Source organism: Eptesicus fuscus, chromosome 8 (genome assembly GCF_027574615.1).
Source record: "Eptesicus fuscus isolate TK198812 chromosome 8, DD_ASM_mEF_20220401, whole genome shotgun sequence".
In the NCBI taxonomy this organism is placed as follows: domain Eukaryota; kingdom Metazoa; phylum Chordata; class Mammalia; order Chiroptera; family Vespertilionidae; genus Eptesicus; species Eptesicus fuscus.
The window spans coordinates 31,989,236-32,133,414 of NC_072480.1; the positions used below are offsets into that span (position 1 = coordinate 31,989,236).

Below are 144,179 nucleotides of genomic sequence, written 5' to 3' on the forward strand. Positions count from 1 at the left end.
TGTATAATTATGGTTTTATGTCTACTTCATGTGTATCCCACATTGAGATTTTTAATCTCCTACTTCAATTGTTTCCTTCCAGATTATTTCTCAGTATAGTGCAAGGTCCAATCTCCATTCGAGATTACCAACATTTTGTTTCACAAGTAACACTAGCCCTTAAGAGTGTGCCCACCTCAGAATGCCTGATAGAGACAACACATAGAAAAGGAAAAAGTGACAAGTTTGTTTTGTCACTGTGTTAGAGTAGGCAAATAAAAAGATATGAGCTTGGAGAGGGTAGGAGAGGCAGCTGGGGCTTGGAGGAAGTATGTGTGAGACATGACACACTGAAAATAGATAATGGAGATGGCAAGCTCCTATGTGAGCAGGAAAGATACAGAGCACCTGGATGAAGGAGCCTTATAACTTAAAGATACATTTCCTTTTGAGAAATAAGGGAAGAGGAGACTTACTGAGGGGTAAATATAAATATCCCAAACCCTACCCAAGTGGGACATTCAGTTTGGTTTTAGCCAGCTGGGTTGCCCACGCAGGTCCTATCTGAGTGAATTTCTTTCCTATAAAAAAAGTATTTGCCTGCTTTTGCTGCCATTTGTTGTCTCTTGTTTGAATTCATTACTACAAGTCAGACAAGAACTGGGGATGCAGAGTGCTGTCTCTGGCCAGAGTTTACCTCCAGCTAGAACCCCTCCTTGACCACTGCTGACAACTTTATCTATTTGTTGTTTGCTGAAGAATACGAAGATGATATATCATAAAAGCAACATAACACTAAAATAGATGATTTAGAAAAGAATGAGTAGAAAGACTCCACTAATTAGACTCCAGTGAACAAACATCAAAGCAAATCATTCATGATCAGAAGCAAAGAAGAAAGAAGGCACACAGACCTGACAGCTTCTGCAATAGAGAATTCTGTCTGAAGTTCTCTCCATAACAACCCAGACGGAGGTAGCTCAAGAGATGAGCCTTACTGACTTGCAGGCGTTAGATAACATGGTAGTGGAAACTTCTACAATTATTACTCTTGTCAGAATGTCACTAGGATTGACTGGGGTTGGTGGGGAAGACAGATATCAGAGCTAGTCATCTTTCAGAAAATAATCGACAGCATATTTCTATGTGTACCTACTTTTTAAATACTTTGATTAAACACTCATACATTCATATTCCCAAAATGTTCAACATACATACTTTCAAAGATATATGAATTCATTATTTCTAGTAAATGTCCTTTCGAATGCTGTCCAGAACCTTTGATTAGAAAAAATACAATGTTGCTGAAAATTAGGTTTGCAACCCAAATATACATTAGAATTGAAGTCTTTAAATTAGATCACCTTCCTAGTGTATATTCCTCTATGAATCTCATTTTAGCTAGTTTCAGTGCTTACTCTATAATCAGACATTAGCTTTTAAATCTAGACTAAAATTAATGTTGTTCCAAATGGGCATTAATAGATTTCATTCAACATCTGGGAGGATTCAAACTATGCATCTATCTTTTGCTACCTAGTACTCAACAGGTATTGATTTGCACAGCCTAAACCATCATAAATAATTTATGTGAATCCATAGTTTCACACTTGTAATTTTATTTCTTTTTTAATGTTTTGTATCTTGAATGAGCCATACTTCATTTTTGTAATATAAAAGTTGCACATTTTTTTAAAACCTAACATTCTCTCAATTGTTTTGCTCCCTCCTTATACTAAAACTAGAGGCCCGATGCATGAAATTCATGCATTGGGCTCGGCCCCTGCCACTGAAGCTTTATCTGGAAGGTCGTCTGGAAGGTCATCCGGTAGGTTGTCTGGTCTAATTAGCATATTACCCTTTTATTATTACAGATTTATGTTCTGATCTGCTTTGTTCCTGAGATTCAGTTTAGTGATTACAGTTACTCCGGAAAGTCTGAATGGTGTCATGTTCTGTGATTTAAAATAATGAAGAAATTTCTCTATATAAATAATTAATATATAAAGTTACCACAAATATCATGCATTTTAAGACTACATTACTCTGGTAATATAATTTAATGCTAATGTAGTATTCATCATTGTGAAGGATTCTAAGTGCTCTATGCCACACATTTTAAAATTAAAAAACACCTAATTTTAAAATACAGAACACATGTATTATATCGAGTGTTAACATATAATTTAAATATGATATTAAATGCCTTTCAGATAGACTATCTATAAGAGCCTTGCTCTGAATTATTATCTTCCTATATCCTTTCAACAACTAACAACTTACTCTCTCCCAGTTACCACGTTAGACACAGGAGATACAAACATAAGCAAAACATGGTCCTTGTCCTTGAGATGCTCAAAGTCGCGTGAGGGGACACATGAAGGCGTGAAAAGAAGGGAAATTACAATACAATCTTGTTAGTGTTGCAATAATATGCGGTTCGTAGTTATAACTGCAAAACACTATTGATGTAACAAAATTACTTATACATATTTCTTGAATAGCATTGTACTGAGAGAAGATACTGCTTATAAGAAATAACCAAAAATTCTTGAATTCTAGATTATAACATAATTTTCTGAAATCTTTTTAATTGGTTTAAACTTTATTCATCACTGGAAATAATCAAAACTAATATATATATATATATATATATATATATATATATATATATATATATATTAAAGCTGATTATGCAGTGTGTCAAATTATTTAAATTAATTTTGGCATTTCATCTCTATTCCAAACTTAAGAGATGTCATATTTAACTTAATATTGATTATTAACTCAAAGTTTTGCAAACCATGAACAGTTTAGGAAAGATTTTGAAAATACTTTACCATAACAATAAATATGCACCTTAATTATGAATCATAATGACTTGTGTGCCATAATTAAAATTATAGTCAACACTTAGATAAAAATAATATATATATATATTTATAGCAGAGGGAAGAATAACTGGATTTAACCTAAATATAAATAATCATATTAATAAAAATTATATGTAAAAGAAATAAGTACGATGTGTTTATTCTCCGAAGGGATAAAATCCTAATATCACACTTTCCACAGTTGTGCAGTGTGAGGTTTTACCTACTTGCGGGCTCACCAGGTTGCCTACCTGTGTTGCATGTAAAACTGAGATGCCACTGGAGCCAGGCCTGTTGAGTTATTGAATATACTTAGCATTTATACTTGATAAGTGAGGCTTCTGGGGCTCCTTCCACCTTGTTGGTGGTTGAACCCCCAACATCAGGCTATGGAGTCATAAGCCCTCGACAGGCAGGCTTCGGTATTAACAAGAGCAGAGCAGCACGCTAACAGCTGCTTTCACAGAGATGGTGGTCCTGCCAAACAGGATGTAAGGTGAAAACTCGAAGGAGATTCTCTGCCTGGGAGCTGCTTCCCTTTGCCAGAGGCTCTGACCAAAAGCACCAGTCCCCAGCACTTGCCTTGTCTCCAATACCCAGTGTCCAAAACGGGCTGGGGCTCCTTTTAGCAGTGGGGAGCTGAAGGGATAGCAAGTTTTCTTTGAGAAGGCCTTGTGAATTTACCCATGTAACCCCAAGAAAGTTCCTCATCACGTGGGCCCCAGAATTGTGTCACGGTTTACCAGCCATTCTTTCTGGGGGAGAAGAGATAACACTGGAGTTAGACCTTTAAGACGGAGATTTCTGACTTGCTAGCCAACAGGGCATCACCTACACTGTGAAAACTTTTGACATCACGGGGCAGAAGCACGTGAACTAAATTCTGACCCACTCATTAGTGGCCAATGTTAGGACAGTGTGTCTCATTAGCACTTCTCTACCTGTAGCTCTTCCCAGTTTAGGCTGATGTCCCCCGGCACTTATGGGATAAGATGTGCAAGCACATAATTTGTCAATCTCTACATTCAGATGTACAAGCAACAGCGATACATCGAATTGGCCCCAGGGGTTCCTGCTACATGGTCACATTAATTTTCCTCCCCTACATTTCATCTTTTGGTATTCTTTTTTTTTTAAATATTAGAGACGAAACTCAGTATTGCTTAAAGCGTGACAGGCATATGAGCTTCATGTTCTCACCCCCCAAGTCCCACAGCAGCGATGCAGAAGTGAGCTCCAGTGAATGTCATTCAAACGGTGGTTTTGTGTCACAGATGAGAAACCACAAGCTTAGAAAACCCGAACTTTTAAAAAGAGGGCTGTTTGTTTACTAACTACCAGTTAGGCTCACCTGTGCAGCCTTTGTCAGGGAGGAAGACGTTATCATTATTCTGGTCAAGATACACATTCTCCCTCTGCCCTGCAGGGAAACACTTCTCTGTCTTCCAAGACTGTTTGCTATTAACTTCCATGAAAAGATTGTATTGATCGAAAGCTGATAGGAGACATGCAGAAACAAGACAGACCTGCGGAGACCTGTATGAACAGAGGCAGGATTTTAAGCCCCTAAAGGCAAGCACCAGGTCTCTTGAGCCCATTGCTTTATTCACAGTAGTTTTTAAATTCCCTAAAGCATAAGAGGAACATAATATTTGTCAGTAAATAAATGAAATGAGCTGTTATAGAATCATCTCTGTATTTACTGTACTTTAGAATTATAGTGGCCCCAGTAGTCTGAAATCAATGAAATGCTCCACAGTTAAAAGCTATTAATATAAGGAATGATCTGTTGTTATATTTTTGTTTGATCCCCACATGATTAAAATTGAACCAAAATGGAGAAAAACTATTCCATGAAAAAAATGCTGAAGTAAATGCACTTTTTAGCCTAAATAAGAAATAGCATTGGGGGAATAATAATCATTTTTGTCTAATATAAATATAGCATTTATAAAATGATAAAGTACATAAATATCCAGATATGAAGAAATAAACTCATATGACTTATTGGTTAAAAATAGAGACATTAGGTTATAATAATGATAAAATATTGTGAAAATCTGCATCTGAACAATATAGACTCAAACACGCTTTATGTTGCCTGTGCAATTATGACTAAATCAGTCAATGTTGCCTTTAAAAATCCTTTCCAGACATTTCTAAGTATTAACTATATATTGTTAATCTTTCTGAATAGGTTCTAGAATTCCAAATTTTTCCTAAACTCTTGGTCTCCCTTCAATATACAACACACTCCTGTTCCAGTTCTGTAGCAATCCTAACTATGGCTCAAGGTGTATTTCAAATGCTAAATCCTTAATGAAACATGTCTTGATTCAAAGCATTCCTCTCTGGAATGCACAAAACATATTCTTAAATTATTTTCCTTCTTCCCTTATTTTTTTTCTTTTGTCCTTTTTAAACATACATACACACAGACACCCACACACACACACACAGATGTTCTATCTTGTATTGTGCCAGTGACTGTTGCATTGTTACATCATTGAGTTACTTATTTTAAAGTCAATGTAAATTTTTAAAGGCAAGTTCATGTTTTCTCCATTAGATGTTAATTGAAACAAGGATTAAAAATAATGTTTTCTTTCTCTTTATTTTAGAATTTTAATGCACCTTTCTTTTAGAGGATTAAAATAGCATTTAGTACTAAACTTCAATATAAATTTAACTACTCATATTGAAAATCAATAAGGAGAAAATTAAAACTTTGGAATAATTTAGAGCTAATATTATTCTAGAAGCAGTAGCCACTAGTTAAATAAAGATTATAAGAGGCACATCCTTTCAGACAATTGGCAAATATCATTATAGCAACAGAGAGAGCATACAGAAAAGTACTTGGTTAAATCTATAAAAAAGTTCAAAATTAAGATCCAAAACTTTCTGTTACCTTGTATAACTTACTCTTTTTGGTACCTTTGATGGCTCGGTAAAATCTGTAAAGTTTTTAAAATTTTGGACTTAGTAAGCCCCACATATGTGAAACTAAAAATGTATTCCTGAAGGCTGTTAGGTTATTTTACATTTCCTCATAAAACTAACCTAAGACCACAATATGGCTTGTATTCTAAGGAGAACTTAGAATAAAACTGTATACTATCTCAAAGATTCATGTGAAAAATCCACTAAAGAATCTTCAGTTAAGGATATTAAATCTAATTCCTGTTGGAAACTCCATTTGCTCCCTCAGTCCCTTATGATAGCATTTAGGCAATTTCCATATATTTTCACCAAATTGGACCCCTCTTAATACAATAATAAATAAAATAGCATTGGCTGTGTGGCCCATTTGGTTGGAGTGTGGCCCTGTATACCAAAACTGTATACCAAAAGGGTAAAGGTTAAATTCCTGGTCAGGGTACAGACTAGATTTTGTGTTCAGTCCCCAGTTGGGGCACATGTAGGAGGCAACTGATCAATGTCTCTCTCTCACATCCATGTTTCTCTCTCTCTCTCTACCTTCCTCTCTCACTGAAACAATAGTATGAAAGGGAATAAATACTATTTTAGAACTAATTTGTAGAGTAGTGTGTCATTTTCACTCAACCTCCTCTTGATAACATGACTTGGCCTACATCTGAAATTCAAGTAAGAATCACTGACATGAGTTCTCACAAGCCACAAAAGTCTGTAATCACTTTATTTTTGTAAATTTATATAATTTTTATGAATTTAATTTTTTCTAAATATAAAATTATATGCTCTCAAATATAATTTTAGACTATCTACTCTGTGTTCCTACACTAACTCTCATTCCTGACTTCAGATTCCTTTCGTCCTTTTTCCTTAATATAATCTTAACTGTGGGAATTAAATATTCCCAGTGGCTTTACCATTTTTTTTCTGTTTTTATTTTTAATCCAGAACATCACTCTGTTGGTCTCTCTCCATTTTATTGACTCTTTATTTTTCTAGCTCTGTTCTCTCCTAGACACTTACTAATCTTCTCCCACTGTTTTTGCTAAGTCTTACCAATGGACTCAGCCAGTTTTGTTGATTTGATAAAAATATTCCCTATCAATATCTATATCTCTACTGAATAATAAATAACTTTCAGGATAATAATATACCAATTTATATTTTCACAATTTTATGTAAATCCAATATATTTGCCTTTGGTATTCTAGGAAATAAGTGTTTTTAATATTGCTATATCTGTTTTTATTCTATAGAAATTACTATATATGACTTGTCTTTGTAGAACATTATTTCTTCTAATAGAGTTAATAAATTTAGGTTTATATGTAAGAACAAAAAAAATTTAGGTCAAAAACAGTGGAAAAGAAACTAGAAGGCTAAAAATACTTGCCTTACCCTTTATATAGGACTAGAGGCCTGTTGCATGATATTCGTGCAAGAATAGGCCTTCCTTCCCCTGGCTTCACTCCCAGCCGCCCGGGAGCCGGCACGTCCCCTCTCCCGGGCTGCCCGGAGCCAGCAAGTCCTTGCTTCTGTCAGAGCACCACTCCAGTAGCTCCCTCCGTCTCGTCTCCCCACTTCCCCTCATAGCAGGCTTCACACCACTCCGTGCCTGCATATGCAAATTAACCTCCATCTTTGTTGGGTTAATTTGCATACTCATTCTGATTGGCTGTGGGTGTAGCGAAGTGATGGTTAATTTGCATGTTTCTCTTTTATTAGGTAAGATTTTGCCTCAAATTGTATATTTGAATCTGTAGAAGAATGTTTAGCAAACAGACTTCTTTTAGCAATTGCAAATATATATATAGTACATATTTGAATATGTATTAAATACTACTTTATATATTAGTATATTTCATGATATCCCCTAAATTAATAGCCATCCTTCCCAGTTGGATATAATAGAAGTTAATAAATAGGGCATGTTGTCCATTATTTATAAACTTAGAAGCTACTTCAGACTTAGAAATCCCATCTGGAATAAGACTATATGTTCACACATTGACCAACTACTCCCCTTATTCCATTCTATCCACCTGGTCAACCATGAACCATTAATAACTACTTTTTGAGTACCACACTCCAACTGTCTTTTCATCAAGCCAGCAACAACATGACCTAACCCATATTTTCCTAGCTTGTTGATGAGTATGCCATGCGGGGCAGAGTTAAAAGACTTCCTGATGTCAAGCTCGATTACACTCATTATAGATTGAAGAAATCAAGTCCATCATAGTAGGAAATACATTTGGTTTGACAATGATTTGTAACTGAAGTCATGCTATATATAACCCTGCACTTTGTGATCCTCAAAGGGCTTGCAAAGTTTCTCTTGAATGATAACATACTGTACTGTTAAACTAAAAACAAGGAAGCCAAGGTGAGAGGCACCATGGATTCATTTGAGATCCAAAAATAATTGCAATTCTCAAAAGTACTGATTCAGGCAGAAACCCAAATACATTGTTCCAATTAGGAGGTGAATGCAAATGATATTTATGAGAAAGGGAAGATAAATAATTACATAAATAGAAAGAAGGAATTTCTATGGGTGAAAATAAGCTAAGTTAGTCTTTAGCTATACATAGTGGTGCTAATTCTAAAGAATGTCTTTAATTTTCAGGCAAGTAGTCAGAATGTCTGTTTTGCTGTTAGCTTTTTAAACAGTTGTTTTGAATACAATGTTGCTTTAGGCTCAGTACAAATGTTATTTTGCCCTGTTAAAATATTTCAGAGATTTGAGGAATAAGTTCTACAAGACAGTTCCTCTGAGATGACAGCTCTGACTCCATACAAAGTGGCTCCTATATTATTTATTTTTTCAGAGTACATTTCCTCATTTAAGTTAGAGTAGCTAGTTTGTGGTATCCAGAACTACTTTTCTCCTTTTAAATTTAGTTTCTTCTTGCTTTTAAAGCTTGTGAAAATGCTAGTAAGAATAAACTTACATGGGACTTTATCTATCAACGCATGTTGTTTTTTTTTTAAATAAAAAATGTACACAAAACCTGTGATGTAAAAAGATTAATAGATAATTAAACAATTTGTGGATGTAATTTGTCATCTTTTGAGATGCTTCAACTAAGTATTTAAATCATGTATTTCTGAAAACTCTCAGCTGATTATTTTATAATAGCTAGCAGAACACAGATCCTAATTTTCAAGTCTGCCCTTGCAAGTTTGAAGGTTACTTACCAACTGATTAGAACTGTCAGGTCTTATGGCATTTGTTATATAGTGTTTCTGTTAAGGTTACTTATGAAACTATTAGCCTTTTCCTTTGACATTTGATGTTCTGCATGATTAACTGTGTTTATATTCCTGAAAACTTTGTATTGCTTTAAAGGTATTTTAAATAGAGCTCAGGTTAAATTAGCTGCTAACAAGTTATCTTTATTGAATCATTTTATTTACAATTAAAATCTTGTTCCTTAATGTTATTGCTTTCTTTTTTGCATTGTTAATTTAAAGTGATTTATACAGGCAATTGATAATTTACTTTTAGGATTAGAATAATAATAAATTCAAATGAGTTAAGTGATCATTACAGGATAGGGGTGCAATTTTTAAAAAAAAATGTATTTTAAAATTATAAATGTTTTACTTTCTCAAAAGGATAACTAGATAGACCAAAACAATCACTATTAACCATATATATATATATATATATATATATATATATATATATATATATATATATATATTAAGCCACAATGTATCACTCATATAATAACTAATCTCCTTTTCTTTCACATTCCAATAACAATGTATTTATATAGCACATATTAAATGTCTGCCTTACAGATAAGTAGGCATACATTTGCTTGATTAACTTCACTAGCTGTAAAGAATGGGTGATAGACTTCTTAGTTACTATCACAGTGTTTCTGCTTATAGTCATCCTTAAAGTTTAAAGTGACTTAAAAAGAAAATTGTTTTTTTAGATATATTTTATTGATTTTTTTACAGAGAGGAAGAGAGAGGGATAGAGAGTTAGAAACATCAATGAGAGAGAAACATTGATCAGCTGCCTCTTGCACACCCCCTACTGGGGAAGTGCCCGCAACCAAGGTACATGTCCATGACCAGAATCGAACCTGGGACCCTTGAGTCCGCAGGCCGATGCTCTATCCACTGAGCCAAACCAGTTTCAGCAAGAAAATTGTTTTTATTCTTTTAGAAATGTTTGCAAAACTATTAAGTAATTCACTAATCTTTTTCTCTGACTTTAAAAATAGTTTAGTTAATAATTGGAAATACTTTTCAGAATTACAGTAGATTATAAACTTAAGATTTATATTTATGCTTCTGTGAGTGAAAAATATGATTATCAGAATTTAAAAATATGCTGTCTAAGGCTAAAATTTAGTTCAGAAATGTTCTTTATTGAGATAAATAGTAAAATAACAATATATACCTAATTTCATCCAGAAGAGATTTGAACATTAGGAGAGTATTTTCCTGAAAATACAGACTATCTTCATATCTTTTTTTAATACTCTCTGATGTCTTAAAAAAAATAAAAAAAATAAAAATTAAAATAGAACACATATTTTAAAAATAATTGAAATAAAAGTATAAAGACAAAAAATTGAAATTAGGGCATAGGACTTCGCTGGGTTATCATTATCAAATTAAATCAAACATATTCAAATACATTCTACTTTAAACTTTGCTTAGAAATTAAACATGAAAAGCCCATGCTACTTGTTTTCTCAACTTCCAACCACTGAGATGAGCAATATATTGAAATGGGAAGAAAATATACTTAAAATTAATTTTCAGATGAAGACACTATGGCTTATACTGGGTCACTGGTTTTCTTTCAGTTAAACAATGCCAATGTTATTTTCTCTTACAAGGATGAGCCCAGAGTTCTCAGATTGTTATGTTTTTTCTAAGCACAATTGATAAATCACTGTTGCTTTTTCTGTTGCTAATTAGACAATATGGTGATATTATCTATTCCTTTTAAGAACATGGAGACAATGTGTCCTACTTGATAAATTTTTAGTCAACCATGTTAACAAAAAGATTCAGTCAAAAGTGTCACTCAAACATAAGACTGTTTGTTTCATTGTGGATATTTTTTTAAATATATTTTTATTGATTTCAGAGAGTAAGGGAGAGGGAGAGAAATAGAAACATCAATGATGAGAGATAATCATTGATTGGCTTCCTCCTGCACGCCCCACACTGGGGACTGAGCCCACAACTTGGGCATGTGCCCTCACCAGGAATAGAACCTTGACCTCCTGGTTCATAGGTCAATGCTCAACCACTGAGCTATGCTGTCTGGGCTATTGTGGAGATTTTAACAACATTTATTGGAGTCATAGTCCAACAAGACTTCCTGCTAAGCTGTAAAGATATAGATGTATGAAGATAAAATGATCATAGAGAAGTGTGGATTAAATTTCAACAGGACTATAAAAGCCATATTGTTTAACAGTAAAACTGGAGAGTAGATAAATAAAAACTGGAGAGCTGATGAACAGTGTAGTGAGTATAGTCAACAATAATGGGTTATAAATTTCAAAATTGATAAAACTAGATCTTAATTGTTTTTAATCTTCCCACCACAGGAAGTTATAATTATGTGACATGATAGAGGTGTTAGCTAACATTAAGTTTGTAATCATATTATAATATGTAAATGTATCAAATCACCATGTTGTACACTTTAAACTTACACCATGTTAAATGTCAATTATATTTTAACGAGGGGCCCAGTGCACGAATTCATGCACCTTGAAAGGAACTGTGGGCTGCAAGGCTGATGTGGGCATAGGGGCAGGTCTCGGCCCATCTTCCACGCCCCTGCCCTGCCCCTCCCACTGCAGCCCCCAGTCCCTGTCTGCCAGCAGCCCCCAGCACTGCCGCTCCCACACATTGATGTGGCCGGCCCCACTCGCACCCGCTGATGGCATGGAGCAACTGGGGCCAACTCTGTCAGCAGGTGCAAGCAGCAGCTGCTGCCCCAATCCACGCTCAGGAGTGGTGGGGGCGGGGGGAGAAGCCCCGAGGGGTGATCAGGGCCAGCAGCCATCGCTCACACCCACTGACAGCGCCAAGCAATCGGGGCCGGCGCAGGTACAGGTGCCTAGCGGGTCTGTGGTGCACTGGAACAAAGAATTTTCAGTAACCAACAGAGGCTTGCCCTGATGACAGCAACGGGCTCCCCACTTTGGTCTGGCGCCCCTGCTCACCTGCTCCACTATCCCACCATGGCCAATGCCTTCTATGTTATGCATTCTGCTGCCTGATGCCAATGCCGTCATGTTCCGTGTGTGCCCCCTGGTGGTCAGCTCACCTCATAGCAACCGGTTGTTCGGTTGTTCCACCATTTGGTCTATTTGCATATTAGGGTTTTATATATATAGATTAAAAAAGTATTCCCCCAAGAGCAGAGGATACAGCCACACTTCATGGAATATGGAATGGCACCCAAGTCAACCTTGATGGGAGAAGACTTTCCAATTGTCTCTTCCTCTCTCTGGTTAACCCATATAATTAGAAATAGTTATTTCCATATACTGTATTAGCCAATATATGTAAAGGCATATTTCATTCAATGATCAGGCCAATAGGAAAGTTCAAGCAAATAAGAATGAAAAGGAGATATTTAACTAGTTGAGACCAGAAAAAAACAACAACCACAAAAAACAGTTTAGAAGATGAGCTCAGAGCAATATTTTGGGTTTATGAAGAATGAACTTTGAGTTCTTGAAGTGATTCAAAACAACTAAAATACATCTTCCACCTTTGGTAGGGACAGAGATAAAGAGAGAACATTAGAGACAGTCTGATTTTAAGATTGTAATAATATTAAAAAAGACAAACTAAAAACGTTAGTGAACCAAGTGAAGAAGGCTCTGGTGTTGGATAAATTTGCTCTTTTCTAAGGTTTACTGAGCCAACACCCCAGTTAACCTTTAACCTGTGTTTTTGTGTAATGACAGTAAAAATAAACAGTCATTAAATTAAGAATCTGATATGATGCAGAAGTAGCTCTATTGATTTGTACAAATTCTGCCCTGGCTACCCCATTTTAGGTGCCGTGTATTACCTCTGAAAACAATGATATAAGATTTCCTTATTGTTGAGTAAAACTACTATGAAATAGACCACTATTTTATAAGAAACAAAGCATTCATTATTCAATTATTTGTATTGACTCATATTTGTGACATCCTTAAGTAGAAGTTGATTACTTACAATTAAAATTCCTGTACTATATGATGTAGTATTAAGGGAAAAGATATTATTGACTACATTGCCCAGAGCTCATTAGCTACCTGATGTTGAGAGGTATAAAAGTCTCAAAGGACAGATGAACAAATCTCAGAGCTTGAGATAATTTCAACATAGCAGATCTTCTAAGTTGAATATGTTTCTTTTTAGCTAAAAATAAAGCTAAACATGTGTATGTTAGCTTTTATATTGAAGATTTACATATATACTATTACCTATTGAAATATAGTAATTAATTTGTAGATCTAGTGGTGTCCACATGGGAAGGCAGCTGACCATTAAGTATGTAGAAGGTGCAGCATGGCATTACCTAGATTATCTCATAATGGTCCAGTGTTTTGTTCTCCAGTTTATAAGTCCAGAAAAATATATAATACATAATTAATTTAAAGTATATTAAATTAATATAGGTTAATTCATAATACCAAATATCTAAGACATAAAAAGAATGTTTTGCTAAGATACTCAGAGACTGAGATGCTCTGATAATGCTATTATACTAATTCATAACAAAATGCTGATTTGTTCCATTTGAACTAGAATTAGAAGAAGCACATTGACTTCCTCAGGTAGTCTGCTTCCAAAATGATTTTTTAAAACAATTAGTATAAATGTATTAGGTAGTGGTGTCGAGCTGGGACTTTGTAAAAAATATATTTATATTGATTTCAGAGAGGAAGGGAGACGGGGAGAGAGATAGAAACATCAATGATGAGAGAGGATCATTGACTGGCTTCCTGCTGCACAGCCTGCACCAGGGATTGAGCATATGCCCTGACCAGGAATAGAACCTTGACCCTCCTAGTTCATAAGTCGATGCTCAACCACTGATCCATGCCGTTTGGGTAAGAGCTGGGACTTTCTAATGAGGCTGACTTGTGCTAGAATCCTGGCTTTGGCACATGCTAGTGATGAGACTTTGGACAAGTTTTGAACACCTCTGTACCTCAATTTTGTTTTCTATAAAAGGGGACTGTTAATATTCAACTTCAGCAATCATCTTCAGACTGTTTTCTGATTAAGTCTTTGGTAACTCACATGTGAGTGTCTAATATAATTAGGCATATACCCATGTCCCAGGGAAATAGTGATGAATGAGAGGCAAGTTACCTTCTACTAATGAGCAAATAAGACATTGGGGTAAGCAACAATGAATTAGTAAGCAAATTATTAAACTTAAATGTATAAATTATAATATATCCTATAAGAAAATGAATGGGGTCCAGTGAATGGCATGAATGGAAATAATTTGCATTGAACCTGTGGTTAAATATTGCCTATATGAAGCATTGATATTTAAGGTGTGAATGAGGAGGCAGGGTAGAAACAGCTTCCCCGAAGGGGTAAGCAGAGTGGGATCCTCATAAAATTGTGTGTGTCAGTTTGCCAATCTGACAACAGAGAGAAAGAAATGAGGAGAGAGAGTTTAAAGTAGGAGGATCTCTTGATCAGATTTATTATGAAAATATAACTGTAACTATTGTATAAAAATAGATAGAAAGGCAAGATTAGGAGTGATATACTTATTAAGCTAAATGTAAAGAACGTATAAAACCTCCCACATACCTATCACTAAATGATACCTATTATCATCTCAAGCAGTATTAGAAAGCGAGCATCATTGTAACTTAGCTAATTGGTGTATAAGTCTTTGACCAAATGGTCAAATTATCTGGCATTTTGTCTTCTAGCTGCTATAATTCTCAATAATTCTGGAAAATTTCATACAACTCTAATATTGGCTCTACTAAATTTCACGGTAACTCACCCTGAGATTGTCTTCAATTCTGCTTTTCCATTCACCTATTCACCCCTAAAAGATTCCTGGTAGTATTTTTCATAGCTATACTCTCGAGCTTGTCTCACTGAGTTACCACTTTCAGCAGAAAACCCCAACCCTCTCCTTCATTGAAAAAAAAAGTGATTTTAAGTTAATATATACTCAAAACAGTACTATGTTTTAAAGTAAACTTTTATGTTTTCTTCTTTCTTTGTGAAATCATTCCCTCCTCTTTCATAAGGCTAAAACCTATTATTTCTACTGGGAACTAGCATCTCCACTTATCTTCAATATTTACTGTTCAGTTGAACCATATAAAAGTACTGTTTTTGTAGAACAAGAAGAATTAAATATCCTCTATTTCCTATGTCTCAATTTAATCTTTAACGGTAGTCTCTCTCCCTCTCTCTACTCTCACTCTTATGGGGTAATTTTAGCTCAAACAAAGAACATGATGTCTCTATATAAATAATCTCTTCATACTAAAATAAAACAACATATTGTTGGAATATTATTATGTACAAGGCAATGCTTTTCCTATTTTCTTCCTTTTACTACTGAGGTTCTAGCAAACATAGCCTATATTCTGTCTCTTTCTTCATTTGTTACAATCCGATTTTTCTTCATCATTCTGATCTAATGAAGGTTCTTAGTAACACCTTATGTTGCAAAATACAGATGTATCCCATTAGTTTTATTTTATTCTGTTTTATTATAATATTTGGTCTAGGATGATATTTTTATTTTTATTTGAGAGAGAAGAGCTATTGGGTGGGAATACTCCAAAGGAAATCTGTCTGAGTACAGATTCTGGCTTCACCAATTACTTGTTATTATAAGTTATAAAAATTAAGTAAAATATAATTTACATTTTTGTTATCTTGGGACAATTACAGTCCATATTCATTGATAGTGAAGATTAAAAAATTAATAATGTTAAATAACCTACAACTATGTTGGCTACATTGTGACTCCTTCATGGGTGTCCGCTACTATTATTATTATTATTATTATTATTATTGATGGCACACTTATTGAAAGCCTTTCCTTTTGGCACAGCTCCTTGATAGGTCTACTTCCTCCTTGGTGGTAAATCTTCCTGGTGACCTTAGTATCCTTGTCACTTGCAAGTGATTTGTTTCCAACTTTTTAAGCAAAATGAAACTTTTTAAAAACAGGGGCTTCAGCTGTACCTGTTCACTATTGTGTAAGTTATTTCTAATACTGTTCCGGACATAGGGTGGGTGCCCAGTCAATATTACCAGATGCGTGAGTGAATGAACACTACTTTGTGTTTAGTAAACACTATTCAAATGTTTAGTCCAGAAAACTCTGATACAATCTCAAATAAAAACTTAGAAATGATTTAAGAAGATAACATGGTCATTAATTTATATGAAAAGATACTTGATTCACAGATGGTCTAAGTATTGTTTTAGTATTTCCATTTCTTCCTTCCTCAATAATGAAAATCCCCCTTTAAGGATAAGTTCTCACATGGTTTTATTTTCCATTATTTTATTACTTCCGTGTACCTGATATCATGAAGCTATTTTAATATACTTTTAATGTCAATTTACAACATGCGCCATGCTAATTTTCATGATATTGGAAGGTCACAAATGCATAAACATAGATTCTTACTTTCAGAATATTCTACTTATCACTAGTTATACTATGGGAGATACCTTTGTGAAATTAAAACAATTGTGATAACAAAAATAGCAACCAAAATATTGTATCACCACTTGATATTGACTATGTATCAGGTGAAATGGTAATTACAGTCTGGTTTATTCACAAACTACTTCTCTCCCTCTGCTTTTTACCAACATGGTCTTTCAGCCCATTTTCAGATCAAGGTTATGAGTGAAATAAAGACACTGAAAGGTCATTAAGTCAAAATTGGTGTAAAGAAGAAAGTTCTAGCACTATGTAAGGAAAGTATAAGAAACTATATTGGGGAAGGTGCAGAATGGGGGTAGTGAATAGAAAGGCAGATGGTTGGAGTAGAAAAGGGGGAAAATGCAACCTGAATTTCATGGGAGTTTTGAAACACAGAGCAGAGAGAGATTTAAGGCAGACTCTAACTTTTCTATATATGTGATACATAGATACAGGTGGGACAGAGGGAGAAAGGAGGTGTTGAGAACAACGTGCTTAAAAGCATTTTGCTTATGGAATAAGTGGTATTGCATTTCTGAGAGCCTTTGTGAAGTTAAATAATTTTGCAGTTGCTTTAGGTCATTGAACTGGGGGTTGTGGAATGTGATTCTCTGCCAAAATCAGCTTCAAAGCAGAGCAAGGAAGATCTTCGTTATGGTGATCATGTCCTATTAATTTATGGTGTTGAAATACATTTCTAAACCCAGATGGAGCTCTCCCGCCCAAGGTGCCACTTTAGCAAATGGAATTTTTGTGTTCCTGTAAATTCTGTGCTTGACCAGAAATGTAGACTCTCCAGTCAGCTCTCTCTGGGGTCTATGCTTACGTCTTGTTCCATGATCATTCTAAATAAGGTCAGATACACAACCCCAGCCAATCATGCCCTGTGTCTACCTTACTGCTTCTAAAGCTCTATTAGCCAAAATCCTCCTAAAAGGAATGTTCTGTTGCTTGGAGGTGCTGTACTGCCCCAATCTATGGGTTGTTTTCCCTTGTATGAAGGATATCAAACTCTTTACTAAAGTGCTTCATTTGTATCATTTGGCAATGGATAGAATAGTTTAAGGGAAAACTAGTGACGGGCTCAAGGGTTAAAACATTTGCAGTAGAATATACACAAATTTGACAATTAAAATAAACATTTTGAAATAAACTTCTCATTAGTATGGTTAATGTTTTACAATTAAAGATAGATGGTTTTCTTCTCTCACATATAAATTAAGTGAAATGAATCCAAGTGAAGTGACTGCCTTAGCAAGAATTACATGGAAAACACCAAGTAATGATTCTGAAACTAAGAAAAAAATATATAAATGGAAATATCAGGGGGGACACTTTGTAAAGTATATGGATGTCTAACTACTATGCTGTACACCTCAAACTAATACAAAATAATACTGAATGTAAACTGTAATTGAAAAACAAAATGTAAAGATCTCTATTAGTAAAAAAAAAAAAAAAGAATTTAAAAAAGCAAATAATGACTAATTAAGCAAAGGTAAATTATTATCCTTCGTTTCCACAAGTGGTTAGATTTATTATTAAAATAAATGATTTTGGGATTCATTATTTTTCCTCATAGAATATATTTGAATTTAGAATAGAAAATCAGTGTTTTTCTTAATTTTACTATTACTCATTGCATGTCTTAGAGTGGTAAAAACATTCAAATCACTTAGAATAACCTTAAGTATCAAGAACATGAATCTTATTTTCCCCTATATCACTTTTTTTGTAGTTACCAAGACCATTAATTTCCACCTCAGAATGGTTAATTAGGTGATGGGTTTCTCTCCTTTTTGATTTTTAATAGGATCACACACTGTCATCTTCCTTCTCATTATGAAACTTCTATGTCAGTATTGAATTTTCCACTAATAATTACTGGTCTCTGGCTAGATATCATTTTAAGTTTGCATGGAGACCGTTTTTCTCTAGACTGCAATGCAAAGTGACTAAATCCCACACCCTCTGATTGACAGTGGGTCTTCTGTCTTTCACAGTTTTAGCAGGAGGAGAAGCAGAAGGGGGAGAAAAGATCATTAGGAGTTATTCACAGGCATTCTCTGTGTCTGAACTTGGAAGTGAGCAAGGAGACAAAGCTTATCTTTTGGGGTATTTTTAATGGTCCTGTAGTGTCACTGGGAAAATCGGCAAGGCAGCAGAGTGGGAAACTATGTGCCCTCGGAACCCGGCAGAGTCTGACTTCAGCAGAGGAACTCTCTTACATCAACCAGTTCTATTTGACATGTTGAAATTATTTGTCTTTCTGTTTTGTTTGTATAAATTATTAGTGTGTGAGAGCAGATCAGAAAACATGGACTCTACGTGGAAACACTGAAACTTTCTCTGAAAGCCAACAATTAAGCAACAGTTTAATATTACTTCCTGCCACACTCCCCTTCTATTATTGCACTTTTTCCTAAGCTGAAGCCAAATTGGGCTAAATTGACCTTAACTCTGCACTCTTTATGACTTTGCCTACTTTCTGCTTTCTTAGTTCCTATCCTGAATCAAAATTATATTTCTGCTAGAAGGCACAGCCCAATTCTATCATCTTTTTTATGAAGTCATCCACAGATGAAATCCCATGGTATTCTGCCTTTGCAATTTACAAACTATAATGATTAAATGGTGCCCTAGGGGGAAGTAATATAAAAGAATAATGTAATAGTGACACATATTTAATACTCAGAATTCTTATTAAATAATATAGTACTAATGGGGAGTTTCTGCATCATTAAGAAAAATTTTTTTAAAAAATTTAAAGCACATGGTATGGATGTTAGAGATATTTAAAAGAGAGTTCTTATTGTACTTTCAAAGAAAAACAAATGGGGTCACTTTCGGGATCTTTCAGTTGATCTGCCAAAATGTCATCCTTCCCTCATCTTTTTTAGTTTTTTATATTTTTCTCTCTCAGATCTAGGTTGTCAGGAGTCAACAAGTATTTGTTATGTCTGCCCTTTGCCACACACGGTGTAAGGACAGGGCTAGAGAGGTGAATACCCTGAATAGGAAAGAGAAATTATAACATATATACAAAAATGAAATATAGTATGGATGTCAAAAGTTATGAAGGCACTGAGATTTTACTGTAATTGCAAGCTAACAATTTACCCTGCCAGTTTCCCGAATCCTGATGGAAAACACGAGACTACTCGGTCAAGGGGAAAATCACTATTGCTCACAGCAAAGCAGGCGGCAGAAGCTTTCTGTTCACATCCATTCTTCCTTCTCCATCAAGTATCACAGGGAAGGTGTGGATGCTACACACTGAGTAGGTTTCTATTATAGCTAATGATCCATGAATTAAGAAGCCCTGAATATTTTTATTTATTTACCTTTAATTCAGATCATAAGCACATTTTTTAAAATAAATTTTTGAGATATAATTTATATACAAAACAATTCATCTATTAAAAAGGAACACTTCACTTTATACATATTCAGTTTTGTAAAGCCATTGCCATAGTGAATTTTAGAACACTTCCATCACCCCTAAATTTACTCCCTATTACTCAAAATTTTTCCCATAGCCTTAGGTCAGGCCTCCACTAATCTAGTTTCTGTCTGTAGATTTTCCTAATCCTGCCATTCCATCTGAGAGAAATCATGCTTTATAAGCCTTTGTGACTGGCTTCCTTCTCTTAACGTAATTTTTTCAAGGTTCATCTTCCAAGGCTGTGTGCTGTGCAAACATTCTGGCGAAGACAGTCCTGGACAAATCCAGCACCATACAAGATCTGTAAAGACTTCATGGATTGTTCGTTGCTCCCCAAAAATCTCAACTGGACAAAATGCTGGGAAAGGAAAAGCAAAGCGTTGGGGAAACGCATACAAAGGGAAGCAACCCAATCTGAGAGCCCCCAGAGGCTTCCTCAAGAAGTTGCTTTTGAAGTGGAATCTGAGAGCCCTGGGTGGTTGCTCAGTGGTTAGAGCATTGGCCCATGCACCAAAGGGTTGTGGGTTCGCTTCCCGGTCAAGGGCATGTGCCTGGGTTGCTGATTAGCTCCCAGTCCCCTGGTTCCCTGGTCAGGGTATGTATGGGAGGCAAACTGTTGATGTTTCTCTCTCTGTCCCTCCCTCCCTTCCATTCTCTCAGAAAAGCCATGGAAAACATATCCTCTGATGAGGATTAATAAAATGGAATCTGAGAAAAAAAATCATTAAAATAAGAAATGAAGAATGTGTTGAAAAATAATTTTAGGCATAAGCCCCAGACATCTTTATTTCTTTATCTTTATTCATGCTATAAAGACATTTTAAAAATATAGCTTTATATAACGAGTGTGTATAAAGGTGAAGAGACGGAGGATACAAGGCACATGTTTCAGATGCTGCTGGAAAGGAACGCACGGATGGAAGACTGTCATGAGATGAGACCCTCACGGCAGGTAGATGACAGATCCTGCGGGACCTTGTGGGTCATGATAGAGACTTGCACATTCCAAAATAATGGAACACAATTAAAGGAATTTAAGCAAGACAGTGAAATTATCAGACTTATTTTCTAAGGAAATATTCAGAAATATGTGCAATATATAAAAATCTTGATGAGAAAAATGATTTCTTCTTTACATACATGAAAAAGAAAAATGTATTCAGTTTGTGTTAAAATTTTGTTTAGTTCCTTGGATTATGTTATTTTGAAAATGACAGCTGGTCCTACATTGAACAGTTTGGTGACAGTTTCTTTAAGTGTTTCATGAGGATCACAATACTAGTATAACTATTGAGATTGATTATATCATGTAGGAATGACTATCTGGTGAAAAATCAAAGAAAGATTAGGAATAAACTCTAAGAAATGGAAAAAAAAGGTAAATATATATTTTGCAAAGGTGAAACAACTAGGGCAGTCTAACAAAGTCTGTTAAGGGATGAAAAGAAGAATACTGGGAGATTGTGTTTTAATGGAAGAAAATTCAAAGAAGCATTTCCAAATTTCATCTTCATGACTCTACCAATTATGTGAATCTTATCTTATGCCCTCTCTCTTGCCCTTTGATCTAATCAATATCTTTCTTTTAATTTATGAGAAATTATCTTTACTCTTAATTTTTAAAACATCAGCTCAATATCCTTTGCTACCTTGTTCTTCAACATCATATTTATTTAAAAAATATTTTTATTGATTTCAGAGAGGAAGGGAGAGGGAGAGAGACACAAAAACATCAATGATGAGAGAGAATCACTAATAGGCTGCCTCCTGCATGCCCTTTACTGGGGATCGAGCATGCAACCCAGGCATGTGCCCTTGACTGGAATCAAACCCGGGACCCTTTAGTCTGCAGGCCAACGCTCTATCCACTGAGTCAAACCTGCTAGGGTTACAGTATCATATTACTGCAGTCACATTTTACAGTCACAATTGAAATGCTAGGTATATTAAAAATACTTTATATAAAATTGATTTGGAGTCTGAATAAACTAGGTTACTTACTGTCCTATGTATGGATTTTCATGTAATATATTTTAATCAATAATTTTATATGTACATTGTATATAATTTGAATATATACATCTTTTATTATCTATATGTATATACATCCATATATCTATAGAATATGGACATAAAATAGATATATAAACAATATTTAAAAACTCTTATTTTCATGTACAACTCTACAAACAAATACAAAAATAGCAGTTTTAGGTACTTTGAATCCAAGCTACTCTGTATTGTTCCTGCTGTAACTCACTGAAAACTATGAAAGAGAGGTTAGTAGGAGAAAAGAAACAACCTCAGTTAACAGTATGTTTTCAGTTTTGTTCAGAACAAAAATAGCCCCTACATACTTTGCAGGTTGTAATTACGACTGGATAGACTATAATGGTTTACTCTGTCTTTAAAAGCCTTCAAATTGAGCAGCTCTACTATTTTTGAGCCAATTTGTCCCACTTTACTAGAGAAACAGAAATACCAAAACATTAAATAAACCGAGAGAACAGAATAGATAGACCAAGATTAGATAGTGCCTAGGTACTTTCTTCTGTGCAGTGACAATCACAGTGACACAACTCCTTTGTCTATCCGGAAATGTTTCCATTGTTAGTTACAAATAGAGCTTTGCAAATTTTCCCAAGGGGAAAATAAGTCACTCGATTTGATTGGTTAAATCTTCTTTAATTTTTAAAATAAAGTAGCCAATCTGTTTGGCTTATTTCCACTTATCCTCAGTCCAAAAAAGCAATGTACCCATTTATTTCAGTATGCCCGTAATTACCGACCAGAGAATGACTATAATGAGACCATTTGTAACAAAAGAGGCTGTGGCTCGTTTTCTCTTCCTCTGGTACACTAACGCAAGAGAACATTTCAAATATCAGGTCCAAGAACTGTTTGGAGCCAACAAACATTCAGTCTTGCAGCAGGTGGGAGTACCACCTGTTCATGTCTTATTCCAGAAAAAACAATCGCCTCTTCCGAGTCCCCAGCTGTGGTGTAACCAAGAGTGACTTTGAATGCAAGCAAATACTGAGAACAGCTCTCTCAAAGACGGAGCCTGTTAGACAAAGACTGAGAGGTAAAATGAAGGGTTAAGGACTGCAGCTCAGAGCAGTAGGCAAAGGCTAAAGCCACCGCAGGTGTGAATCTTAATGGTTGTTAATTAGGTAGAGGTTCAGCAGAAAAGAGAAAAGCAGCAGGTGTAGGGTGTGTGTTTTTGCTGATGAAGAAGCAGTATAAACATTCGGCTCTGTAACGGAAAAAAACAAGTTCATTTTTATTTTCTCCATAGCGTAGACTTTGTTTCAATTAGTGCCAGATGATTACTTCCTTTTATGATTCAACAAAGATACAACATTATTCCTCCTCTAAATATTACCAGCTAGGAAATACCAAGTGGCACATCTGTGTGTGCTTAATTTTGATTCACTTTGTGGAGCGGACAATTTTGCATGGGTGGCTTAAAGAGAAGGAAATTGTAACCTTGAACACTAATGAGAGTTTAAGAGATAGGCTTGCAATTTGTCTCTGGATGATAAATTAAACCTTACTTTATTGAGCTAACCTAACCCACAGCACTCCTTGCATCTCTAAACAAATCAAAGTTGATCTAAGATATTTTCTTCTGAGAAACTTCCATGCCAGCTGTCTTCAAAGTCACCTACTTAACATACAAATGCAAAAAGAACCCTTAATATTAAAACACTTTCATCACCAAACCTTCTTGATCATTCGTAAGTATTTACTTGGTTAAGTATAGACATATTTAGTTCTGATAATATGAAACTGTCTTTGTGTTTATGAAGTACTTTGCCATTATGCCAATCTATTAGAACTCTTACAAAGCCTCAGAATGACTTAACACTGATAACTTAGAAAATACTGAAAAAGATTTTACACACACACACACACACACACACACACACACACTAATAAAATTAGTAAGATGCAAATTGATCATAACTTTGCGACGCCCACCAGGCAATCAGGAGTGAGTATGCAAATTAACCCAACAAAGATGACAGGTTAATTTGCATATGCAGGTGCTGAGTGGCTGGGGGCAGGGCAGGAGGCTTGCATCATCGCCATGGTGTCAACGCAGGTGGTCCACTCCGCCCCAGCTGCTCTGGGCCTCTGGGCAGAGTGGGAAGGCTAAAAGGCGGCTCGGCCAGAGCGAAGGCTGTGCCAGTAGCCAGGTGAAGGAAGGCCCATTCTTGCACGAATCTTTGTGCATCAGGCCTGTGTGTATATATATATATATATATAAATATATATATAAAATGCAATCTACACTACAGCATCTACATTATAAACTAAATTAGAGAGATTGTGGAGAAATGGTATCCTCATACACTGCTGGTAAAAATGTGAATTGGTACAGACATTATGAAAAAAACATAATGGAGTTTCCTTAAAATTAAGAATGAGCTACCATATTACCCAGCATTCCCTCTTTTAGGTATCAACCCCAAAGTTAAAAACAAAACTGTGTTCTTAATGATATATGTATCCCTATGTTCAGTGCAGCATTATTCATGATGGCCAAGACATAGAAACAACCTAGGTGGCCTTCGATGGATAGATGATTTGCGAAAGAAGAGCTAATATATATATACTAGAGGCCCGGTGCACGAAATTCGTGCACGGAGGGGGCTTGTCCCTCAGCCCAGTCTGTACCCTCTCCAATCTGGGACCCCTCAAGGGATGTCCGACTGCCCGTTTAGGCCCGATCCCACCGGATTGGGCCTAAACGGGCAGTCGGACATCCCACTCACAATCCAGGACTGCTGGCTCCCAACTGCTTGCCTGCATGCCTTCCTAATTGCCCCTAACCGCTTCTGCCTACTCGGCTGATCACCCTCTAACCACTCTGCTGCCAGCCTGTTTGCCCCCAACTTCCCTCCTCAGCCGGCCTGGTTACCCCTAACTGCCCTCTCCTGCAGGGTTGATCACCTCCAACTGCCCTCCCTTGCAGGCTTGGTCCTTCTCAACTGCCCTCCCTTGCAGTCCGGGTACCTCCCAACTGCCCTCTCCTGCTGGCCATCTTGTGGTGGCCATCTTGTATCCACTTGGGGGCAGGATCTTTGACCACATGGGGGCAGCTATATTGTGTGTTGCAGTGATGATCAATCTGCATAGTACTCTTTTATTAGATAGGATAGAGGACTGGTACAGGGGTGGGGGCCAGCTGGTTTGCCCTAAAGGGTGTCCCGGATCAGGTGGGGGTTCCCTTGGGGCGTGGGGTGGCCTGAGCGAGGGGCCTGTGGTGGTTTGCAGGCCGGCCACGCCCCCTGGCAACCCAAGTGGAGGCCCTGGTATCTGGAATTTATTTTCCTTCTACAATTGAAACTTTGTAGCCTGGAGCAGAGCCAAGCCTGGGGCTCCCTCCGAGGCCAGTAGCCATTTGTTTTGGGGTTATAATTGAAACTTTGTTGCCTTAAGCGGGTGGGCCCGGCCAGGGTGTGCAGAAAGTTTTGCTTCCCCTGTTGCCGGCGGCAACCCTGGCCTGCTCTCTCAAGCTTCATTCTGCCGCCATTTGTTTGAATTTGTTTACTTTCTATAATTGAAACTTTGTAGCTTGAGTGGAGGCTTAGGCCTGGCAAGGGCAGGCGGAAAGCTTGGCTTCCTCTGTTACCTAGGAAACCTTGCTCTCTGTGGCTGTAGCCATCTTGGTTTGGGTTAATTTGCATGCTCGCTCTGATTGGATGGTGGGCGTGGCTTGTGGGCATGGCTTGTGGGTGTGTCGGGGGGTATGGTCAATTTGCATTTTGGTCTATTATTAGATAGGATAATGGAATACTACTCAACCATAAGAAAAGATGAAATACTGACATTTGCAACAACATGAGAATATCATGCTAAGAGAATTAAGTCAGATGGGAAAAAAACAGAAATATATAATTTCACTCATATGTGGAACATAAAACAGAAAGCAACAAATGAACAAACAAATAAATAAAAACTCATAAACACAGACAACAACATGATGGTTAGCAAAGGGAAAGGGGGTTCTGAGGAGGTAGAAGAGGGTAAAAGGGGTCAAATTTTCAGTGACAGAAGACTTAACTATGGGTGGTGAACACACAATGCAATACACACATAATATACTATAGAATTATAATACACTGGAAAATGATATGATCTTATTAACAAATGTCCCCTAATAAATTTAATAAATTTTTAAATGCATGTGTGGACTTAATATATTGTTGTTTGTTTCCTGTGTTTCTACTTTTCTATTTTATCTAGTGTCAACAATTACAAAACAGAGAACATGTAAAAATAATGTATACTGAGAAATTATGGTATACAGTAGCATAAATAGCATATAATTTTCCTCAGATCAACTCCATAAGTTAGGTGGCACTATCAGTATCCAGACAATAAATTACATGAGGCATGAGGCATTCAAAACATACTTGCCCAAAAACAACTGGATTAAAAAATGGGATTTATTCCAAATTCCCATAATGGGATTTATCCCAAATTCCCATAATGATTAAATATCATGAACAACTGGATTAAAAAATGGGATTTATTGGGATTTATCCCAAATTCCCAAAATGGGATTTATCCCAAATTCCCATAATGATTAAATATCATGACATGCAATCAGATTTCCATCACCTTTATCAATGTTCATTCCACATGTTAATCACATATCTTTCTCCATTTACACAAGATTTGTCATTTAAAGATGGAAGACAAATTTCAAAAAAATTTTGAGGCATTGCTTCACACTGTACTCTCCAAAATAGCTGAGTAATTATAAGCACTCATACTTCTGTGTATATTTTGGGGTAAATGACTAGAAAATATGATATTTGTTGGATATTTCATAAAAAAAAAATAACTAAACTATAACTTTTAACAAATGCATACAGAAGCAGTTGTGGATTGTCCCCAAGATTTGCAAATGCCACCAATTTTGCAGAAGTAGTTGACTTGTAACATCTACTTGTTCTGTTAATTTGTGTAGAGCTAAGTATTATTCCAAATGTTGTGTTAAGCCCATTCTATTGATGTTTTGAAAAAATTTCAGATACAATTAACAATAAAACATTTAAATTTTCACCCAGAGAAAACTTTAAATATTTTGAAGTATCTCATGATTATATGTGTTTTCATCTAAAATAACCTTGAGCATAATCTGTTTCCAAACTGGATTTTATATCTTTGTATTGTCATATCTGTATGCCATAATGAAAACATTCTACCAATGACAAAGTTTTCTTTTTAATTAACAGCCTACTAAAGTTCAACATTTGTAACCTTAGCAGAGTATCGTTAACCTTTAAGATTTCTGTGCTCAATGTGTAGGGTAGTTTTGATGTAATATTGGAGAACTCAGCATAGCTCTGCTCACTTTACTGGCTTTACCATTGGCCTATAAATTAATAGATGAAAAATAAAATCTTATGGTGAAATAACATGAACATAATTAAACCACATAACCTTTTCTATTTTGGGAATGACATTTTGATAAATTGAATCTCTAATTACTTTAACTTTTAGCAGGAAATGATACTGGACAGAAACCTTTATCCTTTTTTCATGGAAATAATGCATTCAAAATTTTAAAATTAACTTAAAATTTGGTAAGGGAAAATTGTTCAATCTAGTTGGGACTCACTATATTTTATGATAAAAGATAACAGCAGAAGTTTAGCCAAAGATTTATTAAGAAAATTAGAAGGGTAACTATGATGGCTATAAACACACTGCAGTGTTTATTAAATGGTGTCCTTCAAAAATTTCATTTCAGATTTTTTTTAATTTGCCTTATGTAGCAGTTTATTAAGCAGCATAGAACCAATGAAACTAACCTACTACTTACAATGGCATGACATTTTAAGAGCTTATTTGCATTATGTAAATATTAAATAGTAATAATACCTTCAAAATTTTGAATAAAGAATAATTTTAACATAATTACATCAATGAATTAAGTTAAAAAATTTTTAAATACTTAAAATTGCTATAGAAAGTAATGAGCTTATCACCATTGTAAACTATACCAAGTCATTTTTAGTTTTGTGACCTTGAGTTAGCAACAGTTTCCTGTTTAAAATTGTTGGGTTAGCATCAATCATTCCAAAGCTTTCTCCCAAGTCTGAAGGGAAAAAAAATAAAAAATAAATAAATAAATAAATAAATATATAAAGAATTAAACTTCAAACAAAATTGAGATTATTTTCATGATCCTCATAAGATATAAGCATTATTATAAATTACATCATAGAGATAAATAAACTCATGATATTCTTATTTTAACCCAGTTTTTCCAAATCCTGGATCTTGAAATTATGTTTGGCCACTTTTATTTTTTTTTTTATTTATCTTTATTGGTGAAAGTATTACAGATGTTCCCTTTTTGTCCCTATTGGCCCCTGCCTCCCTATCACCCCCCCCCCCCAGGCTTTCACCACACTATTGTCCATATCCATAGGTTATAAATAAAAGTAAAATGATCCAATTGAGAAAAAGTGTAGATCTTTACAATATGTGTATGCATAAGAATTAAAAAAAAAACAAAAAACAGAATGCAGGATGAAATAATATTTCTTTTTTTCTGGCTAATTGTATATTTTTAAGTACAAAATTTTAGTTATGTTAAGGGAATAAATATGTCCTAACATGAATGATTAAATTATTTTTATTAACCCTATATCCTTGAACATAGAATATTTTCTTCTCTTAGATTTTAAGTATATTTACTTCAAAATTATTATGAATAGGCATGAAACCAGAAGCAACCATTAATTTCTATTAAAAGAGATATAAAGGCTAGAGTAGGCTTATTAAGCTCATACATCATGCTAGTAACCTCAAGACATGGATTTTATTTACATACTTTATATCGGGTATTGGCAAACTATAGGCCTCTTGCAGATCAACTGTTTTTGAAAATAAAAGATTTATTGGAATAAGCCCCATCCATTTATTTATATGTTGCTTATGTCTGGTTTCCCATTACGGAGTTGAATAGTTGCAACAGAGATGCTATGGCATAGAGGGTCTAAATATTTACTATCTGGCCCTTTACAGAAAATATTTGTTGACTCATGCTATAGACACTAAAGTCTTAACCCAAGAAATGGTAAGGAAAGAAAAAGGACTCTCTTTTTCTTTGTGGTGGCCTTCCACAATTTATGAGAAATACTTGGTAATTAAACCCCAAGATTTTTGGCTCCTCTGTTCAAACTTTGGGACAAGATAACCTACTCTCACTCTTGCCTCTCCTTCCCCCCCTGCTATTTTCACAACTCAGGGTTAACTCACACCAAGGGATCTCTAGTTAGTAGAAAGTTCCCTTCTGCCCTTCTCTTCTAACAATCGTTTTTTGAACTCTTCATAACTTTTGCTCTAAGCATGTTTTACTGGCTTGGGAAAAAATACTGGCAAGACAACTCCTTAGGACACCTGCCAGACTATTTCCTGGAAAGGAAACAAACTGTAACTTTTCAAGACAACCCCTGGTATCTCTCAACTTCAACATAATCATCCTCCTTTCCTTATCACCTAGCAACAGTGACCAATTGCTCTTTAAAACTGGAAGCCACTCTTTATTCCCTGCTTGTATTGACTAGCAACACTTGGCCCTTTTTCCCCTTGGAAAGAAAAATAAACTTCCTCTCTGAATCTCTCCTCTTAGTTATGAATTCTTTCACAGCTTGTTTTGGTCAAACCCTAACAGAAACAAATTATTATTTTTTATTTTTTTTATCAATTTTTATTTGTCATTAAATTTATTGGGGTGACATTGGTTAATAAGATTATATAGGTTTCAAGTGTACAATTCTGATACATGATCTGTATATTACATTGTGTTCCCACCACCCAAGTCAAAACTTCCTTCTCACCATATATTTGGGCCCCTTTACACTTTACTACCTGAACCCCCTTCCCTCTGGTAACCACCATACTGTTGTCTGTGTCTATGGGTTTCAGTTGTAATCCACATATCCGTGAAATCATACAATTCTTAGCTTATTCTGACTGATTTATTTCTCTTAGCATGATATTCTTAAGGTACATCCATGTTACTGCAAATGGCAGTATCTCATTTTTTCTTATGGCTGAGTAGTATCCCATCCATATAATAAAAACCCAGTGGTTGTAATGCCGTAACGACCAAAGACCGTTCATCAGGAGGTGCATTGAGCACCTCTCGATCCCTCCCGCCGCCCCCCCCCCCCCATCCATGAGCAGTGGCTCTTGCAGCAGGCGGGGCAGGGCGTGAGCTACTAACAGCAGAGAGCTATGAGTGGCGGAGGGCAGGGTGGCCAGCTGAGGCAAGTGGAAGCAATCTGCTCTGGGCCTCTAGTTGCATATATCTACAGAAATACAACATCTTCATTATCCAATCATCTACTGAAGGACACTTTGGTTGTTTCCAAGTCTTGGCCACTGTGAATAATACTACAATGAACATAGGGGTGCATATATCTTTATGAATAAATGTTTTCAAATTTTAATGTAGATACTCAGAAGAGGGGTTTTTGAGTCATATGGTAACTGTCTTATTTGAGGAACCTCCATACTATTTTCCATAGTGACTGTACCAGTTTACATTCTCATCAGCAGTGGATGAGGGATTCTGATCCTAATTTCCATAAAAAGAATAATGTATGAAATCCAACGTGTGTGAAACAAAATGGGGGAAATATTTTTCAATGTTCATTCCTAATTGGGAATTTGCATTACCTTTAGTTATGAGTTAAGACAAAAAGCACACTTGTATTACTTGCATTTTTGAATATGTAAACAAAAATTGCATATATTTTAATAATACTTAATAATTATACAGCTGTGTCAAAATATCTTTAATATTTATTGCTGGTTCAAAATTATGGTACTCAGGATCTCTGAAAGATCTGTAAGATGTTAATAAAAAACACATACAATGTCAAAAATTGTAAATATGTTGGCAATGATATTTTTTATATTTCATTTCCTTTGTAATACTTTTATTGTATGTATTGTATTTAAAGACAGTATTTGGAGACATGTATAGGATTTTTCATAATGCAAAAGGAGTATATAGCAAAAAAATAAATGAATAAATAACATAAGAATCAAGAACTAATGTTTTAATAAACAAACTTTCAATTTATCAACTACAAATTTTATTTAGATTTAGATACAAAGGTATCATGTCACTCTCTATTGGGTCTTTGTCTTAACAGAATTAGGTTTTACTTATTCATAGAATAATGTTAGGCAAAAATAAAAATAATTTGATTCCACAGAAGTTGAAGGTTTTTGTGTTGCATTAACACCTAATATACCCTGAGGAGTATTCCGTAATAAGGAAATTGCCCACCAAACCTCCTTTTTTGAGTATCATGTCTCTGTTAAAGCTACTCTATCATTTAATGCTCCTGGACTTTGAGGATGATGTGCAAGCTCTAATTCCAAATTTCCAATAAAAATTGTGAGACTGTGGTCTGCTGTTTCAACCTTGGACTTTCACTTCTCTTGACATGAATATTCAAAAGGACAATCTCTTCCACAAAAGGAACGTTTCATTAATAATAAAATATATTCATTTTTTCTTTTATCTTTCACTGGCCTGAAACTAAAATGTTACTTATGTAGTCTATGCTTCCAATCTTTTCAACACAGTCACACGTCCATCACAGAGAAAGGCCTCTGAAGGATTATCCACAGAAGAAGTCCAGGCTTCTGCACCATAAGCCTGATGAGTTATGGTAAGGCTGGAAAATGAAATATGCTTAGTGCTTTCTGCTTAGATATCAAGAAAATTGATATTTATATCTCAAAGCAGTATTATCTAGCCTTAGTACTATTTTTGGATCAATATTCCTTATTAAAAAGTGCTTTAAAGATCATTGTCATTAATCATATGTGGTTTTCTGATTTGGATTTACATAGTGTGGACATATAATTAGAATTAAAAGGTAGTAGAAAGATTGTACTTCAATACTAAATGAAAAGATTTTTTACATATCCCAAAGTTAAATTAGAATGTCTTGAATGTGCTAATATAATTATGTTATAAAAGTCAACATGATATTATTTAGAGTCAGATATTATTTTAGCACATTTTTAAATTCCTCATTAAAACTTCATTAATTTGACATTCAAAATTAGTTCTGTTGATTGAAAATTGTAAACACTTTGGGTTTAATAAAATGTTAGTCATAATATCAAACTACTTTTAATTAGATTCATATTGTTCTTACTGCTGTATTAGGAACAAGTTCTAAGAATGACCTAAAATAGATGGGAGGAAATTTTTGTCACTATTACTGGCCGCTTAAATTTATTGGCTTTTGACGAATTTTAAAATCCTATTCCTGAAGTGCAGAGAGTAAGTGTTCACAACCAGGATGTGTCACAATCATGGGTTGAACTATCTTCCAAGCAGGGAATACTACAGAATGTCTTATCGCCTCTAAAAGGAAATAGGTTCAAAACTAGATAAGGAGACAAGCAATAAAAACTGAGCAGGTATTTAATATTATACCTAATGCATTTATTATTCTATCTACAGTTATTTACTAAATACAAGTTAAAATATTAGCATGCATACACATTTTCATAATAGCCAGAAAAAGGTGTGCCCCTTCTAAACAACTGAGAAATCGACCTATTGGACTAAAGTGTTGTTTTGGGTCAATTGATCTAAGATTCATTTAAGAAATATTGACACAGGACACCTTTTTTTTTTTTTTTTTTTATGTCTTGGCCACCATGAACAATGCTGTAATGAACATGGCGGGGGGGATATCTTTGTGAATACATGTTCTTGAGTTTTTCAGCTATACACCCAGGAGAGAGATTTCTAGGCCATTTGGTAGTTTTAGTCTTAATTTTTTGAGAAATAGCCAGACTGTTTTCCATAGTGGTTGTACCAGTCTACCTTCCCACCAGCAGTGAATGAGGGATCCCCTTTTCCCACAACACTTGTTATCGCTTGTCTTGTTGATAATGGCCACTCTAACAGGTGTGAGGTGGTATCCAATTGTAATTTTGATTTACATTTCCCTACTTGCTAGTGAGGTTGAACATATTTTCATACATCTATTGGCTGTCCATATGTCTTCTTGGGAAAGGTGTATTTTCAGGTCCTCTGCCCACATTTTGATTGGGTTGTTTGGGTTTTAAGAATTCTTTGTATATTTTGGAAATTAAATCTTTGTTAGGGCTACTGTATGCAAATATCATCTCCCATCAGGTTGGCTGCCATTTTGTTTTGTTGTCAGTTTCTTTTGCTGTGCATAGAGGACTGGACAAAGAATGTCGTTCATATACATGATGGAATACTACTCAGCCATAAGACAGGGTGAAATACTGCCATTTGCAACAACATGGATGGGCAATGAGAATGTCATGCTAAGTGAAATAAGTCAGTCAGAAAAAGCTAGGAACCATATGATTTAACTTATATGTGTGATATGAGTGAAACTCATGAACACAAACAGCAGTGTGGTGGTTGCCAGAGGGAAGGAGTGAGGGAGAAGATTTGACTTTGGGCTTGGGGAGCATGGTGCAATATACAGATCTTGTAACATAAAACCCACACCTGAAACCTATATGATTATGTTGACAGATGTCACCCCAGTAAATTTAATAAAAAAAGAATGCCAATTTTTGTTTTTGCATAAACATTAAAATATAATTAAAATTAATGATAGAGCTTATGAAATTAACTCATCATTTTTCAGTTAACATAGACAAATATATATATTTGACTGAAATTTTCAGGACTTTATCAGCTTTTTTGGTCATGATTCTTCTACTTCTTGCCTCTGACAGAACAGCTTATATTACACAGCAATATTTTATTGTCATATTTTCTATTTTCTTAACAATATGATAATCTTCTGCAGAAATAAACCTCAGCCTTTAGTTCTGAGAAGGCAGAAATGGCCTATACATTTAAAATGACAATTTTTCTTTTTCAACACTATTCTAAAAAAAAATCTATTAGTTATTTTTTAACTAGAGCACTAATTGTCAACTATATGCTTGATATAAATAGTGTTGTGTTTATTAATAATAATAGCTTTTATTAATAAGTAATTATATATGCTTGTAAAAAATAATAATTTTTTCAAGCTTTAAGATTTCTCAAAAAATCCTAACATTTTATATCTGGTAGAGTTACTTTCTTGTGTATACGTGCACCTCTTTCATGCACTAGAATGGAAATCTCTATATTTAGTTTAAACTGTTACTGTTTCTTAATAAAGCACTGATAAAACCCTGAGTCAGAGTGTCTATGGGAAGTTTCTAGGATTATATCTTATCTTGGACCTGTCAGGATTCCCAGCCATCATGGCTCTGGTCAGGTCACCAGGTTGTGGGCTAGATCCCCAGTGCGGGGCATGCAAGAGGCAGCCAATCAATGATCCTCTATCATCATTGATGTTTCTATCTCTCTAGCCCTCTCTGAAATCAATATATAAATATATATATATATATATATATATATATATATATATATATATATATGATCCTCATCTTTAATTTCATCTTCATCTTAAAAAAAAATCTCTCTTGAATTCTCTTTTGTGTCCAGTGTCACTAAACAGTCCTTCTTATTGATGAAAAGTATGCCTCATCAATGCCTCACTCGCTCAGTTTTTGCTGTTTACAATTATTTTTTATATTCTCTTAACTTTGGGATACATTTACAAGTTCTTCTCTTATTATCTGTTTTCTTAATGTCTATTTACTCTCCTTTAATCTTTAAGCCATTATATCACACCCTTGCACATGAAACTAATCCAGATGAAATAAAATAGCAAGCTTCTAATTCTTATTTCCAAATAGTTAGATTTCCCTCATGCCTAAATTATTGACTCCATGGGAAAAGGCTTACATTGCTTTATATATTTTCTTATTAGCAGGCATCCCTAATAGTATAATATAAAAAACATTAGGTTTGTAGCAAAATTAAAATGTAGAAGAACAATAATAATACCTAATCTATAAATTCTGTAGCCTTAAGTAAGAAGACTACTTCCTTATCTCTTTAATGTCTTATTCCTCTCTTGACATAAGGGTCATAACAGTTCTTTTTTGGGGACTGTGAGAATTCAAGGATGACCGTGTGACAGTATTTAGCTTCATTAAAGCTTCATTGATATTTAGTGACAATTCCTCCCACTTTCTTATTCTAACAGGACGCTGAGTTTCTGATACCTGCTATGTGTCCAACCAAAATTATTACTCTGAGTATTAAAGAAACAAACAGGACAATACCTGGGTCATAGCTGTCATATTGAAGCCCATTGCTCTACCAGGAAAAGTATCAGTAGTAGCCCGGGGCTGCCACAAAGCGTTGATAAAGCAAAAGAAGATTGGAGTGAGATTTCTTTTCATCTCAACATCTAGATATAGAGAATCAGCAGAGGAATGAAAGGAATGTGAAAAAGGATACTATTCTACTTATTATGCTCTTTGTTTATCCTTGTATATCCTCTTCTTTCCTTCAAAATCACATAAACTGCCAGTACAGATGGGGCATATAAGACAGGCAACTGTTGTAAACTACTAGAAACAGCAATAGTGGTCTAGATCACTGGCAAATAGAGTGTTAGCTACTTTGTGAAGGTTTGTTGAACAAGAAAATACAGGTTCATTCCATTCCCTGACATATAAATTAATTGGCTGGTGTAATTGGCTGATTTATCTGTTGTTGTTTTTTTAATTATTTATTGTTTAGAGTACTACATATGAATCCTTTTTCCCCCATTGACCTCTCCCCACTTGTTTCCCTCCCCATCCCTACCCAGCACATGCCCTCACCCCCGCTACTGACTGTGTCCATGGGTTATGCTTATATGCATGCACACAAGTCCTTTGGTTGATCTCTTCTCCCCCCAATCCTCTTCCCCCTCCCCCCACCCCAGCCTTCCCCCTGAGGTTGGATGGTCTGTTCAATGCTTCTATGTCTCTGGATCTATTTCAGTTCATCGGTTTATGTTGTTCATTATATTCCACATATGAGTGAAATCATATGATATTTATCTTTCTCTGACTGGCTTATTTCGCTTAGCATAATGCTCTCATTGTTCTTCACCAATTTCCTATTTTCTATCACCTTTTATCTTTAATTTTATTTTTCTCCCCTCTAATATAATAACTTTTTTTGTTACTTCAATCTCCTTCACTCAACTAACTCAAATAATATAAGTTTTAATTTACTTGTTGATTTGAAAGAACATTTTCAAAATTAGAATCTATTTTAGGGCTTTCATGGGAAATAGTAATTGGAAATTAATGGCTTTAATGGCATTAAAACATACTTGAGAAAGTGGAAAAATACAAAACACAAGCATGTATCTAAAATTCAATACTCAAATTGCAGCATGAAAAAATATTAGATGTATTTATAAACCCACCGAAAAGTTAAAGATTTTTCAAATGTATTAGATTAAGAGCTGAGGCAAGAGAGAACAAGAAGGCTACATTGCAGGTGGACAAAAAAAAAAACACAACAACTAAAAAAGAGGTGGCAGTTATTCTAATGAGATCATTTACACAGATTGCTGAGTTACACTCACAAGATCAACCCAAGAGAAATTAAGAGAAGAGGTAGAAACATGGTTTTCAGGGACTGACAAAAACAAAATAAGCAACAATTGTAATTAAGACAAAACCAACCAACCAAACCAAGACACTCTTGAGAAAATCACTAGGGAGTTTGAAAGCTGTCTTTTAAAAACGTGTGTGGGAGAGGTGTGGAGAAGAGTAGGGAGGAGGTTACTAATTGGGGAAATAGCAGCCAGAGGCAGCTGTGAAAAGACTGGTTGAAGAAATATTTTGAAATATAGTCTTTGCCTGAGTTCACCCTCTCCGCTTCACAGTCTGGAAGCTCTCTTGAGGCAGTGAATTGCCATAAGCATAGGGCTCCCATCTTTCGGGGATCATCGCTTTTTCTTGCCTGATGTTCAGTGCCTTGAAATCTATCGTTTCATCTACTTTGTTTGAATTTTTAGTTATCTTGAGCAGGTGGCTATATGTGGTCCCTAAAACAGTCTTGCCTGAGAAAGCAGTCATATTAGGATTTGATATTTTATTTCCAATGGCAGGAGTAGGGAAAGTTTTTCTACCAAGGGCCAGATGATATTTTCATCTTTATGGGCAATACAGTTTCTGTCACAACCACTCAACTCTGCCATATTAAAGCAAAAATAACTAAAGACAATATAGAAATAATGGGCACGGCAGGCTATGGCTTGCAGTGAGCCAGAGTAGCTTGTCAAACCCTGTTCTATGATAACCACTACAATTTTGAAAACAATGTTTAACACAAGCTAACAGAAAAAAATATAAAATTAGATAGTAAATTTAAAAGTACAACTTCAAAAGATGTCACATTAAATCAGAACATAAAACAATCAGGACAATTAGAAAGCACATAAAAAGATAGTTTTAAATTGAACATATCAGAAATTACATTAAGCTTATATAGGCTAAATGATTTCTGTACAAGGCAATTGCTGTCATTTGGCTTAAAAAACTAATTTCTGGTAAAAAGTAACAGGTAAAATGTACACATATACAGGAATTGTATAAAGGGGAAAAGATATACTCTGTAAAATGACTAAAATAAATATTCAATAACTGCATTGTTATTAAATAACAGATCAAAAGGGATGATAAATACGGTGACTTAACATTGATAAGGTTTAAAATTTCAAGGAAACGCACACATTTTAAATTTGTATGCATCCAGTAATATTCTCAAAATGTATGAAGCATATTTCAGCAAAGTTACATAAAGAAATAAGCAGATTGACAAAGTAGAAGATTTTAACACTTAGATTTTACCTCTTAGCCCTTCATATAGCAAGCAGGGCAACAAATGATTCAGTACGAGATAAGTGGTTATAATACTGAAAATATACAAAGTACTAGTACAAGAAACCATTTTGATATGCATTAAATTCCACTCAATTTAAAGGATAGAAAAAAGAAAGAATAACTATTACATGATTCCATTTATACAAATTTCAAGTACAGGCAATATTAAATTAGAACCGTAAAACTGCATCAGAATAGGGTCAAAGTCTGGGCATTTGTTACTGTGGGTCTATTGGGAATTGTGTGGAGGAAGGAAACACTGTGGGCTTTGGTAGTCCGAACAGAAATTCCTGCCACACCGGAGAAGCATATTATATTGACGGTATCACACCCATAAACCTTCAGAATGAGACTTCTGCATATTTATTCCAAGAAATAATAATAACAACAAAAAAATGTGGGGAAGCATGGGACCCTAATCATGGAAATCACCAAGCAGAATATTTCAGATAACAGGCTGCCCTGTACCCGTCCTTGCACCAGCACTCTCCTCTCCCAGTTGGCAGAGGTGCCCAAGTGGTCTTCCAGTAACGTTATTTGTGCATTTTTTTTTCTGAGAGGCATGCATCAGGAACAATAGCCCCACTTGTCTAGGGTGAAAGACAGTATTATCCTAAGAATATAGCAGCAAACACATGATGAACATGAAAATAATTTGAGAGGCTCATGAGTCTTCTAGAGTTGGATGTCCAGAAAATGGTTGGATATCTTAGATTGCAGATGGGAAAATGCAGATCTATAAAGCTGTCCTTCCATAAGGTTCATTGAAGCAGTGGGCATGTAGGAAAGTGCAATGAAGAAAATGTCAAGTAAGAAGACAACAGAACTGAAGATGGCTCTACAGGGCACCAAAATGGAAGGAGCAGAAAAGGAAATAAAATTCCTAAACTATGCTTGAGATATGTAACAAGAGATGTAAGAAGATAACAGGAGTGCCTGGAAAACTAAAATAAAGGTGGGGTGTAGTAAAGAGTAAAGGAGGCCAAATATATGGTGACTGAAGATCATTTGACTTTGGGTGGTGGGCACACAATGCATTGCACAGATCGTGTATCATAGAAATGTACACTTGAAACCTAATATAACCTATATTAACCAATGTCACCAATAAAGTTAGTAAAAATTTTAAAAAGATATAAGACTCCTTGTTCTGAAACGGAGAATGACCAATCTCGAATGTTTGAAAGGCTGTCAATCACTAATGAACCCAATGAGATTATTCACATTCATATATTGAAGTTACATAATAGATTTTGGTGTTTTGATGAGTAAATGAGAAATTAGGAACAGAGTCAATTAGATGCAAAAAAGTATAAATACAGAGCTATATGTGTGTGTGCCCATGTGTATCATTGAGCATGTAGATATGTTTATGTGTGTGTGTTTCAGATGTAAGAGTATTGAGGATATTTTTATTCTAAAATTAATGGGAACTAGATGAAAACTTTCATTGAAATGTAAATCTCTTGAGGGCAAAATTTTTATCTTCTTGCTCAGAGGATGCTGCTGAAATAATTCTGACACCTGTCATTTAGTCAACTCCTCATTTAGAAAAGTGAAATGTCCTAGATTATATAATTATCTGAAATTAATTGAACCCAACACACTACTGATTATTAGATAAATTGTCATTTTATATATCACTGGGGAAAACATAATACTGCCAAATTATTTCACAATTTTATGTATCACTTGTAATTGTTATTGAATATTTACTGAAAAATGAAGTTATTTTCAAATAGATTTTTATTGAAAAATATACATGCTAATTAAATGACTTAGCGTATACCTAAAATATTGTTTGCATTTAGTGTCCATATTGTCCAAACCATTTTTCAACTCACAATTTCAAAAATCTATGTTTTATAATATGGAATCATTTGGTTTACTTCCTGAGTGTTATTGGTACAACATTTCTCAAAGAACTCTCTATGAGTCTATGTCAAACCTTCCTATAAGCCACTTAAACAAGTAGTAATGTACATTGCAGGAGTTAACAACTTCCTTCAGCTACATCTGGAATTCAGAGCAATTTAAAAAGAAGTTATTAGAATTTAACAAATGCACTAAGAAAAATAAATCTGGGACCTAAATCAAGTTGTCATTATTTTCCATGCAGCTCTCTTCTAAATACTCCATACCAGTATTCTTGGAATCATATCCACTTTTACATGTGTTTAAATGGATATTTAAAAAAAAAATAGAAATTAAGTATTCATAAATAAAATCCTATGCTCCTATCAAAGTGATGTGTTAAAGGACACATAGGACTTGGAAATATATTTATGATATTAAAAATATATGAGTGGCCGAAACTGGTTTGGCTCAGTGGATAGAGCGTCAGCCTGTGGACTGAAAGGTCCCAGGTTCGATTCCGGTCAAGGGCATGTACATTGGTTGTGGGCACATCCCTGGTAGGAGGTGTGCAGGAGGCAGCTGGTCGATGTTTCTCTCTCATCAATGTTTCTAGCTCTCTATCCCTCTCCTTTCTTCTCTGTAAAAAATCAATAAAAATATTTTAAAAAATTAAAAATTAAAAAATAAAAATATATGAATATGTAAATATATGTGTGAATGAGTACATATGCAATACACACATGCATATATCTATATACAGATATAATTATATTAATATCTATATATATATAAAAAGCCTAAGCGACCATCACAACCAAATGGATGAACGAAGAGGCTGCTTGGGGTGACCAGGCCAGCAGGGGGGTTAGTGAGAGGTGACCAAACTACCGAGCAGCAGCCTGCATGGGGCGACCAGACTGGCAGAGAGGGCAGTGAGGGGCAATCAGGCCGGCAAAAGGGGGCAGTGAGGGGCAACCAGGCTGACAGGGGTGGGCAGTTGGGGGTGACCAGGCTGGCAGGAGGGGCAGTAAGGGGTGACCAGGCCAGCAGGGGGGGCAGTTGAGGGTGACTAAGTCAGCAGGGGGGCAGTTGGGGGTGACCAGACCAGCAGTGGGGGGCAGTTAGGAGCGATCAGGCAGGCAGGTAGGTGAGCAATTAGGAGCCAGTGGTCCCGGATTGTGAGAAGGATGTCTGATTGTCAGTTTAGGCTCAATCAAGGATCAGGCCTAAATCGGCAGTTGGACATCCCCCAAGGGGTTCCAGATTGGAGAGGGTGCAGGCTGGGCTGAGGAGACCCCCACCCCCGTGCAAGAATTTTGTGCACCGGGCCTCTAGTATATGAAATAACTGAAAAATATATATAAAGATACTCCAAGATAGGACTATGGGTAACTGTTTCCTGTATTCCCTTGATATATTTGTATTTTCAGTTTTCTACTGTTTAGAAATACTACTTTGCCATTTGAAAATAAATGGGATAGATTATCCTTGAAAATTTCTCACTAAAGAATTTCCATAACATTTCTTGGTACAATTTTATATAATTTTAAACTTTAGATTAAATTTGAATTAAATATTAGACTGCAATATACTAAAAACATTGAAATTTTACCTACCTATAACAGAAATTTATTATAAATTATCATATTTTTTCTAATTTGTAATAGTCAAATGGATCATCATGAAAAAATTATCTTCTTCTTTGAAATAAGTATATTATCAAAACCTCTCAGGGAAAGTTACTTAACACATAGCTCATTTGGTTGCAACATTATAATTGTTAGTTTACATTTCTAATTATACACTACTCTAAATAACCCAAAATGTCTAATAATAATTATATAATGTAAATAATTGCAGGGACATATTAACCATTGTTCTATTAATTTATGCATTTTCACTTTTGCTACAATATTAAGGATAAAGTGTTTATGTCCATATTTCAGTCTTTATTAATATACACTTGGCATACATTGAACATGGAATTTTCATTTTTGTGAGTCTTCATATAAATATATATATATATATATATATATCCTCACCTGAGAAAAAATTTTATTAATATTTTTTAGAGAGCGAGAAAGAGGGAGAAACATCAATTTGTTCCCTTCCTTACACACCCAGATCAGGGATCAAACCTGCGATCTAGGTAGGTGCCCTGACCTGGAATAGAACCTGCACCCTTTTGGTGTATTGTACAATGCTCCAGCCAACTGAGCCACCCAGCCAGGACCACATGTATTTCTAGATTATCTACTTTCTGCAAACATAAAAGGGAGCTATGTGTTTTTTATACTTTTGTCTTTTCCAATAATCCATTTTCCCTCCTCTCTAACAGAACTAAGTAGTTAAATATATTTTAAACTTACATACTCACTTAAACCTTCTCTTGGCTGAAGACGACAGAATTTCAAAAAACCATCAAATCCAGTGGCAAATTAGCTATTTATATTTATTTCACTATATGACATATTTCAAAATCTTAAAAATAAAATAACTTTTTCTGGAACACTAAGATAATATATGTTCTCTAGAGGCCCGGTGCACGGATTCATGGCAGGGTGGGGTCCCTCAGCCTGGCCTGTGCCCTCTTGCAATCTGGGACCCCTAGAGGGATGTTGGACTGCGGGGTTTCGGCCTGATGCCTGGCAGTCCAATATCCCTTCTTCAGCAGTGCCGAAGCCGCAAGCGGCCAGGGAGGAGCCCCAGCTGGGGCCAAGTGCAGCTCCGCGGCCGCTCATCCTGACCCCGCTGCACCTGCCACCACCGCTGCTTGGTAGCACTGATGTGGCGGCTGGAGAGGCTCCTGCTGCTGCAGCTGTGCTTGCCAGCTGTGAGCCACGCTTTTGGCTGAGCGGTGCTCCTGTTGTGGGAGTGCACTGACCACCAGGGGCAGCTCCTGCATTGAGCGTCTGCCCACTGGTGGTCAGTGCGCGTCATAGTGACTGGTCGACCAGTAGTTCCAGTTGTTTGGTCCTAAGGGTAGCTTAGGCTCAAATAGATAGATAGATAGATAGATAGATAGATAGATAGATAGATAGATAGATAGAGATAGATTCCTTCTCTGTATCAGATCAAAACCAAATGTTCACTCAAATTAAATATAAAATTGAAATGCATATGCGGTCATAGGAGATAAAGATTCTCAACCTTGTTTATACATCTTGATTTTTTTATTTAATGTGTCTTAACAGGAGAAATGCCACTTCTCTCCAAGTATTACTGTCTTACTGGCCTACTTATTCTAGTACTAGAGGCCTGATGCATGAAAATTCATGCAAGAGTAGGCCTTCCTTCGCCCAGCTGCTGGCACCGGCTTCCCTCCAGCACCTGGGACCCAGTTTGCTCCCCTCCAGCTGTTGGCAGGAACCCGGGACCCAGGTGGCTTCGCTGGGCCCTGGCTTTGTCCAGAATGACGCCCGGTCTAATTAGCATATTACCCTTTTATTATTACAGATACCGATGAATAAGTAAATGTTTTACACAGATAATTTTATAAATTATCTTAGAATGACAGAATCAGTTTAAATGATTTGTTATAATACTATTGTTAATCATATTTTACCAATGTATATCGGGGAGGGGGTTCTACATGTGTATGCATTACCAGAAATAATGAACAGAAATCTCTCTTTGGAAGACTATCAATTCCTTAACTATATTATCTGGGATGCTTCTTACATGATGTTAGAGCATACCAATATTTAGAAAATGGATCTTAAAAGTCTGTGCACTTTTCATAGCTGATATTCTGTGAGCATGAATTTGTGACCATTACACCATTTTATCATAAACATATTTTTAATGAAACTCAGTCACATATTATGAGCAGGAAAATGGCAGTCCATACTGAAATATTTTATTAATATTTTTAAATAGTTCAGTACTGAAGGGAAAATTACTTTCAACGAAAAGATAAATAGATAAATGATGATAGATAATAGATAGATAGGTAGATAGACTTAATATTTGTTTCCATAATGGCATACGAGGTAATTAGGTCTAATCTTCTCATAGAAACACACCTAAAAATTAACCCAAATAGAACAAATTTTTTAAATGTTAAAATATTAGGAATAAAACAACAGTATTTCACATGCACGGAGTCCTAGTTAGTATAGTAAGGCAAGAAAATGATTTGAAAAAGTGTGGAAAAATATACCACAATTATAAATAAATGATAGGATTGTATATGGAAAAAAAAGTGAAAGGAATTTAGAGAAATTTATTGGAAACAATAAGGTACTTAGATGTAAGGTAGATTAGTGTTCTAAATTTAAAGTGCAAAATATAAAGGTTTTGAGTATAAGGATACATATATGATCTTTCATTGAGAAATGAAAATGTTTTATTAAACAAGACATAAAAATAAAAAGGTATAATAAAAGATTGGTAAAGTAACTACATTAAAAGTATTGATTTCTCATTTTCAAAATACACCACAAAATATGACATGATGATATTGCAAAATATACACTACAAGGAATACAATCAATAATATGAAAAGAAATTATATTACTTAATATAAAAATATAAAGGCAAAACACCTACGGGAAAATAAAACAAGTGACACTATAATTATTTTCCTAAATAAAAGTTTCAATGGGCTAAATAAACTTGTGATAAGTTAGCTGATTTTATAATGAGAGATAAAAAATTAAAACCTTGCTAATTTATCATTTTGGCATTATCTTAAAAATGTTAACACAAGCTAATATTGGCAAGGAATTGGAGCATCAGAAAACCTCTTAGATTGATGGTGGAAATTTAAATTGGAACAAATAACTCTGAAGTGTGGCATTACCTACTCAATCTTACAATTTCATTTGTAAGAGAGAAAACCTTGCATATGTTCATTAGGGGTCATGTGAAAATATTTATGGTACCAGTGTTCATAATATCAAAACAGAACTAAAAACAAAAATGAATGTTAGTTTACAGAATATATAAATTGTTATACCGCTATTGAGTGAAATAATATGCAGAAATAAAAATTAATTAAGCATGGTATTATGGGAGATGCAAGTCTCAGAAGAATTTACATAGTATAAATCTGTGTAAACTTCAAAAATAGCCTAAACTTTAAAAGCAATCTAAATTATAAAAAGAGAAAGAAAAATATGATTTTTAAAAGGTCAGGTTAATGGCTACGTGTGATGGCAGGCAGAAAAAGGATGTTTTGCGGTATGGTACAATCAGGTAGCTACCAAGGTTCTAAAAATACTGCATTTCATCATAATAAAATTTCACTGTTGTTTTCCTAAAATACTAAGACAAAAGGCAGGAGAAGTAGAAGATGTGGAGGATGAGGAAAAGGAGCAAGAAGAAGAGGAGTGGGAAGAGGAGGGGGAAAGGAGAAGAAAGAGGAGGGGAAAGAAAATAGCAACAATGGCAACAATAAGAATTAGGAAAAAGGAAAATAAATAATTGCATGCAAGCTAATTATTATAGGTCTAAACAGCCATATGACACATATGCTTATTCCCCATTGGACATAATTTAGTCATATGACAATAGCAACTAACAAGAGTAGACTACATAAATATTTTTATGTTAAGTTATACATTCCAAAAATTTATATTTCTCTTATTATGGAGGAAGGGAACAACAGATACTGAGGGAAAACAAGTAGTTGAAGCTATAAATATATGATTTCCTAAAAGTTTACAAATATTTATGATTTGAAACACTGCTTTTGGCATATAGATAGATAATGATAGATAGATGATAGATTGAAGATAGATAGATAGATAGATAGATAGATAGATAGATAATAAATAGCTGTTGGTTAGTCAATTTTTTATCTTGATCAATTTGTGATCTACTCATTGATGCATCACATGTTACTTTTTTACCCTAGGAGAATAAAATCATATTTGAGTTTGTATCTATATAGTGTATCCATTTATGCTGTGTCTTCCCTCACTCCTTATTTGTAAAAAGTTATTTTTTTGTAAACAGAAGATGATCCACTTCATAAATGTGACTATGAATGCCAAATATTTTATCTTATTCCTATTTTTCCATCTCAGTGTTTGATTTGCTGAATCTATATGTTGTTTATAAAATTAAAAATGGATATCCCAGGTTCTTAAATATTTTCTTAATAACGTATAGACAGAATATTATCTAAGACTATTCCTGATTGATAAATATAATAAATCTCTACTTATGTAAACATCTAAATCAACATTTATTTTCAAAAATATTTTCTAAAAATTCTCTTTTCCTAAGTTTTTCAAAATATCTATATCATCTATCTATCTATCTATCTATAAAGAGCCAAGGTCCATAACATCCAAAATGACCAAAGGTTTAGACCGAACACTGGAAGTCTGGCGTGCTGGGTTGCCATGGTGACCCAGCACTGACTGCCGAGGGGACTGCGATGAGGCCTGGGCAGAAGCTGGGAGAGAAAAGCAGGGTTTGATTACAGCCCCTGTGGCAGTCAGTGCTGGGTCAGCATGGCGGAAGTCAGTCCTACAGTCAATGAACATAGAGTTAATTAATATTAAGTGAACATAGGCTCAATTAATATATCTTTGAGAGGAGTTGATAATATAAAGTACAGTGTAGAGCAATTACTTATATTATTTCACATAAAACTTTTTTCAACTAAGATATTTTTCTTTATTTAAAATGTATCTTTATTGTTGAAAGTATTATAGATGTCCCTTTGTTTTAGTTTTTTTGTTTTTTGTTTTCTCATTGATCTCCTCTACCCTGCACCCACCCCTTCCAGGCCTTCATCAGACTATTGTCTGTGTTCATGGGCTATTCCTATCTAATACATAAAGATCTAGAAAGATTTAGAGAAAATAAAATAAAAGATATGCCAGGTAAATATTAAACAGAAGAGCTAAAGTTGCTGCATGAATACTGGATACAGGCTGGAAGCCAAAACACAACTCATGAGATAAAGTTAGTCATTGTAACATACAAAAGGTTCCTTTCACTAAATAAGATGGTTCAGAATGAGCCTCACCAAGATGTGTCTCAGTGGTATGCAGATTTTTGATCTAAGGGCAATTTTAGCTTCAGGCTCAAGTGAAAATTCTGCCCCTCCCTTTCACTACCTAAAAAAAAAATTAAATAGAGGCCTTGCCTATAATAACACATCATCCTATATAATAGAAGGCTAATATGCAAATCAAACAAACAGCAGAACAACCAGTCACTATGATACGCACTGACCACCAGGGGGCAGATGGTCAATGCAGGAGCTGTCCCCTGGTGGTCAGTGTGCTCCCACAGGGGGAGGGCCACTCAGCCAGAAGTGGCAGCGCTACAGATGTCCGAATGATAGCTTAGGCCTGCTCCCATTTGTAATCAGTTGTACATCCCCCGACGGCTCCCAGACTGCAAGAGGGTGCAGTCGGGGCTGAGGTACACCCACTCCGAGTGCATGAATTTTGTGCACTGGGCCTCCAGTATATATATAATAAGATCAAGTGAGGGCATCATCAGAAAGTTAAATAAATCATTGCATTATACAAATAAGTCCAGGTATAATGGCATTAGTGCACTCCATGAATTCACATTCACAAAACCAAAAACCTTAGGGGGGAAATGCATTTTATAAAGATAGCCATCAATAAGATACTGAAAGACAGACATTCTATCAAATGTCTTGCAGATTGGTTTATATGTGTCTGTCAGAATTAGTGATTTTACAAATATACCACTATTTGATAGTTATGATGTGAGGTTCTTGCCGACTCCTCACCCATCCGTTTTTTATATTAGTTGTTACTTAGCCTCTCCAAATCATAGTGTCAGTCCTTACAACTCCATAAAAAAGTGCTTCAAAGTAAAACTGATTACTTTTAAGAAGCAAACAAATACTGAACTCTTGAACTCATATGTTTTTAGGCATATACATTCTCAGTGAAAGCTGCAGCCATCAGAGGTCTTATAAATGAGTGGAGGAAAGGGACAATAAAAAGTCAGTTGTAACATAGCATGAAATGCGCCTTGACAGAGGACACACCTGGTCAAATCATCTGAACTTCCTAGAGCTGTAGACTGTATTGAAAGGTACATGAGTGTTGTCCAGATTCTGAAGAAAATTCAGGGCAGAGATTCCCAGAAGAATCTAGAACAAATGCCTTGCTTTAGTTGACAGTGGACAGAAGCCAGATTATAAAAGGTTTTGGATATAAGATTCAAGAGGTTAGATTCTTCACATAAAGGCAAATCATATAGCAATGGAAAGACAGGGGATGGTGACTATAGAAGGTGCAAAGATGTTATAATAAGTAATTAGTTAAATATATTCCAGAAATGTGTGGCAAAGGGAATGGATAAATGAGTGTATATTTTAGATTATAAAGGGATAAAAACTTTTGAATATTTAAGTAAATATTGGAATGCGGGGCTGAGAACAAAAGAGAAGTGCAACATGATAACTACAGTTTTGGTTTAGGTTCCTGGAAAGATGGTGTTGGACATACACACAGGGCATACAGGTAGTCCAGTATAACGGAGTCAAGGGAAGTGTGTGGGAAGTGGTGGATGCTAGGAGAAAAGGGAACAGGAAGTTGGGGCAAATCCCCACTACAGATATTTACATTTTCTGACCTTGCAGGAGGTTGATTTTCCCCCCTTCACTTTGCTGAATCATCTCTATGACCTAAGATAGGAGTTGGCAAATTATGGCTTGTAGACCAACTCCAGACTGACACCAGTTTTCGATAATACAATTTCATGGGAACATAGCCAGGCTCACTCATTTACATGTCTCTCACTATCTCTGTACTACAGCATCCCAGTTGAGCAGTTATGAGAGAGACCATTTAGCCTGCAGGGTCAAAAATATTTATTATTTGGCTCTTTACCAAGAAATAGTTAGCTTGGAAATGATTCAAATTGTAAAAAACTGAGTTTGAGTTACTGGACCATTATGGTGTAACTGTTCAACAGTGAGATATAAATCTGAAATTCAGGAGAGACCTGTGTAATATTATTTAAGACATTATTAGTTTTCTAATTATATAACAATTATAAATATTTCTGTGTATTATAATAAAAGATGTAATATAGAAATAATACATTAAATATGATAATTTATAAATATATATAAAATTGTATATACATATAATATATATCATAAATAAGTAAAGATATATTTTAAATCAAAATCTTTTGCTTCGGTTATATTATTTTTGCTCTATTTTTTTCCTGTGCTCTATTAATTCATATGGACTGTTTGTCTTCAATTATTTGTATTGTCTCTGATATTTTTTCAAGTTTAGTTTTCAAACTACAAAGTCTTAGTCAAATTTTTTGTGTAGTTCTGGCTGTGTTTTCTTTCTGTGATTTCCTTGACAATTTTGTGCAAATTCTGGACAAACTTGTAATTCTCCAATTCTGTAAAACACCTGCTGCAACTACCTGCTTCAAATTGCCTTCCCTGTCGTGATGATGGTGATGATGGGCAGGTTTTTATGGAATAGCACTGGCTTTTTGGCAGCAATAGAGTAACTTCTAAGCTGAGTAATATTAGAAAATATATTTTAATCAGAAATCACTTGTTTTCTTATTATTTCCTATGTAACAATTAAAAATATTTCCCTTAGTAGCAGCATTTGTATTTTTCCTTATGTCTACTTTGTTAATTTCTATACAGAAAAACAAAAGAAAACCGTGGCTTATGTTACTTCTATTTAATAATGCTGTTTCATAATGCTTTGGTTTTATTTTTAAGTGAATGTATATAAAAATTTGGCATGATAGAAAAATACATTTCTCTAATTAGTTTGCTGCTCATTTCACATCTTAGTATCCAAAATTAAAAAAAATAACAATCTGTAAAAGATTTTTTGCTATGATGTAATTAAAGTAATCTTGGCTATATAACTATTCTGGCTAGCTGGTCAAATATTTTAATAACTAGAGGCCCAGTGCATGATTAAATCATGTATGTGTAGGCTGTCTGTCCGCTGGTCGGGACCCGGTGTGGCCGGCAGCTCCGAAGTCCCTGGGCCCCTAGGGCGAGGCGGGGTGGGGGCGTGGTCCTCTGGCAGCCGGAGCCCATGCCGGGGTCTTGCCTTCGCCTCCCGCCCAGGAAGGCTGGGGCCGCCGCCGCCTCCTCTGCCTTCCAGCTCCCTCATGAGCCCTCCCTTGGCCGGCCCGGGCTGCACAGAAACCCGCGTCCTCTGCGGACACCACCTCGCACTCCTGCAGCCCAACTTCCTCCAGACTCCTCCCCCGGGAGCCGCACCGCGCGCCCACCTGCGCCGCCTTGTCAGCCGGGGCCCAGAGACCCCTTCTGTGCCACAGCACAGCCATGGTGCAGACGCTGAGCTTGCGTCGCTGCTGGTGACACGAGCTCAGCATCCTGCCGGCTCAATCACCACCCCAGCCACCCCGAGTCCTGCCCCCTGCGCCTCCCGCGGGCCCAATCGTGGGCGTAGCAAAGTGATGGTAATTTGCATATTACCTTTTTATTATGTAGGGTAATTGTAGTGTGAGATATATATTTGGTTTACCCATCCTTGAATAAGCAATCATGTAATCACCTGTAAGGTGAGAACATATGTTTATTTTATACAATCCATTCAATTTTATAATTTTACTAGAGGTCCAGTGCACGAAATTTGTGCACAGGGGTGTGTCCCTCAGCCCAGCCTGCACCCTCTTCATTCCAGGACCCCTCAGGGGATGTCTGACTGCTGGTTTAGGCCTGATCCCATAAACCAGCAGTTGGACATCCCTCTCATAATCTGGGACCACTGGCTCCTAACTGCTCACCTTTCTGCCTGCCTGGTTGCCCCCAACTGCCCTCCCCTGCCAGTCTGGTCGCCCCTAACTGCCGTCCCCTGCTGGTCTGGTCGCCCCTAACCACCTCTGCCTTGGCCCCCGCCACTGTGGCTTTTTCCAGAAGAATGTCCAGAAGATGTCTGGTCTAATTAGCATATTACCCTTTTATTAGTAAAGATAAGTATTTGTCATATTATTCTCTACTTTTCTATATGTATTTAAAATACTCCAGAATATTTTAAGCAGATAAAAAATGGTCAAGTTGCAGAAAAATAAAAGTTTTGAAATACAACTTGGTAGTCTTGAAAGCAACAACATTTGCATAAAAGGGCATAAGTTGCAGTTGGCAATAAAACTTGCTGTTAGGATTGCTTGGTTAATATTCTTTTGTTGGAAAGGCGTGGTTTGGGCAAAGGAGAAAAGGAAACCAGCCCTATAAAAGGGAATGTCTGATTGGGCTGTTGCCACAGCAGAGAGGGGCAGGTGTGGCACAGGTTCAGGCTGTCCCACAGGCAAGAATGTCTGTGTGTATGGGACACCAGAGGACACAAGTCACACCTGAAACACAATTTGCTAACACAATTGCAGAGCTCAGGAAGAATCACTGTTTTTAAAACTATTATTTCCCTGACATATAAAATATACATACATATAAATATACATGCCCTCTTCTGAGCTTCCCCTGCCCTCCACTTAATATTTGGCTATGGCCTTCTTTTCATGTCAACGAACTGGACGTACAGACATAATTTTTAATGGCTACAGTGTTACCCCTGACTGTTTGACATTACTGTGGTTTACTTCACTAACCCTTTATTGTGGGGCAGGTTGCTTCTGGTTTCCCTGGCATCAACAACTACAGTAAACATAATTGCTTATTTGACTGTTTACTTAGGACACATTCACAGACATGGAACTCCTGGCTCAAAGTAATTCACTTGAATTTTGATCCACATTTCTAAATTGACTTTCTAGAAAGTGCTTCTGTTTGTTTAGTCCATTGGTTTTAAGTCAGATTACACTCCCACAAATGGGTTAAGAGAAAACTGTTCAACGTGCCATGGGCAAATCGCAAACTCTTGCTGAACTTGAGCGACAGACCCCAGGGCGCAGGACCTGGAGGATCCGGGCTGGAGGGTGAAGTCCAGGGAAGTGCGGGTGATGTAGTCGAGAGCCTTGTGTGGGTGCAGGCCTGTTAGTGTGTGTCGCTCAGGTCCACGCTTATGCACACACCCACATGCCCTCACTCCCGCTCTGCACCCTTGGCCACCAGAAACCTCCATGGAGCCTTCCATGAGCTCTGATGCATCGAGTCCCAGCACCAAGCAAGTCTGAGAAAGTTTCCCCAGACTAACTCCCGCCCGCTCCAAGGGGAGATGGGATCAGGAGGATCCGGGCTGGAGGGTGAGGTCCAGGGAGGCATGGGTGCCATGCTGAGGATCCTGTGTGGGTCTGGGTGTGTGAGTGTGTGTCGCTCGGGTCCACGCTCATGCACACACCCACATGCCCACACTCCCGCTCTGCACCCTTGGCCACCAGGAACCTCGCAGAGTTCAGCCCGCTTGCCAGTCCCCCGCCCACTTGGTCGAGCCTTCGGTAGGACCCTGGCTCTGTATATAAATAGATACCCACGCAGATGCCTAGCAGCTAGCAAGTCCTTTTAACCTCTCTGTTAAGATGTATCCTGGTTTCAAAAATGTTAAAATTTGAAGAAAGGAGTATGCATACAAATGGAGGAAATACAGAACTTCGAGTACAATTGAGGACTACTGCAGAAGTGTTTGTAACAGGCAATTTTGGAAAAACAGAACAAAACTCAAATACATCCTCTGTCTCATCCTGCCCCTGTCATTTGAGCAGGTAGATCGCTCCACAGTGACCAGGTCCAGTGTATCTGGGACCCCAAAATCAGTCCTAGTTCCCTGGAAAGGAAGCCGACCCAACTTTTTGAAGTTTGTGGGGGAAGAGTGTGGAGGCTTTCGGCCTGGTGCCACAGCGGACACCCAGCTCCCTGCTATTGATTGCAGGGGGTCTGCTCCGACACCAGGCTAAAAGCCTCCGCCTGAGGTTTTTGGTCTGGTTCTGGAGCGGACCCCAGCTCCCTGCGGTCCATTGCAGGGGGTCTGCTCAGAGCTCCTATGTATGCAAATTAACCACCTTCTTGGTCAGGTTTATTTGCATACTCACTCTGATTGGCTGGTGGGTGTGGCTTGGCTGGTGGGTGTGGTTGGTGGGCGTGGCTTGGACATAGTGAAGGTGCAGTCAATTTGCATATTACCCTTTTATTAGGTAGGATAGATGCTATTTAATTGAGATAATATACATTATTCTTGTTTCAGTCACCATTAATGCATAGATATATTTAATTTTGCAAAGACAAAAAGAGTTTCTAGATTTAATGAGAATAAATGTAAACATTATTATTAATTTTAGATATTTATTAGATTTCATTTATTGGTAATTTTTAAGTATGGATTAACAAACATGAAAGGAAAATAAATAATCTTTATTTGAATCCTGGAAGCACAACTGTTTTTAAGGGGTTGAATTTAATGTAAAGTGAAATAACCATAATTTGAAAAAATTAAAAGTAATAAAAAATTAAAGTGAAAAATCTACATTCTAAACCCATAACTATCAAAATATGCAACTTTCTATAAGCTAGCATGATCCTGACTTTCTTTTCCAGTGTACACATTATTTTTAAATTAAATTTATTTATAATTTTCATAGCTAATCCATGTGTTAGTAGCTTATAAATCTATCTATTCAGTATGTAGTTTCAAAGCATTTTGAATTTTAAAGTAAAGCATTGAAATAAATAAGGGTCAAAATATGTTTTATTGGTCTTGATGTGATTAATAACACTAACCTTATATAATACAAGAAAATAAATATTAGCATTATTTTGTTAGTATAGGAAGTTTTGCTACTTGTGTTACCACTTAGAATCCTAACAAGAATCTTTCAAGGAAAATTGGTAAAAAAGTAACTAATTACTTGCTCTTTGAGATGTGTATGGAATTAAAGTGAAAATATAATAAATTGAAAAATAAATATTAAATGATATTTGTTTATTTTCAATATGCTATTTATGAATACATATAAAGTTATTACTTATATAGTTATAAAGGCTAAAACTATTTTATAATATAAAAATAAATGGAGTCTTTATACATGCAGCATCATCTTTATATGTGATGTAAAACAAAATATTAAATAATCATCTACATAATTATACTAGCTGCAGGTAAAGTTATCCTTAGAATTAGTAAACATTTTATAAAGGACAAAAATTGGGGGTGGGGGATATAGTTCATTTGACACACATATAATACATTTTAAATAGAAGATAGAATAAATTATGGGGGGATAAATGGTGATGGAAGCATACTTGGCTTGGGGTGGTGAACACACAATACAATATACAGATGATGTTTTATAGGACTGTACAAATAAAACCTACATAATTTTAGTAACCAATATTACCCCAATAAATTCAATAAAAATGAAAAAAATTAAAAACATTAAAGGAGTCAAGAAGAGTCTCGCAGAAAAAAGAAATCTATAATAATAAAAGCATACTATGCTAATTAAACTGGATGACCTTCTGGACAAAGCTGGGGCTGTGAGGGAACCCAGGGTCCTGGGTGCCAGAGGGAAGCCGGTACTGGCAGCTGGGGGAAGAAAGGCCTACTCTTGCACAATTTTCGTGCATCTGGCCTCTAGTATTTAAATAAAAACATAGATAAGGTAAAGGCTACAGGCCTCTAGTATTTAAATAAAAACATAGATAAGGTAAAGGCTCCAGTTAGAGGAAATAGTCCACAGACAGTTCTTAAAAAAAAGGTAATGTTTACAGAATTACAAGGAGGTCAATGTAGCAGGAGCTGTATGAGCAAAAGGGAAAAAGGTAGAAAATTATTTTGTGGACTTGAGAGAGGAGATATGCTAGAGACTTGTAGCCCATTACATACAATATTAATATATATTATGCTGAGTGAAATAAAAAGCCATTATAAAGTTACTAACAGCATAACATCATAATTTATGAGTATAGCTCAAGGGAAGAATAATGTGGATAAAAGAGTATAGTAATTTGACCCAAGCACAAGTGAGAGGGAATAAGTGGTACTCTGAAACTGGGTATACATTGAAAGTAGAGCTGACTGGATTTGTAGTTGAATTGGACTTTAGGAACTGAGATAAATGAGTCAGGAAATATATCATTATTATTATTCCATTTCATGAGAAAATGGTTGTGCATTAACCAAAATGGAAGGGAATACTAGAGGAAAAGAAAATGCTAGAGGAGGACATTTTGTGGTTTGTCTTAGGAAATATAAAATTTGCTGTATAGGATTTCTGCTTTTGGCCACGATTGCATAATGGGAAGAGGTTTTACTCTTCCTTCTAAAATAAGAAAAAGAAAATAAAAATTTCAGATAAAATATATAAAATTGAGGTTATTAAGACATTGAATATAAAAAAATAAGGTAATCCAAGGGATTTAGGAAATAAATGAGGTAACTCCTCTGTTTCCCCCAGTCTAATGTCTTGAGTGAGTTTCCAAAACATGGTACAGGGGAGAGGGGATGTAGGCAAAGTCTCATATAGTTACTAATTTGAACAAAGAGAGCTGAACAACAAAAACAACAAACCTAACACATACATACACACACACACACACACACACACAGAAGAAATTAACCATAGAACATACATGCATATATGCCTACCCCATGGATACAGACAATAATGGTGAAGACTGGGATGGGGAAGGTGCAGGGTGGAGGGGGGCAAAGGAAGTGAAAATAGGGGAAGTTTATAATACTCTCAACCATATTAAAAAAATTAAAAAATACAAAATTATTTGGAATAAACATGACAAAAGATGTATAAGATCTGTATCCTAATTTCTTCAAAAATGAGCTGATAGAAATGAAAAAAGACATAAAAAATAAAGATGTGTACCATGTTCATGGATCATAATCCTATATAATAAAGGCTAATATGCAAATTATACCTACAGGCAGGAGTGTGACTGACCAGGAGTTAGATGTGCACTGACTACCAGGGGATGGGGTGGAACGTGGAAGGTACTGGTTTGAAAAACACATACAAAAGACTACCATTTCTTGACTGAAAGACTTATTGTAAATCTACAGCCATCAAGACTACGTGATGCTGCCCTGGCCTGTGTGGCTCAGTTGGTTGAGTGTTGTCCCATGCATCGAGAGGTCACCAGTTCAATTCTAGGTGAGAGCACATGCCCAAGTTTCAGTCTCCATGCCCAGTATGAGGTGTGCAGGAGGCAGCCAGGGACATTTCTTTCTTCCTTCCTCTCTTTCAAATCAATAAAAAATACTTATAAAAAAGACTGTATGTTTTTGCACAAAGACAAATATGTAGATCAATGGAAATAAATCCAAGCCTACATGTACAACTGAAATTGACAAAGATACAATGGCAATACTGAGCAGAGTTTTGTTTTTTTAAAAAAAAGTGTTGTTGAAATAATTGTATATCTATATGTATAAAGACAATTTTGATCCATGCATTCCAACTTATATAAAATAAAATAAAAATGCAGGTTTAAATGAAAACTATATGATCTAAAACATCTAGCTGACATTATAGGGAAAATATTTGTGACTTTGTGCTGGGTCAAGATTTCTAAAGTATAACATAAGGAGGGTTATCCATAAAAATGAGAAGTTGGACTTAAAGATATCTACATTTCAAAATATAGTGTGAAAAGAATAAAAAGATGAGGCACACTTTGGGGGAAAATATGTTCAAAGCACATTTCAGAAAGACTTCAATCTACAATATATAAAATAATTCTCAAAACTCAATGATATGGAAATAAACATCTCTATAGAAAAATAGAGGATCCAAGAGGGCTGCCAACAAGAAGGCAGACTAAAAGATAGTGTGTGAGTGAGAGAACAAAAGGAGAGTGTGTGGATGTGCGGGGAGTGTCTGTATTTGCGAGTGAGAGACAGCTATGTTCCAAGGGATTCTTGGGGACTGGCCGACTGGGCTCTCCTGGTTGGGCAGCCTCTACTGCTGTTGAAATCTCTCCCAGAGCAGCTGGCTCTGCCACAGAGACCACACCATTTTGAAGGGGAGAGCAGCTGTGATCTGAAGCCCAGCCTTACCTTCAACCGGGGAGACCTCGGATACCTCCCTGAACTTTACAACCGCAACATCCAGGGGCTAGCTCCCTCAGCTGCGAATCCATGAACACTGGGACTCCAGCCTCCCTGACTGTGGGCACCTAAAAAGTCTGTCCAGGGGGAGACAAAGAGGCGCAAATATGCGAATGAGCCCTGCTCCTTCTTACAGAGCAGATAGAAGGAACGGCTGAATCGAATAACATCCACCTGGAATTGATGAATTAAACACAGCTGGTGAGGCAAACTTAGGAGGGAAAGGTCAGATATCACCTAGAGCAGTGATGGGCAACCTTTTGAGCTTGGTGTGTCAAACTTCGCCAAAAAACTGAGCATAACTCGGGTAGTGTGTCACTTTGAGGAAAAAACATTATTTCGCAAATGTTTCATCCTCAGGAGCAGCAAATATTTCATCCTTGGCATGCGGCCACCTCAGCGGCCGCATGTCATCAGAAATGGCTACGCGTGTCAGTGCTGACAAGGGTGTCATAGGTTCACCATCACTGACCTAGAGAATGGTGAGATATGGGATCCAGGTTGGAGGAAGAAATGTGTGCATCAGTGAGTTGGAAGACAAGTTAGGAAAAAATACACAAGCAGAGCAGCATCTAGAAAAAGAAGAAAAAAACAACTTAAAAAACAGGAGGAGAGCCTAAGGGAACTTTGGGACAACACAAAATGAAACAACATCCGAATAATAGGGGTATCAGAAGGAGAGGAAACTGAGCAAGGAATAGAAAACCTGTTTGAATAAATAATGACAGAAAACTTCCCTGAAATATGGAAGAAAAAAAAAAAACCCACACAAGTCCAATAAGCTCACAGAGTCCCAAACAAGAAGAACCCCAAAACACCAACACCAAGACACATTATAATTAAATTGGCAAACACCAATGACAGAGTAAAAATCTTAAAGGCTGCCAGAGAGAGACAGAAAGTTACCTACAAAGGATCTCCCATTATATTATCAACTGATTTCTCAACAGAAACAAATCAGGCCAGAAGGGAATGGAATGAAATATACAAAGTCATGCAAAGAAAGGGTCTGAATCCAAGAATACTGTATCCAGCACGGCTATCATTCAAAATTGAAGGGGAAATAAGGAGCTTCAGAGACAAAAAAGAACTAAGGGAGTTTATTACCACCAAACCAGCAATGCAAGAAATGCTAAAGGGTCTGCTGTAAAAAGAAGAAATAGGAAGCAAAAAAGGAACACAGACAAAAAGAATAAAAATTGCGACAAACAAGTACCTATCAATAATAACTTTAAATGTAAATGGATTAAATGCCCCAATCAAAAGACATAAGGTAGCTGAGTGGATAAGAAAAAATGACCCATATATCTGCTGTCTACAGGAAACCCACCTCAGAACAAAGGACTCACACAGACTGAGGGTAAAGGGATGGAAAAAGTTTTTTCAGGTGAATGGAAATGAAAAAAAGCTGGGGTAGCAATATTTATATCTGACAAATTAGACCTCAAAGTGAAGGTCATAACAAGAGATAAGGAAGGTCACTTCATAATACTAAAGGAAGCAATTCAACAAGAAGATATAACTCTGGAAACCATATATGCACTCAATACAGGAGCACCAAATACATAAAAACAAAACAAAACAAAAACAACTTCTGGAGGATATCAAGGGAGAGATTGACAGCAATACAGTCATAGTAGGGGACTTTAATACCCCACTAACACCACTGGAAAAATCCTCTAAATAAAAAATCAGCAAAGAAACATCAATCCTAAATGACTCACTAGATCAGATGGAATTAATTGACATCTTCAGAACATTTCACCCCAAAACCACAGAATATACAGTCTTCTCAAGTGTACATGTGTCATTTTCAAAGATAGACCACATATTGGGACACAGGAAAAGTCTCTTAAAATTCAAGAAGATAGAAATCATATCAAGCATCTTCTTAGATCACAATGGCATAAAACCAGAAATCAACTACAATAAAAACAATTAAAAAAAATCAAACACCTGTAGGCTAAATAGCATGCTATTAAACAGTGATTGGGTTACTAAAGAGATCAAAGAAGAAATAAAAAGCATCATGGCAACAAATGACAATGAAAACACAACAATTCAAAATCTATGGGACACAGTCTTGAGAGAGATCATAGCTCTACAAGCCTATCTCAAAAAAAACAAGAAAAAAATGGTAACTACCTAACCCTACAACTCAAAGAGTTTAAAAGAGAGCAACAAGAAAAGCCCAGTGTTAGCAGAAGGAAGGAATTAATAAAGATCAGAGTGGAGATAAATGACATAGAGACCAAAAAAAAAAAAAAAAGAAAAAAAGAAGAAAAAAACACACACAACAATACAAAAGATCAACAAAACCAAGATCTGGTTCCTTGAAAGGATAAACAAGGTTGATCAACCTCTAGCCAGGCTCACCAAGAAGCAAAGAGAGAGGACCCAAATAAACAAAATCAGAAATGAAAGATGTGAAGTAACAACTGATCCCACAGAAATACAAACGATTATGAAAAAATAATATGAACAACTCTATTCCAACAAAATGGACAACCTAGATGAAATGGACATATTCTTAGAAAAATACAAGCTCCCAAAACTCAATCAAGAAGAATTAAAAAACCTGAATAGGCCAATAACTACCAAATAAATTGAAGCAGCAATAAAAAATCTTCCAGCAAACAAAAGCCCTGGACCAGTTGGCTTGACATAGGAGTTCTACCAAGCATTCAAAGAAGCACTAAAATATAACCTCTTCAGACTATTCCAAAAAATTCAAGATGAAGGCACACTTCCAAGCTCTTTCTATGAAGTCAGCATTACCCTAATCCCAAAACCAGATAAAGACACCACACAAAAAAAAGAGAACTGCAAGACAATATCCTTGATGAACATAGATGCTAAAATCCTCAACAAAATTCTAGCAAATTGGATTCAGCATTACATTATAAATCCACACCATGACCAAGTGGGATTTATCCTGGGGATGCAAGGATGGTACAATAACCACAAATCAATAAGTGTGATACATCACATAAACACACTGAGAGACAAAAATCACATAATCTTATCAATCGATGAAGAAAAAATATTTGGCAAAATCCAACACTCTTTCTTGATAAAAAATCTCAGCAAAGTTGGAATAGATGGATCATACCTCAACATAATAAAAGCCATATATGACAAACCTAAAGCCAACATCATACTCAATGGGCAAAATCTAAACTCATTTTCCCTAAGAACAGGAACAAGACAAGGATGCCCACTTTTACCACTCCTGTTCAATATAGTACTGGAAGTGCTAGCCATAGCAATCAGACAAGAAGAAGAAATAAAAGGCATCCAAATTGAAAAAGAAGAGGTAAAACTGTCCTTATTTGCATATGACATGATACTATACATAGAAAACCCCAAACACTCCATCAAAAAACTACTAGACCTAATAAATGAATTTGGCAATGTAGCAGGATAAAAAATTAACACCCATAAATCTATGGCCTTTTTACTAGTATACACCAACAATGAACTCACAGAAAGAGAAATGAAGAAAAAAAAAAATCCCATTTACCATTGCACCAAAAAAAATTAAGATACATAGGAATAAACTTAATTAAGGACATAAAAAACCTGTACTCGGAAAACTATAGGACATTGAAAAAAGAGATAGAGGAAGACATAAACAAATGGAAGAACATACCATGTTCATGGATTGGTAGAATCAACATAATTAAAATGTCCATACTACCCAAAGCAATCTACAGATTCAATGCAATACCTATTAAAATACCAAGGACATATTTCAAAGATCTAGAACAAGCTCTCCAAAAATTTATCTGGAATAAAAAAAGACCCCAAATAGCCACAGCAATCCGGAGAAAGAAGAACAAAGTTGGAGGGATCACGATACCAGATATCAAGTTATATTACTAAGTCATGGTTCTCAAAACTCCTGGTACTGGCACAAGAATATACATATAGACCAATGGAACAGAGCAGAGAACCCAGAATCTACCCAAGTTGATTATGCTCAATTAATGTATGACAAGGGAGGCCAGAGCATACAATGGAGTTGAAACAGTCTCTTTAATAAATGGTGCTGGGAAATTTGGACAGATACATGAAAAAAAAAAATGAAACTAGACCACCAACTTACACCATACACAAAAACTCAAAATGGCTAAAGAACTTGAATGTAAGATGAGAAACCATAAAAATCCTACAAGACTCATTAGGCAGCAAAATAGCAGACATATGTCATAGTGATATCTTTACAGACACAGCTCCTAGGACAAAGGAGACTAAGGAGAAAATAAACAAATGGAACTACATCAAAATAAAAAGCTTCTGCACAGCAAAAGAAACCATCAACTAAACAACAAGAAAGCCCACTGCATGGGAGAACATATTTGGCAATGATATTTTTTATAAGGGTTTAATCTCCAAAATTTACAGAGAACTCATACAACTTAACAAAAGGAAGATAAATGATCCAATCAAAAAAATGGGCAAAGGATCTAAAGAGACACTTTTCAAAAGAGGACATACAGAAGGCCCAGAGACATATGAAAAAATGCTCAAAGTCACTAATCATCTGAGAGTTGCAAATCAAAACAACAATGAGATACCATCTCACACCTATCAGAATGGCTATCATCAACAAATCAACAAACAACAAGTGCTGGCAAGGATGTGGAGAAAAAGGAAACCCTCGTGCACTGCTGATGGGAATGCAGACTGGTGCAGCCACTGTGGAAGACAGTATGGAGTTTCCTCAAAAAGTTTAAAATGGAACTCCCATTTGACCTAGTGATCCCACTTCTAGGAATATATCCCAAAAAACCAGAAACACCAATCAGAAAGGATATATGCACCCCTATGTTCATAGCAGCACAATTTACAATAGCTAAGATTTGGAAACAGCCTAAGTGCCCATCAGCAGATGAATGGATTAAAAAACTGTGGTACATGTACACAATGGAATAATATGCCACTGTAAAAAAGAAGGAACTTTTACCATTTACAACAGCATGGATGGAACTGGAGAGCATTATGCTAAGCGAAATAAGCCAGTCATAGAAAGATAAATATAACGTGATCTCACTCATATGTGGAATATATACTGAGTGGCCATATTATTATGATCTCTGAATGCAATAATCTGGCTTCTGAAATAATCTGGCTTCTCACTCACTATGTGTGTGTGTGTGTGTGTGTGTGTGTGTGTGTGTGTGTGTGTATATATATATATATATATATATATATATTAGAGGCCCGGTGCATGAATTCGTGCAAGGGTGGAGTCCAGCCAGCCTGGCCAGGGGTAGGGGACATGGGCAGTTGGCCGGCCTGCCTGCTGGTCAAACTCCTGGTCGAGGGGACAATTTGCATATTAGCCTTTTATTATATAGGATATACACTGAGTGGCCAGATTATTATGTGTTCAGAGATCATAATAATCTGGCCACTCAATGTAATAATCAACATAATTTGATAAACAAGATTGATAGATCTAGAGACAAATAGTAGGGGAGGGAGGGTTAGAGAGCAACCAAAGGACTTATATGTATGCATATTAGCATAACCAATGGACACAGACACTTGGGCTGTGGGGGCCTGCCGGAGGTGGGAATGGCTGGGCGGGGGGGGGGGGGGGGTCAGTAGGGGGCAAAGGATACATATGTAAAACTTTAAACAATAAAAAAAACAAAAAATAGAGAAAAGACTTAGATAGACACTTGAACAGAAAAGGTACTGCATGGCAAATAAGCACGTGAATAGATTCTCAACATTATTAAGTATTAGAAAAATACAAATTAAATACAACTACTACTTGAATGGCTATAATTTTAAGAGACTGATGATTCCAGTTATTGATGAAGATGTGGAGGGACTGGAATTCTCATATATATTGATAGACATGTAAATATTCAAACAACTTTGATAAATGAATTGTCAGTTTATAAAGTATTAAACATATACCAAGCATATTATCCAGACATCCTATCCCTTGGTATTTTTACCCCAAAGAAATATAAGTGTTTATGGGAACCTTAATCAGAGTACGCTGGATGTTCAAGGCCAACTTGTATGTGGGATTCTGTCTAGAGCTGTGGTTCTCAACATGGGCACATGCCCCATAAGTGGGCAATTTGATTTTTAAGGAGGGAAATTCGAGAATGAGTTATTAACAGTGAACTCATTAACAGTGAGTTATTAACAGTGAAAAAAAAATTTTTTCTTACGGTTCTAGGGTCCTCATATATAATATATAAATACATATTGTGACATATTTATGCATTTTAGTTCTCTATTATATGCTTTGAACATTTATTTGCTATTTTTTCATATCACTTCATAGTATTTGAATTTTTTTAACAATTTCTTAGTGATTTCTTCCTCAGTACTTCAACTGTCCTTTCGTTCCTATATTTTTCTCTTTCATGGATGCCATGTTCTTTGAAAGCTTGTTTAGACCAAGTTAATGGCCTTGTAGGCTTCCTCCACATGAATAGGAGTTCACTTTTTGAATAATAAGAATTATATGTCACAGGGGGATCATCAGGATTTTAGAGATGCTTTGGTGGAACATGGCCAAAAAAGGTTGGGGACCACTGGTTTAGAGTATGCCTGTTGTTCAAGGCCAATCTGAGCAAGGACACATCAGATTTCCTGTATACTCTGTGGAGGCATGCCTTTCTGTAGCCAAAATATTGATTTTACTATTTGCAAGAAGCCTCTTTTGTCTAAGTTGGTATAAACATGTGTTACTGACCAGCCGGTGTTAGGTAGAATTGTACACCTAAAACCATATAATTTTATTAACCAATATCACTCCAATAAATTCAATATAAATAAATATGAAATACACCAACTATAGATGTTTAAATTATGAAAATGAATATATAAAGAAAAATATATTATCTAAGAATCAAGTCATTGTCCTTATATTTACAGTTTATACTTTTAATATTAATTAAATATTGACAGTTCTAGACTATGAAGAACTATCAAAAGATACCGAAAGGAGTATCCAGTGAGAAAGAAGAAATTTCAAGACAGTGTGATATCCTGGAAGCCAATTGATAGAGCTATTTGAGAAGTAGGAGAAGGATCAACTATGTCAATTGCAATTGAGAGAAATCCATAAAGTGAAATGAAGACACAGAGTCTTTGGGCATACCAGCCAGTGCAGACATCAGGACAAAACAGTAATGCACAAGATGCTTGACTAGGTAATGCACAAGAAAGAAATTAGAGCTATAAAGAAGAGAAAATGCAGCAGAAACAAGAAAGAGGTAGAGTAAAGGGAGTGGAACTTTTCATTTTATTTTTTTAAGTTTGGGCAAGTAACAATGTAACTGCTTTTAATGAAAATGATAGAGAGGGGAAAAAGTGTTGATCCTGGAGAGAGAAAATAAATAATAAAATGGTTTTCCTGAATGGAAGAAATCTATTCAGAAGGAAAGGAACATAGATATTAATTAGGAACATATAGTTCATATATAGCATAGGTGGGAAGGCAGAATATATCATTCAAATGCAGATGGATGGATAGATGTATAGGAGACGGTGGGAGTTCTTTTATGATCTATGTTCTCAGGAAATCAGGCAGAAAACTCAGCAGATAAAAGTGAGAATTAGGAAGGTTGGTTGTTTAATTATTATCTGATAGAAGAGAAAGTAAGAAGTAGTAGTGAGAACAATGGAAAATTAATAAACTATGAAAAAAACAAAGGAAACTAAAGGCCCAACTGTATGTAGCAGTATAGATTTAAAATGAATTTGGTTTAAAGTTTTTACAAATATCTTTGCACTTAAGAAATATTTTAAAATATTTTTCGGAGTTTAGTTTCCAACTAAGGTTTAATAAGTAATATAATATTTGCATTTTGTGAAATAAAATCAATGATTTGCATATTTGTGCCTTGCCTACACTTAATTTGATTTATAGTGCTAACATATTTTATTGGGAACTTTGATTGTTTTGAGATGTTTTATTTTAAAAAATAGCATCCTTCTTGTTGATAGGAAAAAAGCATTCAAATGGCACATTGTACTTTAACAGTATTTAACTAAAGCTATTTAGTATGCCAGCCACAATTCTTCAAACAAGTAAAATGGCTCTAGAAACTGGTAATCTAAAGTACATGGTTTGGGTTAAATTTATTTCCATTATTATTCATAGAAAAAATAGAATGGTAATCAATTCAAGAGTGATAGTAAAAATGCTGGTGCAATATTTGTCAGAATTATATCAGTTTCCATTTATAGACTTACTAGATTCCAACGTTGGTTATAATGAATAATATTAGGATTAATTATGTAATGGATTTTAGTAACAGAATTAATAGAATTGAATGACATAATTGATTTGAATAGCTAATTATACTCTAATCTTAATAATTCTGAATCTAGGACATCAAGGTTTAAATACAGAGCTAATACCTAATAAGATAGATGTGACTAATTAAAAAGGAAAGTAAATCTAATTCCTTCATGTTTTATAGGGTCCTTTACTGTTTTCACTAATGAAGCAATAATTACAAGCATGAATCAGCTACATTTTCTTTAAGTATTAAGAATATTTTTATTAAACAAAGTTATACTGCAAGCAAATATCTGACTTGTTCCAAAAAGCCACTGCTTTAAAGTGCTGTCTCATCTCTGGCTTGAGAATCATCTCTTGTTCTTGAAAGGTCTTTCAGCCCAACTTGCACACCCTTGTCAGGTGACAGTAGCAAAGGTTGTGGGTAAATCATTAGAAATAGCATTTAAAAGAAGATGCTCAGGCCTAGTAGTTCTAGGCCCAGCTGGGTTAATAAGAGACACAGTTGTAGAATAGGGATTCAAGTATGTTTTTCTGGGTGTGGATCTTAGGGTAGTTTTAAGATCTGGTGGTATATTTTTAGCTATTTTTTTTTCTTTATGGTGAATCTAGAGGTTTCCTATCACAAGCAGAGTGTTTTGCTGGTGGAAAAGCTGAATGAGATTCTGTTTCTTGGTATTTAACAAAAAAAAATTCTGAAAAAGGAATATTAAACATAGATTGTTGCCTTGAGTTTCAGAGGTGTATTGTATACACTTTTTGATCCAAGCCATCAGGTCATCCAACTGGTAACACTGTCTGGATCTTTATTGAACAACTTCCATTTCTTTGCTTTTGATACCCAGAGTGTTTTCCATTGATTGTAACAGTTGATGTTCATGGGTTGGTGTTTGAAAATATCACATAAAGAGGTTTCTCATTAAAATTCTGTTGACTTTTCCTTCTGTGCTACTTAGTAAGTTCATCAGTTTCTTTTGTACATCATCCAGGACTTCCTGTTGAACCTCATTTTGTTTTCCATTTGTTCTTCAGATCCAAGCCAGTGCTCGGTTTATGCAAATGTCCCCGGAACATGATTCTTCCTTCTAGACTGTTTACTTTCTGAGTTCTTACCTGTTCCTGGAGCAATTTAAGAGATTCATTCAATTGATCAGATTTAATTGCCTTAAGATAGTCTGCAGAGTCTGAAGTATTGACCCAGTGGAAAATAGTAGTGAAATACAGTCAAGCATCCTTACATTGGAAATCTGTCCTATTCTGAGCTGAATTTGTTCTAATTCCTTCCCCAAATTTTTTAGTTTAATTTTATTTCCTTTAAAATTTTGGATGAGGTCCGTAGAGTTCATCTGTAGTTTAGAATTGTCATCACTGTATCTAAAGTTGTTGAAGTTGTTTCTGAAGTAGGGTTGACTCACCCTGCATATTATGTACCATGGTCATCACCTGATGTTCCAGTCTTCCATTTTCTTGTGTTGTTGTTTTTTTAGGTTTTTAAAATAACATTTATTTTTTTTAAAAGTTAACATGCACTTATAATAGGAAATTGAAAAACCCAAGCAAAGAACAAACTCATCTATTACTACAAGCAGTTTACAGTTTGACATGTCCTTCTAAGTCGCCTGTGTACCCACACAACTAAGCTTCCATTTTTATGTAATTAAGATGGTACAGTATGAATCATGCTTTTTCACACATCATGAATATTTACCATTTCAAAGTCCCCAAACTACCGAACTATGTGAGTTAACTTGTTTTAATTTATTGTGCTCTTGCTCAAACTGATTCATATTAACACCTCTAACCTCATTACCAATGCTAGATGTTGGCAAAATTGTGAATAAAATCTGACATTTTGACTTAATGCATTGATTTTTTAGACCAGTTTTATTTTTTGTTTTTAATTGAATTTATTGGGGTGACATTGGTTCAAAAATCATATAGATTTCAAGTGTACAATCAACAAACATGATCTGCACACTGCATTATGCACCCATCATCCAAAGCAAAGTCTCTTTCTGTCCCCATTAATCCTCCCTTTGCCCACCTACATATAGGCCCACCCCCTTTCCCTCTGGCTATCACCACATTATTGTCTGTATGTATTTGTTATATGTTTTTAATACATTGATTTCAATATTGTTTTCTATATGATGTGTGAAAAATTATGAATGTTTTCTTTAAACATATCCTCATCATTAGTTTCTAATCTAGTAGATTTTTTTTATTTTTGTCTTGAAGCTTCATGAGGTCTACATCTTTGACAACAATGAATCCATCATCTTATAATACTTTCTTTTTAGATTGCTATTTTCCATATTCTTCTCATAATGACATCACGGATAGACAAAGGTTGTAAAATACTATGAACAACTATATACCAACAAGCCAGAAAATGTGGATGAAATGGATAAATTTTAGAAAAATATAATCTTCTAAAATGGAATCAGGAAGAATCAGAAAACCTCTATAGGTCAATAACAATTGATGCAACTGAAGGAATAAAAACAAAACAAAACAAAAATCAAACAAACAAATAAAACAAAACAAAAACCTCTCAGCAAACAAAAGCCCTGGTCTGTCCAGATAGTTTCACAGGGGTTTCATCAAACATTACAAAAAGAACTAACACCTATCCTCTTCAAACTATTCCAAAAAATCAAAGAGGAGGAAACACTTCCAAACTCTTTCTATGAAGCCAGCATTACCCTAAATCCAAAACCAGATAAAGATACTATAATGAGAGAGAATTACAGGCCAATATCCCTGATGAACATAGATGTTAAAATCCTCAACAAAATATTAGCAAGTATGATCCAGCAATACATTAAAAATATCATACACTATGACCAATAGGGATTTATTTCAGGATGTAAGTCTGGTACAATATTCGCAAATCAATTAACATTATATATCACATAAATGAATTGAAAGACAAAAATAACATGATCATACCAATAAACGCAGAAAAAGCATTCAACAACATCCAACACCCATTTTTGTTAAAAACTCTCAGCAAAGTGGGATTAGAGGGATCATATCTCAATAAAATAAAAGCCATATATGACAAACCTACAGTCAACATTATACTCAACTAGCTTTCCCGTTGCAGGAAAAAATCCTGCAATAGGATTTCCTGCTGCACTCTACCCTGCCTCCGTTCCTCCCTTGTTCACCCGCCTCACCTTCTCCTCCAGCCCGTCTGCGTTTCCCTTCTCTCCAGCCCCGCCTCCGCCCCGCCCTTGTCCCCCGCCCCGCCCTTGGCCCCCGCCTCACCTTCTCCTCCAGCCCGCCCGAGTTTCCCTTCACCCCCGGCCCCGCCTCCACTCGACCTTTATCACCCGCCTCGCCTTCTCCTCACCTCCGCTCCGCCCGCCCCGCCTTCTCCTCCAGCCCGCCCGCGTTTCCCTTCACCCCCGGCCCCGCCTCCGCCCCGCCCGCCCCGCCTTCTCTTCCAGCCCGCCCTTGTTTTCCTTCACCCCTGGCTCCGCCTCCGCCCCGCCCTTGTCACCCGCCCCGCCTTCTCCTCCAGCCCACCCGCGTTTCCCTTCACCCGGGGCCCCGCCTCCGCCCCGCCCTTCTCCTTCCTCCGGCCCCGCCTCCGCCCCGCCCTTCTCCCCCGGCCCCGCCTCCGCCCCGCCCTTCTCCTTCCCCCCGGCCCCACCTCCGCCCCGCCCTCCCCCCCCCCCCTTGCTTGCTTTTTCGAAGCTTTACTCCCTTCTGCAGCTGTTGGCTTCTTTGGACGCTGTCTTGATATGCAAATTAGCCGCCATCTTTGTTGGGGCAATTTGCATACTCATCCTGATTGGTTGGTGGGCGTGGCTTGGCTGGTGGGCGTGGCTTAGGTGTAGCGAAGGTGCGGTCAATTTGCATATTTGTCTATTATTAGATTAGATAGGCAAACACTAAAATCAATTCCTCAAAGAACAGGAACAAGACAGGGATGTCCCCTATCACCACTCTTATTCAACATAATACTGGAAGTGCTAGCCACAGTGAACAGACAAAAAGAAAATATAAAAGGCATCTAAATTGGAAAAGAGGAAGTAAAGCTGTCATTATTTGCAGATGACATGATATTGTACATAGAAAACAATAAAGTCTCCACCAAAATCTACTAGAGTTAGTAGATGAATTTGGCAATATAACAGGATACAAACTTAATGCAGATAAATTGATGGCATTTTTATACATCAATAATGAATTCTCAGAAAGAGAATCTAAACAAATAATCCCATTTACCATTGAAAAAAATTAAAATACTTAGGAATGAACTTAACCAAGGAGTAAAAGACTTGTATTTGGAGAACTACAAGATGTTGAAAAAAAGATAGAGGAAGACATAAACAAGTGGTAGAATATACCATGTTCATGAATTGGTAGAATCACTATCATTAAAATGTCTATAGAGCCCCCAAAAATCTATGGATTAAATGCATTTCCTATTAAAATATCAATGGCATATTTCACAGATCTAGAACAAATATTCCAAAAATTCATATGGAACCCAAAAAGACCTGGAATAGCTACAGCAATCTTGAGAAAGAAGAACAAAGTTGGAGACATCACAATACCAAATATCAAGTTATACTACAATCCACTGTGCACAAAACAGCTTGGTACTGGCACAAGAACAGACATATAGATCAATGGGACAGAACAGAGACCTGAGAAATTGACACAAGCCATTATGCAAAATTAATATTTGACAAAGGAGGCAAGAGCATACAATGGAGTCAAGACGGTCTCTTTAATAAATGGTGTTGGGGTAATTGGACAGATACATGCAAAAAAATGAAACTAGATCACCAACTTATACCATATACAAGAATAAACTCAAAATAATAAAAGGCTTAAATGTAATTTGTTAAATCATAAAAACACTAGAAGAAACCATAGACAGCAAAATCTCAGACATCTCTCATAGTAATATGTTTAGAGATACATCTCCTTGTACAAGGAAAACTAAGGAGAAAATAAACAAATGGGACTACGTCAAAATAAAAGCTTCTGCACAGCAAAAGAAACCATCAACAAAATGAAAAGGGATCCCACTTTATGGGAGAACTTATTTGGCAATGATACATCTGATAAATGGTTAATATCCAAACTATATAAAGAACTCATACAACTTAACAAAAGGAAGACAAACAATCCAATTTAAAAATGGGCAAAGTACCTAGACACTTCTCCAAAATGAACATACAGATGGCCAAGAGACATATGAAAAAATACTCAAAGTCACTCATCATCAAAGAGATGCAAATTAAAATAATAATAAGGTATCACCTCACACCTTTCAGAATGGCTGCCATGATCAAATCAACAAATAACAAGTGCTATTGATGAAGTAGATAAAAGGGAACCCTAATACACTGCTGTTGGGAATGCAGCCACTGTGGAAAATATGGAGTTTCCTCAAAACATGAAATATGGAACTATAATTTGACCCAGTGATCTCACTTCTAGGAATATATCCTAGGAAAACTGGATACACCAATCAGAAATAATGTATTCACCCCTAGGTTCATAGCAGCACAATTTGCAAAAACTAAGATCTGGAAACAGCCCAAGTGCCCATCAGCAGATGAGTTGATAAAAAAGCTGTGGTACATTTGCACCATGGAATACCATGCAGCAGTAATAAAGAAGGATCTCTTACCCCTTGAGACAATATGGAGGGACCTGAAGAGTATTAATGCTAAGCGAAATAAGTAATTCAGAGAAAGACAAGTATCACATGATCTCACTTATATGTGGAATCTAATGAATAAAATAAACTGATGAACAAAATAGAACCAGAGACATAGAAGCATGAAACAGACTGTTGAATCTCAGAGAGAAGGCAGTCGTTGGTCGGTGGGTGGATGGGAAGAGATTAACCAAAGAACTTATATTCATATATGCATAACCCAAGGACACAGACAATAGTGGAGGTCTGGGGTGGGGTGGAGGGGGCTGGCTAGAAGGGGTCAATGGGGAAAAAAATGGACATAGGTAATATTTTCAACAATGTAGATTAAAATGTAACAACAACCCCTCCTCCCCACAACCCCCTGAGCTAATACATGTTTGCTTTCCAAACCATACACTATACATTTGCAATTGCTGCTGGATGAGGAAACTGAATGTATTCTAGATGATGACATCATATGTCTAAATCTATTTGCTTGAAAATCTGAGTTAGTTTACCAATCTCATATTTGGACAGCTAATCAATCTGTTCAGCTAAATAAATATTCTTTTCCATTAGAAGTTTTATCTCCAATTCTTATTCTTTTATTTCTTTCAGTAATATCTCAGTTTCAGCTTTAGATAAGTCATGCTTTTCACTTCCATGTTCTAAATTAAGATTCTGAACTTTTGTTACTTGAAAAATATCAGAATGTTCTGCTTGAATGTGCTGGTTGTATTCAGGCAACTGGGTTTTGATTTGTTCTATTATGTTTTGCAAATTCTTAATTTCCTCATCTTTCATGGAAAAGAGCTGAAGTGTATTTAATATTCATTTGCTCATGCTAATGTTGAAGATCACCCATTTCCTGTCTCTGCTCTTGTATGGATTGCAGTAGTTGCATTTTACACTCCTTTTGATCTTCAAATATCTTTTGATGATATCCCATTTCTACTTCAAGATTACCTTTTATTGTATCCTGTTGAGATACCTTAGATTCTAGTTTTGTAATAGTGTCTAGTGTTTTAGGGTCAACCACAGGTGCAGTTTGACTATGTTGTTCTCTCACCTGGTCCAGTTCTTCTTTGATATGACTATTTTCATCTTTCATGGATGCAAGACTTGTGTCTTTTTTGTCTATGTTTTGCTGAAATTTTTTCATTTTTCTTTAAGGTTTGAGGATATTTATCTAATTCCTCTTAGAGCTATGAACTTCCTTTAAGTTTGTCAGTAAAAATGTCCTCATTTATCTGGTCTGTTCTCTCCTTGAAACATTTCTCTAATTTTCTGCTGAAGATAGTTTTTTATTTATGTATTCAATTCTAACCACATGCTTTTCTTTTTTAATTTTTATTTTTTGACTCTTTTTCTTTATTGATTAAGGTATTACATAAGTGTCCTTATCCTCCCATTGCCCGCACCCCCCTCCCCGACCATCCCCACGCATGCCTTCACCTCCCTGTTGTCTGTGTCCATTGGTTAGACTTATATGCATGCATACAAGTCCTTTGGTTGATCTCTTCCCCTTACCCCCACCATCCCCTACCTTCCCTCTGAGGTTTGATGGTTTGATCAATGCTTCTCTGTCTCTGAATCTGTTCTTATTCATCAGTTTATGTTTTTCATTATATTCCACAAATGAGTGAGATCATGTGATATTTATCTCTCTCAGACTGGCTTATTTTACTTAGCATAATGCTCTCCAGTTCCATCCATGCTGTTGAAAATGGTAAGAATTTCTTCTTTTTCACCACAGGGTAGTATTCCATTGTGTAGATGTACCAGAGTTTTTTAATCCACTCATCTGCTGATGGCCACTTAGGCTGTTTCCAAATCTTAGCTATGGTAAATTGTGCTGCTACAAACATAGGAGTGGATATATCCTTTCTGACTGGTGTTTCTAGTTTCTTGGGATATATTCGTAGAAGTGGGATCACTGGATCAAATAGAAGTTCCATTTTTAGTTTTTTGAGGAAACTCCATACTGTTCTCCACAGTGGCTGCACCAGTTTGCATTCCCACCAGCAGTGCATGAGGGTTCCTTTTTTATGCTTGCCAGCACTTGTCAGTTGTTGATTTGTTGATGATAACCATTCTGACAGGTATAAAATGGTACCACATTGTCCTTTTGATTTGGATCTTTCAGATGATTAGTGACTTTGATCATGTTTCCATATGTCTCTTGGCCTTCCTTATGTCCTCTTTCAAAAAGTATCTATTTAGATCCATTGCCCATGTTTTCATTGGGTTGTTTATTTTTCTTTTGTTAAGTTGTATGAGTTTCCTATAAATGTTGGAGATTAAACCTTCATTGGTGATAACATTGGCAAATATGTTCTCCCATGCAGTGGGCTTTCTTGGTGTTTTGTTGATGGCTTCTTTTGCTGTACAGAAGCTTTTTATTTTGATGTACTCCCATTTGTTTTTCTCTTTAGTTGCCATTGCCTTCGGAGTTGTATCAGTGAAGATATTGCTTAGGCATGTCTGAGATTTTGCTACCTGTGGATTCTTCTAATATTTTTATGTTCCCCATCTTATGTTTAAGTCCTTTATTCATTTTGAGTTTATTTTTGTATATGGTGTAAGTTAGTGGTCTAGTTTTATTTTTTTTGCATGTATCTGTCCAATTTTTCCAACACCATTTATTGAAGAGACTGTCTTGACTTCATTGTATGCTCTTGCATCCTTTGTCAAATATTAATTGAGCATATTGGCTTGGGTAGATTTCTGGGTTTTCTCTTCTATTCCATTGGTCTACATGTCTGTTCTTGTGCCAGTACCAGGCAGTTTTGAGAACAGTGGCTTTGTAATACACCTTGATATCTGGTATTGAGATCCCTCCTACTTTGTTTTTCTTTCTCTGGATTGCTGCAGCTCTTCAGGGTCTTTTTTTATTCCAGATGAATTTTGGGAGAGTTCATTCTATGTCTGTGAAATATGCCTTTGGTATTTTAATGGTGATTGCATTGAATCTGTAGATTGCTTTGGGTAGTATGGACATTTTGATGATGTTGATTCTACCAATCCATGAACATGATATGTTCTTCCATCTGTTTACGTCTTCCTCTATCTCTTTTTTCAGTGTCCTGTAATTTTCTGAGTATAGATCTTTTGATTCCTTAGTTAAGTTTATTCCTAGGTATCTTAATAATTTTGGTGCAATGGTAAATGTGATTGTGTTTTTAATCTCTATTTCTGTAAGTTTACTATTGGTGTATAAAAATACCATAGATTTCTTGGCATTAAGTTTGTATCCTGCTATATTGCTGAATTCATTTATTAAGTCTAATAATTTTTTATGGAGTCTTTAGGGTTTTCTATGTACAGTATCATGTCATCTGCAAATTATGACAGTTTTACATGTTCTTTCCAATTTGGATATATTTTATTTCTTCTTCTTGTCTAATTGCTATGACTATCACTTCCAGTACTATGTTGAACAAGAGTGGTGAAAGTGGCATCCCTGTCTCATCCCTGTTCTTAGGTGAAATGGTTTTAGTTTTTGCCCATTGAGTATGATGTTGGCTGTAGGTTTGTCAAATAAGGCTTTTTTTTGTTGAGGTATAATCCCTCTTTTCCCATTTAGCTGAGGGTTTTTATCAAGAAAGGGTGTTAGATTTTGTCAAATGGTTTTTCTGCATCGATTGATATGATTATGTGATTTTTGTCTCTCATTTTATTTATGTGATGTATAACATTTATTGATTTTCGGATATTGTACCATCCTTGCTCCCTGGAATATATCCCACTTGGCCATGGTGTATGATCTTTCTAATGTATTTCTGAATCCGATTTGCTAGAATTTTATTGAGAATTTTAGCATCTATGTTCATCAAGGATTTTGGCCTGAAGTTCTTTCATTGTGTTGTCTTTATCTGGTTTTTGTATTAGTGTGATGTTGGCTTCATAGAATGAGCTTGGAAGTGTTTCTTCCTCTTGAATTTTTTTGAATAGTCTGAGGAGGATACCTTTTAGTTCTTCCTTGAATGTTTGGTAAAACTCCCTTGTGAAGCCATCTAGCCCTGGGCTTTTGTTTGCTGGAATATTTTTGATGAGCTTCAATTTTTTCCATAGTTTTCGGCCTATTGAGATTTTTAGATTCTTCCTGATTGAGTTTTGGAAGGTTATATTTTTCTAGGAATATGTCCATTTTCTCTAGGTTTTCTAGTTTATTGGAATAAAGTCGTTCATAGTATTTTTTAACAATCCTTTGTATTTATGTGGGGTCTGTTATTTCATCTCTTTCATTTCTAATTTTGTTTATATGAGTCCTTTCTCTTTGCTTCTTGGTGAGCCTTGCTAGAGGTTCATCAATCTTGTTTATCCTTTCAAAGAATCAGCTCATGGTTTCATTGATCTTTTGTATTTATTTTTTTTATTCCTATGCCATTTATTTCTGCTCTGATATTTATTATCTCATTCCTTCTGCTCACTCTGGGCTTTTCTTATTGCTCTCTCTATAATTATTTAAGTTGTAGAGTAGTGATAAACTCCCTTAGCCTTTTTTTTTAAATCTGTGAAGCTCCTTATTTCCCCTTCAATTTTGAATGATAGCCTTGCTGGATAGAGTATTCTTGGATTCAGTCCCTTGCTTTGCATCCATTTGTAAATTCCCTTCCATTCCTCTCTGGCCTGATGTGTTTCTGTTGAGAAATCATTTGATAATCTAATGGTAGATTCCTTGTACTTAACTTTCTTTCTCTCTCTTGCATCCTTTAAAATTCTCTTTTTGTCCTGAACTTTTGCCATCATAATTACAACATGTCTTAGTGTGGGTCTTTTTGTTCATCTTGTTTGGGACTCTCTGTGCTTATGCAACTTTTTTCTTCCCCACATCAGGGAAGTTTTCTGACATTATTTCTTCTAATAGATTTTCTAACCCTTCTTCCTCTTCCTGTCATTCTGGCCCTCCTATTATATGTATGTTGCTTCATTTCATGTTGTCCCAAAGCTCCCTTAGGCTCTCCTCCTGTCTTTTAATTTTTTTTCTCCAATTGCAGTTCAGTTTGGGTGTGTTTTGCTTCCCTGTCTTCTAATTAGCTAATTCCGTCCTCTGCTTCTCCTAGTCTACTGTTGAAACTTTCCAGGGTGTTTTTTATTGCACCTATATCACTCTTTATTTCTTCTTGATTCTTACATAAGTTGTTTGATTTTTTCATCCATCTGATTTATTAACTGTATGAACCTTATTCTGAATTATTTTTCTGACATATTGCATGCCTCAGTTTTACTTAGCTGCTTTTCTGGTGATTCCTCCTTTTCTTTCCTTTGGGGGTTTCTTTGTCTCCCCATTTTTGCTCTCACTGAAGGATCTAGGTATCGAGTCTTGTAGCAGCTGCTCCTCAGTTGGTGGCGGCCACTCTGGTGGGCGCTGCTCACAGCAGTGGTGGCTCCTCTGGCTGTCAGGGGCAGGTTGCTCATGCAGTTGCTGCTCCTCTGATGGGCGTGGGCTGCTCATGAGGCTATTGCTCCTTGGTGGGCTGTGCATGGCTGCTGCTCCTTGGATGAGGGCTAATCTTCTATTTTTCAATCTTCTTGGTAGACTCTTCTGTTTCAATTTGTAGAACTTGAATAATTTTATGCATATCATGAATTTGAGAGTCATTGGTTACTCTGAGTCCTGAGCCACCTGCTGTAACAAATTTTCCAGTTCTTTAATCCTTCCTTCATTCTCACTTATTTTTCATGCCTATGACTTATTTTTGCCAATTTATGTTGATGAACATTCTACAATACTGCCACTTCAAGTTGATGGTTATTTTCCTTATTTTGTGTCTGTTGAAGTTCCTTGGTGGCATTTTGAAGCTTGCAAATTTCATTGCCATCTAAGCTGTTTGCTCCTCTTGCTATGGACATCTGAGCAAAATGCCTACAATTGCTAAGTTCAGGCTCAAGTCTTAGAACTTCATTTGATAACCTATTTATTTCTTGTTGTGATGAAATCAGGTCAGCAAAGTGATGTTATCTCAGTTGCAAGCTCAAGCCTGATGGTTGATATCATAATCCAGTGAAGGTGATGCATGGGTAAATGGTACAAGGCCAGCTCCAGAATTCACTGAATGGCTGACTGCAGCTTCAGTAACTGATCCTTTAGCACCATCTGTCTTCCATCAGAATTTTGATTTCTACGTCTTTCTGTTGTAGTTGATGTTGGTAAGTAGCAGTTTTGTTTGCTCTCCTATTTGTTGCTCTGATGTTTCACACTTATGTTCCAAATCATTACAAAGAGTTTTAAGACACATTCTCTGATATTAAGGTTTCCTGAATGGAGTCAATACCTCTTCTCTTAGACTGAGGTGATTCTTCCCCCTTTTGGTTTCCCTCCACCAGCCCATCCTTCCTGAGTTAGAGATGTGGCCCGTGAAGGAAGCCACACTGCCGCCCAACTACAAGGAACCAAGGCCAGTAAACCAAGAGGTCATACTGTGGATCATAGGACTGACCTGATCCATTCCACCAAAAGTAATCAGCATAGTTTGATACCTTGTCAAGTATCAGGGAAGTGAAAGAATGAGGCTGAATGTATCCAGAGTTCAAATAATAAAATGACATTCACCAAAAGCCATATCAAACCCAACAACTTCCCATATCTATGTTGGCAGTATTAACTATTTATAAAACCATTAAAAAGAACTGGTGTGTGTGACTTTTTTCTCAGATATGAAGCATATTACACAGACAGATGAAAAAATAAAATATGTATTTAGAATATAAGCGGTTGAAGTGAAAAATTATTTAGGCATATATGAAGGAGCATAAATAGAATTGCAGTGTATATAAATATCTTATGAAGTTATTTTTCAATTTCTATATGAAAAAGGGTGACTATTATAGAACAACAATTTTAAATATTTAGCTTGTGTCCTCTGCCTTTTTTACAAAATACTACCTCTTTAACTTATATACATTATCTTTTACTATAATGAAAGCAAATATGTTAATATAAATATGAAAAGGTTGTAGATTTGGTTCCATAGGAAATTTAACTTTATGCCATATAGCTTTCTTATAACATTTTTAAACATAAAATATTGTATAGATTTTTATTCAAGTTGAGTAATTGATAGTTTGCTTTTAACTGGTATTTATTAACCTAAGGGAATAATTGCTGTGGGAAGGGTAGTCTGAGAAGACAAATGAGATCATTTTGGATCCCAAACTTTATGCAGTTGCTTATCTATCCCTGACTAGGATATTAATCACAGCTATTAGGAATTCAAGAAAATTAAAGGACATGACCCTTTATATATGTGTACCAGGTATTCTCAGTTGGTTTACTATTGCAATTACATTAAATATCAGGAGATTTAAGGAGTGGGTAATTTCCTGTGAAACCAGATTTAAGAACCATCTCATGTAATCCTATATTTACCTAGTAAATGTTATTTGAATAAAAAGGAGTTGTGAAATCTATCTATAAAATGGGTTCTCTAGTAATGCGGACTCTTCCTATTCTTTACTAGAGAGCACTAATGCATAAATTGATTATTGATTTTGTGGGTACTAGATTTTATGGAATGAGATTTTTATTTTATTAAGACCACATTATAAGTGAGGATTTTACTTATATTTTAGATTTGAACATTTTTGGGAATGAAATTGAAAACCAAGACCCAAACAAACTAAAATTAAGTAAACATGAAAACCAAAATAATAAAAATAAATATATCATAACTTATTATAACTTTAATTTGACTTTGTCTTCACTTTTGTTTAGAAGGTTCTTATCGCTGCTTCACTTTCTTCAGCGATTCAACGAAATGCACATTCAGGAGCTTAAAAAACAAGCATACATTAATTTGTATCATTTTTCCAAAACTTTCATTGCTTTGCCTAATCCCAAATCACCCCCATTCCATCATTTTTATGTACACAGTTTAATACAATTAGTGCCGACGAAGTTGAATTCAATCTCATTATAAGCACAGTAGTGAGTAAAAACATATCCATCCTGTAAGGATTTGTTTATTTTACAACTAACAATGGAATTTCTATGGCCTCTCTGTGGTATTACTCCTTCTTATAGTTTGAAAGTCACTTTCCCAAAGAAGCATTTTCTACTAGCTAGAGAATGTTTTAAATTACTTGCTGAAATTAAATGCTTTTGTTGGCATGAATTTGATTCACCATCCTTTTGTCCTATGGGACAAAAATAAAAGGGATAAAAATAAAAGGGACAAAAAAAACTGAGGTTTAACAACTCATTGCATATGTGAGTTTAGGTTTCTTATTGCTGATTTTATTCCTATAAAGAAATAAATTAGTAAATTCTTATTATCAAGAATGTTCAAGTTTAGCATGTGAATCTTTGATAGTAGAGAATAGCAAGAACAATGAGTATAAGAATGGGATACAGAAATAGGGCTTCCACTTGAACTGTTATCATTGGGAGCATAATTTGCAATGTGATATATAATAATTAATTAGCTTTTATTACACGAGTGTAGTAAAACTTCTTTGTTTCTTTTTTCAATTTCTTTACATACAAGATAAACTTCAAAGGTGAAAGTTAACCAATAAAAAAAATAAAAGTTAAATATATTGTTTTTTGTTTTAAATAGTTTCTATCCACTAAACTTAGTTTCTCTACTTAACCTGTTTTTGTCTCATTTTCTATTCTTTCATTTAATACTGTAATTTAATGACAAGGCCACTTGTTCTGTTTGTCTTTAAAATTTGATAACTGTTTTTCCAAATTTTGTTCAACTTTGTTATTCTTTATAAATATTTATCTGATTCTGCAGTCTACTACGTGTACCGGTTAATAATGGCAGATTTTGTAATCAAAGAAAACACGATAATTTCAAGAGAAACATAAAAAATGCTTTATTCAAAGTAATGTCCATCGCTAGCTACATATTTCCCCCATCTTTCAGGTAATTTGTGGATACCGTCCCAATATAACTTTTCTTGTTTTGAGGCAAACCATTCAGAGACCCAATTTTCCACTTCTTCGTATGTTTTGAAGTGCTGCTCAGAAAGTGCATGTGCCATCGATCGGAACAAGTGGTAATCTGAAGGAGCAAGGTCTGGTGAATACTGTGGATGGGTTAATACTTCCCAGGCAAGATCTTTGAAGGTGTCTTTAACTGGTTTTGAAGTGTGTGATGGTGCGTTATCATGAAGCAAAATTACTTTTCAGTGTCTTCTGGCACATTCTGGTCATTTCACTATAAAAGCTTGGTTCATATTGATTATTTGTTGTCGGTAGCAATCAGTATTAATTGTTTCACCTGGTTTTAGAAGCTCGTAATACACAACACCTTCCTGATCCCACCAAACGCAGAGCATTGTCTTCTTTCCAAAGTGATTTGACCTTGCAGTCGATGTTGATGGTTAACCTGGATCAACCCATGGTTTTGTGCATTTGGATTTCTCAAAGTAAATCCACTTTTCATTGCTAGTCACAATTTGATGCAAAAAAGACTTTCTTTCGTGCTATTGAAGCAACATTTTACTGATGACTTTTTGGTTTTCCATTTGTCTTTCATTCAGTTGATGTGGCACCTATTTTCCTTCCTTTAAAATCTTTCCCATTGCTTGTAAAAGATCACAAATTGTTTGCTGAGCAATGTTTAATATTTCTGCAAGTTATTTTTGAGTTTGACATGCATCTTCATCCAATAATGCTTGTAATTGTTGGTCTTCAAACTTTTTCAGTTGACCTGGATGTTCTTTGTCTTTCACATTGAAATCATCACTTTTAAAGCATTTAAACCAGCATTTACAAGTATCTTGAGATGCAGCATGTTCACCATAAGCTTCCCGAAGTATTCAGCAGCACTTTTCTTCAAAATAAAGTAAGGAATTAAAACGTCCCACAAATGCCCTTTTGTTTTGGCACGAAATTCGACTTTTTTAAGCGTAAAAATATCTATGATGTTAACGCCTTCAGCAAATTTGACATATGAAGTTTTGTAGCTTGCTTTCAATACAACAAAATAGCATACATATCAAATCACATATATATCAACATATGTATAACTTCTTCTGTTCAAAAAATCCACATTATTAACCAGTACACCTAGTATAATTTTTATTTTTATGTTTCTATGCTACAATTTCATAGGCTTGCCCAGTGCTATTTACACACTGTCTACTTTTTCATTTGTTTTTATTTTCTCCCTCAAACTAGTTTGTAAGTTTCAAAAGAAAGTCATATTTATTAGACTGTCACACTGTACCCAAATAATTTTTAAAAAGTAAGACTCAATTGATTAATTGTTCATTGAATATAACATTATATAATAAAGAGGAAATATGCAAATTGATCATCGTGCCCTCACAAGATGGCTGACTATGACCAGGCTGACATGGGGGTTAGTGAGGGATGACCAAATGACTGAACAAGCAGGCTGTGTGGGGCAACCAGCCAAGCAGGGGGGGTTAGTGAGGGACGACCAAATGACTGAACAGCAGGCTGCTAGGGGTGACTAGGCCGGTAGGTTGGTTAGTGAGGGGTGACCAGGCCAGCAGTGGGAGAAGTTGGGAGTGACCAGGCCAGTAGGGGGGCAGTTAGAGGTGACCAGGCCTGCAGGGGGGCAGTTTTGGGCGATTAGGCTGGCAGGGGGGACAACGACGGGTGACCAGGCCAGCAGGCAGAGGCAGTGAGGGGCAATCAGGCCAGCGGGGCCGGGGGGGGAAGTTAGGGACAACCAGGCAGGCAGGCAGGTGAGTGATTAGGAGCCAGCAGTCCAGGATTGTGAGAGGGATGTCCGACTGCCGGTTTAGGCCCGATCCCAAGGATCAGGCCTAAACCAGCAGTCAGACATCCTCTGAGGGGTCTCGGATTGGAGAGGGTGCAGGCTGGGCTGAGGGGACCCCCCCCCCACCTCCCCCTGTGCACGAATTTCATGCACTGGGCCTCTAGTGAAATACATAAAAATAAGTATCTATATATATATTAAATTAGGCCGGGACACCATAATGGGTCACGTCTGGACAGGAGGAGGTTGTGCGCGCAGGTGAGGCCTGGAGTGGAGACGGAGACAGAGACAGGGGGGCCGGTGAGCTGCTGTTCCTCGGCTCGGGCTGGCCCCCAGAGCTGGAGCAGATACGGACAGGGACAGGGGAGCCAGCCTGCAGCCTGTGCGGCCAAGTACAGGCCCCAAGAGGAGACAGTGGGCCCGCCTCCCGTGGAATCGGCGCGGGTCCCTCCTGGCTCCCGTGGGTGCCAGTGGCTCGCTGCCGCCTTCCACGGAAGCTGCACAGCTCCCAAGGAAGCATCATGGCTCCTGGGCAGCCTACTGTGCGTGATATGGCGTGATGGCTACTAGTAGTGAATATAAAAGAAAACCAATAATATTATTGGATTTTTTAATGAAATTTCATAGGTTCAGTGTCTCATAAAAATTAGCTAAATATCTCATCCACGGATATTCAAGTACTAATAACACAAAAAATATAACACAAATTTTTTCATTTCTAAGCTTCTTGAATTGAACGTACATGTCATTATCTTTGCTGAAAACTAAGATAAGGAATATTTGAGTTCTCTGTCCCTAGTGAGTGTATTGCAAACCCCAGTATCATATGTTGATCCTGTCACATTAATATGTTCATACAAACATATTAATGTTTGCCCATACAAAGTTAATTCATGTCATATTTGAGCTAATCTCAAAAGAAAATAATGTTTGCCTCTGCAGCCTTATTAAAAAACAAAACAAAACAAAAAACTATAGGGCACGGCCGTGTTACCTGATGTGCTTTACAGTTTACTAGTAACAGCAGAATGGATGTGAACCTAAAATCAATATCATGAGAGCTACTTAAAAGTTTTTCCCTTCTTTAAAAAAACAGAGTAATGTCATTGGTAAGACCGATAGAATTTATATTTATTCTTATGTGTCTTCCTATTTATATTGAAAACTCTCTATTTTGTGGCATAGGTTTAAGTGCAACAGGGGTCTAGCCTGCTTAAAGAAAAAATACTCTCCCATGTACTACTTCCAGAATAGCCTCCAGTTTTTAAAGATCTGACCAATAGTTGCTCCACCTCAAAAAAAATTTTAATTTAAATCATGCTCCTCTCATCACTACCTCACAGTGTACCAAACCGTTCCCAATGGAACTCAGAGTTCAACTATTTTGATCCTCAACTGGGCCTTCAAAGCTTTGACCTTTCATCATTTTACTCTCCTTTCTCTATTTACTTTTCTCTGTTTAGGGTTTGGATCTATTGCAATATTTTTTTTTCTTCCCATTACTCCCAAAGCACTAGAATTCACCTGGCTGTTTCTAAGTCCTAATTGAACACAGCTCTTCTCCCACTCAGTGGCTGTATCTAGAGCAAACCATAACTTGCTGACTGAAACTCACTAATACTAGATTCAGACCAGGTTCCAAGTGGCTGTTCAGCTATGTGTGCTGTTCTTCCACATTTTTTAGGCACATTTGTTTTACTCTTTCCCAGGTTGTTATTCCACAGGGTTTTGTTTTTTTTTAAATCTTCACACCTTTCTCCTATCCCCCCTCAGTCTCAATAGAAACATTAACTCCTGAAGATAAATACTTCATCCTCTTCCCATCCAGTCTACCAACAGGCCTAACTCATCATCCATAGTCTGTCTACCCTCCTGTTTCAATTTAGGAACTGCAATTGAAATAGCAATTACTTCTGCAATAAACCCTACTACTTCTTCCAATTCAAGAACTTTGCTTGTGCAGTTGCCCCTTTCCTGCCTCATCATTTTTTTTTCCTTCTGTAGCAGAGCATCTTTCCATCAGTTTATAAACATGTCGTGTATTTCATATCTTAAAAATAACAGAAGACTCCCTTGGGCACTGTGTTCTCTTCTCCAACTAACACGTTCCTCTGCACTTGTTTACAACAATATTCCTTAGAATTGTCTACGTTCACTGACTTTTATCATATCACCTACCATTCTCTCATCTGCCTTGCTTCCCTCCTTCCTCATTGTTGGCTCCTTTTCAGTATTCCTTGCTGATTCATCCTCCTCTTTATAAAATGACCTCCTTTACCCCCTGGAATCCTTTGAAACAACCTGAAAGGACCTGGAGAGTATTAAGCAAAGTGAAATAAGCCAGTCAGAGAAAGACAGCTATCACATGATCTCACTTAGACTGTATATGGAATCTAATGGATAAAATAAACTGAAGAACAAAATAGATCCAGAGATATGGAAATATGGATCAAACTGACAGATCTCAAAAGAAAGGGGGTTAGGAGTGGGAAGGAAGAGATTAACCAAAGAACTTAAATGTATATATGCATAACTCATGGACACAGACAATAGTGTGGGAAAGGCCTGGGGTAGGGCAGGAGCCAGGTGGAGGGACACAAAGGGGGTGTGGATGGGGAACTTCTGTAATACTCGCAATAATAAAAATACATTTTAAAATTTCTAAGGCAGAAGAAAGAAGCATTGTTTACATAAAGCAGAGTCCAAGGCTCTAATAAAAACCAGATACAAGTATTAAAAGTGAGGAGTGAGGTAATTAAACATAAATAATAAAAATAAGCTGGAAACATAAAAACCACCTTGGTAGAAAGAAAAATGTCACAGTAACCTCTTTCTAAAACTAAGTGCTCACAACAATGAAGATGCTTCCATCTTTTATGGCATAATTTTTGCATTATATCTATGGGTTAAAACTGAAAGAAATATTGGTAGGACTAAATAACACAAATTAATCAGATTGTTTGAAGCATAAAATAACAGAAAGAATGCAACATAACTAGCAAGAAAACATAATTGACACTGACATATATATATGAATACCAGTACAACATAGCTGAATAGCATTCAAAATACTTTGTCTCTATTTGCTGAATTGTAAAGTGACTGGGTTGAATTCAATATCTCACGCACATTCTGGCTTTAATACTCTTTGATTCTATTTCAAAAATTAATGATTTGTTTCCTAGTATTTCATATTCAAAGGCAGATAACAGAAGATAAAAGAGACTCTATAAAAATATAGTGGATCTTTTTTTCTCTCTACTTGCTTAATTATATCCCTAAATGCAGTTTTTAAAATTCATTCTTTAAAGAGCAACCATGAGAAATTCATTGCTTTGTTTTAGTTATTCAGAATGAAGCCTTGGGGAGGGGGGGGGGAGAGGGGACAAATAAACAAGTATTGCTTTAAATTCAATTTACTTCAATAAACATGTAAGACATTCTAGTGATCCCCAAGGCAACAAATATGAACAAAATATGATTTGGTACAGAAAGCAGTTTATAATATCCTAGTACTTGCAAATACTAATTTAGTTTAAAAACATGCTGAAATATATTTATACTGTAAAAATATATAAGCCATCAAGAAAATTCTGTGTGAGATGGCATAGGCCCAAAAAACCAGAGATGTAGAAGAAACAGTAAAACACAGATTACCTGCAGAAAATAAGAAATTAATAAAATGTGGACAAGGCAGTAAGATAAGTTCCTATTGTTGTAGCTCATTTAACATGTGGGATAAAATAAAAATGTATTTTTAATGCATGGATGATTTGGTAAATTAAAGGAGTTTGCCAAAGGCTAAAACCTTCAAGAAAAATTCAAGTCTTGAATAATTAGCAGGCAATAGAACTAGAACACTCTGAGAGTACCTGTTACTCCCAGATGGTCTAGAATCTGGACTTTAAAGAGCTATTTGTACAAAACACATGATCTAACATAATGGTTTTGTTAAGATTAGAGATTCCAGATTTAAGTCTAGATCCATGAAGGGGATCTGAAAAAAAAAGACCCTGATTGCTTGGACTAGAGTAAATTCTTGTCACATAGAGAGAATCATGATTCAGCTCTTGCGATGATGATCCTCTCCTGAGGATTCCTAAATAAAATCAGACACTCATGTGGGTGACCTAAAATGACTAGGGTGGTCCCAAATCCCTACCCTACCATTCAGTTAAAACAAGATCCTCGTTGGAGTGCACCTAAGTACCAGGCAGAAAGGAAACAAGCATTTTTGAAATAATTCATTTTAAAATTAGGCCAAAATGAATCCTCACATAAAAGTTTCCAGGAATATTTACAGTACTCCAAAATAGCTAAACATATGAAAAGATATTTTGCTTGACTAGATAAAATTAAACCTCTTAAAAGTTTATAGAAAGTTCTCAATTTAAAATATTTAAAAATGTTATAGTAAGCAAATATTAATCAAAAGAAATATGATGTTAAGGACTAAATTGTGCCCACCCTCAATTCTCAGGTTGAAGCTCTAACCCCCTCCCCCCATGTGTATGTAATGAAGATCTGACTTTTAAGGAGGTAATGGTAAATAAATGCATACAGGTAGAAACCTAATGTGATAAACACTGAGATCCTTATAAGAACAGGAAGTGATACCAGAGCTCTCTCTCCTCCATGTGAAGTTACAGTGAGAAACCAGCCATCTGCCAGCCAGGAAAAGGGTGCTCACCAGAACCTGATCATGCGGGCACCCTGAGCTCAGACTTCCAACCTCCAGACCTGTGAGAAAATATGTTTCCACTTTTTAAAGCCACCCATTTATTATTAAGGTATTTTGTTAAGGCATCTCCAACTGGCTTATATGTTGGCATATGGATTTGGGTCCAATCAGGAGAAAGAAATTACACATAGTTTAAAAAGAGAAGTTTAGTGTAAAGAATTACTAACTATAACAGTATGTTGGAGTAATGAGAGATTAGAAAATAAGAAGTAAAGAAAAAGAAAAATTATATAGAAATGACAGACAAAGCATTGAGAAAAGAGCTCTCTGTAACCCAGGACAGAGATCCAGCTCTGATAGATAAGGTTTGTTGAATGGCAGAGAAGTCACTATGGTGCTGCTCCAATTAAATTTGATGGAAATCTATCTTCTAATGTACCAGGGAAAGAGCAGAGAAACTCTGCTGCATAACCACACAAGATAGATGCTGGTGGGGTAGGGAGACCCTGGCAACTATGTACTGCTGACCTCTGTGTCTTTTAAGAAGCTAGTAGTGGAAGAAGCCTTGTGCATTTCAGTAACCCGGGGTTGGGGAGAAGGCCACAGGTGTTGTAAGAGCCTGCCAAAGGAGATAACCCTTTCCTCCTCAATCACTCTCCAGGGCCCTCTAAGGACCAAGTTTAACAAATACCAATTGACAAAGAAAAAATACACATTACAGGGGCATATGTTCATTTTCACAGAGCAGGCAAAAAAGGATGAATTTGGAGCAGCGAAGCAATACCTGAAATACTCAGTGTAATAGTTATATTAATGTGCACATAGTCTTTAATACTAAAATTTTTTATCAAGGATAGATAGATAGTGACGCATATCCATTTAAATTTCAATGAAATTGCGAGGGGGAGGAGGAATGGAGGTGGAAGAGGGTACAGGGATGATAAATGGTGATGGAAAAAATAAAACAAAATAAATAAAAAGAGGAAATGTTAACAATTCTAAATAAATTAGGTTTAAATTATTATGTAAATTAGCTTCAAAGTAGTTGAAGGACAATTAAGAGAATGCCAAAGAAATAATTTCATAATTGGTTGTGGAATATTTTTAACATACTTCATTTTTTAGCAAGGACTAAAAAGATTTAATAGTAGTTTGATTGTTAAGGATTTAGTAAATGAGATTAACAAAATTGATAATATATTGAACATTCACAGGTAGTATATATACACAAAATAATTGATAAGTAGTCAAAATAATTGACAATTCACAAGTAGTATATATACAAATAATTGACCATAAAGTTGGTAATAGACATGTCTCACAAAATTTAAAAATGTTTTTGTTACAGATCACATCCCCCCCACCAAAAAAATAAGTCATCATCATAACAAAACAATAACAACAAAGAGAGTTACATGAATTTCATCTGTTTGAAAATTAGAATGCATAGTCCTAAACAACTTATGGGCCAAAGAATAGAATAAAAAATACACATTTCACAATTTGATAGAAAGAATATATTTATAATTGAATAATAATAAAAACCAATACCATTGTGTGTGACATAGAGAAAGCAGCTTAAAGCACTAAGAGGTAAAATGCCAGGCATTTTACAAGTTCCTTTAAATGAGAAAGAGGACAGGTAAACATTTTTCTCTGCTGACTTGTTATAAAAAGTGGGAAATATGCAGGATAATTTGAAGAATGCATGAGAAGAGCAGGATCATGGAATCTGATTCCCACATGTGGCCAATGCATCGGTGCTGGGGCAGAGCGGTGGGTCAATGTCACTGCTGGTGCTACAGCAGGGGTGGTCAAAGACAGTCATCTGCTCTTGAACTTGTGCACAAGCTCATGAAATGGAAAAATCTGCCAGGTTTATGATTCTATAACTTCCTGTTTATTGGGGTTCAATTTATTAAAATATTATTTATTGGAAGAAACATGGAAGCTGGCCTCAAACAGAAACAAGCTTGATTTAAATTCTACCATTTAATAAATGACTGATGTTCAGAAATTTACTTACTTTATTTTTTAACCTGTTTCCTTGCATAGAAAATAAGGCTCGTTATCTCTGAGATCTTTTTCTTGTAAGGACACTCAGTCTTCTGTTTACTATATAATTAGTTAATAACAGCTGTTGTTTCTTCCTCCCTTAACATCCTTCTTGATGCTCATTGATCTTCACAACAAATTTCAGCAGATTAATAACGTGAGAGTCCAACTATGTGATTTTTGCTAACATGTTTTCCCTTTTATGTGCTTTAATCACATAGATTTTATTGATCGTGTAACCATGAAAAAAAGATCAAAGGTATCTTTCTGAGTCAATTAAAGGGTCTCTTGAAAGATGGGGCCTATATTTACAACTTGAAGTACACTACTATAGCAACTATTTTTAATCTTATCTTAATCAGAAGTTTGAACATTTGTATTTAAATTTCTTCTAACTAAATTCACTAGGTTCTAGTAATTTAAGTGTGCTTTGTCAATTTCAGCAAATATATTGTGTCTGTTAATACCAAAGATAATTTATATCTGTGGTCTTCTCTTTCTTTTTGGAATTTTTTATTGTTCTTTGTTCATAAAACATTTAAGCATTTAATGTTATATAGACTTTAATGATTTCTATTAATTTTTCAGATCCAAGATGAGTAATATTATTGGTAGAAAAACATATATTATCAGAAATTTGTCCCTTGTATAAGTTAGGAGTTAAGAGTCCCTGATGTAAAAGTATTTCAGAAGCCCAAAGAAATGGAATCATACAACCAATTCCATTGTTTTAATATTTATAATTTCTTCATTGATATTCATGTCAAAAAAATAAGTAGGCACACTGTCTCATGAACACAGTGTTTGTAGGGCTAAGATGAGATCCCCTGGCACCCTCCAAACCAATACTGTCTGAAGTGGTGTGGTGAATGCCCCCTTTACCAGTTCTTCTCACAATTTCACTTTTCAAAATTTACCCCTAAATTAATTATGCCCACAAATGTAATAAATGAAAAATGTCATTCATAATAACAACAAAACTAATTAAATACTTAGAATAACTTCAAAGGAAGTTTAATTAAAATATGTACACATATTTGCATAGACATTGCACTAAAATTCATATGTGAATAGCAAATCAGGATGACAAAAATCAAAAGATAACAAATATTGTCAAGGTTGTGGAGAAAAGGAAAACCTCTACACTCTTGATTGGAATGTAAATCAGGAGAGCCATAATGTAAAACAGTATAAAGACTCCTCAAAAAATTAAAAACAGAACTACATATGATCTAACAATCCCACTTTGGGGTATACATCCAAAGGAAATGAAATCAGGATCACAAAGAGATATCTGCACTTCCATGTTCATTGCAGTTTTATTTACAGTATCCAAGATATAAAAACAAACTAAGTATCTTCTGACAGATGAATGGATAAAGAGAGATATATATATTCTATCTAATGAAAAATTAATATGCAAATTGACCGTACCTCCACTATATCCACAAGCCATGCCCACCAGCCAATCAGGAGTGAGTATGCAAATTAACCCAGCCAAGATGGCTTTGGCCACAGAGAGAGCAGGAGGCTTGGCTTTCCCCAGCAATGGAGGAAGCCAAGCTTTCTGCCTGCCCTGGCCTGTCTTGGCCTCTGCTCAAGGCTACAAAGTTTCAATTATAGAAGATAAATAAATCCCAGATACCAGGACCACTGCTTGGGTCATGGGGGTGCGTGGCCAGCCTGCAAACCACCACAGGCCCCTCAACCAGGCTGCCCCATGCCCCAAAGGTACCCCCACCCTGATCCGGGACACCCTTCAGGGCAAACCAGCCGGCCCCCACGCATGCACCAGGCCTCTATCCTATCTAATCCTATCCAATAAAAGAATAATATGCAAATTAACCAACACTCCAACACAAGATGGCTGCCCCCATGTGGTCAAAGATGACTGCCCCCATGTGGACACAAGATGGCCACCACAAGATGGCCAGCAGGGGAGGGCAGTTGGGGTGACCAGGCCAGCAGAGGAGGGACGTTGGTGGTGACTGAGCCTGCAGGGAAGGGCAGTTGGGGGTGACCAGGCCTGCAGGGGAGGGCAGTTAGGGGCAAACAGGCTGGCAGGGGAGCAGTTAGGAATCAATCAGGCTGGCAGGGGAGTGGTTAGGGGGTGATCAGGCTGGCAGGCAGAAGCAGTTAGGGGCAATCAGGAAGGCAGGCAGGTGAGCAGTTGGGATCCAGTAGTCCTAGATTGTGAGAGGGTTGTCCGACTGCCCGTTTAGGCTCGATCCTAACTCAATAGAGAAAGGAGTGGGGGTGTGGGTTCTTGATGTTAGAGGGCTTTTTTCAAGGTACCCTGGCAGACTTCTACACCTATGACTACTCATGATCCTAAGGAAGATCCAGGAAGAGATTATTTACTTAAACAAAATTGAGGTTTAGTGAGAAAGGAAGAGAAAAAAAAAGTATTGGATGAGAAAAAAATAAAGTAGATATTGAGGATATTTTTTAGTCTGACTTACAAATATCAAGAGTCTTACCCAGTATCAAACTATACTAAAATCAAAAGATACAGATAACTGTGGGTTACAGGCAAAGCACATAGAAGTTTGCAACTTCCATTATAGCTCCTTTGCTTCTTTTTCTCACACAAGTGTGTGCCATGCTTCAGATATAACAGATAAGGTCCCTAAATAATGCATAGAATACATCAGGTACCCAAAGAAACTAGTTTAGTCATAAGATGGATCAACATTATAGAATGATAATCACTTAGCTGACACTAATATTTTCCATAAGGCCATGTTCCATAAATACATAAATTATAAATTTGCTTTTAGAAGTACCATTAAAAAGTTTAATGAATGTGTTCATAAAAAGTTCTAACCAGGTCATTTTTTTCTCTTTTATTTTTTCTCTTCCCTAGCATCACCAAGTTAAGGAGGATGGATAGTGACCATCTAACACTCTGCTAACAATATCTGTCAAATACTACTGAGAGTGTAAAAAAAAAAATCAGAGATCCCATTCCTCTGACTTCCTCATAAAATGCCTGTGATTGTGTTCTTTAGCAGAAAATAAAAAAGACTTTCCTTACAATTTTAAAATGCTTCTTAAAAGTTGCCAAGAGATGGTTTTGAATCAACTTCTCCACAAATACACAGAGATATAATAAACGATCATTCTTTTCTGTCAACCATATCTTGTTTCTATTTTCTGGATATATCATTAGAAATATAGAGAAACTAAACCTTAGATATTTGTCAAGAACAGAGAAGAGTCTGAGATCGTACCCTACTTATAAGCTGATGAGTTAGCCTGCCTCAGTTTCCTGAATGCTGGCAGAAGATAAGAGGTATCTGAGTCAGAGACAAAGAACAACGTGTTACTCAAGGAATAGCAGTGACTAGGATGTAAGGATTTGATGTGGTTCCTACATCGCTAATTCCCACTGTGTGACACAAACTGATACAGGTGACACCTACACATGCAACTGCTTATACGACAGGAGAAGAATCTTGAATTTAGAGAAACAATCTTTTACTCTGGTAAGTAAGCTGGCCTTTACCCAGAAGGAAACATTCTTTCAAGGATATTCTCTACTAACATCCTTGCTGAAAAACTCACTGGTGAGTTGTCTCCCAAGAATATTATGGAGGTTTTTTATTTTTATATGTTGTTACCCTTGAAAGAACAATACTCTAAGCAAATTTCAAAAAAAAAAAAAATACATGCATGCCTAAATGTCACCATGAAACATGTATAGGGTTTAAGTTTTAATGTTGCTAACATAAATTTAAGTTATCTTATTGTCTCATTTATAGTTCTTAACAAATTTAGTAAGATGTATTTTTCTTCACCTTTTACACAATCTGTTTCCTTCTCTTCTTTTCACCATTCTGGGAATAAATGTTTGTGAATATAGATAAAACAGACAGTTTTGTTAGTATAGGAATTTATCAAAATTTTGTTATAAGGACCTATAGCTTTTGAAAGGAGGGGCTTGTTTGGACTGAGAGCCTATCTTCATAAAAAAATTTTAAAATTATCCTATTAAATGAAGTCAATATAAGCAAGAAAACAGTGTGTTTGGTCCAGAGACTGTTGACAAAACCAGATAATAAGGTTTTCTCTGAGACATCATATTAGCACAAGTAAGTTTGCCATGTCCTGAAAAACTCTAACTTTGAAAAGCCTAAAGGGAATAAAGTCTTCTCCATTTTAGCATAACAGCTGAGGATTTCTCCTGGATGAGGCAAATTAACTAGAATGGGGAATCTGGTTTCTTGGATAAGCAAAGATGTTAAACATATACATATGTACATATATACATTCAGCATATTATAAAATCTAAGTATGCAGCTGAATAAAAGTATGCAACTATCTCCCTTCACTTCTAAATTATTCATATAACCATGCCAAGGTTTTCATTATGAACAGCAGTAAGTTAGCTATGCCTCTTACCCAGAGAACAATGCAATGTAAAGAACTGTGATTCAGCATACCATTTGAAAGTAGTTATTGTATCTAGAAAGCCTTGATCCTTTGTATTTGTGTTAATTTATTTAGATTAGGTCCAAAATGAATTTCCTGAAGTAATTATGAAGAAGGAAATCAATAAAATGTGATTTTTATGTTTCAATTATACGAACACAACTATATATTTTAAAGAATTCTGTTTCTTTTTTTTTTTTTTTTTTCATTCATAGGAAAGACTATTACTGAAAGAAAGAATATCAATTGGCCTAGTTGATAGGCTGATACAGACTGACTAGGAATCCAGTACTGTTTGTTATGTAATGAAGATAAGAGATAGGACTAATGATGCATTCTGTGCTGGCCCATACCAGGCCCCTAAAACTCAGGGTTATTTGGGAACTTGTAGATGGAGTGCCTCAAGTGAATAAATGTGACCCATGGGTTGAAGATCTAAGGAAATGTCACACAAATAGAATGTCTCAGAAACAGAGAAAGGCAGGTGAATTATGAAGTGGATGGCAGTTCCTGTGTCTGGTAAAACTTCTTTAAGAAGGAACAGTCTGACCGGCCAGAGTGGCTAGGTTTTTTAAGCATCCTCCCATGAACCAGGAGGTTGCTGATCCCATTCCCGGTCAGGGTAGCATGCCCAGATTGCAGGCTCGATCCCCCCAGTAGGTGTTTTGTGGGGGCAGCCAATTGATGTTTCTATTTCTCTCTCCAACTTCCTTCCTCTGTCTGAAATGAATAAACACACACACACACACACACACACACAGAAGGAACAGTCAGGTAAGAAGTTCCAGTGGAAGTGTGTTAGTAGAACAGAGTCAAGAGAACTGAGCAAGGAGTAAGTGACAAAATAGAACCAATGATAAAACAGTTGAAAGATTTAACAGTGGAAAATTCTGCCATATGAACAACATAAAAATGAGAGTTTATCACACTAAGAAAAAAGTATACATTTTCAAGGGAAAATATCAGAAGGCCTCAAGCTGGGAAAAACAGACTTTGGGAATCTGTTATTTATTATTTATTTATTTGTTTATTTATTTATTTATTTTTATTTATGTGTGTGTGTGTTTGTGTGTGTGTGTGTTTCTATATTTTTATTGATTTCAGAGAGGAAGGGAGAGATAGAAACATCAATGATGAGAGAGAATCATCCATATGCTGCCTCCTGCACGCCCCCAACTGGGGATCAAGCCTCTTGAACAGAATCAAAACTGGGACCCTTTAGTCCACAGGCTGATGCTCTACCCACTGAGCCAAACTGGCTAGGGTGGGAATCTGTTTAGAATGCACACTACAGTTGGAGGGAGAGCATTCTTCCAATCTAATTCCAACCACATAATCCTTTTAGGGATGCCTCTCACCCAGAGGACAATGTGATGTAGAGGATTGTGATTTCGTGTATCATTTGAAAGTAGAGATTATATCTAGCAAGCCTTGATCTATTGTATATGCAATCATTTCACATTATATGATTGTACCAGTAAACTGCCTTTAGTGTATAATAAAATGTTTGGGCCCTAGCTGGTTTGACTCAATGGATAGAGCATCGGCCTGTGAACTGAAGAGTCCCAGGTTCGATTCCAGTCAAGGGCACATGCCTGAGTTATGGGCTCGATCTTCAGTAGGGGACCTGCAGAAGGCAGCCAATCAATGATTCTCTCTCATCATCGATGTTTCTCTCTCTCTCTCTCTCCATCTCTCTTTCTCTCTGAAATCAATAAAAATATATTTTTAAAAAACAACAACATTTGGACTCATGATACAACCCCAGGATGCCACTAGTGCCATCATGCTATATTTTCTACTGATTACATAAGGTCAAAATATGATAAATTTGGAATTTTAATGAATCTATGAAATTTTGTGCAATCAATTATTTATGTGCAAAGTTTAGAAAGGAGCATTCTTTTGTTAAATGAGAAACAGTAAATGTGTTTATTCATAACATAATTCTAAAGCAATGAAGTGAACTATTAGGACCAATAAAAAAAAATTCTGTTTGACTACTCAACATTTTACCAATCAAATCTGGGAGTTAGTCAAAAATTGTTAAGATATCTTTCAATTTCCTTGACTGTCACACCATCATCACTACAACCACCATCGCGATTTGATGACCGCTATCATCATCAACATTAACACCACTATCATTGCCAACAAAACATTTCTTTTTGTATAAATCATTATTATTCTAATGATAGTACAAGAAAGGTTTTTATGTTTGAAGCTGATTAAATTACAGGGGAAACTCACAAAATAAATACCTACAAAATAAAAATCAGTTTCTCACTACAGACATTAAATATATTTTATATCATAAGGACAAATGTCATTCAAAAAGTTAACATCCTTTTCTCTTTCAAATACAGTTACAATAATCCTAGCAGTAATTATACTTGGTTTCTGTTGGAATAAAAACCAATAATAGAAAAAAAGGAGAGAAAGGGGCAGGAGAAGCAGAAAGAGCAGGGGGTGGGGAGATGACGAGAAGGAGGAAGAGGAAGCTGCTGAGAGATTTTGAGCATTCACTATATACCAGACATAGTATAAAGCACTTTTGCATACATTAACCAATAGATCCTAGTAAAAATTACTATCCAAGATATATACTTTCACTATTCTTATATCATAATTAAGGAGAACTTTAGAAAATTTTCCAAAGGTATATAGTTAATAAATTGAAAAAGGGACTTAAAAAATACCTAAATTCAGAACCCAATCTCAAAAATGCTTTCTGATATGGCATAAATATAATAAGCAGACCACATATTTTAAGAGAGTAAGAAAATTATTTTTAAAATATTATTTCTGTGCAATAGTTCCTTATTAAAAAAAGTTATCATTTACTCTTTCCTCATAGATTAGTTTATCTAGAACACATTTTTCTTTTTCCAAAACTGTTTTTAAACAGCAACATCTTTTTCTAAAATTATGTTTGTACAGCAGTAATAGCTACCCTTTATCAGGTAGCATCATGGGACATAAAGTGCTCTAAGAGTATTGCACACACTCATATATTATGTAATTGACTTATCAAACAAATATGTGAAATATGCCCTATTATTTCATTTTATATGTAGTAGAATATCAAGCCAATATCTTGGCTGGCAGAGTGACTTACTAAAGACTCAATTTGCATTTTAGTTTATTTTGCTTTGCTACTGTAACAACTTATTTTATCCATGTATAAGAGCAGTAGATATTCATAATAAAGTATATTTTTAAAGCATTTAGACTTTCTAAAGCATTTTCATATTAAAATGAGTATAGTATCAAAACGAAAGTTATTTTCCCTTTTTCAGGAAGTTAGGCAGAGTTTTCTGGTCTTACAGTTTTTTTTTCTTTTTTAAATTTATTTATTGATTAAGGTATTACATATTTGTCCTCATCCCCCCATTCCCATCCCAAACTCCTCCCCACGCATGCCCCCACGCCCCTGTTGTCTGTGACCACCAGTTAGGCTTATATGCATGCACACAAGTCCTTTGGTTGATTTCTCTCCCCCACCTCACCCTCCCATACCCTCCCTCTGAGGCCTGACAGTCTGATTGATGCTTCCCTGTATCCGGGTCTGTTTTTGTTCATCAGTTTATGTTGTTCATTATTTCCCATAGATGAGTGAGATCATGTGATACTAGAAATACACATATAAGAACAGAAAATGAGATAAGCAATAATGGTTATGCTGAAAGGCAAATGAATCAGTCTGTAGTGAGTTTCTTTCTGAGCCAACAGTTCTTTTGAGTCCCAATTTCAATGTCAAACAGTTCCTTATGTGTACATGTAAGCAAAATCATTTGGGCAAAAAATGAAAAAGGATCCCAAGTCAAATTTATAGAAAATATTCCTTTATTAACTTTTGGTCAAGAATATGTTTGTATATTTTCAGAAAACAACTCTGAGACCATGTGGATTCCTGCAACAGAGAGGAATTGACAGGAGTGCTCCAGCCATAAAGACAGAAGAGAAACAGTCCAGAGATGGAAGATGCTGACGATGCCTTGCCATACTAGCAGTCAGCAGCTGTGCGTCACTGCAGGTTGCCCAGGACCAAACCAGAGAGGGTCAGACCTGCACTACCACCATTTGTCCACCATCCAGAACTGAAATATCATTGCTGACATGTTCCTACAGTTTTGATTCCTCTAATTCCTGACGCTGTCAATAGGTGCTTTCTAGATTCCAAAGTGTAAACATTTCTTGATCAACCAAACAAATGTATTATTTGGAGAGAGAAAAGGAGGAAAAGGATGCAATTACTCTGAAGTAGAAGGATATTGAAAGTGAATGGCTGAATGGATACCAGTCCAAACTTGCCACCATGAACAAAGATGTTGGGGACTGAGCCAAAGAAAAAAAACGGCTTAACCTTAGCAGAGACAGAATGGATTCTGTACTTAAAGCTTTGATATAAAAGCCTTGTCTTATTGAAAAGAGAGTTGAGCAGATGAAACTTCATTGTAATATGGAATAATTATGGAATCAGGCAAATGGTGAGGCAAAATTGTACAGGTTTCCAGTGGAAGGAAGAAAGAAGAACAATGATACCTATGGTTTGAGACCTCAGGAATCTTTGTGACTTGAGAGATAGATGTCTAATGGGTGTCATCTGTTCTGAACCAACCAAGAAACGACTATGGACATTCCTGCCCTCTGGTATGGGTACTAGAACAGATTTCACATTTATTTACAATATTGAAAAGCCCATCATTATATTTCACCATGATTGCTGCAGACCAACCAGGGCTGTTAAACACTGAAGAGCACATTTATGCTCAAAGTATTTAAGGGACTTAGGAAAGCTCATACAACTAACAATGTAAATTAGCTTTTTCTAGATCAAATCCTTTGTCCGTTATTTCTCAATAATACAGACCTTTCCTCCTTCTCTCTCTCTTCTCTCTCTCTCTCTCTCTCTCTCTCTCTCTCTCTCTCTCTCCAATCTTTTACATTATGTTTTGGAGAGTTGATGGAATGCTTTCATAGAGGTACTTTAGTTCCTTTTTTTCACAACAAAATGAATATGTAATCCTTAGGAATATTTTAGTTTCATCACATTTTGAGTCAAACCAAACCCTGGCAGTTCCTAGCTATTTGATTATGGACAACTTATTAGATTCAATCTTTCTGTTTCCTTATGTAGAGGCTAGAGGCCCAATGCACAAAATTTGTGCAAGAGTAGGTCTTCCGTCACCTGGCTGCCAGCACTGGCTTACCTCAGGGGGGCCCCGGGCTTCCCTTGCAGCCATGGCTTCATCAGGAAGGTCATCCCAAAGGACATCCAGAAGGACATCTGGTCTAGTTAGCATATTATGCTTTTATTATTCTAGATAAGGAAAACGAGTAACCTCATGCCTTGTTGTAAAAATTAAATTAATGGGTGGTGTAATGAGTATTAGTTACCAATGTTTTTATGAGATAAGCTTACACAGGGAAGAAGATATTCACATGGTAGGTTAGATGAGTAAAAGGAGGTGTGAGATGTTACAAGAAAAAGAAAACATTTGCAGCTTAACTTAAGGAAACTTAGTGAAAGAAATGGTTTAAAACTAGTGGCTTCAGAGCCAGCATCAGCTGCCAGTCTGTTTTGCTTGGCTAAATTAATATTAAAATGAATTTGAATACTCTATGTAGGTACGATCTGATAGGTTCCTTAGCCCAGTCCACCACCATTTACCTTGCCTATTTTCCACTTCGGGGTTACTCGTCCTTCAGTCCTACTTGAGTTTGTGAACCCAGAGTTAAAGACGTGCTTACTAATACGTGTTTTTCTTACGTGAAAGCCTAACATCTGACCATTGCTATCTTCTTTTTCTTTTGTAATTGACCTATTTATGCTTCATACCTGTATAACTATAGACGCATCATTTTAAATTCCACACTGTGTTATTTTTATTTTTACAATTTTATTTGGAGTTCTGGAATCAGAACTCATGTGTGACCTAACTTCTATAGGTTGTTTGTATGCTTAGCATCACTGTGTAGTTAAACAGCTCTCCTGCTTGCCCTAGTGTCAGAGCAGTGGTTGAATTACGGTCAAGCATTAAGAGAACCAGCCTTTAAAATTTTGTATCCACTTTTAAGATTTAGAGGGGTTATGTGTGATTTTTCTGGACTGGAATTTAGCCAGGAAACTATTATTTTATAGCTATATTGAGAACTATCTCAGAGCATCTTTCAGCACTAAAATAGAGACAGGAACTCATTTAATAGCACTTTCACCATCCTGGTTCCGACCTACACAAAGTTAGGACTTTGGAAAAGTATTTATGAGTGAACTCTCCTGAATCACTGATTCCACTTACTGCAGTAACTGATGTCTCCTTGGAGGTTTCCCATCTACTCAATTCACTCAGCCAGGTTTATGAGATGTGACAGGGTTGTAGTGCAAGGAGATGGCTGCTATTTATATAGAAGAGAGTCAAATATGACAGTAAACTTAGGGTAAGGTTTGCAAAGCTAGAATCCTTCCTCTAAATTTCTATGGCTATTTTCTGTAATGACTGCTTAACTCCACCCAATCTAACATTAGATTTTACTTTCTCTATTAGAAAATATACATGTGTTGGGAAGAAGTTAGTGTTTTAAAAATCGGATTTTTAACAGCTTTATTGAGGTATAATTGATATTCAAAGAATTGCACATACTTAATGTGTCCAATTTGACGAATTTGAAGACATGAGGACACCTGTAATATCATCACCACAATCAAGGTAATAGAACATAGAGTGGGGAAAGCCTCAACAAATAGTGTTGGGAAAACAGGATATCCACATGCAAAAAATAAAATTGTACTTCTACCTTACACTACACAGAGCAATCAACTTAAAATAAATGAAACACTAAATATAAGACCTGAAACTATAAAACTTCTAGAAGAAAACATAGGAGGAAAGGATTCTTGACACTGGTCTGAGAAATGATTTCTAGGATATGACACACAAAGCACAGCCAACAAAAGCAATGAGAAGTGAGACTATCTCAATCTGAGGAACTTCTTCCCAGAAAAAGAAACAATAGAATGAAAATGCAACCTCTGTGTGTGTGTGTGTGTGTGTATGTGTGTGTGTGTGTGAGAGAGAGAGAGAGAGAGAGAGAGAGAGAGAGAGAGAGAGAGATTTACAAACCTCGTACGTGATAAGTGGTTAATTTCCAAAATATATAAGGACTCTACAAATCAATAAATATATAAATAAAATAAAATAACCTGACTTAAAATGGATGAAGGACTTGAATAGGCATTTTTCCAAAGAAGACATAAAAATGAACAACAGATATATGAAAAGTTGCTCAGCATCATTAATTATCATGGAACTGCAAATCAAAATTACAATGAGACATCACTCCACATCTGCAAGCATGGCTATTATAAAAATAAATAAATAAATAAATAAGTGAATAAGTGGTAGAAAGGTTGTGTAAAAACTGGAACCATTAAATTATACATATAAATGTATAAATATTAATATATATTACACACATATGTGTAAATTTATATATGTAATATATATGAGAACTTACAGTTTTATTTGTGGGTGAGTCAGTTTAAATAAAACCATTCCATTTGCTTTAAAACAATCTTATTATCAAATGCCCACTCTCCTAAAATCCCCACATGATACTTATTGATAAAGCAAATTCAGGTTCAATAAACTTACTTCAGTAAGTAAAAATGCCACATTGACAGAATTAGCATGAAAGGTAGAAATCTAAAAAGAATAATGATATAATCTTGGAACTAGATATGGTGACTACAAAAAGATCCTGCAAAGAGGAAAACTGGCTGGAAATGTGTATAATTTATAATGTTAAATTTTGGTTTGGTGGGCAGAGTGAATGAAGCAAGGGTTTTAAAATGAGGATTCATGAGTAATGCATTAGTTTTTATAAGTTACTATTTTAATTTGTTCATAGGCTTATTTTTCAGTAGCAAATATATCTGAAAGCAAGTTGCTGTGCTATTTTTGTGTGGTTTCAGTGTTAATTAGCCCAGAAATATAAAAGTATGATATTTTCTGTTCCCAACATTTAATCTTTTATAATATACTAGAGGCCCGGTGCATGAAAATTCATGCACACAGAGAGGTCCCTCAGCCCAGCCTGCGCCCTCTCACAGTCTGGGACCGTGGGGGATGCCAACCTGCTGGCTTAGTCCTGCTCCCCGAGAACAGATGATGTAAAAGAAATAATCATATCCTTGGGTAAGGATTTTAAAAAAAGATAATGGTCACATGAAAATTCACTGATGGTGGGGCTGAGGGGACTGGGCGCTGCCATCTTGTGGCTGTGGGTGCTGCCATCCTGTGAGGGTATAATGATCAATTAGCATATTACCACTTTAATATATAGGATTGAAAGTTATAGCACTCATAGACTATATTCTCACAGGGAATTACAGACTGCCCTATGTTTCCCTAGTTCAAAATATGTAAACATCAACTCACCAAATAGTTAATATTTGAAGACTGTTTTACAGATAATGTTATTGGAAGTCAATTTCTTTTCATTTTTTTCTAGGAGACATTATTATTAATTTTTCTTTTCATTGTTTAACTGAGAAATAGGTATCTGCATATAAAATGCTTTGGACATATGCTTATTTACTTATTGGGCTATTAGTAACTTTTAAAATAGTTTGTTCTCACAAATACAGTACAAAGATAATGTCTAAGGTCAAATACAAATATAAAACAAATAATTGATTCACTATGTAGATAGAAAGAAAAGAACACAATTTACTAATTCCCAGAAATATGTTCCCAGAACTGTGTTAGACAAAATATTTCCTCACCAACAAAATTTTATTGTTGGACTAAACTATTATTAAATGTCTTGACCTAATCTATGTTTCTAGTTTTTCTCAAGATTTTTTTCTTAATACATGCTCTCTAACAGGATTTTGTTGTTTGATGTCTCATTGTACAAAATAAGACAGTCTTTAAATGATCACAATAGGCTATAAATCCTGTAACCCACATCAATATAGACAAGATTCAGAAAACAGTATCATTAAAGCAATATTTCAATAAGAACAGTTATCACCCTTACTTTCTGATCAATAATCATTTCATATTATATGACACTCTTGTTTTTTACACTTCAAACCCTCATTCTCCTAATATTGCAACTGTGTTCCTTTGTTACCACCTGCAATATAATTTAATGTACCCAGATCAGCCAAGGCCATCTCATTTCCTTTGGGTGTGTCTTTCTGCTAGCCCTAAAATTATGTTACTTATGGAGAAATATAATTGAAAACAAAATATCTTGCCAACTCAGAAAACTTTCCCACAAAGGTAGAATATACAGAAAGTAGTGTCATTATTTAATAGAATAAACATTAAACCAAGATGTGGTGCACATCACAGGCAATCCTCAAAGAGACTGCAAAGACATAAATCTATCCTTTCCAAACCCAGGCAGATACATCCCATTATTTACATGTTCTCAAGATAAACAATGACTAATCTATGAGTAACAGGACTTGATAGCACCATGCATCATCAATATTTCATCATAGATTCATTTGGTAATTAGGGTGGCCATCTGTGTTTGTTAATTGGCTTTATCCACAGGAAAAATAAACCTCCCATGTCTTGATGACAGGAGGGAGTTTAGCAAGTTGGAGGGATGTGGTTATGGAACTTAGGTTCCTACCATTCCACAAACTGGGACATGAGAGAGCTGTCTTCCTTGATGATTACTTTCTTAAAGAGATGGCCCCCAGGTCCTTGAGGAAGAAGTTCCAGGCATTATTCTGGCAAAAGGCTGGTTGTTGTTGTTGTTACCTTAAATATTTTATTAATTTTCTTTTCAGAATAGGTTCTACATTTAATATTATTTTATATTAATTTCAGTTGTGCAACATAGTGGTTGCGGAATCATATACTTTACAAAGTGTTGCCCCGCTGATAGTTCCAGTACCCACGAGGCCCCATAGTTATTTGATTTACATTTAAAAATTCTTGCATACATTTTTTAAAAGAGAAAGAGATTACAATTACAAGTTTTTCAAAGCAAAAAGTCTAAGAAAACAGTGGAGAAGTCTTTTTTTTTTTTCTTACTTTCAAAAGATAGCTTTTAGCCTCTAATTTTGAGTATTTACTCTTACACTATTGAGTTAGTCCTGGTTCTCCAGAGAAACAGAACCAGTAGGATATTTGTTGGTTTATGTGATTATGGAAGCTGAGAAATCCAAATATCAGTAAGCCAGGGATCCAGGAAAGCGGATGGAGTTGTAATCAGTCCAAAGGCCTGAGAACCAGAAAGAGCTGATAAAATAGTTCCAGTCTGAAAGCCAGCAGGCTCGGGATACAAGAAGAGCTGACATTTTAGTTCTAGATGAAGGAGGAATTGTTTCTTACTTAGGGAGGATCAATCCCCCCACTACACACACACACACACACACACACACACACACACACACACACACACACTCCCTTCCTGTCCCCTTCCCACAACCCTTCCCCACACCTATTTTTCTGTTCAGGCCTTCAACAGGAGGGGACAATCTTCCTCACTCAGTCTACTGATTCAAATATTAAGCTCATCCAAATACTCTCACAGAAACATACAGAATGATGACCAAAAATATGTGGGTGTCTCCTGACCCAGTCAAATTGACACATTAAATTAACCATCACAATTATCAAGTTGAGTATTAAATAAAGTACCCAACTTCTTTCTCATTACCTTAAGAACAAATTATTTCCTCAATGACTTTTTTTTCTCAATAATTTTTTCTCTCTCCAGTTTTCACATTAGCATGGCACATTATATATGATTTGAAAAGAGTGAATACAATTTTGAGTAAAATTTTAGGAGCACAACACCCGGCACTAATAATATTCTACTTATAGCCAAAAGAAACCTTTTCCACTTAGCATATGATATAAAGGTTACCCTTTATTTCCCAATCTTACACTACTAATTTTTACTACTAATAATATATCATCACTGTTTATTTATTTTAAAGTTAAAACACTTAATTTTTAAAATTAAAGTTATTGGGCTCACTTGAAATGATGGTAAACAAGATATATAAACTAACAAAATAAAGCCATAGTGACAGCTACATTGAATGGTTTATATCTTGTTTGCTACCTTATCAAACGCCTTTCTGAACAACTCCATTGGTAATTCAGTAAGTCAAATATATAATTCCAGCCTAATTTTGTTGATGTATTTTTTTCCAGTTTCATCCCATATTCTGTGCTTCAATTAACTTGTACCTTTTTATTGACTGCAAGGTCTTCATGTCCCTCTCTTTTATTTTTCTTTAGCCATTACCACAATTTGAAATGCTCTCACCTCTATAATTTTGCTGTTTGTATTACTTATCCTTTAGTGTTCATCTCAACAATTGTAGTCTCCTTAGATCTTGACACATCTTTCACTGGAAAGTATATCTTAAATCTTTTGACTATCATAAATCTTTCTCTCACAGTATTTGTCATATGTAACTCTACCATACTTGTATTCAGATTTTCTTCCTTCAAAATATTTTCACTTCACACAGTGAAGGCTGCGTTTTTTCTGTCCCTCACACTCTGGCAGTGTATCCTTGTTTATGTGTTAAATAAATGAATCAATGTACTGATAGCTGCATGTAGGGTACTTTAATATAACTTCTTTCTGCATCTCTAAATGTCTTGTATGCAGGTATTCCCCAGAGAAATTTACACTACAAAGAGAAGTAATTATTATGGTAATTAAATTTAGAGACAGTAACATCAACATAGGCCTTTTTAAAAAACATTATTAGGAAGAAAATGTAAGTGAAAGTTTTACTGCCAATGCTAAGCTTAACTGTGTTTGAAAGCAAGTAAATATTCTGAATAGCTAAAAATGCATTTGATTTTAAAATGTTAGAATTTTGATCATTAGGTGCCCTGGGACTGAAATATAATTTGTTAGGGTGGATTGTGAGTGGAAAATCTTAATATTACCTTCATCATAATAAATAAAGCATAAGAACAAATTGAGGGGAGTTAAAGAAATCAATAAATAAAAAATTAATTCTCCCCCAAAACAATTGGTTTTCCACCTATAATTTTTTTTCTATCACAATTTCAAAGAAATTTCTGACATCAATATTCCAAAAGTTCTATTTTAAAAAATGCATCACTTGGATGTGTACTAAATATGTAAATTTTAGAAAGAAAACAGTCTTATAATTATATTTACAGTTTTTATTTTATTTTGAAGTTGCACTTTTGAATGAGGTTTAACTCAAATATTACATTATAATGGCTATTTAAAACAAATTTAAAATTCTATAGTATGATTTTTCTCCCTGAATTACCAAAAACAATAGAATAAAATGTAAGTGATATTAAAGGCCATTAGTCACCACATTATAGGGCTGTTCTTTAAAGTATACACTTCAGTAATATGTACAATATAGTTTTAAATGGTTCAGTTGATGGGTTTTACATTTTTCTTCTGGCAAACCATTATGCAGCATGATTCTTAATTGTTCTATTGCCTAGAACATTTTCTTAGGATGTTGCGTCAGTTTTCTTGTTTTAATAACACAGTTCAATTTTTGATTTGTCTAATTTCTTAACATAATCTATATTATTGAAGTATTGTTAATACTATCAATTTATATAATGTTAGATATTTTAACATTTATTTTATACATCAACTCTTCTCGATCTTAATAATAGAATTAAGATAGAGTCATTGATTGAATATATTATGGTCAGGCATTATTTTAAGTACTTCTCATGTATTTGTCATATTCAACACTTTCGAGATAAATACTGTTTAGCTCCATTTTACAGATGAAAAAATAAAGGCATATAATGATTGGCTATCTTACTAAAGATAAGACCACTACAAAGTGGTACATTCTGAAGACAAAATCCATACATTGTAGTTGAACAATCTTCACTCTTATTCAGTGTACTTCACTGCTTCTTGGCATTTAACTTTAACATAGTCAAAATTTAACAATGATCAATAAGCAAGTTACAATTTAGAAAATTATTTTTGTGCCTCACTCCTTCAAACTACATAATTACTTTTTGATCCAAATTTTACACATTTCAAAAACACATCTATTGAACATTTTAAAGTAATATAAAAATAAGAATGATAAGAGATCAACCAAAGGACTTGTATCCATGCATATGAGCATGACCAATGGGCACTGACAATAGGGGGTTGGGGGCATGAGCTGAGGGGTGGAAGCAAGTGGGGAGAGGTCAATGGGGGAAAAAGGAGACATATGTAAAATTTTAACAATAAAATTTTTTAAATATAATATCCTATACATATGTTCTTCATCTCATAGTGCATTACACCTGTGCTTGCTTAGTGTTGTAATCTTTGTAATCATATTCAGAAAATTATTTGTTTTTTCTCTATTAATTTTGCCTATTATTGTCACAAAAGTTGCTATATGCAATTAAAGTTTACTTCCAGCTCTGTCTGAATTTTGTAGTCTGTTTATTCACCATACTAGAGGCTCGGCACACGAAATTAATGCACAGGTATGGTCCCTAGGCCTGGCCTGCGATTAGGGCCATCTTCCCCAGCTGCCTGCAGCTGGCCCTGCCCCCGCTGCGGGTGGCCATCAGGCCATTAGAGCCTGCTGGCTGAGGAAAGGGACCAAGAGGTGGTCAGTGCACCTCATAGTGACTGGTCCAGCGGTCGTTCTAGTCATTCTGCTGTTAGGGTCAATTTGCATATTACCCTTTTATTATATAGGATAGAGGCCTGGTGCACGGGTGAGGGCAAGCTGGCCTATCCTGAGGCGCCAGATTGGGGTGGGGGGCCCAACTGGGGGGGTAGGGCCAGCCTGGGCAAGGGGACACTGGGGATTTGCAGGCTGGCCACGCCCCTGATCGGGGTGTAGGGTCCCCGCTGGGGAGTGGGGCTGGCCTGGGCGAGGGGCTGTGGGCAGTTTGCAGGCTGGCCACACCCCCAAATTTGTCAGGAAGGTTGTCCGGAATGACATTTGGAATGACATCCAGAAGACGTCCGTTCTATCTGGTCTAATTAGCATATTACCCTTTTATTAGTATAGATGTCATGAAACTGTCCATTTTAAATTTCCCTACCTCATTCTTTTATTTTCCTTCACCAACATCCCTTTATAACTTTCTCCATAAAATGTTATTACACCACATATCATTTTCAAAGAATTAACCAAAATGTTATTGATCTATGAACCCAAAAATATCAGAAAAACTCAATTTAGTTAAAATTTCCAAATTTCAAATATCATAAAGTATATTTTATCAAATGAATGGAATATAATAATGGAATCTAAATGGAATGAAAATATCCTTCAGCCAAGATATTATGCAATGCACTTTGAGACTTTAAAAACAATTTTCTATAGCTAATTAATTAAATATTGAACTACTTCTTTTGTACAGTGAGAAATGTAATACAAAATATTTGAAAATGCTTCCCTATACTATCTTTTTTAGCAGAAATTAGAAAAGGTAATTTGTTTTTTGCTGCAGCTCCTAAATTTATTGGATTCTATTTAACCTTCAAAAATAAATTCTGCACAATTATTATTGAAAGGAAACCCTTACTTTTAGTGAAAAAAATACTTTTCAGCACCATTGATATTCAGAAATAAGTGGATTATAATATTATAATAGAACTTTATAAATTTTCCAAGTTACATCCAAAGTTTAACATAAAACACAAGAAGAGCTCTAATGTAGTTGATTTATGGCCAATTAAATCCAATACTCTATCTTGGATAGTGCTACTCTAGCAATTTAAGGAGCCATCAGTATCAAATTATTAGTAATGCCCCTCAATCATTTTTAATGCCATAGATAGCTTATTATTTATCCATCTGCTATCTCTGTTCTTTGTTCTTTTTATCACTTTCCTCAAATCATCTTTGACTATATAACTCCTTTCATCCTGCAAATTGAACATCGTTTTGAGGTCTTCTTTCACTTGAGTCACTTTTTTTTTAATTGAGATTAATAGTGAATTATTTTTTTCACATAGTAGTTGCTCATCATGTACATGTTCACTGCATGATTTAAACAAATTAATACCAAGCATTAATTTATTTCAAATCCTGCACTTTTAATAAGGTATTTTTACCTTAAAGTACTCCCTTTAGTTCAAACTGGTTATATAAAATAATATTGCAGGTATTTTCATTAATAATATTAGGTATGTTATATTATCTTCATAGTCCATAATATGTTTTAAAGGTCTGTGTTCATCTTGCACATTTCCCATTATTTCTTAATTTGACAGCATCTTGCATTATCTTTCTTCTTTCAAAACACATAATAAGCCCTACCTGGTTTGGCTCAGTGGATAGAGCATTGGCCTGCAGACTGAAGGGTCCTGGATTCAATTCCAGTCAAGGGCACACGCCTGGGTTGTGGGCTTGATCTCTAGTAGGGGGCATGCAAGATGCAGCCGATTAATTATTCTCTGTCATCATTGACGTTTCTATCTCTCTCCCTCTCGCTTTCTCTCTGAAATCAATAAAAATGTTAAAAAAATAAAACACATAAAAATTTTTAATTATTTTAATACATTAGTTTCATTTCAATCCACTTGCATATTAGAATATTTTGTCATGTGGTGATCATAATCAACAAAACATTTTGTAGTTAAGAAAACTGTTTCAGTAAGGGAAGTTTTGTGGGGGTTTTTGTCTTACCAACGTTCCTTCTGATTATTTGATAATGATAACACATTGGCTTTTATCCTCAAGGGATTATCTATTTAAATTCCTTCCTTGGTTATGATAAATCTCAGAGGAAGATCTCTTACAAATATTCTGCATTGTGTGTTTTTCAAGTACAATTATATGATGATTGTCCACATGAATATCTCTCAGCAAGGGAAAAAATTGATACCAACACTGAACAGTTTCTTTTAGGACACTCATGGAAGTATTATTTTATGTGTTTCTGGTATCTACTGACATATTGTAAGAACCTATTTTATTAAATTGGAAGAACCCAGAAGTCATTCAAAATGCATGTGAAGTTCTTTAATATTCTTGGGTATAAACCATAACTATGTCAACAATGGTTTAGTCTACAAGCCCACAAATTCAAACTTCTCAGTCAATTTCAACTTGGACTCTACCATTCTCTATTGTACTAGTAGTTTTCCACTTGGTAAAAGAAAAACAATAGATATGCAAAACAACATTTGTGGGAAAGAGTCAATATCCTTTTTTTAATCTACAAATACAATAAAAAATTATTGAATCCACAAAGCAAAACTATACAGAATTTTTTATTGTGGCACTTAAAATTGGATGAAAATGAATTAAATCTTCCAACTTGCTCTTTAAGAGTAATAATTCAATTTCTATGCTGAAAAAACAATTAAAAACACCTTCATTAATAATATCTCAATTCAATTTAGCTAATTAACAATCTTAGCTATTTCAAAATTTAATCTGAAGCAACATAAATAAATAGTACTGGTCCCAGAATTTAATGCTGTTTGTTATATTTTTCTGTATTGGTATTTCTGCTACATGTTACTAAATTTAATTATTTCAGAAGAATGTATTTACCTCTGATCTAGAAAAAAAAACTAAACTGAAAATTGAGTATAGACACCTTTCACTTGGGAAAAGAAATTCATAGGAAGTGAGCTGCTAATTGAATACTATTATGTTCTCATCATTATTTCTAACTTCAAGGACAGGACTCTTCTAGGAAACTCCCCAGTATTGAACTTGCATTACATTGTAATTACTTCAAGCTCTAGATCAGCGATTTTCAACCAGTGTGCCAGTATAAATTTTTTAAACATTCAATACATTACTATTTAGTCTTGTACATGGGCCTCTTTTCCCTAAGATTGCCAAATTAAGAAAAAAATAATGACAATAGTCAACACAATAGTAGCTGTTGAATGAATCAAAATTACACCTATTTTTGTGTGTGAGATAGGCAAATAATATATTTTTGTTGTGTTGCAGAATTTTAGTAATTAGTTTATGTGTCATGTGATGAAAAAGGTTGAAAATCGCTGCTCTAGCTCAATCACTTCTTTGCTAACACTTGATAGAGTAGAGATATATTGATTATCTTCATTTAATTCATCTTCCTCTTTCCTATATTGTTTGGATTACTTGATCTATGCAGATTTCACTAAAATCCATTTAAAGATATGGAGCTGACCTTTCTAAAGTTTTCTCATGTGTTCTAAGTTGTCCAGTAGGTTTCTCTCAATCTAGAAATAGTGTCAGATTGTGCACAAGGAAGTAGGATAGTGAATAATAGATGTGCTTATGGATATTCACTTAAGTTATAGAGTTGAAAGTGCGCTCCCTCTGAGGGAGCCTTTCAGGGAGAGGGTGATGAGACAATGATGGGTAAACATTTGAGTAAGGCTGGTCAGAAACAGAAAGAGAGCTGATAATTATTGTGTTCAGGTTTGCTGTGCTAGCGGAAATCACTATCAATTTAACAAGTTTACTAAAGAATTTTACTTGTTTAAGTTTATTTAGAGACCAGTTCTCCTTTTATGAGGCATCAATTTCATCCTTGTTAATGCAACACCTCAGTAATTCTAGTTGGATTGTGGCAATTTCTTGTGACTCCCAGTATCTGTCATAAATGATCATCATGTTATGAATGATGAGAAGCTTAATACCAGAAATAATCACGAGACATCTGCAGATTCTACTTGAATATCCTTTCTGAATTATTTTTCACAACCAGGTCCAGTGATTATCAATTTGAGTAGCGGAGATCATGATGATTATCACCTCAAAAGCTGACATTAAATGCATCTCTTTCAGAAAGAAACCAGCAAACAACCTCCAAGATGAAACACCCATGCTGTCTCAAAGGGTAAGCAATCCTTTTTTAGTGCTGCATAGTTTTCAAGGTGTAAATTTACCACAATTTTTTTATCCACTCATCTACTGATGGGCAGTTGGGCTATTTTCAGATCTTAGCTATTATAAATTGTGCTGCTATGAACATAGGGGTGCATACATTCTTTCTGATTGGTGTCAGGGGCCTGAGGCTATATTCTTAGAAGTGGGATCACTGGGTCAAGTGGCAGTTACATATTTATTTTTTTTAGGAAACTCCATACTGTTTTCCATAATGGCTACATCAGTCTGCACTCCCACCAGCAGTGCAAGAGGGTTCCCTTTTCTCCACATCCTCTTTTGTCATTTGTTGATGGTAGCCATTCTGATAGGTGTGAAGTGATATCTCATTGTTGTTTTAATTTGCATTTCTGTGATAATCAGTGAATTTGAGCATTTTTTCATGTCTCTTGGTTATCTGTATGTCCACTTTGGAGAAGTGTCTATTTAGGTCTTTAGCCCACTTTTTGGATGGATTGTTTGTCTTCCTTTTGTTAAGTTGTATGAGTTTCCTGTGTATTTTGGAAATTAACCCCTTATTGGATGTATCAGATGTAACCCTTTATCAAATGTATCATTGCCAAATAAGTTCTCCCATACAGTGGGCTCCCTTTTCATTTTGTTGATGGTTTCTTTTTCTGTTCAGAAGCTTTTATTTTGATGTAGTCCCATTTGTTTATTTTCCCCTTAGTTTCCCTTGTCCTAGGAGATGTATTCACAAACATTGCTACGAGAGATGTCTGAGATTTTGCTGCCTATGGTTAACTTTAGGATATATAGTCTTAATTTAAATTCTCATATCAAATAGAATTTTACCTAAATATTTGTAAATTTAATTATCTTATGTAAATATAGTTAATCTCCAAAAGTTAAAAATGGCTATTAATTATTAATATATCAAGAATATTATTCTCCAGAGTTGAATTATCAAAGGAATTTACTTTTGTCTTTACTGAGTTTATTTTTTTTGTGTGTGTAAGAATAATTTCTATTGAGTGAAACATTTTAAATCTAACCTGATAAAAGATACATGCCTGAGTTAGGCATAGCAGGCAAGCCAATTTAAACTAAGTAATTTGTTTATATATTAATGTGATTTATAAAGATCCATTTTTTCTCTAGTTGAAAAATGTACACTTGCCTGCCTAAGAGGTGATAGTATGTCCTATTTACCTAATGAGGTATCTAATATTTTGAAATTTCTAGTGAAATAACAAGGTGATATAATTGTGTCATAGTGGAAGTAAATGAAGCTGGATTAAATCTCTCTTCTAGTTGGATTCTTTCATTATTTTTCTTTGCTTTCAATTCCCAACAGCTAACCTTATTTTAAGGAGGTTTGCTCTTTAATGATATCTATTCATGAGACTTAACTGTTGGGGCTTAGACTTCCACTATATGTTTCTGAGCTGCATTGCAGCTTAGGGAATAGTGAGATATAGAAAATAATGAGACAAATTAATTTTCTTTTCCCAAAGGAACTATATTCCCCATAGCTATCACTCAGAGGACAACCTCTTTTCTGAAAGATTGATATAAAAATAATTTATGTCAGGCTAAGAGGCAGAGCAAATCTATCTCCCTGGAAAAGCACATAAATGCCTTTAAGAAAAGAGTAGTGGCTTGTGGAGACAGTGCTCTTGGTAATTAGGGGTGTTTATTATCCTTGTCAGGCTTTAGCAATCAGTTCTGGACTCATATAATGAAAAATATTTCAACATTTAATATATAACTACACCATCCAGGTCCCTCTATAATTTAGTTTCAGATAATTCAAGAATAGATTAGTAAACCAGAAGTTGTATTTTTTTAGCTTAAAATGCTGCAGTGATAATGAGAAAATATTGAAAATGAGCATCTTACTAAGCTGATGGCAGTAATGGAATTCTAGACCTTGAAGAGCTCAAGTAAGGTCATTTAATTTATTTCTTTGCTTTTAAGGAATAATGCCACTAAACCAAAGTATTAGAAATTAAAATTAATTATAATTTTGTTATAAATATTTTCTGCAACATACACTGAGTGGCCAGATTATTATGATCTCTGAATGCATAATAATCTGGTCACTCAGTGTATACCCTATATAATAAAAGGCTAATATGCAAATTGTCCCCTTGACCAGGAGTTCCAACAGCAGGCAGGCCGGCCAACCGCCCATGTCCCCACCCCCTGGCCAGATTGGCCGGACCCCACCCATGCATGAATTCATGCACCGGGCCTCTAATACACACACACACACACACACACACACACACACACACACACACACACACTGAGTGGCCAGATTATTATGCGTTCAGAGATCATAATAACCTGGCCACTCAGTGTATTTTATATTTTGTAGTATAACAGCAAATAAAAAGGTGCATAAATACCTCATTCTAATGTAGTTTATGGCCTGTGGTTTCATTGAATATCATCTAATTAACTTTGGAACTACCAGTTAAGGGTTTATAAAGACTCAAGCCCTATTAACATTGGGTAAATTTACATGTAAGAAGTCTATCTTTGCCGAAACTGGTTTGGCTCAGGGGATAAGAGCATCGGCCTGCGGACTGTAAGGTCCCAGGTTCGATTCCGGTCAAGGGCACGTACCTTGGTTGTGGGCACATCCCCAGTGGGGTGTGTGTAGGAGGCAGCTGATCGATGTTTCTCTCTCATCGATGTCTCTAACTCTCTATCCCTCTCCCTTCCTCTCTGTAAAAAATCAATAAAATATATTAAAAAAAAAAAAAAAGAAGAAGTCTATCTTCCATGGGCAACCTGGCTCAGGGGTTGAGCATCGAACCTATGAACCAGGTCACGAGTTCTATTCCTGGTCAGTGCATATGCCCAGTTTTCAGCTCAGTCCCCAGTAGGGGGCGTGCAGGAGGCAGATGATCAATGATTCTCTCTCATCATTGATGTTTCCATGTCTCCCTCTCCCTTCCTCTCTGAAATGAATTTTTAAAAATTTAAAAAAACTTTATCTTAAAATTATTTTCATGGTCTTTATTTTAAAAGTAGTTAATCATATAATTTAATGGTATATACAAAGTTTTTCTCAAAATGACTTGTGTAAAGAAAATGTAACACAATAGAGGTGGCAAAAGCAGAAGGAAACAAAGAGAAATACATCTTAAAGTACTGTTGGCTCCTTTATTATAAAAATTCTTGAATATTGCACATATTCAAGAATCCCATTGCTCATTATTTTAACTTTCACCACTAACTCTTTGAAAGAGCCTATGTTAAAAATAGGAGAAATTATAACAGGAAAATAAGAATAGCATAGAATGCCATGTTGAATCTCAGATTGAACTGTTGCAAATGAGAATCTTAGAAAAAAAATGAAGACGTAATGAAATCAGTAGAAAATAGACAAGACCATATGTAACATATATAACAGCAGTTCCAATTAGCACCTATTTAAAAGTACAACCAAGAGGAAACTGTGACAATGACTGCTGGTGTTCCCTCGCTTTATCAGTCACATTATAACACATGTTAAGAAATGCTATTTTCAGATACAACTGATATGGTTAGAAAAGATATGCCAGGAACCATTTACATTTTTTATGTTAAACTTGGCCCACAAAGGGCAACACTGATTTTAAGATATTCTTTTGAAAGGAAATTATATACAATATTTTAAACACACTGACTTAAACAAGAAGCTACTTAGTTTAAACGCAATGCAAAAATAAACCTCCACAGTATTTTTTGTGAACCAAAAGACAGAGAGAGAAAGAGAGAGAGAGAGAGAGAGAGAGAGAGAGAGAGAGAGAGAGACTTTTAGTACAAGTGAAATACTTTTAGAGATGAGATAAATTTCTATTGTCTCTGAGACTGGGGCAGAAGGATGATCTGGGACTGAGGTGTAAGAGAAAGGGAGTTACAAAGTTTATGGTGGTAACATTTTAGTGATGGCCAAGTGCTGAAATTGATGGAAAGGGAATTAAAGACTTTTTTGCAGGTATTAAGACTTTTCCTAATGCTAAGAAGTTGTGCTCATCCTAACTGACTACTCAGTAAAGATTTTCAACCTATACTTTTGAGACTTTCTCTGTGTGAGCATTATTTTTTATCTATATGGGGGGGGAGAGAAAATACAATTTTTTTGCATTTTATCAATAAATCATCTACTTTTCAAATCACGAATTAATGTAATCCAGATGGTAAGATACTGGTTGTTTTATTATATATCTGAGGAACAAAATGTGATACGTTAGGAAAGAATAACCAAGGTCCCTAAAGTATTTTTCACACAATAATAAATTCTATTTGTTAATTCTAATTTATATCCTATCTAATAAAAGAGTAATATGCAAATTGACCATTACCCCAACACACAGGATGGCCGCCCCCATGTGGTCAAAGATGGCTGCCCCCATGTGGACACAAGATGGCCGTCACAAGAAAGCCGGCAGGGGAGGGCAGTTGTGAGGGACCAGGCCTGCAGGAGAGGACAGTTGGGGGGTGACCGAGCTGGCAGAGGAGGGCAGTTGGAGGGGACCAGGCCTGCAAGGGAGGGCAATTTGGGAGGGACAAAGCCTGCAGGGGAGGGCAGTTGGGGTGTGACCAGGCCTGCAGGGGAAGGCAGTTAGGGGTAACCAGGCCTGCAGGGGAAGGCAGTGGGGGGGGGGGGAAACCAGGTCTGCAGGGGAAGGCAGTTGTGGGGGGGACCAGGCCTGCAGGGGAAGGCAGTTGGAGGGGGACCAGGACTGCAGGGGAAGGCAGTTAGGGGTGACCAGGCCAGCAGGGGAGGTCAGTTAGGGGAAATCAGGCCAGCAGGGGAGTAGTTAGGTGTCAATCAGGCTGGCAGGGGAGTGGTTAGGGGATGATCAGGTTGGCAGGCAGAAGCGGTTAGGGGCAATCGGGCAGGTAGGCAGGTGAGCAGTTGGGAACCAGCAGTCCTGGATTGTGAGAAGGTGCAAGATGGGGTGAGGGACACACAACCCCCCATGCAGGAATTTCATGCACCAGGCCTCTAGTTGATATATAAATGTTTTCACAAGTAATTATTCTTATTTAGGCTAAATACAGCTCATTTCCTAGTTTGCTTTTGAAAGCTTTTTTCCTTTTCTAAAATCATCTAGTAGATTTGAGAATGTATTTTTAAAAGTAATTTTAAGATATAAATGAAAAGTTTGTAAGTTCCTTAAATATATCTCACATATGGGAATTGTTCTTAGAAAATAAGTTATTTCACGGGGATTACAAAGGAGATACTGTTCCACAAAATTAATAATATATATAGATCATTGTGCTGGTTGTAATAATTGCTTAGACAGTGCAAAAATTAAATGGTCAATTTAATGAAATATTATGAAATAGTAAGCAAAACCATGTGAGATTAAACACTAATAAAATAGAATATGGTACAGCCCATGTCTGCTCATGCACACATTCACACAACTGTTCTTCTCTTGTCTGTCATTTAGGATTGTGATGCTGTTCATGGCACTGTTTCCCATGAATAGGAGTGTGATGAGATAGAAGGAAGGTGAGCTAATTACAGCCATGGGTTTTCCTTTGACTAACAACTCTAACCCCAGCCTGCAGGGCCTGTCACTATTTGCGGCACTGCCTCTTAGTCTTGACAGTCTAAACACAACTTTTGCTAAAAAAGAGTCGCACCACCTCTCAATTTTAGAATGCTAGCACCTAAAATTTATCAATTTCTGTAATCTCCAAAGTATTGACAGGCATATTATAAACTTTTATTTTTTCTATATAATAATTTTAAGTTTGAATATGAAATATCAATTGAAGCAAAGGGGAAAACTATGCAACTATTTCCTAATTAAATTTAAGTTGTTCCAGAACTTTATTATTTTTAGTTATATAATCATTTATTTAATATTTGTTCATTTCAGGGAGATATACAGCCAATAACCTGGCAGTGAAGACACCCACATTTATTATTTATTCATCAGTTCATACTGTCACACATGTCCCTCCACAGCACTCAGTCATACTGATCAACACTTTCCAGTGTAATATTACCTATGTCATAGAAAAATATTATTTGAAATGAAGGCTCTAAAGTTTCCTTTATTTTTGTAACTATACTCAAATTCAAACTTTCACTTGAGAAATAAAACTCTTTTTCTATATCATGGTCCAACGGAAATGAGACTCTATGGGTCATATGGAATAGGCCTTTGACATGTGAAGACAGATAGTGTTGGATTTATCCTCCATGTAGTAAGTGGACACTAAGGTACAAAATATCAACTTTGCACAATATGAACCATTATAATGGAATTAAATACTTGAAAACCTCATTAAACCACTAAATTTCATGATTAATAATACTATTGTAATTTCAATAAGGATTAAATAAGTATCATCTAAGGTTATATTATTAAAAATAAGTAGGAAATAAGCATACAAATTCTCTTTAAGGAATATTTATGAAAATAAACATTGAAATTCTTAAAGGTGATGATGGAAACATTGAAGTGGACTCTTTTCCTAATTACATTACATTAATTATTTTTACCCATTTACTCCAGAGCTTTCTTGTCAAGTCTTCATAGTATACGATAGTTATACTAGAGGCCCAGCACATGAAATTTGTGCACAGGTACAGTCCCTAGGCCTGGCCTGTGATCAGGGCCATCTTCCCTGGCTACCCACTGCCAGCCCCACCCCCCCCACACTGCCACCCACCCCTTGTTCCCTATTCACCATCGGGCAATTGGAGCCTGCCAGCCAGGGAGGGACTGAGAAGTTGGCCATTCCCACTCACTCACTGGCCCTGCCCCTGCCATGGGTTGCCCTTTGTGTGTGGGGCAAGCGGCTGGAGGGGCAGGAGCCATGGCCTGGCACTGCCCATGTCCTCTGTCATCCACCCTTGGTTTCCCTTTCAACATTGGGTGATCGCAGCCTGCTTGCCGGGGGGAAGGAACAGAGAGGTGGTCAGTGGGCCTCACAGTGACTGGTCAAGCAGTTGTTCTGGCAGTTCCGCCATTATGGTCAATTTGCATATTACCCTTTTATTATATAGGATTTTCTAATTCTTTAACCTTTTGCATTCGGATGTCGAGTGTGACTCGACACGGTTAGCATTAGAATAAAGGAATCGAGAAAAAAGCAAGCGAGTGCAAAGGGTTAATAGCAGAAACACTTTTCCCTTTTTCTGTTGCATCTAAACTGCTTTCAAACAATCCTCCCATATGTTATTAATTTATTTAAGATTGAAGACTTTTCCTCACCATTGAACCATTTCTATTATTCCTATTGACTTTTCTCACTATTGAACCATTTCTGTTATTCCTATTGTATGCATTTGGTTTGCCTGTCAACAGAGAAGGAAAGTATTTAAATTAATTTGGATGATTCTCAAATGTCAGTATGTACATGGCTCATTAAAATTCTTAGTATTATTAATTTAGATAGATAATACCAAATTATCCTGCAAAAATGTGTACAAGTTTAAACTCCATCATCATCATCATCCTCTTCCTATATTTTTCTGGTAACAGAAATAAAAACACATATCCTCTAGGAATAGGCATAAATAAAAACTGTTCTGTGGGAGGGAAGTTAGAATTAGCTGAAGGGCCAAAATAACATTCATCTCATTTTTCCTATCTTAGATTCTATGACCTTTGCTCAGCTAACCAAGGGGTGCCAGATGCCGGGCTGACAGCTGGCGAGCCCAGCTTCGGCAGTGCGAGCCTCTTTTGTGGACACTTTCCCTGTACATCCCTCCCCATCCCGACCGGGACCGGATCGGGACTGACTGGGTACAAGCCTGCAGCTGCTTCTTGATCATGGGTGTGCCAGTATCACCCTAGGATAGGCTTGCAGGGACTGCAACAGAGCAGCAACAAGCCTACCGAGAAGTGGCGGTGGCAGGCGCAGTGGGGCTGGGATGAGTGGGAACAGCGTGAGCGTGGTGCTCGCCTGGGCTCTGGCTCCTCCGCAGCCGCTTGCCACTTTGCACACTACTACATCCCTCAGGGGATGCTGGACTGCCGGTTTCAGCTGTATTTCTGCAGGCCATGCCAAAGGACGCCACTGGTGCACAAATCCATGCACCAGGCTTCTAGTCTACACTAATAAAAGAGAAAATGCTAATTGACCGTACCTTCGCTATGCCCACAGCCTATCAGAGCGAGTATGCAAATTAACACAACAAAGATGGCGGTTAATTTGCATACACTGAGGGAGGGAGGAGTGAAGACTGAAGACAGCATAGAAGGAAGAGGGAGGGAAAGCGGAAAACAAGGCGGCTGCGGGAGGGAAAGCGCGGAGGGTGGAGGGGTGGCGGCGGTGCGAGAAAAGTGTGGGGTGGAGGGTGGGGGGCAGAGGCAGCAGGGAAAGCGTGGGGTTGGGGGGCAGGAGAGGTGTCGATGGTGAGATGGAAGTCCGCCAGAAGCCCTGTTCTTGCAGGAATCTTCCTGCAATGGGCCCCTAGTTTAATAATAATCATCATGACTGATGTGAGGTAATATCTCATCATGTTTTTAATTGATATATTCCTCATGTAAAATGATGGTATCTTTTTATATACCTGTTATCTATATGTATGTATACTTTGGATAAATGGCTATGCCAGTGCTTTGCCCATTTTTTAATTGGGTTATTAGACTTTTTTGCTACTGAGTGGTATAAATTTACTAGAGGTCTGGTGCACGAAATTCCTGGATGGGAGGGTCCCTCAGCCTGGCCTGCACCCTCTCCAAGCAGAGAACCCTTGGGGCATCCTCTCGAAATCTGGGACTGCTGGCTCCTAACAGCTTGCCTGCCTGCTGGCCTGTTTGCCCCCTAACTATCCCCCTGCCCACCTGATCACCCCCAACAGCCCCCCTGTTGGCCTGGCTGCCCTGCAACTGCCCATCTGCTGGCCTGGTCGCCCCCTAACTGCCACCCTGCATGCCTGGTGGTCACCCCCTAACTGTCCGGAAGGAAGTCAGATGTCCAAAAGATGGACAGTCACCCAGTCTAATTAGCATATTACCCTTTTATTAGTATAGATTATATATTTTGGATTCCAATCTCTGATCAAACATATAGTTTTCAATATTTTCTTCCATTCCATATGTTGCTTTTTACTTACTTAATTTTTTCCAAAGGTTTTTACTTTTATATAGTCCCTCTTGTCTATTTTTGTGTTGTTTGTGCTTTCGGTGTCATCTTCAAGAAAGCATTGCCCATGCCAGTGTAGTGAAGCTTTGCCACTACATTTTATTCCAGAGTTTCAGGTTTCAGGTCTTATGGTTACATCTTTAATCCATTTTGAGTTGATTTTTCTGTATGGTGTAAGAAAAGGATCCAGTTTCATTCTTTGTTACGTGCATATCCAGTTTTCTGAGCACCAATGGTTGAAGAGATTATTCATCTTTATTGTGATTCTTTGGCACCCTTGGCAAAGATCAGTTATTTGTATATGTGTAGACTTGTTTCTGGGATCTCTAATCTATTTGGTTGTTCTTCATGACTCTCTTTATGTTACTGTTATGTAGTATTACAATATGTAACAATATATACATACTAGAGGCCTGGTGCATAAGTTCATGCATGGGTGGGGTCCCTCGGCCTGGCCGGTGATTGAGGCCTATTGGGGAGCCAGCCGGCTGGCCGGGGGGGGGGGGGGTGTAGAAAGCACAGGAGGTTGGCCAGCCATGGGGAGGGGCCGCAGGAGGTTGGCCATCCATCCCCCGATTAGAGCCATTGGGGGAGGGGGGGCGCTGGCCGGCCAGGGGGAGGGGCTAGCTGGGGTTGGAGAGGCCGCAGGAGGTTGGCTCGCAGGGATGGAGATGCCATGAGAGGTTGGCTGGCCAGCCAGGGGAGAGGGGCCATGGAGGTTGGCAGGTGGTGTGGGAGGGTCCACAGGAGGATGGCCAGCCCCCGCATCAGGGCTGATCAGGGGCCAGCCAGCCAGTAGGAGGGGCCGTGAGAGGTTGGCTATGGAAGTGCACTGACCACCAGGAGGTAGCTCCTGCATTGAGCGTCTGCCCCCTGGTGGTCAGTGTGCATCATAGCGACTGGTGAACCGGTTGTTCAGTCATAAAAGTCACTTAGGCTTTTATATATATAGATAGATGTACATACATATGATATATAAAACCATGCCATATTATTTTAATTACGTAGCTTTGTAAATGTATTTTGAAATCAGGAAGTTTAACAGTACCAGCTTTATTTTTATTTTGCAAGATTGTTATGACTATTTAGGGTCACTTGTGATTCCATATGGATTTTAGAATTACTGAAAAGTCACCTCCTAGTTAAGCTTATTCTTAACCTTTTGCACTTGGATGTCGAGTGTGACTCAACACAGTTAGCATCGGTAGCAGGAATCGAGAAAAAAACAAGCGAGTGCAAAGGGTTAAGTACAGGGTGTGACAAAAGTAGGCTAATGGTTGTTCATATGGAAAATAATATCATAATTAATAAATAAGAATACAAGAATAAACTATGTTTCATGTACTCACAACTGTGAACCTACTTTTGACCCACTCTTTATTTTATTATTTTTGATGCTTTTGAAATGGGATTATTTTCTTATTTTCTTTCTGAATAGTTTATTTTTAGACTATAGAAATGTAACTGCTTTTGTATGATGGTTGGGTATCCAATAACTTTTCTGAATTTGTTAGTTTAATTGTGGTGTTTTCTTTCTTTTTTTGTGTGCAAACCTTCTAGAGTTACCTGTTTACTAAAGGCCCAATACACAAAATTCGTACAAGAGTAGGCCTTCCTTCCCCTGGCTGCCAGCACCAGCTTCCCTCTGACACCCAGGACCCAGGCTTCCCTGCAGCCGCCGGTAGGCACCTGGGACCCGGGCTTCCCTCACAGCCCTTGCTTCATCCAGAAGGATAGAAGGACGTCTGAAAGGATATCCAGTCTAATTAGCATATTATGTTTTTATTATTATAGATAAGATCATGTCATCTACAGACAGAGGTAATCATCCTCTCCTATTAGATTTCTATTATTATTATTATTGTTATTATTATTTTGCCTAATTACTCTGGCTAGGACTTCCAGTTTTGTGTTTAATAATCAAATGATATTGTGCATCTTTGTCTTTTTCCTACTCTTAGTCTGCTATTGTATTTTCCTACTCTTAGAAGAAATATTTCAGTTTTTAACCATTGAGTATGTTTGCTGCGGTCTTTAATATATGGCTTTTATTATATTGAGGTATTTTTTTTTTTCTATTCCCAATTTATTGAGTGTTATTATCATGAAAGGGTATTCAATTTTGTCAAATGTTTTTCCTGCATCTTTTTTTTTCTGCATCTTTTGAGATGATCATATGACTTTATTTTTTTATTCTGTTAATCTGTTATATCACATTGATTGATTCGTATATGTTGAACCATCCTTGTATCTCCAGGATAAAACCCACTTGATCATGGTGTAAGATCATTTTAACATACTGTTGAATTTGATTTGCTACTATTTTGTTGATAATTTTTCATTTATGTACTCCAATGATATTGGCCTGAAGTTTTCATTTCTGGCCATTTGTATTTCTGGCTTTGGTATCACAGTAATTATGTACTCATAAAATGTGTTTGTAATTGTTCCATTAAATATTTTGAAAGAGTTTGAGAAAGATTGGCATTAATCATTCTTTAATTATTTGGTAGAATTCACCCATAATGCCATCTGTTCCTAGGCTTTTTTTGTTGTTGTTGGGAAGTTTCTGATTACTGATTCAAACTCCTTACTAGATACAAGTCTGTTCAGATTTTCAATTCTTTATGGTTCTGTCTTTCAGATACTTTATATCTTTTTGGGGGAGTTTAACCCCCATTTACAATTAAAGTAATTAATGATAGGGAAACACTACTGCCATATTGCCGTTTTGTTAATTGTTTTATCTGTCTTGTAGTTCTTGGTCTGCTTTCCCTCACTGCTGTCTTCCTTTGTCTTTCATTGATTTTTTAAAAATTAATCTGTTTTGATTCCTTTATTTTGCTTGTATGTATTCTTAATAGCTAAATAACTATTTTCTTTGTGGTAACCATGGAGCTTACATGAAACATCATATAAGTATAATAATCTGTTTTATTCTGATAACAATTTAAGTCCAATCACATACAACACTTTACATTTTTACCTTTCTCTCTATACCTTATGTTGTTAATGTTATTTCCATATTTTATATTGTCTATTCATTAGCTTACTTTTTATTTATAGTTAGTTCTATTACTTTTGTCTTTTAACTTGTAAAGTATAATTAAAAGTAATATATGTTACATTAATACATATTCTGTATTTGTCTATATAATTACTTTTACCAGCAGGTTTTATACTATCATATGCTTTTGGTATTACTCTTTCATGTCTTTTCATTTCAACTTGAAAAATCATCAGCTTTTCTAGTTATGATGAACTCCCTCAGCTTTTATTTGCCTCAGAAAGTACTTAACTATCCTTGATTTTCAAAGGCCAATTTGGCTTCCTATTTGATCATGTTGCTAATGTCACCCCCTAAGAACTATGATTTAAAGCCAACCAAAGTTTCTAGTTACTAGGCTAGATTTTATCTGGATGTTCTTCAACATTTCTCTTCAATTTATTTTACTTTCCTTTAAAATGAATATTAGGGCTTGAAACAACAAATAAATAACAAAGATTTTTTTCCACTGCAGATCTCCTTTACTGATTAAAATATCAGCTAAAAATACTGAAGTAACTACTTACCAAGTAATTATGATAGCATATATTGTTAGAGTTCTCTAATATAAATAACTATTTCAATAAAATGAATCATACCTTAAGATAAAAAAATTAATGCAACTTTCAAAATGTCACTGCAATTTGATTTAGTGTATTTAGATATTTCAACAAAATTATTTTTTAACATTTGAAGCAACAGTTGGAATACCAAACTAGTCAGCAAATGAGCGATTTCTCCAAAGGAAAATTATTTAACAAAAAATTATTAACTATAATCATATCCATATGTTTGAGATATCTTGGGATGGCTGACCAGGAAATGCAACAGAGCTGCTATAATAAATTTCATCTATTATCTGTGTTAATCATCATTTCAATTATATATCAAATATTATCTAATATTGATTAACTCATGTAAACTATATTGAAAGCTGCTATAGAGTTCATTTTATATGTCTCTAAAAGTCTGGAGTATTTTCTTAAAAAAAAACTTAGGAAGAATTTTTCACCATTTCTAAAAAAAAAATAAAATATAATAACTGCATGCATCAATGAAAGGAAATCAGGTGTACTAAACTTTAATGGCTGAAGACATCCTAAGTGACCTAGAACATTAGAAAGAACATTGGCTTTTTCTAAAAGCACTAAAAAAACAACAACATCTATTAGCAAGAATGACTTCTTGCCAATCGCTATACTTAACAGCTTTTAGTCTTAAGAATTTCATGTAAAATTCATTGGATGCTGTGGCAGAGTAGAGCATATCTGCCTAGTGTGCTGATGGAAGAAGGGGGCTGAGAATGGGTGTAATGCTTAATGCTTATGACACATTGCAAATAGTGCTTGGAAACATAGAGCTTAGGAAGAAAAGAGTAAAATTGCTGGGCTTTGCAAATGAGCAATATTTCTAGAGTTGTTATATTTCATATTCATAAATGTTGGTATCATTTAGTGCACTTTGTTGTGTATGTCTGAAACAGACCTAATTCACAAGAAAATTCTCATCTTCAGATTATTGCAGATAGAATATAAGGCACACATATAGACACACCAGTGATAGTGATGGAATTATTTCAGAGACTGAAAGGATATTTTTCCTAAATGCCACCAGACATCAAGTTAAATTTAAATTTTCTCTTCTGCAGACCACCAAATATTTGCCGGTTTAAGTCAAACAACTCATGAAATGAAATTCCCATAAAGGGATAATAAAATAGTTTGGTATGTATTGTTCTATCCTCAAAATCCATTTAAGTTTTCATAAAACTACCAGCATAATAAAAGAAAAGGCATTCAAGCTGAATCTCTGCTAGTATATTGAATACAGTAAAATGCAAATAACAACAAAATAATCTCAGCTTTTTGAAATTTCATACCATATGAAAGTCTTTAAATTATTTACTTTGTTGTTGTATCACAGGTATATTTATTTTTAAATGAGATATGCTTTTGAAGATCATAATATAAAATTCAGGAAAGGCTATTTTAAATTTCTTTATTGAAATAAGTTCCACTCATATAAAAAGAAAAGTACAAAATTCACATGTTGAAAATCACAATTGTTGTTTTATTATGCTCTTAGTACTAATATAAAAAAAGAGTTATGGAGATAAACAATTCGGAATCTATAACATGTATCTGGAGAGGAAAACATGGTGCTATATTGCTTTGAAAAGGTGAACATTCCCATTTCTAAAATATTTTAAGGAAAGTCAGTATTTCTCTTAGGTTTGGGTTGTTTTTCTTTATAGGCCAAGGTGTGATATTACAAGTTCATTAAATAGCTTTCTTATCATACACATCTAGGGTGTGTATATGTAGATTATGTTAATAGTAATTGAATATACCTAAGGGATTTTATTAATTATGAAAGGATGCTCTTTTTTTGGGGGGGTTACATTAAATTTATACATTTATTATTTTATTATTTTTTGTATTTTTTATTTCAAGAAAAATGATTTTAGATATAATAATGTTACATGCAATAAACACTAATTATTCAAGAAAAACTATCTTAAATATAATAATAGTACATGCAATAAACATTACTATTTCAAGAAAAAAAGGATTTTAAGTTTAATAATATTACCAAAACTGTACTAACATAGAATGATATTACAACATCATACTCAATGGGCAAAAACTAAAACCATTTCTCTGAAGAACAGGAACAAGACAGGGATGTTCCCTTTCACCACTCCTGTTAGACATAGTACTGGAAGTGCTAGCCATAGTGATTATACAAGAAGAAGAAATAAAAGTTATCCAAATTGGAAAAGAAGAAGTAAAGCTGTCATTATTCATAAATGACATGATACTGTACATAGAAAACCCCAAAAACTCCATCAAAAAACTACTAGACTGAATAAATGAATTTGGCAATGTAGCAGGATACAAAATTAACAGCCAGAAATCTATGGCTATTTTATTCACTAATAATGAACTCACAGAAAGAGAAACTAAAAAAAACACACAAAAAAAACAACAACAACAAAAACCATTTACCATTGCACCAAAAATATTAAGATATCTAGGAATAAACTTAACTAAGGAGGTAAAATACCTGGACTGGGAAAACTATAGGATATTGAAAAAAGAGATAGGGGAAGTCATAAACAAAGGGAATAATATACTGTGTCCATATTACCCAAATCAATCTATAGATTCAATGCAATCCCCTTTAAGATACATATGGAATATTTCACAGGCCTAGAACAAACTCTCCAAAAATTCATCTATATATATAAAAGCCTAAGCAACTGAACAACTGAACGACCAGTCGACTCGTCACTATGATGTGCACTGACCATCAGGGGCAGATGCTCAATGCAGGAGCACCCCTTGGTGATCAGTTCGCTCCCACAGCAGGGGTGCCACTCAGCTGACCAATGAGTGCCAGACGCAGGGCTCACGGCTGGCTGCCCCACCCCGGACACCACAGCTGAACAGCAGGGAGTGGTGGTGACAGGCACAGTGCGACCATGATTAGCAGGAGCAGCAGGTGGTGTTGGACTGCCAGTTTCATCCCGATCCCCGCAGGCTACACCGAGGGACCCCACCGTCGCATGAATCCATGCACCAGGCCTCTAGTATAGAATAAAACCAGAACCTGAATAGCTGCAGCAATCCTAAGAAAGAAGAACAAAGTTGGAGGGATCACAATACCAGATATCAAGCTATATTGCAAAGCCATGGTTCTCAAAACTGCCTGGTATTGGCATAAGAACAGACATATAGACCAATGGAACCAAATAGAGAACCCAGAAATCGACCCAAACCACTATGCTCAATTAATATTTGACAAATGAGGCAAGAGCATACAATGGAGTCAAGATAGTCTCTTTAATAAATGGTTTTGGGGAAATTGGACAGGTACATGAAAAAAATGAAACTAGATTACCAACTTACACCATACACAAAAATAAACTCAAAATGGATAAAGGACTTAAACATAAGATGGGTAACCACAAAAATCTTAGAAGAAGTCACAGGCAGCAAAATCTCAGACATATGTTGTAGCAATGTCTTTACCGATACAGCTCCTAGGGCAATGGAAACTAAAGAGAAAATAAACAAATGGAACTACATCAAAATAAAAAGCTTCTGCAAGCAAAAGAATCTATCAACAAAACAATAAGAAAGCCCACTGCATGGAAGAACATATTTGCCAATGTTATCTCCAATAAGGGTTTAATCTCCAAAATTTACAGGAAACTCATACAACTTAACAAAAGGAAGATAAACAATCCAATCAAAAAATGGGCAAAGGACCCAAATAGACACTTTTCGAAAGAGGACATAAAGAAGGCCAAGAGATATATGAAAACATGCTCAAAGTCACCAATCATTCAAAAGATGCAAATCAAAACAACAATTAGGTACCATCTCACACCTGTCAGAATGGCTATCATCAACAAATCAACAAACCGCAAGTGCTGGCGAGGATGTGGAGAAAAAGGAACCCTCATGCACTGCTGGTGGGAATGCAGACTGGTGCAGCCACTGTGAAAAACAGTATGGAGTTTCCTCAAAAAATTAAAAATGGAACTCCCATTATACCCAATAATCCCACTTCTAGGAATATATCCCAAGAAATCAGAAACACCACTCAGAAAGGACATATGCACCCCTATGTTCATAGCAGCACAATTTACAATAGCTAAGATTTGGAAACAGCCTAAGTGCCCATCAGCAGATGAGTGGATTAAAAGACAATGGAATACTACGCTGCTGTAAAAAACGAAGGAATTCTTACCATTTGCAAAAGCATGGATGGACCTGGAGAGCATCATGCTAAGAGAAATAAGCCAGTTGGAGAAAGATAAATATCTCATGATCTCACTCATTTGTGGAATATAATGATCAACATAAACTGATGAACAAAAATAGAGCCAGAGGGGGAAAAAATTACAATATAATAGAAGTAATCCTGTTATTTGCAGATTTTTAATATTTCCTACAACTGTTGTAAGGATACTTACTCTTCATGTGATGTGTTGCCATCAGATTCTATATCCACCTTATGTTAAGCAAGCAATCAGGCAAAGCAAGCAGCCAGACAGACCTGGGTACAAACCCTAGCCATTTTCTTCCTATGCAGTGCCTCTTGACCTTCCTTAACCTGCTCTATATCCTCCACTTTCTCTCTTTATTTTTGAGGGATCACTTCTGCAGGCCTTACTTTGTATAGTGAAGTATAATGCAGACAGATTGGTTATATATATATATATATATATATATATATATATATATATATATATATATATATATATATATGTATACACATACACACACACACACACACACACACATCAGGAAAAAGGCAATGACTGTGAAAATTCATGGAAGGAATCAGATCAAGAGACCTTTATGATGAAGTGTTCAAAACATTTAAATAGTAGTGTTTTGTTTTGTTTCTTTTCTCTCCAGCAAGTTTCTTCTCCTGCTATTTATTATCAGCAGTACCTGGATTATGTTATTTTGGAGTGCAAACCTATATTCTGTTCTTTTCTTCCCATTCACCCATATGTCAAAGAATCTGTAGTCAGCGGATATTGTCTCTAATATATTTATTTAATGAGTTTGCAAATTTGCACTTTTTTGCACTTAGTGTCTTGAATTTGATATTTCCTTACAGGCTAATAAGTTAATCTATTGCTGTTTCAAGCATGCTGGCAAAGACACGAGTCTCTTCATTGTATGTTCATCCTGTTTGCATCTATTCCTGTAGTTGTACAGGGACAATGGAGAGGAGCTCAAGTGGATGTTATGTATGCAGTGAGTTGTGGCATAGCTGAGGAACACTGAATTTGGGAAGCTACCATGTTAATAGAAGCATTAAGCAAGTTTCCTTTGTCCCTAAGGGAAGCTGTCCTAGTCTGTTTGGATTGCTATAACGAAGTACCATGGACTGGGTGACTTACAAACAACAGTTATGTATTTCTCTCAGTGCTGGAGGCTGGCAATCTGAAACCTGTGTTCCAGCCTGGTCTGTTTTTAGTGAGAGCTCTCTTTCAGCTGTGCTCGCCAACTTATTCCTGTATTTTCATGTGGTGGAGAGGGAGAGAGGGAGAGAAGAGCTCTTTAACTCTTCTTATGTAGACCCTAATGCCATCATGGGGGGTCCTACTCTCACAACCTAATTATCTCTCAATCATCCTACCTCCTAATAGCATCATATTTGGTATTAGGATTTTAATATATGAATGTTGGAGTGACACAAACATTCAGTGCAAAATAGGCATTTCCTCATTTCTCAAGGTCATTGCAAACAACTCTGAGAAATGGCTCAAGTAAAGAGTAGCCAGGGCTTTGCTTCTTGGTATACTCAGAAAATAGAGTGGATTTCATTGACAGCCGACATATATAGTCACAGAGTACCCTGTGCTCGGAGGTGCTTTGTGCTTTCTGCACTTGTTCCTGTAAATTATGTATCTGGTCTTGCTGTTGAAACTTACTGAGATATGAAGCACCTAATATATAACAAGAAGATATATGAGATTAGTCAGACACTTGTACCTCTGCATACAGGTAACAGCTACAAATGCAGACCACTCTTCCTGTTATGTTGGGATATCAAACACCAGAAGTGTCATTGCCTTTGGTGAAATGAGTTTCAAAATATTGGACAATAGTTGGAGAGTTCTTGAAAAAAGTAGACTATGCGCTTCATTTGGCATATATAGTAGTTACATTTCTAAAAAAGTACAGGATATTTTAAACTGTGAAAAACTACTCTTGTGTTAAATAATGTTATATTCTAGGCTCAGATGAATATTAATCAATTTATCATATCTGGTAATGTGTGGTGAGTTATTTGGAAGAAGTGTGGAATGTGAGAAAACTATTCGCTAAAGATAATAAACCTGAGCACCAAGATGCCTAGTATCTTTGACCACACTCATTAAAAGTCAGTAGTTGTTTATCATAATTTCCAAATGTCCCATATATAGTAACTATTCCACAGAAACCAATTATTTAAAGGCTTGGGAAAGGGTCAAAGAAAGTAAAATGAGAAATAGGGACTGTACCTACCAAAAAGTTGGATTGGTATACATAGAAATTGCTACACAAATTAAAATGAAAATTTAAAGTAATTTAGATTAAAGTAGAAATTAGAAAGTAAATAATTAGAAATTATTGTATGATAAAAAGGTAATGATCAGACATAGGAAGTGTTGAGCATATGCATTTTCAGTATAGTGGGAAAGTGGTTCCAGATATGTATGGAGCAGAGAGCCAGTATTATTTTAGGGATAGCAGAGTTGATTAGTAATTCTATGTGATAGAACAGTAACAAAAGAGACAGGGAAAGATAAATAGGAGTTGTATTTCTACTCTTTGATGGTGGGACAATTTTAACAAAAATGTGCCACATGGAACAATATAAAATGTCTTCATACTTCTAATCTCATCTTCATGGTTTATTTATCTAATTGTTTCCTTCTTAATCTATAGCTTGAGGCTCCATTTCTGGTCATTCAGGCTTGTGTGTAGTCTCAGTAAACTAAACTTATTTCCAGATATTATCATGTCTAAGTTTCTATTACTAATCAATTTATTAATATTTTGCTTAGGAGTAGAGCCAAATTTATTCATTCCATTTTTTTTAACTTTATCATTCTTTCAAATCAGAACATTCTCCAGTCTCTACTTAATAAAAACTTAACTTGCTCTGTGATGTTTTTCCTATATGTCTTTAGATTCCTATGCCATAATCAATAAGGAATTAAAAATAAACCTGATTTAATGGGCTAGGATCCTTTTTTTATATATAATTTGTTCACTATATAGAGCTTCAGAACTCTATAATCAGTAACTCTTCTTCCCTTTCCAATTCAAACATCTTTCCCCTTGGTGGAGGACAAGCAAAGAGGAAATTAAGTGATTAATTGCACATATATGGTTTCCTTTATATAATTAGAATTAAGGGATGTAGGACTTTTTGAATCATATATAGATTGGTATCTATAGCACAAAACAACATTAAAATTACATAGAGGTAGTGAAAACTGAAATGATTCACTTGTTGAAAACCTTCAATGAAAAAAACTTTGACAATTGAAAAATATTAATCTACATTATACTAGTACATTTAATAGTAGGAATTGTTACAGATTAAATTATTGAGCAGAAAAAAGGCTTTTTTAAAAAATAACCTCCTATATCTAAAAGTAAATGCATAAAAAAGGGAAAAAGATGCAACTTTTCTTTATATATTTCCCATTTACATTATTCGTGATGTTGATAACTAAATCAAATTTTGAAAATGTCATAAGTAATTTTACTAATATGAAGATATGTCAGTTTATAACGCTCCTAGCTTCAAGAAATTCAAAGAATGACCAATACTGGCTTACACCAAAATGGGATTATCTTCCTCACACATGAACAAATCATAAATAGGTTGTTGATACTCTAGGTTTAGCTGCTCAGTGGTGCCATTAAGATACTGTCTCCTATTTTTCTATCACATTATCATTAGTTTTGGCTTTCTGTTCTCATGTTTGTAACTTAACACTGAAGTAACAATATGACTGCTGAGGTTGCATAATTTATGTAGGCAACTAATAATTTCTGAATTGCATAATTGTCCATTGCATATATTTCTGTATTTATTGTTAAGAAAAACAATTTGATAAAAACTAAAAGTTTAATTGCTATGATTTTGTTATTAATTAGTAGTGAACTTTAAGAAATATTCTTAATTGTTGGGATTTATGCTATTGCTTTACAAAATTATTCATCTAATCATACTAAATTTCAGGAAGATAAAAGTTAAGTAGAATTATAAAGAGGAAAATAATACTCCATTATTATTTATTTGTAAACTATTTCTATGTATTTTCTAAAGAAGAGTAAAAACAGGAAAAAATATGTTTGATTCTTAGAAATGTATCTTGGGTTACATTTATTAATGTTTAATTTAAATTTACAGTTACACTGAAGTTTCATTTTAAATTTGCATCAAGATCTTGTTTCACTTTGGCTTTGAAATTTTGGCATTCCTGCTATAATACTACCAAGACTATATACTAAAAGGTTTTCAACAAAATATATTTAAATTTCAATTAAAATGCATTACTACGTTCTTATGCTTCATTGCATGAAAAAAGTTGACATTATTATGCAGTTAACCTGTAGAGTGTTGTCTGTAGAGATGTTTCCTTCAAATGAACTAGGTCTTTTCCACAAATTATTTTCAGTCTACATAATAAAAGAAAATATATGTAAAGTTCCTTTGAAAATGAATCTGTGCTGTGCTTTAAGTTTTTAGGCAACAATTTCTAAAGTACATAAATTTTTAATATTTGTGAAAGCCATTTAAATATCCAAAACTTAAAAAATGGTCTTACATAAACTACTATAGAAAATTACTAGACCCTCAATGTTAAATATAAAAGTACAAATCAGCTATTATTACAAGGATTGTTAACTCAATTGTGGATTAACTGTAATACAAATTAAATCTAATGTTGCTTTTTCCCTCTAAAAGGGGTTTTGATTTACTATGGCCTCAGAAAATAAATAATAATAATGATTCAAGTATTAACATAATCCATACATACTTAGGAAAGTAATTCTCCAGCTAAAATATTTATGTGACCTAGAGTTATTAACAAAACTTAATAGAAGGTTTCCCAAAGGTGATTCAGGCAGTAATTGGGGCACAGTTTTTATATGGGATACAAGTGGGTGTTGTAAAATCTAATCAAAACCAGAACTGGAAAACTATTCAGAGGGTCTAGGTCAGTTTTATAATGCAACACCCTGCCCCTCTGGGAGGGTATATTAAACAATATCATAATTTATTGAAATCCAGGTAATATATTGGTCCCATGGGTATACAATGGTTTATAGTAACTAACTGTATGATTTCACTTATTGTTATATGGATATTTGTTTTCCCTAATAATTAGGGTGATTCTGAGTAGAACTTTAAAGATCAATTATTCCCTTATATCATTATGCAACCCAAAAATTACTAGCAATTTTTTTAAAAAAAACAGAAGTGGTTGTTACAGTTTCCTTTAGAGAATTATAGGAAAATGGATAGAGGCTTCTTACTGAGAAATAAATTCCTTAAGACACTGGAAATTTAGAATGGGGAAGATCCAGCCCATTGGAGCATGATTTCTAGGAGTTAGGTCAAATATCACTCACTCTCTGTAAATTTCTATAAGAGAGAATGCATAGTGGTAGGATTTCTCAGTGGTAATGTGGAAGTTTATTTATATATAGCCCCATTAGATTTAAGAACAAAGAAAAGATGACTGGAATGGCTAATGTTCTAGAAAATTTTAGGGGCTCATATAAATTAAGAAAATTATAAACTATCATTCAACTGTGAATTCCAAGAAGGCTCTGGGAATATACGTTATACACTATGAAAAACATTCTTTCTCATATCTTTCTTCCTCCTCCCCTCCCTCTTCCCTCTCACTCTCTTACACTCACACATGCCCACTCTTTTCTGTATTTCCTTTTAAATGTTGGAATTCCAAAAGGCCAGATCCTATGCTTTGCCCTTTTTCATACCCATACTGTCAAATTTATTACCACATGAGTCACAAAGTACTTTCTCATCCCAGACTCTATTGTGAACTATGACATCACACCTGGGCAATTTTCAATTTCAACATATTCCTTGTAATAAAATATATATCCTATCTAATAAAAGAGTAATATGCAAATTGACCATCACTCCAACACACAAGATGGCCACCCCCATGTGGTCAAAGATGGTCGCCCCATGTAGACACAAGATGGCCACCACAAGATGGCTGGCAGGGGAGGGTAGTTGTGGGCGATCAGGCCAGTGGGGGAGGGCAGTTGGGGGGAACCAGGCCTGCAAGGGAGGACAGTTGCAGGGTGGACCAGGCCTGCAGGAGAGGGCAGTTGGGGGGAACCAGCCCTGCAGGGGAAGACAGTTGGGGGGGCCAGGCCTGCAGGGGAGGGCAGTTTGGGAGGACCAGGCCTGCAGGGGATGGCAGTTGGAGGAAACCAGATCAGCAGGGGAGGGCAGTTAGAGGTGACCAGGCCTGCAGGAGAGGGCAGTTGGGAGCCACCAGCCCTGCAGGGGAAGGCAGTTGGGGGGGACCAGGCTGCAGGGAAGGGCAGTTAGGGGCAATTGGGTTGGCAGGGGAGCAGTTAGATGTCGATGAGGCTGGCAGGGGAGTGGTTAGGCGATGATCAGGCTGGCAGGCAGAAGCAGTTAGGGGCAGGCAGGCAGGCAGGTGAGCAGTTGGGAGCCAGAAGTCCTGGATTAGAGAGGATGCAGGCTGGGCTGAGGGACCCCCACCATGTGCACAAATTTCATGCACCGGGCCTCTAGTGTGTGTGTGTGTGTGTGTGTGTGTGTGTGTGTGTGTGTGTATACATATATATATATATATATATATGTCACATTAAAAAGCTTTAAATATCTTAGCATAATTTATTGGTTCTAGAGGTACAATTGAATTCTAGAAAAATATTTTTGCTTTGTTTATCATGTTTAAGGCTGTCTGAGCAAAAATAATAACAATCATTTAAAGATAGAGAATATCGCCTTAGAATCATTTGCTCTTGGCATTTTAAGGTGATAGACAAGCCAGAGCCATGCTACATGCTATGCCACAAGACATTCCACATGTCATGGTACATGGCAGGCACAATTCTAGTGTCTTAACAAATATTAAATTCTCATAACAACTCTGTGAGGAAGATGTGTTTTATTAACCACATTTTAAAAATAAGAAAACGAAAGCACAGAGATCTTATGCATCTTTCCTTAGGTCACACAGCAGTAGGAGAAAGAACTGGAAACTGAACACAGGCTACAAACATTAGTAGACTAATGTTTGACCTTGGTTTCAAGGTCAAACATTAGTCTACTAGGTATACTTTTCTAAACAGTAGCTCAATAAATATAAATACCAGTTATTTATTGTTATTATTATTTTAAAATGATAAAATATTTAATTTTCCAAATGCTTAAAGATATGCATAGTAAAAGTGGTCAGAGTATTTTCCGTTACATATTTAAGTAGTCTTGCTCATTGCTCATCATGCTAAGTAATTTGTGTGTACTTCTTCAATGAAATGATCTCAAACACTGAGAATCTCTAAATCCCAGAATCATTAAACCACTGAAGAATCCCACGTTCCAAAAGAAATATGAATCTTGTACAAATTGACTCTTAGATTTTCCTTATGTCCTGCCTCCTATTTTCCCTAAGGAAATGAGCATACACAACTAAAATATTTGAAATGATGAGGCTATGAGGAAAGGAAAAAAATGCAAAAATAATTAGTTAATATACAATGATATCTAAACCCTGATATCCCTTTTTATCTTTGGTGTTTTAATGACTTTCCCCCATCTAATCTAATAATAGACAAATATGCAAATTGACCGCAACTTCGCTACACCTAAGCCACGCCCACCAGCCAAGCCACGCCCACCAACCAATCAGGACGAGTTTGCAAATTACCCCAACAAAGATGGTGGCTAATTTGCATATCAAGACAGCGTCGAAAGAAGCCAAGAGCTGCAGAAGGGAGTAAAGCTTCGAAGAATCAAGCAAGCGGGGGGGGGGGGTGGGGTGGGAGGAGAAGGGAGGAGCGAAGTCAGGGCCAGGGGCAAAGGGAAATGCAGGCGGGCTGGAGGAGAAGGCGGGGAGGGCAACAAGGGCGGAGCGGAGGCGGGGCCGGGGCAAAGGGAAAAGCAGGCAGGCTGGAGGAGAAGGCGGGGTGGGTGACATGGGCGGAGCGGAGGCGGGGCCGGGGGCGAAGGGAAACGCAGGTGGGCTGGAGGAGAAGGCGGGGCGGGCGACAAGGGAGGAATGGAGGCAGGGTAGAGTGCAGCAGGAAATCCTATTGCAGGATTTTTCCTGCAACGGGAACGCTAGTATTATGAATAACCAATAATCAATTTTGTTGTTGAGGAGTATGGAGTTAAATACATATCATATCTTTCCATATTGAAATAGCATACCTATATATCTTAGTAAATCTCTTTGCTGAAATACTTAAATCTGGTGGTTCAAGTATTTGAATTATTGGCATAGGTCCCAATGCTTCACAAATGACTTTTCATTACACATTTCCTACATATGCTGCCATTTTCTCATGAGGGTGCCTGGGAGAGAACTGTTAGAGTCCACACAGAATTCTCAGCAGCATTTCGCCTCTAGCATTGACTGTCTCTGCAGGCTTGGTATTGGAAACAGGAACTAAATCATCCTTCATGTTTCTGATGATAGCACTAAAATTTCTAGAGATCAATCTACTTGCAATCTTCAGTGTGGCTGGCACTTTAAGTCTTCGTTGTGACAGATAATGTAGTAACACCAGTTCGGTTCTGAAATGTTTTTCTCTTCTGTACTGCTCCCATCTTGTTAGCAAAAAGCACAGGTTTCTTTGTGTGTTTTTTTTTTGTTTTGTTTGCTTTTTTCCATTTTAGAAGCATGTTAACAAGTGTATAACAACTTCTTAGTTTCAAACTTATAAATTAGATCAACATTTATTATTTTAATTATACTTAAAAAAGCAACTTGAAATTCTTTACTTCCTATCACTTCCAGATAAGTCACTAATCATCAGCATTGTTTTAAAGCAGTGGTCGGCAAACCGCGGCTCGCGAGCCACACGCGGCTCTTTGGCCCCTTGAGTGTGGCTCTTCCACAAAATACCACGTGTGGGTGCGCACGTACAGTGTGATTGAAACTTCGTGGCCCATGTGCAGAAGTCGGCTTTCGGCCTAGGCGAGTCTATTTTGAAGAAGTGGCCTTAGAACACTCAAGGGGCCAAAGAGCTGCCTGTGGCTCGCGAGCCGCAGTTTGCTGACCACTGTTTTAAAGGATTAAGAAAGGCTTATTTATATGAACTGGGACAAAGCAAATAAAAAGTTTTATTTCTGTACACAATATAGATGCATTTTTAAAATTTTCTTGAATAAAGTAATAAGACAGAGCATAACTAAAGTATGATCACCTACTTAATTGATATCACTTAAATTGATATTCTACTACTCAGACTTAAATAACTGCTAGTTACTCATCCATAGCATCACCAGCATGACCAATTCCTCATCAATATGAAGGAGGGTGTTTGATGCTATATAAAAAAATATACTTATATATGCATACATGCACATATATGCATATATATGTTCATCTTAAGTGGGTATAGGGGGCAGTGATGGGTGGAAATTTGACTTGGAGTGGTAAACACAATACCGTGTACAGATGAGGTGTTGTACAATTGTGCACCAGAAACCTGTATAATTTTGTTAACCAGGATCACCTCAAAAACTTCAATAAAGAAGAAAAAAATGGAAAGGGAGGAATAATCATGGTTTTAAAAAAGTAATATCACAAATATCCCCATTAATTGGTGTAATCATAAGTGTGAGGTGACTTTTACTTATGTATAATTTATCACCAGATAAATCTACCTCATAGTATATTTCTTACCCCATGTTTACATTTATTAGTTTTGTTACTGTTGTTACTATTTAAACAAAAGCCTGCAGTGTCTGCTGCTAGTGGGAATGCAGATTGGTGCAGCCACTGTGAAAAACAGTATGGAGTTTCCTCAAAAAACTAAAAATGGAACTCCCATTTGACCCAGTGATCCCACTTCTAGGTATGTATCCCAAGAAACCAGAAACACCAATCAGAAAAGATATATGCACCCCTATGTTTATAGCAGCATAATTTACAATAGCTAAGATTTGGAAACAGCCCAAGTGCCCACCAGCAGATGAGTGGATTAAAAAATGGTGGTACATCTACACAATGGAATATTATGCTGCTGTAAAAAAGAAAGAACTCTTACCATTCACAACAGCATGGATGGACATGGAGAGCCTTATGTTAAGCGAAATAAGCCAGTCAGAGAAATATAAATATCACATGATCTCACTCATCTGTGGAATATAATGAACAAGGTAAAGTTGTTCAAAGATGAACAAAAAGTTGTTCAACGTAAAGATGAACAAAATAGATCCAGAGACAGAGAAGCATTGAACAGACCATCAAACATCAGGGGGAAGGCAGTGGGGGTGGAGAGGGTTGTAAGAGATCAACCAAAGGACTTGTATGCATGCATTTAGGCATAACCAATGGTCACAGACACTGGGAGGGGGCGCGGGTGTGAGGGCATGTGCTGGGGGGTTAGGGTGGCCAGGGAGAGGTCAATGGGTGAAAAAGGAGACATATGTAATACTATATGTAATACTTTAAACAATAAAGAATTTTTTTAAAAAGCCTGCAGTGTCTGGCTTACTATTATCTATAAAAATAAAAGGGTAATATGCAAATTAGACCAGAGGTCCTTATTTCCGGACAAAGCCACAGTGGGTGGGAGCTGAGGCAGAGGCTCCTGGCCATGGCGGCGACAGGCAGGGCCAGGGCCAAGGCCCTTGCACAAATTCCGTGCATTGGGCCTCTAGTTGATATATGTTGTCTAAATGTCTTTTAAGACCAGATGTTATTTCAATGTAGATATAACCTGTTAAGTAATTTTCATGTAACTGATTGAGTTGCCTGTGGAGTTCTGAAACCTAAACTGCCACTTTTCTTTTATTTTTTTTCCTTTTCAGCAGTACATAAACTGAAAAGGAAATTTGGTAGTGAATATAGTTTGGTCAGACCTTTGGCCTGGGGAATTTTGATACAGACTTTAAGCTGAATACTCAGGAATGCAAAAAAAACCAAAAAACGGTATAATAATAAAATAAATAAGTGTACATATTTGCATTTGGGAAATAATTCATATTCCATTCCTATATCATGAGGATACTCTGAAGAAATATGTGGCAACACACAAAATTAATATTGCTATTGAACTCTCATGTTAATATGTTTTCTTCAGTTGTAGGTTCCATATTGAGACATCCAGATACAAATTGAATATCAAGAGAGATTTAAACACCCATGATGCTTGATTTCTTTATCAATACAAAGTATTTTCCTGAACTTTTATTATTAAAATATGAGTCATTTTTATCACTTCAAACTCAAAACTGTCACTTATGTACATGTTCTTTTATTTAAGTATTTTTGTTATTATAAATGTAATAAATGTTGGTTCAGTGATTCAAACAAAAGTATCTTCTTCCTATTCTATCCATCCTACTCACCGGGGATTGCTTATGTCAAAAGTGTATCCTATTTAATTCCATTCATTTTGTATAATATACTACCATTTGTTCATATTATATTGAGAATTTGTAGCAAATAAAATATAAAAATGATCATTTCCCTAAAAATGTATCTTACTTTGCTTCCTTATTCGTCATCCTTTTTAATTTTTTTTCTTTCATTCCCAATACTTTATGTTAACTCATTCACCATTTTTGCCAATTCTTACTCTATACCAGGAGTCAGTAAAAATTTATTGTAAAGGTTCAAAGAGTAAATGTTTCAGGTTTGGCAGTCTCCCTTTTTTATATGTTTTTATTGATTTGGGGGAGAGGGAGAGAGATAGAAACATGAATGATGAGAGAGAATTAATGATTGTCTGACTCCTGCACATCCCCTATTGGGGATGGAGCCCACAATCCAGGCATGTGCCCTAACCTGGAATTGAACCATGACCTCCGGGTTCATGGATCGACGCTCAACCACTGAGCAACACCAGGTAGGCTGTAGTTTCTTTCACATATTCTTCTTCTTATATATTTTAAAACAACCACCTTCAAATATAAAAAACATTCTTAGCTTATGGGACCCAGACTATGGCTCACAGGTCATAGTTGGCCAATCCCTGCAAGTCACAAATTTTATACTTATGTTCATGTTTAAAATGTGTTCAATTATTAGTGTAGTTTGATTTTAAGACATAATATAATAAATATCACATATACATGTAAATTTTTACTGATGTAGATTGCAAGAAATCATTTCTCAGTGGCATTAATTACATTCACAATGTTGTGCAACCGACATCACTACCCATTTCCAAAACTTTTACATTTGAGTGATTTGAATCTTTAGTATCTTTTTTAAATACATTTTTGATTTTTCAATTATAGTTGGCATATAATATTTTATTAGTTTCAAATGTAAACCCTAGTAATTAGACATTATAAAAGTTACTAAGTGATCATCCAGAAAAATCTCATACCCATCCTACACCATACATAGTTATTAGAATATTGTTGAATATATTTCAAATGCTGTATTTTACACCCCCATGACTACACTAAAACTACTAATTTGTACTTCTAAATCTTTTCACCTTTTTCACCCATCCCCTCAACACCCCTCCCATATGGCAACTCAAAATGAGTCTGTTTCTGTTCTGCTTGTTCATTTATTTTGATTTTTAGATTCAATTATTGGTAGAGATGTATTTATTGCCATTTTATTGTTCATATTTTTTATCTTTTTATTCTTCTTAAAGAAGACCCTTTAACATTTTAAGTAATACTAGAGGCCTGGTGCACAAAATTCGTGCACGGGGGGTGGGAGGGAGGCTGTGTCTCTAAGCCCAGCCTGCACCCTCTCTAATCTGGGACCCCTCAAGAGATGTCTGACTGCCCGTTTAGGCCTGATCCCGGTAGGATCAGGCCTAAATGGGCAGTCGGATATCCCTCTCATAATCCAGGACTGCTGGCTCCCAACTGCTCACCTGCCTGCCTTCCAGATTGCCCCTAAACGCCTTTGCCTGCCAGCCTGATCACTCCCTAACCACTCCCCTGCCAGCCTGATTGATGCCTAACTGCTCCCCTGCCAGCCTGTTTGCCTCTAACTGCCCTCCCCTTCAGGCCTGGTCACCCCTAACTGCCCTCCCCTGCAGGCCTGGTCCCCCCCAACTGCCCTCCCCTGCAGACCTGGGTCTCCCGCAACTGCCCTTCCCTGCAGGCCAGGTCCCCACCAACTTCCCTCCCCTGCTGGCCTGGTCACCCCTAACTGCCCTCCCCTGCAGGCTTGATCGCCCACAACTGCCCTCCCTTGCAGACCTGGTCCCTCCCAATTGCTCTCCCCTGCTGAGCATCTTTTGTCAGACATCTGTGTCCACATGGGGGCAGCCATCTTGTGTGTTGGAGTGACAGTCAATTTGCATATTATCCTTTTATTAGATAGGATTGGTTTGATGGTGATGAACTCCTTTAACTTTTCCTTGTCTTAGAAGGTCTTTATCTGACCTTCAATTCTAAATAATAGCTTTACTGTGTAACCTTGATTGTAGATCCATAGATAGATAGACATTTTATTACAAAAAAAAAAAAAAACTTAAAGATTCAAATTACACCCCAAAAACATTGCTCATTATGCTTATTAATAATGATGATAATTCTAAAATGTTTACAAAAAATGAGTTAAATTTTTTGATCAATATTTCTATTTCTCATTCTTGTTTTAAATACTATATGGACTTCTCTTTGCCTTCACAGATCTATTTTCCTAAACTACATACATTCATATATGGCCTTCTTTGCATATTCTTTCTACAGCTTGTTTTGGTCACTTTATGTCTGAATGATCCAACAACCAACACTTATTAAGCACTTAGTATGTGTTATTCTTTAAAGATTTTTTTTTTTTTAATTCACTCATTAAATACTTATACCAACTTTATAAAGAAGTTATATTATGTTCCCTGTTTACACAATAGAAAATTTATACATAGAGAGGCTATGTAAACTTCAAAGTAGCATTTTAAGACAGTAGCAGATCCAGATTTTAAATCTAAGGATTCTGGCTTCTCTGTACTCCTGCTATTGTTAACATTATGAATTATGGGACAGAGGCTAACTGACTCAAGAATTTCTCAGCTGAAAATCAGCTATATGTGGGGTACACGGGAGGGAGGGGAAATGCAAGATATCCTTCCTTGTTTTTTTAAGGCCACTTTAGAATTGTTTCAGTTTGCCTAATTTCAAGCAAATTTTTACCAGTGTCACTAATGATAATGCAATCTTACATACAAAGAGCAATTTTCTTGAGGATTTTTGTGGTTCATAACGCATATTTGCTAAGTTTAGTTATGTTATCCTTTATAAATGAACTAGAGGCCTGGTGCACAAAAATTGTGCATGGGGGTGGTGTCCCTCAGCCCAGCCTGCACCCTCTCCAATCTGGACCCCTCAAGGGATGTCAGACTGTCCGTTTAGGCCCGATCCCAGTAGGATCGGGCCTAAACGGGCAGTCTGACATCCCTCTCACAATCCAGGACTGCTGGCTCCCAATTGCTCGCCTGCCTGCCTTCCTGATTGCAACTCACTGCTTCTGCCTGCCAGCCCAATTGCTCCCTAACCACTCCCCTGCCAGCCTGATTCATGCCTAACTGCTCCCCTGCCAGGGTGTTTGCCCCTAACTGCCCTCTCCTGCAGGCATGGTCACCCCTAACTGCCCTCCCCTACAGGCCTTGTCCCTCCCCAACTGTTCTTCTCTGCCGACCTGGTCCCCCACAACTGCCCTCCCCTGCAGGCCCAGTCACTCCCAACTTCCCTCCTCTGCCAGACTGGTCACCCCTAACTGCCCTCCACTGCTGGACTGATCACCCACAACTGCCCTCCTTTGCAGGTCTGGTCCCTCCCAAATGCCCTCCCCTGCTGGCAATCTTGTGGCGGCCATCTTGTGTCCACATGGGGGCAGCCATCTTTGACCACATGGGGGTAGCCATCTTGTGTGTTGGAGTGATGGTCAATTTGCATATTACTCTTTTATTAGATAGGATGGAGGCCTGGTGCACAGGTGGAGGTGGGGGCCAGCTGGTTTGCCATGAAGGCTGTCCCAGATCAGGGTGGGAGTTCCCTTGGGGCATGGGATGGCCTGGACAAGGGGCCTGTGGTGGTTTGCTGGCCAGCCATGCCCCCCATTGACCCAAGCAGAGGCCCTGGTATCTGGGATTTATTTATCTTTTATAATTGAAACTTTGTAGTGGAGGACAAGGCAGGCCAGGGCTGTGGGAGCTTGGCTCCCTCCATTTCCGGGGGCAACCCAAGCCTCCTGCTCTCTCCAGCTCTGTGGATGCCGCCATTTTTATTGGGATTTATTTATCTTCTATAATTGAAACTTTGTAGCCTTGAGTGGAGGCCTGGTGGCCAGGGTGTGCGGAAAGCTTGGCTTCCTCCATTGCCGGGGTGCAGCCATCTTGCTTGGGTTAATTTGCATACTTGCTCCTGATTGGCTGGTGGGCATGACTTGTGGGTGTAGTGGAGTGATGGTTAATTTGCATATTACTCTTTAATTAGATAGGATATATATATATATATATATATATATATATATATATAATATGTATTACATATATATATATAGTTTTATTTTTTCCTTTTTATTTAATTTATAGGGTAACACTGATAAATGAAATTATACAGGTTTCAGGTACACAATTTCACAACACATCATCTGTAGACTGTATTATGGATTCACTACCCCAAGTCAAGTTTTAATATATACTGATGAATGACAAATTATTTATTGCTAAATTAACTCTGTGTATAATGAAGATCCTCTGAAGATAAGCATTTATATATTTTCAGATCTAATTTAAAGGAAGACCAATTGTTTAAATGGCAAATTCAATAAAAAAATGAATCTACTAAATTAAAAAATCCTATCCAAAACAGGCTGGCAGGGGAGCAGTTAGGCATCAATCAGGCTGGCAGGGGAGTGGTTAGGGGTGATCAGGCTGGCAGGCAGAAGCGGTTAGGGGCAATCAGGAAGGCAGGCAGGTGAGCAGTTGGGAGCCAGCAGTCCTGGATTGTGAGAGGGATGTCCGACTGCCTGTTTAGGCCCGATCCTGGCAATTGGACATCCCTTGAGGGTTCCCAGATTGGAGAGGGTGCAGGCTGGGCTGGGGGACACACACCCCCATGCACGAATTTCATGTACTGGGCCTCCAGTATTTATATAAAAGACTAAGAGACCATTGCATCTGAAATAACCGAACGGATGACCGAACAGGCTGTGTGGGGCGACCAGGCCGGCAGGGGGTTTAGTGAGGGGTAACCGAACGACTGAGCAGCAAGCTGCATGGAGCTACCAGGCCCCCAGGGGGGCAGTTGAGGGCGGCCAGACTGGTGGGGGGGGCACTAAGGGGTGACCAGGCTTCCGGGGGGGGTAGTTAGGGGCAACTACACCTGCAGGGGGGCAGTTGGGGGTGAACATGCCAGCAGGAGGGGCAGTTAGGTGTGAACAGGAAGATAGGCAGGTGAGCAGTTAGGAGCCAGTGATCCCAGATTGTGAGAGGGATGTCTGAGGGGTCCCGGATTAGAGAGGTTTCAGGCTGGGCTGAAGCCCCACCCCCCCACCCCCATGCACCAATTCCATGCACCGGGCCTCTAGTTTTAAATAAAAAAATACAGACCTCTATAAATTCTCTTCAATTCTCCACTGGAATTTGCTGTTTGGACAAAGCAAATATTCTTGCTTAAGTCTGAATAAGATGAACATATGTGCATCTATTTCCCTACTGTTGCACTTGACTAACTTCCTCTGACATTAAATTATCCTTGTGTATCACATAATGCTCTTATCAACAGTGGAATGGACCCCTTATTGCAAATGTTCAGTGATGCACAAAGGTGTATATTGGCCTCTGTGGAATATAATTTAACTTTTGTATATTAAACACTCCTGTAGTCACACATTTAAGCTGATGTTTAAGTTAGATTGCATCACACAGCTATTTTTTAAATTATTATTTTTAAAATTTTTATTGTTGAAAGTATTACACATGTCCCCGTTTATCCCCTTCTAGTTTGCACCTGTTCCCTTGCACCAGGCCTTCTCAACTCAGCTATTTTTAATGTT

General features: G+C 36.3%; 1 pseudogene; it reads right to left on the reverse strand.

The window, feature by feature from the left end:
- Positions 1 to 20,165: 20,165 nt before the first annotated feature.
- LOC129150097 (thyroid receptor-interacting protein 11-like) lies at positions 20,166 to 97,696 on the reverse strand (annotated as a pseudogene).
- Between the last annotated feature and the right edge of the window lie 46,483 nt (positions 97,697 to 144,179).